This window comes from Triturus cristatus, chromosome 4_2, assembly GCF_964204655.1.
Source record: "Triturus cristatus chromosome 4_2, aTriCri1.1, whole genome shotgun sequence".
In the NCBI taxonomy this organism is placed as follows: domain Eukaryota; kingdom Metazoa; phylum Chordata; class Amphibia; order Caudata; family Salamandridae; genus Triturus; species Triturus cristatus.
The window spans coordinates 390321718-390465896 of record NC_140586.1 but is presented as its reverse complement, the minus strand read 5'-3'; positions in this window follow the sequence as shown (position 1 = coordinate 390465896).

The window sequence follows — 144179 nt, the reverse complement described above, 5'->3', positions numbered from 1 at the left end:
GAACGGCACCCTCCGATGTCTGAGGGCTACCGGCCGTATAGATGTGTCTATGTGCAGCTTGAGCCTCTTGCCCTTTAGTTTTCCCAGGCTGGTGAAGAGTGTTGGGAACTCCTTGAGTATGTCCTCGGCATGGGAGTCATGAACCTGGTTCGCAAAGAACACTAGACCAAGGTCCTCTGCAGTATGACAGCTGAGCAGTGTCCCTTTCTTGCCTTCCGTGACATGAAATTGCGTCTGAGTCGAGTATCCCCCGCTGGCGATGGTGGCACTGATGACGCCACGGAGGGGAAGAGGGTCCGTCCCTCCGTACGTGTATATTCGCGCCTTGGATGGCGTCAAGGGGGGTCTCGGTGACAGACGGTCATATTGGTCAGAGTCCATCACATTGACCGACGCCCATGTGTCGATGAGGGCTTGTACCTCTGTGCCTCCCACTGAGACTGAACACATGGGCGGCGGCCTCTGCCGGGAGCCTGTCCTGCTGAGATACGATACTACGAACACCTCGTCGTCCTCATCCTCATACATCGGGGCCCGCAGCTGATGTTCTCCGCTTGGCGGCGGGTCTTCCTGCGAGACCTGGCGCACTTGCTGTGACCCGAACCTGGTTCTCGATGATGGTTGTCTGAAACGCCCACCCCAGCATACTCTGGCATAGTGATTCATTCTTCCGCAGTGGGAGCACGCCTTGCCTTTTGCCCCGCAGACTGCCGTTGCCGGGTGGTCGTCCCCGCAGTATCCACACGAGCCCCCGGTTGCAGGTTTGGGCGCTGGGCGAGGTGCGGCCGGCCGCCTTTGTATCGCTTCCACCTTTTCTTCCTTGATGGGTGCGCTCTTGAACCCCGGTCCTGCGGCCACGGGCGTGTAGAGGGCCGCTTCCATTTCTTCCGCCCTGGCATCGGACAACTCGTGGGACCGTGCTAGTACTAGGATTTCATCCAGCGAGATCCCTGGCTGCTGGAGAATCAGCTTCCGTAAGAGCTTGGAGCGACAGCCTAAGATGATCTGATCCCTTATCTCCACTGTCTGGTCCGTGAAGGGGCACGTGCTGGCCAGCCGGCGCAGCCGCGCATAAAACATATCGACGGATTCGGTGTCAGTTTGCCACGCCCTCCGGAACTTAAACTTTTCGAAATCCGGGTTCAGTTGGGGATCAAAATGTCTATTCAGCGCAGCAACCGCTGCGTCATAATCATCCTCGTTCCCGGTGTTGGGAAGCGTGTCGAACAAGTCGTAGATTTCAGCCCCTCCATAATAAATAAGTAGTGACCGCTTCACTGCCCCATCGGTTTCTCGGGTCCCTCTAAAGTAGTGGTTTAGTCGCCCTACCCATGCCTTCCATCTCGGGGCGGCGGTAGCCGGGTCTGTGGTTTCGCTGAATGGTGGTAGGGGTGCTACTGCGTTGTGGGTGACCACCGGTGGCGGTGGTGGGTTGTTGCCAGCACCTGCGTTGGATCCGTCAGCTTGTGGTGCACCTGCGCCTGCCGCAGGCCCTGTAGACATCGTGCGATTTTACTGGTGGGACCTGTGGGGTTTGCCAATGCTTGTTTGCCCTGTATGGTCACTCTCACTTGGTGCTGAGGCTCTGCCAAGGCTTGTTTGGTGAAAAACTGTTATTTGACCATTGGTTTTACCTATGCTTGTTGCTCCAGACCTCCTCTCCCTGCCCTGGGCCTGATTGTCTTCTCCCTCGGGGCTTCAGTTGCTGCACCACACAGCATTAGGCAAAGTTCAGGCAGGCAGGAGAAGGGCAGCCCTGCCGAGGCCCCCTCCCAAGATCGGCCGATGCAATCCAGGGCCAGCATGAGGTGAATCCTCCAGGTGGGCCTCAGAGCGGGGGCAGGAGCAGAGCTCCGATGAGGCGCCGGGCCAGCCACTCACCCCTGATTAGCGCACACAGCGCTGGCAGCCTCCGCGATCAGCAGGCCGCATCGGGAGGCGGTCCGCCTCCGGCACCACGCGGGTGGGCTCCGCAACCACCGGCAGGATCAGGTGAGCAGTGGGGGCGTCTGCAACGCGGGTGGGCTCCACACTCTCTCCGCGCTGGCCGACTAATTAGCACGCAAGGCACAACCGGCCTCGTCGCCAGTGTGGCGCGGCAGGCCTCGGTCGCCGTTAATTTAGATGACGCCAATTAAAGACAGACTTAAGATAAACTTAAGACAAAATCCTAACTTAAGTCTGTCTTAAGTCTGTCTTAAGTCTGTCTTAAGTTTGTCTTAAGTCTGTCTTATGTCTGTCTTAAGTCAGTCTTAAGTCTTTCTTAAGTCTGTCTTAAGTTTGTCTTAAGTCTGTCTTAAGTTTGTCTTAAAACAAACTTAAGACAAAATCCTAACTTCTGTGAATACCAAAAGTAGTAAGTTTAGGATTTTGTCTTCAATTAGTTCTGTGAATCGGCCCACGAGAGAACCCAAAAGGAGGGATTACCTTTGATTCTCACACTGGGTGAGTTCCTGGCTTGGAAATTACAGGTCGGGCACAAAGAAATGCCCAGTAGTAGGTTTCTTTCTGCACCCTTCCCCTCCCCTACAGCTGGTGTTTTCAGCTGCGCACTTGTTCCTACCGAGCAAGCACTCCCAGTCAGCCCTGGGGTGAACTTGTGCTGAAGGTGAAGGTTTCGGTGCAGAGGTCATGACCCACAGTGACAGCTGACTGCCTGCGCCTTCATGCCAAGTTACACAGGATGAAAACTGCGCGCTCTGGGCATCTGGGTGCATTTCATTAACGTTTTTTTCCACACCTTAAAGAAACACAATATAAACCACTTGTGAAAGCTATCCTTGCTATGGTTCAATATTTTTAAAGCCGATCATTAAAGTTATAATTCCTGTTGTTGTTCATGTTATTGTCATTTTTTGCTATCTTCTGATATGTTCGATATGTTTAATTTTTTGTTATTATTACTATCATTATTATTATGCCAGGAAAAGAAAACATCCGTATTAGACAGACTTAAGACAAACTTAAGACAGACTTAAGACAGACTTAAGACAGACTTAAGTTAGGATTTTGTCTTAATTTCGTCTTAAGTTTGTCTTAAGTCTTTCTTAAATCTGTCTTAAGTCTGTCTTAAGTCTGTCTTAAGTTTGTCTTAAGGTTTCCTGTCGAAGGGAGGTGTCGAAGGGAGGTGTCGAAGGGAGGTGTAACCACCTCCCCAGACAGGCAGATGTGTATTGGGGCTGTGCGGGAGCACACTCTGGTGCTTTGAAGTCCTGCACTGGGGGCACACTTGGTGTCCCTGTGCATAGTGCAGTTCAAACCGGTTGCAGGGGCTACTTGCCCCTGCTCTGGTGCAAAACTGGACAAAGGAAAAGGGTGTAACCACCCGTCTTTCCAAACCCTCCCATGGGTGGGTCCCTAGAGTATGTCCAACCCCCAAACTTAGTATAAGTATGGGAACCCAGTCCTCATGACTTCAGATTACCCTGGATGAATCTCTGCAACATATATCCTGGACCTTCGATGTTCTACTTTGACTAGAAGACTGAAGAAATCTTCCTTGGGGTCAAGGAATGACCCAAATAAGCAACTGACTGGTCTGCATCGCTGTTGCTCCCGCCAGACGCCAAAGTCTTTGCATCACCAGAGGTGGATTTCCAGACTTCCCCGAGGCTACCCTGAGTCCACAGCAAAGCTGAGGCCCATGGCTATCGTGGGTGACGTGGAACCGTGACCCCTGGATACCGTGAACTTTTGCAGCAACACTATCTTCTGGGACTTCCTTGAAGTTGTGCTTTGGGCTTCAAGTAGCCCCAGCCTTGAGCACCTCCTGCACCGATGATTGCTGGCCTCCATTCCACCAGTGACCCGTGGGCCAGTTTCAAGTGTGACCGCTTGAGGCTCCTTCGCAATCGTTAGCCCGTTGGCTAGTAGGTCCCCACGAAGGCAACTCCTCTTCTACTTGGGCTTTTCTGGTTGCTCCAGACGTGCCCTGACTTACCGTTGCTGGGTGAGTCCCTCAGACCATGCTGGTCTGCACCGCAGTCCTTTCTCTGAATTCCTGTGACTTGCCATTGCCAAGGCTTGTTCGGTCCAATCTGGTCACCAATGCCGCAGCACTCAACAAACTTTGTGGGACAGCTCGAATCCGGCTCGTGGACTTTGTCGACGCCTCCTGGACCTCGTGGCTGAAGAGCCAAGACACCCATCAACTCACCTGAAGCACCCGACATCTGTGGGCATTGGTCCATCCTGCCCTCGGTCACTGGCTAGTGACCCAGACTCTGTCCCCTCTGCTTTCAAGTTCCTTCCATCCTAGATCCAGGCTTGGATCCAGGCTTGGATCTCTTCGGACACCTCTCCTCTTCACGGCAGCAGCAGTTCTTTGCAGGCTTCCATTGCAATCAACGACCTGACACCAAAAGACTCCTATGCACCCGGCTTCCCTGGGTGAGGTAACTCGAGTACTCTGGTGCTCCCGTGGGTACTAGCCCTAGAACTTCTTAAGTCCAAAAGGGTTTGGTCCTGTTTCGATTATAAGTGTCCCTAATCTTTAAAATTCCAACCGCGACATTTCCCATAGAAGCTAACGGGAACCCGTGGTTGTGTTCACACACTGCATACAGTCCCCATGGGTCCCCTGTGTCACTATCTTGGGTGGTTCCTTGGGGTCCCAGCGATTCTACAGGCTCTAGGCCTTGTGTCTAGTTCAGTCGTCGTTCTTATACTTATTTTTGGTATATGGTTTGGTACGCCCCTAGGGCCCAAACGTGTATTTGTGCTATTACTGTTGATTGCTAACTTGTATATTAAGTACTTCAAACTCCAGTCTCCTAAAGAGACTAGAGGGGTGTGTTTTATCCTAAATACATATATTTTTAATATATACCTAGTGTGGTTGTCCTTTCATTTGATCATTCAAGAGATTATAGACTGGTAAAATAAGCTGCTTTACATTCCTTCAAGACTTAGCCTGAAGGCTGCTCTCCATAGCTACCACTAGGATAGCTTTCACTAAAGGTTGTCTTTAACCATTCACCATAAGGGATTGTTTGAACTGATACAAGGTGCCCACTAGAACTAGTGGACAGCATATATCCGGCCACCTTCTCACAAAACAGATGTGAAACCCATAGGTGAACTCAAAAAGCCTGACATTTCTGACAGTAGACAGAATTCTGAATTAAGGAAGGGGTCATTGTGTAGATCCCTCAAGGTTTTCCCAAACAAAATACCTGTTTTTAAAACAATATTGACAATGAGTAGGAAGAAACATCCATTTATGACATTTTCATCAGTTTCTTCTCACGATGGCTGATTTATAAAAGCAATATACACTTATGTCCACTAGACCTGTCTGTTCGTGGGGATATAAATGGTTTATAGTTGTCTAAGAACCCACAATACACAAACCCAACAACTGAACTGCACCTTGCAATGGTTTTCATTGTGTACTGAGTTTAGAGCAATTCAAACGGTAAAATATGAGTGTAAAATGGCAGTGAAGGACACCTATGTATTTCTGAAATGTATACCAGATACTGAGTTCGGGATCAATGGTTTTGTGTGCATTTCTGATTTTATGGCTTCTCTTTCTAACACTGGATTCAAAGGGTATTTTGGAACACACAAATACAGAGAAATCAAATTTGTAATAACAATGTTCTACCATTCTGTGTTTCCACATGACTCCAGCTAAAAATGGCCCCTTTTTGTGCAGCTGGGCCTAGCACCTTCAACACAATACACTCTAAAACTCAACACAGAGACATCAGATTTTGGGCCCTAGCTCATCCATCCCACAAGAAAACCTATCACACCAACACATTCATGAAATCTTTACACCTGAGGGTGTACAAGGTGGTGTCACATGTGCAGTTCTGACAAGGTTTTTTCTTACACAGAAACCCTTGCAAAGTTCCAACTAGTCCTTAAAACACACATTTTCCTCACATTTCAATGAGAACAAGTTCTAGAATCGATGAGGAGCCATATAATTTCTTACCACAAGCATTCCCTTAAGTCTCCTGATAAAAATATTGCCTCCCTTGGGTGGGTGGGCCTAGTGCCTGTTACAGGTAAGGCCCAAAATGCAACATGGACACATCAAATTTTTCAACCCCAAAAACTGACCCTTTTCTGCAATGTTGGAGGCTGCAGAATTTGGGTTCTGGCTGAGAACCCGGGTAAACCTACCGAACCTGTACATTTCTGAATACTAGACACAAGGGGCGTCCAGGGAGGCATGATCCATGGCTTTCATCAGGTTTTTTTTTACTCAGAAGCTTTTGTAAATGTCAAACCTTGACAAAAAACACATATTTTCCTCACATTTCTGTGACGGAAATTCTGGAATCTGTGGGGAAGTCATAAACTTCTTACCACTTATTATTTTCCCAAGTCTCCACATGAAAATGTTATCTCACTTGTGTGTGTGGGCTTAGTGCCTATGACAAGAAAAGACCCAAAATGCAACATGGAGAGGTCAAACTTTCCCATTTTTTACAATGTTGGTGGCTGCAGGATTTGGGCCCCAGCTCAACTGGCATACATGGAAACCTAGCAAACCGGCACATTTCTGAAAACTAGCCACCCAGGAGTGTCCAGGATGGCAAGACTAGCATGACACTCAACAGATTTTTTTTTACCCAGAAGCCCTTGCAAATCTCAAACTTTGTCCAAAAATGCATATTTTCCTCACATTTCTCTGACAGAAAGTTCTGGAATCTGTGGGGAGCCACACATTTCCTACCACCCAGTGCTCCCTCTAGTTGTGGGAGTCAGCAGGTTCTTGGACCTCATCAAGTTTTCTACATATATATCCGGATCCCTGTTGAGCATGGAGCCTGCAAGATGAGAGGCGGTGTCAGCATGGAGGTCCAGGAAACTGAGATGCAGGTAAGTTCCCTTACCTTGGCATCACCTTGGCACCTGGCATAGTCAGTAGGATCAACTAGCTCACTATGTACTAAACTATGACTGCCAAGACACACCTCTATCCGTTGACCTGGATCCTACAGGTATTTCTGCAGCAGGCCATGACCCTTATCTGCAGCTGCAGATAGCAGGAGCTGGTGCTGCCACCTGGATCTTCTTCACACCTCCATTACAGCTCCTCATTCTCACAGACTGATGCAGGGGTTGACATTAGGGGTGGGCGGAATTTGCGGAATTAACCTTCGCAAATTATCGCGAAAATGTTTAAAATTATCGCAAACAAGCGGAAATATCGCGAAGATGCGGAAGTTTTTTTCCGGCATGTTCGCGAGATTTTCTGCATGGTTGCGGGTCGCCAACTTACCCATGTGGTTGCTTGCGGGCGCAGCCATCTTGTTTTGAGTTGTTCTCGCGGTGCATGATCGCGAGAAGAAAGACGTGATCGCGCGACGCATGACGTCACTGCGGGCGCGAACTGTCGCGAGACAGCGCAAATGGCTAAAAACAATACAACATCTCATGGAGAACGCGACCGGATCAAGAAAACTTGTCGGCGAACGCAGGGATTCAGGTAAGGCGATCGCGCGCGCGAGAATGTATTATTTTACAGCGCGAGCAAGAAACAAATTATCGCCAAGCTGCGGAAACCGGAATTTTTGACCTTTTCGCGCTCTCCGCGGAACGCGAAAATGTCAAATTATCGCAATTTCCGCGAACGGAACGAAATTTTCGCCCAGGCCTAGTTGACATATGAACTGGTGCCTAAGATTGATCCTGGGACGTGCTTGGCCTATCCACTCCGCATCATCCTGTGACCCCCCAAAAACTCCAGATCCTCACTTTAGCAACATCACCAGAGACTAATCCTTTTCAACCTACACTGAGCAGATTATGTGCCAGCTGCCCAAAATAACAGCGTTCTCTCCCCTTTCCCCACTGCCGATGGCCATCTTGTTCAGTGAAGAGCAACAGGGCAATAAAATCAAATATGTCTGCTATGAAAACTGAAGAGATACTCTCCTCATGTGCACACCTCTCAGTGGATGTAGTTGAAGAAGGTCTCCCTTCCACTGTGCATCCCAGCTGTGTCCCAAAACTAAAGAAGGACTCCCATCCTTTGTAACCATAATGTTTTGCAACTCGGTAAAAAAAATCTTTAGATAAAACTTAAGAAGGGCTACCTTCCAGTGTACATCACAGCTGGACATACAATCTTAAAGAAGTACTCCCTTCATGTACTTATAAACCTTTACATTTGTAATTAAGACTCATTAAATATAACAGAAAAAGGACTTGCCTTTCAAAGACATTCCACTCTAAATACTTGCATCTAAAGATGTTTCCCCTCCATGCACCCATACACTTTATTCCTTGAAGGAATACCCTACCCCAACTTACAAGGTAATTACACCAACACTATGGATAGAGTTGTGCCCTGCTTGTCAAGGCTGTTCCAAGCAGTGATCCAAAATGCTCTGTCCTTTTTCACTGACAAAATCTGGAAATATCACTTGAGCGAGGCCATCAGTGTAGGTTTGTTGTATCCTTAATGGATCCTTTTGACATCCTCCTCCAGTGATATGAATGTTCACCCAGACCACCTTTATTCTCTGTTATGCATGGATAACTGTGAAAAAAGCTGACCCTTAATGCTGTTGCACTGTTTCAACACAAGGAGATTTTGCCCCCCTCTAAAGAATGCCCCCTCTAACTCCCTGAGACTGTTTATAAACTACGCCCCATTCTGAGCTCCTTACTTGGCCTAAACTCCCTGAGGAACAAGCTTCCTCCCTACCCACTCACCTGATGAATCGACCGTTCCTGGGCATCGCTCTTCTTGGCTGCAGTTCAAGTTCCTCCGGTGATTCCCTTGGCTCCAGTTTCCTCGACGCATCCTTCGTATCTGCCTCCTGCTGAGGTACACCAGTTCCTCTGCAACTTCCTGACTCAAGTTCTTTTTCAGACTTAGGACAAGTTGAAGTACTAGGCTAAGTACTTGATATCCGGTTAGTGTGCACTATCCTTTTACAGTAGCAAGCAGGCTGGAGTATCAGCATCTTCAAGACTATATACTTGCCTTCAAGGTCCCTCTCATTGACTTTCCTCCAGTTCACTTTGATTGCTCTTGCTCCAGATTCTTCCTGCAACCGTGGCCTTTGGATTGGATTATTTCTAAGGACTTGAGACTTTATTCGGTGTTTCCCTGATTAACAGTAGTACCTTGAAAACGTTCTTCCAAACACTTGATTCATGTATCATACCTGGACAGAAAGCCATGTTTTGAGTGATTCCTTGGGAGTGCCAGTAACTCCAATCTGTATTTCGAGTCATTCCTTGGTAGTGTATAACTCCACTCTGTGGTTTCAGTTATTCTGTTCTTTACTGTTTTTCTGAAGGAGACTGTAAGTGTATGTTTCCAATGTAGTTGCAGATCTGTTGTTTGAGAGGCTTAGTGTTTTGTTGGTAATTGCCTCTTCTTGTTATTTCTAGTGCATTGCTTCTTCTCAAAACCAGAGATCAGGGTTCTGTGTACATCTACCTAGCAGACTCAGAGGGCCCCCAGATAATGCTGCGTAGCACAGTTATTAACCGGAACCTGTATTGCAAGTCTCCCTTTTCTTATTTTCTCCCAATGGCCGAGCATTGTTTATGGAGAAAATCTTCCTTGAATGGGTCAGGCCCTGTGTGGATAGGAGGTCCAGCATCAGTACCAGTACCATCTGCGTGGTTCGAAACAGGTGAGTGCCTGACAATGTCTCTTCTGATTATTCCTTCTCAAACTTCCATACGTATTAAAAGCACCTTGAAATGCATCTTGCAGAACTGAAAACTCCACTGCAAAGCACTGCTCAGAGATTGTTGTGACTATACTAACCTATGTCCTTGACATCCTGTTCATCAGAGACCTAGCTTACTGACTTCTGTGCTCTACTGATTGGCATCAATGGGTGAAAACGATGCCAGTGAATACCATGATATGTGCCGGACCGACAATGGCAATTCACATAAAGGCAATATCAATGTATGCCATAAACTGTACGCAAAGGAAGCAGGGAGCCAGGTACATGAACAGCGCTATCTGGATATTCAGGGCCAGATAATATGCTCAATTATTAGCATGGTGTTACTAGACAAAGGTTGGCTACCATACAACCTCAACACAAGAATCACCAACGAGGTAAATGTAATTATGAACAAAAAGAGAGTCCTGAGCACTCAATAGAACCAATCACCAATTTCCAAAGTGTCCATAATCAAGATATTCTTTATTCTTTAGTTATTCTTATTTCATAAACATTCGGTAGTCCAGGTTATGTTGATACAAGGTACAAGCAGCTACGTGCAAACAGCCAACACAAGTTTTGTTGTATGTGCTGAATATGCCTGTCGACTTCCTCAGGGCTGCAAAACAAAATCTAAGAACTCTGTATAAGATCAGATATACTGTTGTGTCAGAGAAACAACTACACCTATCAAAGAAGGGTGACGGTGTATCCCAAACAAAAAACAAAAAACTACTCACCCAAAAGATAGGATCATCACCAAGAAAAAATGAATGTAGTCTAATGTGACCCTTTAGTCAGACAACGTAATAATCCATATCTAAATATATGGAGAAACTCAGTGAAAGAGAGTAGTAGTCCAAAGAGAGTGCACCCTGAAAGTCGAAATCACACAACCAAGTGTAAAAAGATAGAGAATATTTATATAAAGGAGCACTCCATAATAACTTACATTAAATAGCCTTGTTGCAAAATCCAAGAGGAAAAAATTACCAACTGTCCAAAATGTCCAGTTTCTGTAGCAAGTTTAAAGCAAGAAATTAGCCACAATATATACACATTCAAGGAGTTCCAAAATCCCGTATTTCTACTCACATATTGCTCCCCCTCAGTCAATATCTAATATAGTGCCAGTCCAAAAAGTATTCCCTCTGCGAACGACAGCCATAAATACTGACACATCACTCCGTGCCTTACATAGACCTCTGCCACATATTACAAGGCAAATTAAAGAGCATATTCATTGCAGAAATGTTCACCTGTAAGTATAACAGTATCCCAGTATGGTAGTCTTGATTATTCCATTCTTGTATCCAGAAACACCCCGTCAGAGAGTGTTATCACCTGTAATGTAAGAAGGCCTGCAAAAGGGTATCGCAGTATGGTAGTCTTGATTATATCAATATCATATCAAAAAAACACTGCCGGAGAATGATACAAGGTATAAGCAGCCACACACAATAGCCAACAGATGTTTCTTCACATGGCAAATATGCCTGTTGACTGAGGGCTGCAACACGAAGCGCGCTTAGCGCTTTTTTATTTATCGCCATCTATCGCTGGAATTTTTTGGCCGGTCAGCTCGTTATTAACAAAGCGTATCACCGAGGCGATAAAAATTTCAGCAATAGAGAGAATATTGCTGTTTTACATGGAACAACATCTGGAATTTAACAGACATTAAATTCCGGCGTTAAGGCCCAGTTAGCGCCAAAAAAATCAGCGCTAAACCAGACAGGGCTTCGTTGTAAATACAGCGAAGCACTGTTACTGATATTTTATGATGTGGTTGTGAGGGGCACGCCTACCGTGCATCTCATTAGCAATGCGAGGTTAGGTGATAGGGAACCGGGCGTTAAGGCAAGGAAACACGCACGTGTCCTTGCTAATAGTGCGATTCCATTATCACCGCATTTCGGCCGAAAACGACCACTAAAGCAGCGATAATGGGCTTGATAATATGCCCCACTGCACGTGGCTGCTTGTACCTTGTATCACCAAAACGTGGACTACTGAATTTTCATGAAATAAGAATACCAAACGAATAAAGAATATCTCGACTATGGACGCTTTAGTAATTGATGATTAATTCTATTGAGTGTTCAGGACTCTCTTTTTATTTATAGTTACATTTACCCCATTGGGGGTTCTTCTGTTGTATGGTAGCCAACCTTTGTTCTGTAGCACCATGCTAATGATTGAGTAGCATATTACTTGGTCCTGAGTGGTAAAAGCTTTACGTAATGATGAAAATTTGATAATATGAATGGCAGACAAAGATGCAAACATTGTTTTAATTAATTAATTGGACTATGATTGGGAGATATGTTCCCAATTGGGAGTTGTTAGCAATTACAAACAGTTGGATAGCAACCCTATACATGGGATTACCAGACAGATTAATGAGAAACTTAAGCAGTGGCTGGACACAGGATAATATTTTTATCTCAAGGTTGATCACCTTCGTTAGCCTTGTCTGTATACCATACCTAAGGTTCATAAACATTTGCAGTCACCCCTGGTAGAACTATAGTGGCTGGAATAGGTGGACAGTACAAGAATCTGCAGTAGAATTCATAGGAAAGAAACTTCATTCAATTCTGTTTTACATGCAACTAATTCTCATCACAAATAAATGCCATCCTCTATGAGGAAATGATAAGGTATTGTAGTAATTGTAGAGAGAATTCTCATTTTGATATAGCCATGTCAGATATTGAACATCGGTTCCTGGAGAGGGTCTATGACAAAATGGTTGTGGAGAAGGGAAAAAAAAGGGCCTGTCACCTTTCCCGGATGTCAACACTCAAACAAAAACAGAAGAACACTGGGGGTGAGTCAGGGAGAATACGTCTGACCACTAACTATCATCCTGACTCAGGTAGACTGTGCAATATACAGAAGAAACACTGGTATTACTTGATGGGCAATAAGATACTACTTCCGTACATATCAACCACACCTGGTACAACTTGACACTGGCAAATTTCGTTAGCCCCAGCTATCCACACACACTACCACACAACTGGTTGATGGACCAAAATAAGGATTTTCATAAATGCAGTCACTGTAGTGTTTGCAGATGGGCACTGGATAAAACACAGTGTTTTTACTATAATGACACTGGCGGGCATCAGATAATGATATATATTGATTGTGGTAGAAAATATGTATTATATGTGATTATGTGCCAGTGCCACAAAATGTACATGGGTAGCATGATCAGATCAGTCCGTGAACACATGTCTGAACATTTTCCTGCTATAAAATAGAATGACATGAAATATCCCATAGTGGTACACACTCTTGACTGTGACACTCAGGTTCGTTCACATAATTTTGGATTTCATGGGATTGATCATATCAGCTTGGATCTGAAAAAGGGCAATCGAGAACTTCAGCTCAGACGATGTGAGGCCACCTGGATTACGAAACCTAGATCTGTGGACCAGGGTTTAAATATAGATAATGAACTACAGTACTTTCTAGGTGACTAGATCAATTGATCATACACTCTATATGCATAAGGTGGTATATTTTAATAGGATTTTAGTCAGCTCTTAGTGTTCTGGGATCTTGGCTGTGCTAGAACCTTCAGGTGAACATATAATGTATTAAAAGAAGGTGAGAAGTACCACCAATTGTGGTATCAGATATTTCTTTATTAAGGAAAAAAAAAGGTTTTATGTGCTCTTTTGATAAATACTATGATTTAATATTATTGGATTAAGAATACAGGTCTACTGCTTATTATACTTTTGTTTAATAGGCTCTGTTCTTGTTAAAAATACTGAGGCTATTACAAGTGTATTACATAAGTATAATAGCAATATGGGACTTAAGTGTATTAGAAGTGAAACGCTGTGTGATACATGTAAATTCACTTACAAATATTGGTATTCTACTGTATCTATTGTAAACTATGTGAAGCCTCACGAAGCAACATTACACTTCGAAATAGCAGGCCTGTCAAACACTGTATATATTATGTTCCTTGTACACTGAGAGTGATACTTATTTTCATGAGATGCGAGAGGAAACGATGTTGGACTTTCAAAGATATGTATCCTTCTATCACACTGGGTGCTTTCTGACTTTATTGTTCTCTAATTCTGGAATTCAGGACAATCTTGTCTTTCCTGTCTGTATGATATAGTTTAGTTGATTATATCTGATTTTTTTACTCTAAGATGGCTGCCAACACCAGGCAGTCAGTTTACATTTGGTAGTTATTTTGCTGTTACTAGGATACGCTGAAATGGAAGGAACAATTTTTATCAGGCTTGCTGACGTGAGTAAATGTTCTGTTAGGGGGTAATTTAATGGATTACATTATAGTTGTGAGTATTGTGATGCTGTACATAAAAATCAATATGGACTTGACCACTCTTTGAGATGGCCTTCAGAATTTTATCTCCTGACAATTAGGAGAAGAGAACATTATTCATTTGCTGTGTGTATGCCCAAAACTTAAGACTGAAAGAAAATCTATACTCAAGCAGCATTTTAACTCATGAGGATTACGGACTTGTAGAAAAGCACTGATAAGATGTCTGTATACAGATCATATAATACTGAACTCAGCTTTTGTAAAGTTCTTATTAATATTAAGAACGGTGTTAGACCAGCAATTTGAAAAAGAGATGTAATATAGGATGTATGTAATCTGTAAATTGAATTATGTATTATGAAATTGGACTTATTAGGTCTATTATATTTATCTATTCATTTTTCTATTCATTTTTAAAACTGGACTTTTTATAGCAGGAAGTATTGTTACCATATTGTAAGACTTTAATTAATCAAACAAGAAAGAATTAATTGATAATTGAATTGATCTCTTGACACCAGCTACATACATTCTTATTGCAACGATTTGCGGAGTTACCTTATCTAGGAAGACTTGTCACTACATCTTAAGCACTTATTTTATGCAGTCTTCCCCTGAGCTTCAGTTTCCAATGGTGCCTAAAAGAAAACTAATATAGCAGATTGGGTACTTGAAAGCTCTATTTTATAACCTCTTCAACTAAATTCTTGAGAATATGGGCCTTTTGTTTAATACAGCAATGCATTAGTATATAGAATCTTTGAATTGAATGCTAGCCATTATTTTCTCAAGTAAAAATATGCCCTTTTGTGTCGAGGCAGATCGGCTGTATAATCTTGTGCAAAAACCTCGCTCTGTGTATGATGTACCCTTGACGAGGCCCTGCAGAACACTTTACACCCGTTTTCAGCACCCTGCTGTGGTTTCTACAAATGCAAAGTTTTCCTCAGAGATAATAACAATCGGGAACTGCTGGACCCATGTAGATGCAAGAGTCAGGTGCAGACAATAGAGTAGTAAGTACTACATTTTTAGAGGATATCCGGACCATGTGTCCCTTATAGTGGATGTGTGCAAAGTCAACTTAGGTGCTTTATCTTGTTATTTTTTATATTTACAGTATGACAAAGGCAGCACCTGCCTGCTCCATTGAACAGCTACTTTACCTTCTCGGGGCTGTTAATTTACAATCCTACTGGCCCATCTAGAGCATTCAGAGAAGCACCTATTGATTCAGTCGCCACTTTGGAAATTAAGGCGCTAATTTTAATAAAGTGGGGGATCTCAATCTTCACCTGGACGCTTCTCAAGATTCTGATATTACTAATTTCCTGGACAATCTTGCAACATGCTGCTGGGCATCTGCTTGATGCAGTCTTTTCCAACATTCCTTTCTTAAAGGTCTATACCCCTCTCCCTATGCCATGGTCTGACCATTTTCTAATTTCTATGTCATTACACTCTGAAGGCTCTGAATTGTCAGTGCACTACAACCCAATTTCTAAGTGTCCATAGCACAAGCTTAACTCTGGGAAGTTCTGCGACCTCTTCCGAACGCAGAGTCCTCAATTAACTACCAGCGAGGAAGCAGCTAATAGCCTCTTCCACGACTGGCTCATGCATGCCCTCAATAGGTGCATCCCTGCTAAGATGATCTACACAAAAATAACTCAGGCCAGCCCTTGGTTCAATGAGACTTTGACCTTGGCTAAAAAGAACTGCAAGGTTCTCGAACACGCCAGGAGACGCCCCTATGAACCCTCTGCTAAAATAAGATATAGAGCTTCCACTAAGGCATACCATAAACTTATCTGGAAATCTAGAGCTGTGCATTTCGCTAATAAAATAAATAACAGTAGTAACCCCAGTAAAATCATCTTCTCTCTCCTGAAGGGTTTTATGAACCCCTCAATGGCAGCAGAGTCTTCAACACGCAATGCGAGGAATTGTGAGAATATTTTACCAGAAATATGGCACTCATCTACTCAAACTTTGTCTCTGACATCAGGGCCTTGTGCCTTAAGGCGCCTATGAGCTGCCCCCACCTCTTCTATGCTCTTTTCCCCTGTTGTCTTTTGGAGCGCTCCAAACTCTCTGCAATAAAGTTATATCAGACTCCCCTGACGATCCCTTTAAGCCTGATCTGTTTCTTAAGTTTCAGGACTGTCTCCGCCCAGTGTGTCTTGAATTAATAAATCTCTCTCTATCATCAGCTTCGGTACCTATTGCATGGAAACATGCTAAAGGTATCCCTCTTTTGATAAAAATGGCGCTGGATGGTTCCAAACCAGAAAACTCCAACCCATTTCCCTTTTACCCTATCTCACCAAAGTTTATTTATTTATTTATAGTATTTGTAAAGCGCAACACTCATCCCAAGGGATATCACGGCGCTAAGACCAGATGAAAACAGCAGACGGCTAGAAAGGGTTTTTTTTAGTGATGGAAAGGAAACAGGTAAGTCTTAAGCTTTTTTCGAAACAACAGATAGTTGGTTGTATGTCTGAGATCGTTGGGCAGCTCGTTCCATCTCTTGGCCGCTAGATAAGAGGAGGAGCGGCCGCCCATTCTTACTTTATATATGCGTTTAGTCCTTGCCAATGCTGAATTAGTGGAACGTAGGTTCCTGGTAGGAACATAGAATTCCATTCTATCCTGGAGTATGGTAGGACCCGTCCTATACAGGGCTCTATGGGCATGACAGAGCAGCTTGAAGGCAGCCCTCTGGCGCACAGGGAGCCAGTGAAGGGTTCTCAGGCATTCCGATGCCGAGTCTAGTTTGCCCTTATCACAGATCAATTTGGCGGCTGCATTTCGCAGTACTTGTAGGCGAGAGAAGAGGTGTTCGTTCATCCCCACAAATAATGCATTCCCGTAGTCAAGACGGCTGACCAATAGGGCTTGGGTAACTGAGCGTCTACAGTTCAGTGGTATCCATGGGAATAGTCTCGCTAGGAGCTTCAAGATGGCGAAGCCTTTGCCACAAAGAGATTGTACATGGTCTTTCATGGATAACTCATCATCCATAGTAATTCCCAGATTTCTGGCATGTTGTTTAGGGGTGGGAGCCTGACCCAGAGCTGAAGGCCACCATGAGGCATCCCAGATTCGTTTGGCTCCCCCAAATAGCAGGATCTCGGATTTTCCAGCATTCAGCTTCAGGCAGTGGGCATGCATCCATTGAGCCATTTCAGCCAAACAGCCTTGTAGTTTGGTTTTGGTGATTGCTGGTTTTTCATTTAAGGCCACTACTAGCTGCGTGTCATCCGCATACGAGCATATGCCGATGCCCCATTTCCTTCCAATGTCAGCCAGAGAGGACATATAAACATTGAAAAGTGTGGGGCTCAGCGATGCGCCCTGGGGGACCCCGCAGTCAATGGAGGTGGTGTTAGACTGAAATTGACCCATGTGTACAGTCTGGGAGCGGGCACTCAGGAAGGAGTGTAACCAGTTTAAGGCATTGGACTGTATTCCTTTATGTTGAAGTATATTCAACAGGCATTGATGGGAGACCGTATCAAATGCCGCTGACAGGTCGAGCAGTATTAGTGCCACCGATCCTCCTTGGTCGGTGTGAGACCTAATACTGTCCGAGACTGCCAGCAACGTGGCCTCAGTGCTATTATTGGCTCTGAAGCCTGTCTGGGTGGGGTCCAAAAGGGAGTTGGTTTCCAGATATTTGGTCAGTTGGACATTGACCTGTTTTTCCAGGACTTTGGAGAGGTATGGAAGTTGAGAAATAGGTCTGTAATTCTCAGGATTAGCGATATCGGAGCCTGCCTTCTTCAGAAGAGGAATGACAGCTGCGTGTTTCCAGGCATTAGGGAATATGGCAGTTTTAAGCGATTTGTTGAAGATTCGAGTGACTAAAGAGCAGAGTGTAGGTGCTATCTTAGAGAACACAAAATGGGGGCAAGGGTCCAAGGGGGAGCCTGATTTAACTGATTGCATTGCTGTTAGGACATCGGCTACTAATAGGGGTTCAAAATCCATTAGACGAGGGATATCTGAAGAAAGTGAGTCGGATCCAATGGATTTTTTAGCGTTTGTATCATCAGTTTGGGGAGAGAAATCAGAATAGATTTTCTTAATTTTTTCTGAAAAAAAGGTGCTGATGCGGTTACAAGCCTCAGTCGAGGGTTTAAGTGTTTGGGAAATGGTAGCAGGTTTACTCAGTTCTTTCACTATTTTGTATAGCTCTTTCGTGGAGTTACTATTCTCCTCTATACGCTGAGTGAGGTAGTCTTTCTTAGCCTGTTTGATAGCTAGGGTGTACTTTTTATAATTGTTGGTGTAATTAAGTTTGAATTTGGGTTTAGCTATTTTGTCCTTGGATTGCCTCCATAGATGTTCGAGCTTTTGGCATTCTCTTTTTAGATTTTTGAGATAGAGTGTGTACCATTTTTCTGTAGGAGCCTTTTCCTTGATTGTCCGTATGGGGGCTATTTTATCTAAGGTTTGCAGAATGGCAGCATCGAGGGATGCAACGTCCTTACATACGGAAGCGTTGGTAGGTAATTCGAGGTCAGCCACCTGGAAATATGTGTTGAAGTTTAAATCCTCGACTAGTCTCCAAGCTCGTTTGGCAATTGTTTGATCGTTTTTTGGTTTCTGGGGTTTGCAGGGGACATTAAGTAAGAAAGATATGAGAAAGTGGTCAGACCAGGATAATGGCTGAATTTCCTTTACATTAGTGGATGCATTATTTGTGAATAGTAAATCCAGTGTATGACAAGCAATATGAGTGGGGCCTGTGATCCATTGCTTCAAATTAAGTATCTCCATGTCCTGTTTTAGTTGTGAGGTGCCCGAGGCCTCTGCTATTTCATAGTGGGTGTCGAAATCTCCCACAATGATGTAGTTCTGAAATTTCAGGCAAAGGGGTAAGAGTTGATTGAGTAGTTTGGCTCCAAGGTTAATTTGTTAACCTGGGGGATTGTATATTACAGCTCCAGCCAGTATGTTAATGCCCTCGTGGAGGATTCTGAAGGATAAGGTCTGATGTTCGCAATAAGGGATAATTGGTTCCACTAAACATGTTAGCTGCTCTTTAAATATCACAGCCACTCCTCCTCCTTTTTCCCCAGATCTATCTTTTGTTATGATTTTGTAATTGACGGGGAGAGCATTAGCTAAGTCCGGGGCATTATGGTCGGACAGCCATGTTTCCGTAATAAAGAGTAGATCTGGGGTTTTTGAAGTAAGCAGGTCCCAGATGTCTAGAGCATGTTTGGGTAAGGATCTGGCGTTAAGATATAGGCAGTTTAGCGTCATGTTGCTCTTAGCGTGGATTGAGTGGTTACTCAGTTGAGAGATACCCATGCTCGACCAATGGCAGGCAAGGCAGGAAAAGGGCCCGTGTGCTAGGCCTGGTTCCACTCTGCAGCAGGTCTCACTAGCATTGCCCCCTTTGCCTGCAAGTGCCAGTAAATCCTGTCTTGAATAATGGATAAATTGGGAGAGAATTTGCTTAACTCCTGTAGGGGGCATGGCCCCTAGCCCCGGCCGGTCGCGGACGGGCGCAGACGGGCGCAGACGGGCGCAGACGGGCTTGCCTTTGGCGCGCCTTCGGCGCGCCGCCGGCGTGCCCGCTGCGCGCGTCCTCTGCGCGCTCGCCAAAACATTGCTTTTAACCCCAGTGCCCCGGAAGTGGTGGGGGGAGGGGGAGGAGTTGAGCCCAAGGTCCACCCTCCGTGTGATCGGCACTTGCCGCAACGGACCGGGGTGCAGGGCAGCTCCAACAATTAGCAAGTAAGGTTTCAAGAGTTTTACAATAATCACAACATACTGAGTCTCACATTAATGACACTCTCACCAACTTCTTAGAGTCCAATTCTATTTTGAATTCTTCTCAAAATGGCTTCAGACTACAACATAGCGCTGAGTCTGCGCTGCTGGTATATTACCGAGCATCTGCAGGGCTCTTTAGATCAGGGCAGTTCTTCTGCTCTGATTCTGCTGATCTAAGTGCTGCTTTTGATACTGTATCTCATAGTATTCTACTGTGATGCTAACAGGAGATAGGCATTGGTGGAATAGCATTTACCTGGCTCACTTTCTTTCTTCCTGAAAGATCTTTTCAGGTTGTTTCTCTTTCTCACAACTCCCAAGTTCACACTCTGCGGCATGGAGTCCTCTAGGGCTCCTCATTGTGCCCTACACTGTTTTTAATATTTATATCCAACCACTAGCTCAGGTTGCTAAGGCCCGGGGGATCACGCTGATATCCTATGCTGATGATATTCAGCTTGTGATCTCCTTTTCCACCAAGTCTACTCAGAATCTGGTCAAATTCCCAGATGATATGTTGGCTGTCTCTGAGTGGATAACGGCCAAGTGCCTACAGCTAAACTCATACAAATCGGAAATCCTTCTCCTAGGAAGAGATACCCAACAATTGGGTGACAATTGGTGGTCCTCCACTTTAGGTTCACCCCCCAGCCCAAAGGAGTGGTTAAAAATGTGGGCTCCTGGATCGATAGCCCTCTCACTTTTGAAGCGCAGGCAAAATCTGTGGCAGGTGTATGTTTTGGACTCCTGCGAGGGCTAAAACCCATTCTGGGATTTTTTGATTCCCAGACTCGCCAGGTTATTATCCAGTCGACCATACTCTCTAGGCTGGACTACTGCAATGTGCTGTATCTATGATCCAATAAGACAGAGACCAAAAGACTACAGATGGCACAAAATTCTGCAGCACAGATATTATTTGCCATCCCTAAATTTTCCTTGGTTTCCAGCTTTAGCTGCAGCCTGCATTGGTATAAAGATAGAATATCGACGGGAAAATATCGACTAGCATTAATATCGTGGTAAGAATATCGACTGTGAAAAATATCGTAATAGAAAATATCTTTTTAAAAAATATCGTTTCGTGAGAATGACAAAAATATCGTCATAAAAAAAATCGATGAACAGAATATCGTTGATAAAAATGTCGTTTCATATAATATCGACAGAAAAATATAAGTTGTTATAAAATTTATAAAAAAATATGTATTATGTTTTTAAAAAACTTACAAAACTCCTACTAGTAATAATATGTGTAAAAAAATATTTTCTACAAAAGAATTGTTAAAATTTTAGTAGCGGGTTATTGGTATTATAGGGGATAAGGGTGGGTAGTAATTTAAAATTTGGTTTTTTAAAAATTTATAAAATATAAACAAATTAGAAAATATTTAAGAAATCCAAATTTTAATTTGAAATTTCGAATTCTTCACGAAATTAAATTTGTAATTAAATTTTATAATTTCAAATAAAAATTTTAGGAGCGGGTTTTTGGTATTATAGGGGATTAGGGTGGGTAGTAATTTAAAAATGTAGTGTTTAAAAATTGTATAAAATATTAATAAATTAGAAATTTATAATGAAATCAAATTTTAACCTCAAAATTTAAAATTTTTCACGAAATTTATTTTTTAATATTAATAAAAAATATTACATTAATATTGAAGAAGCGTTATTTTGGTATTATAGGGGAATAGGGTCTAAAAAATAATTTAGATAGAAAAATTTATATTGTTTACTAACCTGCACATTTCTTGACTTATGTTGGATTGGAGTTAGAATAGTAAATTATTATAAAATATAAACAAATTAGAAAATAATTAAGAAATTTAAAATTTAATTTAAAATTTCTAATTGTTTACGAATTTAAATTTGTAATTAAATTTAAAAATTTCAAATAAAAATTTTAGGAGCGGGTTTTTGGTATTATAGGGGATTAGGGTGGGTAGTAATTTAAAAATGTAGTCTTTAAAAATTGTATAAAATATTAATAAACTAGAAATTTATCATGAAATCAAAATTTAACATCGAAATTAAAATTTTTACACGAAATTTATTTTTTAATATTAATAAAAAATATTAAATTAATATTGAAGAAGCGTTATTTTGGTATTATAGGGGAATAGGGTCTAAAAAATAATTTAGATAGAAAAATGTATTTTGTTTACTAACCTGCACATTTCCTGACTTATGTTGGATTGGAGTTAGAATAGTAATTTATTATAGTTTACTATCCAGCACTTTCACTGAGTTATGTTATGTTTGGAGTTAGAATAGTAATTTATTATGGTTTACTATCCAGCACTTTCCCTGACTTATGTTGGATTGGAGTTAGAATAGTAATTTATTATGGTTTACTATCCAGCACTTTCCCTGACTTATGTTGGATTGGAGTTAGAATAGTAATTTATTATGGTTTACTATCCAGCACTTTCCCTGAGTTATGTTATGTTTGGAGTTAGAATAGTAATTTATTATGGTTTACTATCCAGCACTTTCCCTGACTTATGTTGGATTGGAGTTAGAATAGTAATTTGTTATTGTTTACTATCCAGCACTTTCCCTGAGTTATGTTATGTTTGGAGTTAGAATAGTAATTTATTATGGTTTACTATCCAGCAGTTTCCATGACTTATGTTGGATTGGAGTTAGAATAGTCATTTATTATGGTTTACTATCCAGCACTCTCCCTGACTTATGTTATGGTTTACTATCCAGCACTTTCCCTGACTTATGTTATGTTTGGAGTTAGAATAGTAATTTATTATGGTTTACTATCCAGCACTTTCCCTGACTTATGTTGCATTGGAGTTAGAATAGTAATTTGTTATGGTTTACTATCCAGCACTTTCCCTGAGTTATGTTATGTTTGGAGTTAGAATAGTAATTTATTATGGTTTACTATCCAGCACTTTCCCTGACTTATGTTGGATTGGAGTTAGAATAGTAATTTATTATGAACAGAATATCGTTGATAAAAATGTCGTTTCATATAATATCGACAGAAAAATATAAGTTGTTATAAAATTTATAAAAAAATATGTCTTATGTTTTTAAAAAACTTACAAAACTCCTACTAGTAATAATATGTGTAAAAAAATATTTTCTACAAAAGAATTGTTAAAATTTTAGTAGCGGGTTATTGGTATTATAGGGGATAAGGGTGGGTAGTAATTTAAAATTTGGTTTTTAAAAAATTTATAAAATATAAACAAATTAGAAAATATTTAAGAAATCCAAATTTTAATTTGAAATTTCGAATTCTTCACGAAATTAAATTTGTAATTAAATTTTATAATTTCAAATAAAAATTTTAGGAGCGGGTTTTTGGTATTATAGGGGATTAGGGTGGGTAGTAATTTAAAAATGTAGTGTTTAAAAATTGTATAAAATATTAATAAATTCGAAATTTATAATGAAATCAAATTTTAACCTCAAAATTTAAAATTTTACACGAAATTTATTTTTTAATATTAATAAAAAATATTACATTAATATTGAAGAAGCGTTATTTTGGTATTATAGGGGAATAGGGTCTAAAAAATAATTTAGATAGAAAAATTTATATTGTTTACTAACCTGCACATTTCTTGACTTATGTTGGATTGGAGTTAGAATAGTAAATTATTATAAAATATAAACAAATTAGAAAATAATTAAGAAATTTAAAATTTAATTTAAAATTTCTAATTGTTTACGAATTTAAATTTGTAATTAAATTTAAAAATTTCAAATAAAAATTTTAGGAGCGGGTTTTTGGTATTATAGGGGATTAGGGTGGGTAGTAATTTAAAAATGTAGTCTTTAAAAATTGTATAAAATATTAATAAACTAGAAATTTATCATGAAATCAAAATTTAACATCGAAATTAAAATTTTTACACGAAATTTATTTTTTAATATTAATAAAAAATATTAAATTAATATTGAAGAAGCGTTATTTTGGTATTATAGGGGAATAGGGTCTAAAAAATAATTTAGATAGAAAAATGTATTTTGTTTACTAACCTGCACATTTCCTGACTTATGTTGGATTGGAGTTAGAATAGTAATTTATTATAGTTTACTATCCAGCACTTTCCCTGAGTTATGTTATGTTTGGAGTTAGAATAGTAATTTATTATGGTTTACTATCCAGCACTTTCCCTGACTTATGTTGGATTGGAGTTAGAATAGTAATTTATTATGGTTTACTATCCAGCACTTTCCCTGACTTATGTTGGATTGGAGTTAGAATAGTAATTTATTATGGTTTACTATCCAGCACTTTCCCTGAGTTATGTTATGTTTGGAGTTAGAATAGTAATTTATTATGGTTTACTATCCAGCACTTTCCCTGACTTATGTTGGATTGGAGTTAGAATAGTAATTTGTTATTGTTTACTATCCAGCACTTTCCCTGAGTTATGTTATGTTTGGAGTTAGAATAGTAATTTATTATGGTTTACTATCCAGCAGTTTCCATGACTTATGTTGGATTGGAGTTAGAATAGTCATTTATTATGGTTTACTATCCAGCACTCTCCCTGACTTATGTTATGGTTTACTATCCAGCACTTTCCCTGACTTATGTTATGTTTGGAGTTAGAATAGTAATTTATTATGGTTTACTATCCAGCACTTTCCCTGACTTATGTTGCATTGGAGTTAGAATAGTAATTTGTTATGGTTTACTATCCAGCACTTTCCCTGAGTTATGTTATGTTTGGAGTTAGAATAGTAATTTATTATGGTTTACTATCCAGCACTTTCCCTGACTTATGTTGGATTGGAGTTAGAATAGTAATTTATTATGGTTTACTATCCAGCACTTTCCCTGACTTATGTTATGTTTGGAGTTAGAATAGTAATTTATTATGGTTTACTATCCAGCACTTTCCCTGACTTATGTTGGATTGGAGTTAGAATAGTAATTTATTATGGTTTACTATCCAGAACTTTCCCTGACTTATGTTGGATTGGAGTTAGATTAGTAATTTATTATGGTTTACTATCCAGCACTTTCCCTGAGTTATGTTATGTTTGGAGTTAGAATAGTAATTTATTATGGTTTACTATCCAGCACTTTCCCTGACTTATGTTGGATTGGAGTTAGAATAGTAATTTATTATGGTTTACTATCCAGAACTTTCCCTGAGTTTACAATTTATTTTTGATCAAAAGGGTATTTTGTCCTCTGGAACGCGTAGACCCTCGGTTTGAGTCGTCACATACTGTAACTACATATTCTATGGGAAAGTTATGTCAATCCTGGCTGCGACATTCCACCTTAGCATCTGTCAAAATTCATTTATCGAAGTTACATGACAAAATAGATTTGAATTATTTTGTTAAAGGTCCTGTGGGTGGCAGAACCAAAAGGTGGGCGTATGCTATTTACAACGAAGTGTGGAAATTTTCGCAAATTGAGGTGGCTTCAAGATTGAGAGCTATTGACCAAGCAAACATGGAAAAGGTTTTAGCCGTTATAGATAACAGCATTAGCACTCTCTCTTCCAGAATTTATACATTAGATAATATTGTTTCGTCAGTTGTTGATATTGTGCATGATGATATGTCTGTGTTATATAATGGTCAAAACCAGTTGCGTTCTGTTATGCAGTTTGCATGGACATTGCAGACGTTAAAGGCAGGGAGGGTCCCTTGGGACTATTTGAGCACTACATCGTTATTCATTCCTTTTAACATTACTGATAAGCAGCTATTTATGTCCATGAAAGATGCTACATATTCATTATTACATATTGAAAAATTAGAACCGTTACCTTTCTCTGTGGCGGAAATCAATTCAGTCACGTGGCTTATACACGGGTTGATAACTCTACCGTTCGCACTTCTTAAGTTTACGTCTTGTATGAAACATTATGCTCTGGGTAGATGTGAACAGCTGGCCACCGCTTTCATACATGAGGTTTGGTCCCTCCCCTTTACGTATATGTAATGTTCTCTTTTCACCCCCGCACGGGCGGTTGGATGTTTCCATCTGGCCTTCGATTCCAACCTTGAAAGCAGAGTTCAACAAGTTGAGCAGAATAAGAGCTGTATTGTCCCAAAAAGAGGTGTCATTGACTTCCTCTCGTGAAACATTTGTCCTTCACGTTGCTAATACGCGCACTGAGGTACAGGCGGTTTTGAATACTGACCTCCCCCTACATTTCGGAGCTTTGATCCTAACTATTTTCAATGCCTCGTCCACGACCGGCCTGGCTCATTTTTTTAAACTTGTAGGCTCAGGCCTCGTGACCTCTTTCCAAACTATTTTTGGTGTGATTCCGGCATTTTTTCATTCGATTTTCTCGAGCATCTTTGGAGGTGTTCCGCTGCTTCTGGCGCTGGTGGCAGGTGTGCTGCTTTTACTTTTCATACTACGGAATGGCTGCTGTTTCTGTGCCACACGAGCACCTGTCCCATCTGCATCTTCTTCGTGATAGGATGCTTGACTTTTATGGTACTCTGCCATTGGCGACTTTAAGCCTGGCATATGGATTATCCTTCAGGTATTCCTACTTCACCTGCGTGCAACCTGTATTTCACTGCCTGGATTGTCCCTTTGAATGGCCTCTGGATTTGTGCTTGACCAACACGGTGTCTCCGGTGCCGGATTTCGATCGACTGATGAGGCCCTTAGTGTCTCACGAGTTGGCCTGTTCTGGTGTCCGGATTATGGCTTGTGGTGCGGCGCATGGTATCCTGGGTAATTGGGACATATCAACGGCTGCCTACGACTTCTTGGCTATGAGCTATTTAGAGGAACATTCCGGTTGCCCTCTGATTGTGCTAGAGGCTCCGATGGTTGAAGAACACGTATGTTCCTTTTCTTTAATTAATTGGATGGCTGAGACTTTTAGTGGCCCTGCAAATGATTTTTTGTTGGAAGCAGTTGCCACGTATGCTGCCTATACATTCATGGATTAACTGAACTATCCTCCTTTACGCCTGTGCTACTGGACAGCAACCTAGCGCAGCATTCATTTTTTTTTTCTAATCATTGTGTTACTTATTGTATTTGGATGATAGTAGTTGTTAATATATGAAGTAAATTGTACATTTACTTAGCAAGTTTAAATAATTTTTGTCAGCTATCTAAGTAGACATGGATAAGGTAGTTAATAAATGTTTTTACATGTAAGTTTCTGGTCGTTGTTGATAAGTTCAACATGTTCTTTTTTCACTCTAAAGAAGAACACTTTTTAATTTAGGGAGTTTATCTACTTTATGCTAAGTTCGAATAAAAAAGCAATGGGATTTTACTTACTTCAAGTGTAGTATGACGTTTTGTAGTTGTAGTCGTAGGTTTGTATTTTCTTCTCTCAGCAAGGTAACCGTTTTTCTCCAAGTTTGGCCCAAAAATGGTAAATTACGTTAAGTGTATAATTGTTTTTATATTAGTGAGTCAATTAATGGTAGCTTTTGATTGGTTCAATTAGTGAAATTTCAAAATCATTGGTCGAGAACGTTATTTTGAATTAGAAAACCGTTAAATAATTATATGTGTGAATAGTTTTGTAAAGTAAAATAGTTAAAAAAAGTGTGTAAAATAAAAGAATAGTGCATATCGAGTTGGTAATAAAAAGGTGATATTTTTTGTATATTTCTATAAGCAGATAGGTCGTCGATGTTAGTGTAGTCGATATATATGTCTAAGGTCATGTTATTTAAAATAAAGTCGATCATGTAGTAGTCGATATTTATGTTGTCGATATTAGTGTGAACGATATTAGGGTTGTCGATAAAAAAAAATCGATATTTGTGTGAATCCTTGTTTAAGTATAGGATGACGATATTAATGTAAGCGATATTTTAGTGACGATATTTATTTCTGACGATATTTATGTTAACGATATTCCATCATGGAACCGCCTGCATTGGCTCACTGTGGACAAGAGAATTAATTTCAAGGTTCTCTGCATGGCTCATAAAATTCTGAACTCCCTGAGGCCTTCTATTCTTTCTAATCTGCTCCACCCATATGTTCCTTTGCGAGTCCTGCGCTCAGCCAACCTTGATTCGGCCTGTGTCCCGCTTGTCAAAAGAGCGCAAGCAGGAGGGCTCTCTTTCTGTGCCAAAGCTCCTGCCCTCTAGAATGCACAACCATCTGTCCACCAGGAGCACTCAGAATCATTGGGCGTTCAGAAATGCCTTGAAGACCTGGCTATTCTCCACCTAAATCCCCTGTCTTTTCTCTTGCTGGCTATTCTAAGACTAGCTCTGGGACTCACGTTGCTGGGGCAGCCACGCGCTTTACAAATATTCTAACATAACATAACATAACATAACATAACATAACATAACATATTTTCCCATGGGCCCTGCCTGCCACGTTTAAGAAGTAGGTTGAACTCTATGTTTTGAAAAAAGGACCCTGACTCTAATCTGGTGTTTGGTTCAACCAGAGTGTTTGAGAGCACTTGGATAGCCTTTAGTGCCAAAACCACTGGAAAACTGTGTGCTATCACTACTTAGGGGTTGATTACGATGCCGTACGTAAGGGCACTGAATCCGATCCGGAACCCTTGTATCCGACCGAATTGTACACACTTCCCAACGACCTATTATGATGCCCGTAAACCGTTATGGCTGTTGAATCCGTTCCGAAAGGCATTCTGACAGGTCGAATCTTTTGGAGCCGAATCGTACAGCTCTATGGACTCGGTTTCTGAACTAGCGATTCCGATGACTGATTCGGACAGCTGTTCCGAATCGGTTTCTCCGGAAAAAAACGGCTGCCGGAATCGTTCTTTGGGGGCCCATAGCAGGCCCACCTTCACTTGAGGCACTCCGAATTTGGTCTATGGGGGTACTCAAGGGACCCCCCTTTCCAACCATGCACAGTGTGGCAGGCACCAAGGGGTGCCCAACACAGGGTGCACCATTTTCCCCAGCCACCCCTTTTGTCAAGGGGAACCTGTCTTCTCGTTCGGGACACAGGCTCCCATTTAAGTCAATACAACTAATAAGTATCAGGATACATCCAAATCCCTTGGTCGGATTCACCCGATCCGAGTCGTCCGGAAAGCATTTCAGGACTGATTTGGTAGGAATGCTTTCCAGACGAGATCGTAATCTGCCCCTAAATATTTTAGTTAATGTGAGTAAACTGCCATTTTTTCTCACAGTCAACACAGCACTGGTGACTAATTGTGTGCAATCAGCACTTTTTAGTTGTATATATAGAATGTGCAGTGTTTCACAAAAATGAGAGTATGATGCTACAACATGATTGAATTAATGATGGGTATTACCTATTTCCACAGACCCTGGTAGGCAAGTATCACCTCTATAAGTATTTGACACCAAACTTCTGATGGTAAAGTAACACATGTGTATGTATGATTGAAGTGTATGAGTGGTACACCCTACATACTGACTTTTAATAGGAATTCATCAAATATATGCGGTTACATAGTGATCTGTTACATCCTGATGAAAGTCAGGTTATATTTCAGGCAGAAATCAATGTATCCTTATTTTGAAAAAGGACAACTCTGATGATCCTTTCTCATCATCCAGAATCACCAAGGTTCTTAAATCCTTGATTTGAATTGCATTTTCCAAAAACTCCATTTTTGATCTAGCGTACTTTGAGCATGCAAAATGTGTCCACCTTATTACAGATGCATTATATGTATGGCACTTGCCATAAGGTGGACAAGATATCGGTCCTGTTGTTGATGGATTATCCTGTCATCCAATCTCTAGTTCAGCTCATTTTCCCCATCTGCGCCACTCTCAAACTATTTTGATTTTCCTTAATAGCTCTTATGTCCAGGATTGCTTTTTCCATCTGAGTCACCCTACCCTCAAGGTAAGCTCATTAAGGTGCCGATCACGATCCGGTAAAAACCGGGTACGAACCGTCGGACGGAGCATATTCTCCGTCCGACGCGTACCCGGTCGTCAAAATATACAAACATGGAATTACGATTCGCACGGGTACACCATTACCGTACGATTCGTAAAAAAGCCCGACCGAACAAAAAACACCTACCAATGCGATCCGGGAAAGCGCCGACCTGACGTCGGGACGCACGCAGCCAGCCATTCACGACCCAGGAATCACGATTCGCACCGACGTCACCCCGCACGGTGAATATTTTGCGGCAGCCAAAAACTGCCGGGAAATCAGGACGACGCGAACAAGGACCACCAGTACGCGACGGACAGACGACGACGCGAACAAGGAGGACCAGTACGTGACGGACAGACATGGACCCGAACCTACGAGTCATCCCTGCCCTCATAGCAGTCCACCTCCTCTACAGGTTACGACGCAGACGCCGCAGAAGGTCAGAATAACTAAGGGAGGGGGGAAAGTGGGGTGGGGTGGGGGTGGCACTACCAGGGCAGGCCACAAAACAACCACATGAGTGACACACTACACATGGCCTGGACATACCTGACTCCCATGCCCTGGTCACCACGAGGGGGTGGGGGCGTGTCCTGATAATCCAGCGACCGCCACAACGGAAGTCCGTCACCACGCGAACCGGCAACACAACCAGACAGGTACGTCCCGTACCCACGCCTGAAGAGCGTGGGTACGAGTCGGACCACGCCCACACACGTCACCCCAACAATGGCGGGACGGATCGCACCCACGTGGCAAAGGCCTGGGTACGGGCCGCACAAACATCACATAGCGTGGGGACGGATATGTACGGACCCTACCCCGACCCCGTATGCAAGGAGCGTACCCCCCACCCCAACAGTGAAAGTACGACCCGTACCCCCACCCGCGTATGCATGGAGCGTACCCCCCATGCCAACAGTGTAAGTACGACTCGAACCCCCACCCACGAATGCAAGGAGCGTACCCCCCAGCCCAACAGTGTAAGTACGACCCGTACCCCCACCCACGAATGCAAGGAGCGTACCCCCCACCCCAACAGTGTAAGTACGACCCGTACCCCCACCCACGAATGCAAGGAGCGTACCCCCCAACCCAACAGTGTAAGTACGACCCGTACACCCACCCGCGAATGCAAGGAGCGTACCCCCCACCCCAACAGTGTAAGTACGACCCGTACCCCCACCCGCGAATGCAAGGAGCGTACCCCCCTGCCCAACAGTGTAAGTACGACCCGTACCCCCACCCGCGTATGCATGGAGCGTACCCCCCATGCCAACAGTGTAAGTACGACTCGAACCCCCACCCACGAATGCAAGGAGCGTACCCCCCTGCCCAACAGTGTAAGTACGACCCGTACCCACACCCGCGGACGTACGGAGCGTACCCCCACCACACCAGTGTAAGTACGACCCGTACCCCCACCCGCGGACGTACGGAGCGTACCCCCAGCCCAACAGTGTAAGTACAACCCGTACCCCCACCCGCGGACGTACGGAGCGTACCCCCACCACACCAGTGTAAGTACGACCCGTACCCCCACCCGCGGACGTACGGAGCGTACCCCCCTGCCCAACAGTGTAAGTACGACCCATACCCCCACCCGCGGACGTACGGAGCGTACCCCCACCACACCAGTGTAAGTACGACCCGTACCCCCACCCGCGGACGTACGGAGCGTACCCCCCTGCCCAACAGTGTAAGTACGACCCGTACCCCCACCCGCGTATGCATGGAGCGTACCCCCCATGCCAACAGTGTAAGTACGACTCGAACCCCCACCCACGAATGCAAGGAGCGTACCCCCCAGCCCAACAGTGTAAGTACGACCCGTACCCCCACCCGCGAATGCAAGGAGCGTACCCCCCTGCCCAACAGTGTAAGTACGACCCGTACCCCCACCCGCGGACGTACGGAGCGTACCCCCAGCCCAACAGTGTAAGTACGACCCGTACCCCCACCCGCGAATGCAAGGAGCGTACCCCCCTGCCCAACAGTGTAAGTACGACCCGTACCCCCACCCGCGTATGCATGGAGCGTACCCCCCATGCCAACAGTGTAAGTACGACTCGAACCCCCACCCACGAATGCAAGGAGCGTACCCCCCTGCCCAACAGTGTAAGTACGACCCGTACCCACACCCGCGGACGTACGGAGCGTACCCCCACCACACCAGTGTCAGTAGACTCATACCCTCACCTCTAATGCAGTGTGCGTACCCCCACCGTGTATGTGCCAAGCGCACATATCCAGAAATCGGAGGTGTGTGTGCAGAGTCCACCCAGCAGTGCCCTGAGACAGGAGTGGTGGGTGTGGAGTCCTCCCAGCAGTGCCCAGACACAGGAGGGGTGGGTGTGGAGTCCTCCCAGCAGTGCCCTGACACAGGAGGGGTGGGTGTGGAGTCCTCCCAGCAGTGCCCTGACACAGGAGGGGTGGGTGTGGAGTCCTCCCAGCAGTGCCCTGAGACAGGAGGGGTGGGTGCAGAGTCCTCCCAGCAGTGCCCTGAGACAGGAGGGGTGGGTGCAGAGTCCTCCCAGCAGTGCCCTGAGACAGGAGGGGTGGGTGCCCATCACTCCCAGCAGTGCCCAGAGACAGGAGGGGTGTGTGCAGAGTCCTCCCAGCAGTGCCCTGAGACAGGAGGGGTGGGTGTGGAGTCCTCCCAGCAGTGCCCTGACACAGGAGGGGTGGGTGTGGAGTCCTCCCAGCAGTGCCCTGACACAGGAGGGGTGGGTGTGGAGTCCTCCCAGCAGTGCCCTGAGACAGGAGGGGTGGGTGTGGAGTCCTCCCAGCAGTGCCCTGACACAGGAGGGGTGGGTGCCCATCACTCCCAGCAGTGCCCAGAGACAGGAGGTGTGTGTGCAGAGTCCTCCCAGCAGTGCCCTGAGACAGGAGGGGTGTGTGCAGAGTCCTCCCAGCAGTGCCCAGACACAGGAGGGGTGGGTGCAGAGTCCTCCCAGCAGTGCCCTGAGACAGGAGGGGTGGGTGCAGAGTCCTCCCAGCAGTGCCCTGAGACAGGAGGGGTGGGTGCAGAGTCCTCCCAGCAGTGCCCTGAGACAGGAGGGGTGGGTGCAGAGTCCTCCCAGCAGTGCCCTGAGACAGGAGGGGTGGGTGCAGAGTCCTCCCAGCAGTGCCCAGACACAGGAGGTGTGTGTGCAGAGTCCTCCCAGCAGTGCCCTGAGACAGGAGGGGTGGGTGCAGAGTCCTCCCAGCAGTGCCCTGAGACAGGAGGGGTGTGTGCAGAGTCCTCCCAGCAGTGCCCAGAGACAGGAGGGGTGTGTGCAGAGTCCTCCCAGCAGTGCCCTGAGACTGGAGGGGTGTAACACATGTGTGTGAGGCCAGAATTATCCACATGCATACTGGCTACAAGGGAACATGTCCCCATGAACTCATGTCAACAGACTCCACACACAAGTACAGTGATCACCAAGGATGCCACGATTGTCGCAGGTGGAGACATGGCCCTGCATGCATGGCCAAAGTAGAAGGGCTCCGTCACACACACAGCTCATGTAGACACAGCTCTGCGCTAAACATTGGGAACACCCTGCAGGGAAGAAAGCTGGGTACACAGAGGAAGGAATACACCCTTGGACAAGTGCACCATGCAGTAACTGCCTACATGAACAAAGAAAGTTAGCCAACACCTTGTGATGGCACACAGATCACAGGGTCCCACCAATGAGCAGTACACTACTACATATCCCACACACCCAAACCCTTACACACCACCCAAAACCATGTAGCAGCCCCACCAACACCAATACCAGCATAGCAGTAGTGTGATAATGAAAACAAAATTAAGCTTTATTCAGCAGGAGCACAATGTCCGTGGATCGCAGGCAGTTCAATCTTCACAAACCCCATAGGGCAGTCAATGATTCTCAGCTGGATGGGGGACACAGTGGGATGCGTGTCCCCTACCTTGCCTGCACAGTCAAATGGCATCGTCTTCCACACTGGTGAGGGCATCAGGGGGGGGGGAGCAACAGGCACCGCAGGGACATCAGGGCAAAGGGGCGGCGTTGTGGGTGCAGGGATGGAGGAGTCCACCACAGGGGGTGGGTCAGTGCCAAAGGCGGAGGCCAGGATGGCACTACACACCTTTGCAAGGTCATCCAGGGAGTCCCCTGCACCCGAAGGGACCTCAGGCCTCAAGGAGGGGGGGGGGTCAGAGGGATGGGTCGCAGCGCCACCGGGGGAGGGTGGAGACAGGGGGGGAGACTCAACCACCCTGACCGGGGACCTCCGTGACCACTTGCGTGGTGGTGTAACTGTGGGGCTCAGGGACAGAGCGGCCATGAAGGAGACCTTGGGGGAGATGTGGCCAGGAGAGCTGAGGGGAGGGGATTTGGAGGGAGTGGACTGGGTGGAATGCGGACTCCCACTATGGCTGCGTGTCACACGTTTGCCCCCCGACCCAGTGGGTGTGCCTACCTCACCCTGTGTGTGCGTGTCAGGAGGAGTGCGGTGGACCTTCCCTGCTGGTGTGGTGCCCGTGTCCGTTGATGTGGGTGCATGCCGACGTCTGGGTGTACATGTGACAGGCATGGGAGTGGGAAGTGTGGATGGGGCAGGGGTAGGTGGGGGGAGGTTGCGCTGCAGGAGACCCACTGCTGCAGTCAGTGTGGAGTCGATGGACCTCAGCAAGTTGCGTTGGTCAGCCTGCGATGAATGAATGCCCTCCAAGAAAGCCTCGATGTTGGTGAGGGTTTTGCCGTGGGCATGGAGGACATTAAGGATCGCAGCCTGACCAACCTGCAGTTGCCGCTGGATGTCCACAGACTCTGCATTGGCGGCAGCAGTGGAGACAGGGGCAGGGGGCGCGGTGCCTGGCAGGAAGGAGACATGCTGTGACCGGGCACGCTGGGAAGGGACACGAGCAAGTGGGAGGCGGCTGGTGGAAACTGAGGGGGCGGTGCGAGGTGTTGTTCCGCTGTCAGCTGCTGGTGCAGCCTCCGCCCACTCGGCGACATCGTCCCCGGACCTGTCAGCTTCGTAGTCTGATGTGCCAGTCGACAGGTCCTCGGCCACACTCTCCTCCGCCTCTGTCCCACTCGATGTGCCAGACCCGATGTCACGGCTGGCACTGGTGCTCGGTCCCTCCGCCTGGTCTGTGTCCATGTCTCCCTCTGTGTCCCCCGACGGTGCTGTGGGCAGGGTGGAGAGACAGAAATTATTCAGACACCTGTACACATCTGTCACATGAGTCCAATCTACATAGGTAACATTGCATGGCCTGAAAAGGAAGATCCCTAACATCTACTGAACAGGGTACCGATGTAGGGCATGCAACACACAGTTGGTTGAGCCACCATGCCACTGAAATACCATGGAGAGCATGAGACAATAGCTAAACACAGGAAAAGGAGTCTGACATAGCACCCAGGTCCTGGGGACAATCCAGCACTGCATCTGCACCACACAGCGTTTGCGAAAATACCGATGACCAGGGACCATATCCATGAACTTGAGACACATGCTGCATAGGTAATGCTGAAAACATGCACAACATGACTCGGTCACTGCACATTGCGTGTGTGTCCAGGCACATCACACACTGCCCAGACCCAGCAAGTGGTAATCAGGATTTAACACATAGGCATTGCCCGCCCCAACAAGACCCTACACGAGGCAAATTGTGGAGACACAGGTGGCACCAACATCTCATGGTCTGGGTGATACACACAGGGGCAGGCAAAAAGCAAGATTGGACGCCAAACAGCCAAGGTGCGCCTGTACAAATAATGAGGTACCAGTGCCCATCCTCAGATGAGTATAACAAGACACACAGGCACTGGCAACTGTGAGTATGAAGAAGGACAATCAGGTCAGGCTGCACAGTGGACACCTGTACAAATTAGCACGTCTATATACATGGTGACAGGGGACAATGGCACAGAGCACAACTTACGCTGTAGACACTGACAGTGGCCACGTTCATGATGACACATACACCACTGAGGAAAAGGTGCCCCAGGGGACAGTAGTGGGCACGCAACTACATGCTACTGAATGGTAATGACAGCAACACACGTCACCATCCCTGCACTATGTGTATCGCACAGTCATGCACATCATGTCACAGGCCACTACATAGGACATGCGCGCTGTAAGGCATGACACATGAGAGACCAACTCCCATGTCTGGAGTCAGCATCAGTGCCAACTGACATGGAACCCACATGCAGTGAACTTGACAGTGCACAGGCAAGGTCCCACAACCTGTTACACACCACCCCCACACATGATGCTACAGACATTGTTCCCGTGGACAAAGCGCCAGCCTACATTACCCTGTGAAGGAGTGACTACACACAGACCAGGGAACACATTGCAAGGAGGGGAAGGGTGGCAGGGGCACAGCGCTATACTGGGGCAAACAGGATCTGCACAGCACCTTTAAACCCTGCCAGTGGATTCATGCTACTGTGCCCTTACAAATGCCGGTGACACACAACAAACACACATGTACCTACCCCCTTCCGGCTGCTGCATCGCCTGTAAGCGCCTCTCAAGGTCTGGAAAGACCACCGGCAGCACACGCCTGTGGAGGTGGCTCAGACGGCGGCGGCCGCGGTTCTTGTGGCTCTCAGGTGAGTCCCCCAGCAGGAGCCGTGCAATCCTCCGCGTCCAGCACCGGATATCCTGCCAGCGTTTCCTCACCTGGGCCAGGCGCCGCCTCCGACCATCCACACCCCTCACGGCACTGACGGCGGTCAGCCAGATCTGCTCCTTGGCAGTGGCGCCTACCTGTGAGGAGGAACAAGTGACACCACATCAATACACCAGCCACATGTCACAGAGAGACATATGGGTACAAATTAGCTGGTAACAACAAGGCATGTCATGCAGCCAACGCATTGCACCTTTGTCATAGGGACATCATCCCCTGGTGAGGGAAAAAGCAGTACGTGCCACAGTGGGTACACAGGTGGAATGATGGCAATGTCACAATCAATGATCTAGGCTCACACTGTGCATCACACCCACCCCTCCTGGCTCAGGGCACTGCTGTGAGGACTCCACACCCACCCCTCCTGTCTCAGGGCACTGCTGTGAGTGATAGGCCCCCACCCCTCCTGTCTCAGGGCACTGCTGTGAGGACTCCACACCCACCCCTCCTGTCTCAGGGCACTGCTGTGAGTGATAGGCCCCCACCCCTCCTGTCTCAGGGCACTGCTGTGAGGACTCCACACCCACCCCTCCTGTCTCAGGGCACTGCTGTGAGTGATAGGCCCCCACCCCTCCTGTCTCAGGGCACTGCTGTGAGGACTCCACACCCACCCCTCCTGTCTCAGGGCACTGCTGTGAGTGATAGGCCCCCACCCCTCCTGTCTCAGGGCACTGCTGTGAGGACTCCACACCCACCCCTCCTGTCTCAGGGCACTGCTGTGAGTGATAGGCCCCCACCCCTCCTGTCTCAGGGCACTGCTGTGAGGACTCCACACCCACCCTTCCTGTCTCAGGGCACTGCTGGGAGGACTCCGCACCCACCCCTCCTGTCTCAGGGCACTGCTGGGAGGACTCTGCACCCACCCCTCCTGTCTCAGGGCACTGCTGGGAGGACTCTGCACCCACCCCTCCTGTCTCAGGGCACTGCTGTGAGTGATAGGCCCCCACCCCTCCTGTCTCAGGGCACTGCTGGGAGGACTCTGCACCCACCCCTCCTGTCTCAGGGCACTGCTGGGAGGACTCTGCACACACCCCTCCTGTCTCAGGGCACTGCTGTGAGTGATAGGCCCCCACCCCTCCTGTCTCAGGGCACTGCTGTGAGGACTCCACACCCACCCCTCCTGTCTCAGGGCACTGCTGTGAGTGATAGGCCCCCACCCCTCCTGTCTCAGGGCACTGCTGTGAGGACTCCACACCCACCCCTCCTGTCTCAGGGCACTGCTGTGAGTGATAGGCCCCCACCCCTCCTGTCTCAGGGCACTGCTGTGAGGACTCCACACCCACCCCTCCTGTCTCAGGGCACTGCTGTGAGTGATAGGCCCCCACCCCTCCTGTCTCAGGGCACTGCTGGGAGACATCAGGCACCCCCCCCCCCCTGGGACCCCCCCGACAGTACATGGCATGTGTGTTACACCTGGACGCAATGGCAGAAGTCACAGTCACCACATAGGGACAGTCTGTGGCAGTGGCCTATGCACTCACCTGATAACCTGGTCGCCCATACAGCATGGAGTACTGTGGGAGGATCACATCCAGCAGAGCCATGTTCTCCTCCAGGGTGAATGGCTGTGTCCTCTCCACAGCCCTTGACATGGTTCCAGGGAATCAGTAGCAGCAGCTGGGTCGACGAATGCAAAGATGTGCAGGCAAGTGCTCCCTCATGGGACCTGGCTGCCTTATATGTGCCCTTCTGCCCAGTCTCATGCACAGGAGTACAGAGAGATTGGTCACTCACATTTGCATCCTATGTTTCCACCAATCCCTTCAAACCTAGCAGTCTGTGGGTTCTCTATCGGTTTCATTCTCCTGCATGATGTCAGCCCCACAAACACATTGCAACAAAGTAGACAAATCCCAACTGACTTCTGCTGTGCACCTTCCAGAACAATTTCGAATTTTGAACTTGGTCTCCATGACAACCAGCATGCATGTAGGCCTTAATACTTGTCCCCTATGTAATTTGGACCATCACACACAGGTACGGTGCGTGTGGGGGCCCTAGGGCACCCCAAATGCATGGCAACGGCCCGTACATGCATGCCTACGCTCTCCATCACTTTTGGTCTGCACGCGTATGCGTACTCGTAGTGGTACGGACCGAACACTCGCATCTACGCTCACTATCACTACGGGTACGCATACGCGTGCAGACCCATAGTGATAGTGAGCGTAGATGCGAGTGTACGGTCCGTACCACTACGGGTACGCATACGCGTGCAGACCCATAGTGATAGGGCCGTACACTCGCATCTACGCTCTCTATCACTATGGGTCTGCACGCGTATGCGTACCCGTAGTGGTACGGACCGTACACTCGCATCTACGCTCACTATCACGATGGGTACACATACGGCAGCACTCCCACAGTGATTTGGGAACATGCACAGGCCCTCTCAGCAGCAGTACGGCGGATTTTACACATCACTGTGGTGATAGGCGACACACATGTCGGAATAGGGCGGACATACTTGTCCATGGATGGACATACTTGTCCAGGAATGGACACCAAGGCATCGTCTGTGCATTACCACATGTGTGGGGCACAGGTGTCACAGGCTGTGATGTGGAACATGCCTCCTGAGTGGAGAAGGCACCAGATGTATGATGAGATGTGTACATGTGTACTGTGTGAGGGTGCAATGTGTGCCAGGCATGCCCTTGACTCCTTTGACATGTGTGCATGTGGGACTGCGCACTTGGGGTGAGCGTCACTGGCATGGCACGGACACCAACACACGGAAGTGTCCCATGATGCCCGGTACAGGGGTCATGACACATGACTCATCACTACCCACAGTGCACAATGTGACTATGCCATATATGTGTCCGGGATTTACATCGGGTTGATGTTGTAGCACCCTCAAAAGCTGCAGCCGTTGCAGCAACCAACATGTGGCTGTGTGTAGATTGTCATTGCACACTGTTCCCAACACCATGCCACATGTGTTACCGGATGTGAGGTGCACATGTATGCAAGGGACACGGAGTAGCGTGACAAGGCCATGTCAGCAAACTCACAAGGAATGTGTGGGGAGTCATGACATGTGCACCTTCATGGCAAGGTGTGTGGGCTGGACTAGTGTAATGTCATGTGACCTGTGGCTCAAGTGTTCCGCTGCCAGTCTCTGCAATCAGCATCACACTTCTGCTGATGTGTGGGTGTATGTCACTCCTGTCTTGCGTCGGGCAGTGCACTTGCACTGGGACACAGCTATTCCCATGGCGTGGCATGGGGAGGTTCTCAATCACCGTGTGTAGCTGGGTCTTGGAAGGAGTGTCACCTTGCATCCATACGTGTCCTGGGCATGTAGCACATGCCTGACTCCCTATGTGGCATGTGTGTATTGCCAGATTTACATGTGCTCAGTAGACATGAGTTGTTCTCGTAGTGCACTCACTCTTCCTTGTCACTTCCAAATTACTGCAGAGCGCCTCCTGTTGCCCGAAGAATTCCAGACTTGGCCACCATGCAGGAGATTGACAGGATCCGGCTCTACCGCTTCACCCAACCGTTGATTCTGGAGCTGACGGCGAGACTGGCACCACACCTGCAACCGCAGCACAGGTATCCTACGGCACTGACACCCCAGCTGAAGGTAATGGCTGCCCTACATTTCCTTGCCACGGGTACCTTCCAATATACCATAGCTCATGTTGGTGGCATGTCCCAGAGCATGTTCAGCGGTGTGCTGCATGATTTCTTGGAGGCCATGTTGATTCACCTGGATGACTTCATCAAGTTCCCAACCCCTGAACAGATGACTGAGGTCAAGCGTGGTTTCTATGCCCTGGGAGGGATGCCCCATGTCATTGGGTCCATAGATGGGACACATGTAGGTTTGGTACCACCACACGCACGGGAGGTGGCGTACCGCAATCGGAAGCACTACCACTCCATCAATGCCCTTGTGGTGTGTCTGTCCAACATGGTGATTTCACATGTCTGTGCTCGTTTTCCAGGATCAGCACACGATGCCTACATCATGAGGCGTAGCGGGATGCCTGATATGATGATGCAGCTGCGCAACGAACGTGCATGTGTTGTTGGTGGGTACAGTCTGTCTGTCCTGTATTCTGTTTGGCCGAGCAGCACTACCGCTTCGCCAGTTCTAACGATATCCATGTGCTTTCCATTTAGGGGACGCTGGCTATCCCAACATGCCTTGGCTGCTGACACCTCTCCGCAACCCCATCACGCCGGCCCAGCTCCGCTACAACACCGCCCATGGCCGGACAAGGCGAGTGATAGAGAGGACGTTTGGCATGCTGAAGAGCCGATTCCGGTGCCTCCACAAGACCGGCGGCGCACTCCCATATGCCCCGGCGAAGGTCTGCAAGATCTTCATGGTCTGCTGCATGCTGCACAACATGGCAGTTGAAAGAGCTGTGCCCCTCATCCTGGATCAAGATGACGAGGACCATCCACCCGTGGAGGACGAAGGGCTTGGCAATGGGGCTAGTGATGTGGAGGATGTGGAGCCGCAAGAGGACATCCGGACTCGGCTCATACGCGACTTCTTTGCTTAGTGGTGAGTACCAGGGTCTGAGTGTGCACGCATTGGTCCCCGTGTGGCATGCGTTGTGATGTGTGTCTCCACCTGCATGTATGGCACGTGGGTCAGAGGTGTGTGTGGGTGTGTCACTGGAGTGATGGTGGCAGTGATGGTAGTATTTCCCCAGGCATAATTGTGACCTAGCATGTTGTCATACATACATGTGTCGAGTAAATGCACATGCAAGTGGCTGTGCTTCTTGTGGCTGACTTCTTGTGTGTCTCTCTTCCCCAGGTACCTGCGCATGCCGTTTGCTGGTTGCATTGTTGTGGCACTGCTATTCCTCATGGACATGGCATCGTGGGCTGACTCAGCGTTACAGGCACGGACACGTTTGGAAGTCTCCATGGGGTAAGGGATGCATCTGGGGTGTATTGGGTGTGGCAGTTGTTCACGATGTGTGCACACTGCCCCGGTCGGGGTTTGGGTCCTCTGCAGACATGTGGCATCCCCATGGGACACGACATGCAGCTGGGTACACCTGAATAGATGGGCTGCCTGGTTGTCAGTCATCAGTGATGGGTTAGTGGATTGTGATGAAGGCATCAATGTGTGTGACACTGCCCTCGGACACATACGGTTAACATTGTCTTGACATGGCGTGGGACTTCCACATCAGCGGATGTATGGTGTATGGCAGTCTCTCCGTGAGCAGCTGTGGGTATTTAGCTGTTATCCGACACTTGTGTGCCAGTTCCATGGCTATCACGCATTTGTGCTGCAGAAGGGGGGTGCCAGTGTTGGAGCCACATGTTACTCCACATGATGTGTTCATGTGTACTTCAAGTTGCCTCTGCAATCCCAAACACATGACTATTAAAGGTGTCCCTATGCCTCCAAGGTGCCTCTTCTCAGTCAATGCTGGTGTGTTGGCACGGTGCATCCTGCATGTCTGGCATGGTATTCCCTGATTGTGGCTATGTGTCAATGTGTCGAGTGGCAAGATGCAAGCTGTGTGTGTGTGCTGAGACTGTGTAATGGGCATGATGTCCATGACTGTGTGGGTATTGTGACATGTGCCATCCCCATGCATCCAACGTTGTCCATGACCCCATTCTCTGCATCCACCGGACTCAAGCTTGCAGGACATGGTTCTGCCACCTGTCTACACGTACCTGGGTGCCCCCCAGGACACGGGCCAGGATCCCTGACCTCTGCGCATGACTGTTGCTGTACTCAATGTGTCTGTCAGCACGGTTGTTCGGCCACCCCCTCAGCTGGTTCTGACCATCACGGGTGTGTATGGTGCTCCATGTCTGTCTTGCCTAGAAAACTGTGACCCATGTGTCCTGTGCCAGACTCAGGCCCCAGGGTGTGGATGGTTGAAGTGAACAGATGACTCAGGCATGTTTAGACTGTACAAGACACATGTTAGGTAATAATGCTACCAGCAGGCATCTACTCTTAATAGTGTGATTTATTATTGGGGGGGGGGGGGGCAAGTGAGGGCCTTTCCGGGATTAGGGAATCCAAAGTTCAGTAGGGGAGTTGGTGTCCTTGCCATTGGAAATCCTCAGAGTCCATGCCACAGTCTTTGTCAACATTGGTCAGCCAGTGACCAGCAGGGCCATGTGGCAGAGAATGTCTCTTGATGCTGTGATGCTGTTGCTCCAGTGGGCCAGGTGCCAGGCCAGGTGTCCTGGGAGATGGTGATGTAGCAGCCACCCTCACGGTCCTTTCCGTGGACGACCCGGCTTCCTGCGGGGAACCTCAGCAGCAGGCCGTGACGACGTCTGGGATGCTCCGTCGGATGTTTCCTCCTCCTCCTCATGATCCCTCCCTGTGGGTGGTGATGTTCTCCGCCTTCTGGCACAGGGAGGGTCGGCCATGGTGTCGGCCATCCGACGGAGTTCAGCGTGAATCCCCTGGGACGCCGTCACTTGCTGAGCCTGTCTGTCCTCCATCCTCCGTTGGTGTAGCTGTAGACAGGCTATTAGCTCCGCATGTTGCTGGGCCTGCTGGACCTTGATCCCCTCGAGGACGGACACAACCTGGGCCATGCCCGTGGTGTCCTGCCGGTATGAGTCCAGGATGTTACGGACATGGGAAAATACCGGATCCCCAGCCAACTGGTCAGGCTCGCGCCTCCGCCGTTCTCCACTCCCACCACCCCTGCCCACTTGCGTCTGGCCTGCACTTGTGGGCACATGGGGTCTCCGGGACCCCTGAGGGGTGGCATTGGCGTTGTCGCCTGCCTCCTCCTGGGTGCCCGGGACACCGTGTCCCTCCTGGCGAGCCTGGCTGCATTGTGGTGTTGGGGCAGGGATCCTGGGTGTCTCCTGGGATGTGGCAGGAGTGGGGGTGGTGGTTGGCACAGTTGTACCTGACGCAGGTGCTGCAGGTGGTTGGACACCAGAGGGGCCAGGTCGGTCGGGGTCGTCCGCAGAGTGGTGAGAGTGGTCGCTGCCGGTGGGATCGGTCTCCTGCAGATCCGGGTCCTGTGAGTGTTCCCCCCCAGTGTTGGGGGGTGCAGCACGACGTTGACCTGTGTGTGAGAGAGACAATGTTAATTTTGATCCATGCAACATCCATGTTTCATCCGTTACAAAGTTGGCACATTTCCTCTTGGAATTAGGATCTGTCTTGCATTCCACTCACAGTGCACTTGTGCATGTGTGTGTCCCTTGGGCACCAATTTGGCCCCTTTAACTATGTGTGGCACAGTCTTACTTGCTGCGTCAAGTGTGACTGCAGTCAGCAGTGGAGTGTGCATGTGTGCCGAGCTATGCATTTGCGCCTTCCTTGTAGCACTGTACATGTGCACATGGAGTGGATCCACACACTCATATGATGCAGGTGGCTGTCCTTGTGCTCGTGTACAGGTTGTAACATGGCCCTGCGTTTTGCCATGATGAAGAGGGGGGGTTCTGGCACTGGCCACCCTTGTCTACATGCACGCAGTCCACCTGCTGACGAGCAGACATTCCCACACACCAAAGGACTGATTTGCTCTCCCTGTGTCTCCCTCCTTCTCTGTCCCCCTCTCCCTCCCTCTCTGTCCCCCTCTACCTCCCTCCGTGTGTCAGCCTCCTCCCTCTGTCCGTCTCCCTCCCTCTCAGTCCCCCTCTCCCTCCCTCTCTGTCCCCCTCTCCCTCCCTCTCTGTCCCCCTCTCCCTCCCTCTGTGTCCCCCTCTCCCTCCCTCTCTGTCCCCCTCTCCCTCCCTCTCTGTCCCCCTCTCCCTCCCTCTCTGTCCCTCTCTCCCTCCCTCTCTGTCCCCCTCTCCCTCCCTCTGTGTGTCAGCCTCCTCCCTCTGTCCGTCTCCCTCCCTCTCAGTCCCCCTCTCCCTCCCTCTCTGTCCCCCTCTCCCACCCTCTGTGTCCCCCTCTCCCTCCCTCCGTGTGTCAGCCTCCTCCCTCTGTCCGTCTCCCTCCCTCTCAGTCCCCCTCTCCCTCCCTCTCTGTCCCCCTCTCCCTCCCTCTCTGTCCCCCTCTCCCTCCCTCTGTGTCCCTCTCTCCCTCCCTCTCTGTCCCCCTCTCCCTCCCTCTCTGTCCCCCTCTCCCTCCCTCTCTGTCCCCCTCTCCCTCCCTCTCTGTCCCCCTCTCCCTCCCTCTGTGTGTCAGCCTCCTCCCTCTGTCCGTCTCCCTCCCTCTCAGTCCCCCTCTCCCTCCCTCTCTGTCCCCCTCTCCCACCCTCTGTGTCCCCCTCTCCCTCCCTCCGTGTGTCAGCCTCCTCCCTCTGTCCGTCTCCCTCCCTCTCAGTCCCCCTCTCCCTCCCTCTCTGTCCCCCTCTTCCTCCCTCTGTGTCCCCCTCTCCCTCCCTCCGTGTGTCAGCCTCCTCCCTCTGTCCGTCTCCCTCCCTCTCAGTCCCCCTCTCCCTCCCTCTCTGTCCCCCTCTCCCTCCCTCTGTGTCCCCCTCTCCCTCCCTCCGTGTGTCACCCTCTGTCACCTTGGCCCAGCTTCCTGGGCACACACTGTTAGCAGATCTTTGAGTGGCCCTTGGCCTGTTGATGTGAGTTTGTTTCTGATCTCCAGGCACCCATTTTGTCTGCTGTGTGTCTGTGCGCTGCTGCTGTGGTGGTGTGTGCTGCCACTCTTTCACACTGTTGGCTGTTCATTAGCTGCTGGCATGTGCAAAACAGTGCCTTCACCCCCATGTGTTGATGCAAGGCGTCCGCCATTTGCTGGCAAGTCATTCCTGTGTTGGGACACAGTGTTTGTCTGGCTGTGACCTAGGCCATATGGGCAGAGGGCATTGTTGTCTGCTTTGGAGTCGCACTATGTGATTCTTGGTGCCCAGCCTCCCGCCATCCGGGTTACCGTGTCATGTGTTGTTGTCTTCTGTGGCCTGTGACTTGACATTGTCCAGCTGGGTGCATGGGGCATGGTGGCAGCAGTGGCATGTGCCTGCTCATGGAGTGTGGTTGAGTAAGGCGATGGCTTGTGGTGGTTGCGTGCCTGTTATTAATTTTGGTTGTGGTTGCAGTTCCCCCCATGTGAGGTGCGTTGTTTGTGTACTCACCCGGGTCTCGGAGTCCTTCTACTCCTTCAACTGCCTCCACCGGCAGTATGGCCATCACCCTCTCCTCCCAGGGATGGTACTGTACGGCTCTGCGGGAGGGCCCTCCTCCGGTGGCGTTGGCCTGGTCGTGTTCCTCCTGCCTCTTGGCTCTGACCCTCCTCCGCAGATCGTACCACCTGTTCTGGCAATCCTGCTTGGTCCTCCTGGTGTCCGCAACAGCATTCACAGCATCGACGATGGTCTGCCACATGGCTGTTTTGGCTGCCTGGCTGGTGCTTCTGACCAATGTTCCAAAGATCTGTGGCTTGACTCTGAGGATTTGATCAACAAGGACCTCCAACTCTCGGTGACTGAACTTTGGATTCTTGGTAGTGGGCATGGTGAGGGGTGTGGGTGGGGATGGTGTGGGTGTGGGGGGGGTGTGGATGTTGGGGGGGGGGTGTGGATGGTTGTGTGTGTGTGTGAATGTGATGAGAGGGTGTTTGTGAGGGTGGTCGTTTGAAGGTGTGCAAGTGTAAGGTGTGGTGTAGCTTGTAGTCTGGTTCTGTGGTGTCTGGCAGCAGTGAGTCTGTTTGAAAGGCTCATGGTTTGTGTGTGTGGGCCCTTTTTATTGGTCCATGGGTGGGTGTGGCAGTTTTTGAATTTTGGGTGGGTGTGTTATAAGGAGTGGTGGTGTATTGGGCCTCTGTTTGTTTTTGGCAGTTGCAGGTCAGTGATTGTGTTATTTAAGTGGTTGTTGGCCATGTTTAGTGGCTGTGTGCCTTTCGACTGGTGTATTCTTGAGTTGTTTTATTTTGTCCTGGTTGTGTACGTGCGTTTTGAGCGTGTGTACGGTGTGTACATGGGCCATTTGGTTGTACGATTTTGTCCTTGTGTGTGGCTTTGTAAGACTCGTACATGCGGTTGTGATGTTGGGGCATGGGGTGCGCTCCGTACTTAGGAGGTTGTGTTGGGGGTGCGCCAGGAACGTACTGGGGTGGGGGTACGACTGGAACGTACTGGGGTGTAGGTACACGGGGGGTACGACACGTCCAGGGGTGGGGTTACGACTGGAACGTACTGGGGTGTGGGTACACGGGGGGTACGACACGTACAGGGGTGGGGGGTGTACATTGACGGTGGTACGACACGTACTGGGGTGGGGGGGTGTACATTGACGGTGGTACGACACGTCCTGGGGTGGGGGTACGACTCGAACGTACTGGGGTGTAGGTTCACGGTGGTACGACACGTCCAGGGGTGGGGGTACGACTGGAACGTACTTGGGTGTAGGTACACGGGGGGTACGACACGTCCAGGGGTGGGGGTACGACTGGAAAGTACTGGGGTGTAGGTACACGGGGGGGGTACGACACGTCCAGGGGTGGGGTTACGAATGGAACGTACTGGGGTGTGGGTACACGGGGGGTACGACACATACAGGGGTGGGGGGTGTACATTGACGGTGGTACGACACGTCCTGGGATGGGGGTACGACTGGAACGTACTGGGGTGTAGGTTCACGGTGGTACGACACGTCCAGGGGTGGGGGTACGACTGGAACGTACTTGGGTGTAGGTACACGGGGGGGTACGACACGTCCTGGGGTGGGGGTACGACTCGAACGTACTTGGGTGTAGGTACACGGGGGGTACGACACGTACAGGGGTGGGGGGTGTACATTGACGGTGGTACGACACGTCCTGGGGTGGGGGTACGACTCGAACGTACTGGGGTGTAGGTTCACGGTGGTACGACACGTCCAGGGGTGGGGGTACGACTGGAACGTACTGGGGTGTAGGTTCACGGTGGTACGACACGTCCAGGGGTGGGGGTACGACTGGAACGTACTTGGGTGTAGGTACACGGGGGGTACGACACGTACAGGGGTGGGGGGTGTACATTGACGGTGGTACGACACGTACTGGGGTGGGGGTACGACTGGAACGTACTGGGGTGTAGGTACACGGGGGGTACGACACGTCCAGGGGTGGGGGTACGACTGGAACGTACTTGGGTGTAGGTACACGGAGGGTACGACACGTACTGGGGTGGGGGGTTGTACATTGACGGTGGTACGACACGTACAGGGGTGGGGGGTGTACATTGACGGTGGTACGACACGTACTGGGGTGGGGGGTGTACATTGACGGTGGTATGACACGTACTGGGGTGGGGGTACGACTGGAACGTACTGGGGTGTAGGTACACGGGGGGTACGACACGTACAGGGGTGGGGGGTGTACATTGACGGTGGTACGACACGTCCTGGGGTGGGGGTAGGACTCGAACGTACTGGGGTGTAGGTTCACGGTGGTACGACACGTCCAGGGGTGGGGGTACGACTGGAACGTACTGGGGTGTAGGTTCACGGTGGTACGACACGTCCAGGGGTGGGGGTACGACTGGAACGTACTTGGGTGTAGGTACACGGGGGGGTACGACACGTCCTGGGGTGGGGGTACGACTCGAACGTACTTGGGTGTAGGTACACGGGGGGTACGACACGTACAGGGGTGGGGTGTGTACATTGACGGTGGTACGACACGTACTGGGGTGGGGGTACGACTGGAACGTACTGGGGTGTAGGTACACGGGGGGTACGACACGTCCAGGGGTGGGGGTACGACTGGAACGTACTTGGGTGTAGGTACACGGGGGGTACGACACGTACTGGGGTGGGGGGGTGTACATTGACGGTGGTACGACACGTACAGGGGTGGGGGGTGTACATTGACGGTGGTACGACACGTACTGGGGTGGGGGTACGACTGGAACGTACTGGGGTGTACCTAGACGGGTGGGGGTATACATACACGGGGGGTACGTGTCGGACGTACGGGGGCTGGGGGGAGTGTTGGGCGCGTATGCGGGCACATGTCTCCATGGTTGCTATGGGTGTTCGGTGCGGACGGTGTTTTTTCCATACGGTTGTACGCTCGGACGCACGGGATGGATCGTGATTCCTCGGTCGGACTTGGCTTTTCACGTTTGTAAGGTAAATCGTCCGAGGACGTGTCGGACACATTTTCCGACCCGAGGACGTGTGGGGAATGATTCCCAGTGCGGTTCGTATGGACTTTTTACCATGCGAATCGTGATTGCCAGTTCGTACGGCACTTGTACGATTCGTACGGTAAAAAGACCCGATACGAGTCGCACGGGGGAATTTTTTACCGGATTGTGATCGGCACCTAGGTGTTCATTCAAATATATTAAATAACTTTCTTATATTGCCAGAGTGTTAGACCTGACTGTCTTAGGGGGCTTATTGGAAATGGCCCTCTCTGCAGGGTCACCCCCAATCTTTTTGCCTTCTTCCTCCCCTTTTTGCTGAATTAATTTTTGTTGGCTTTAGGACTCTGTGCACTTTACCACCGTTAACCACGGCCGAAGTGCGTGTGCTCTCTGCTTAAAACATGGTAGAATTGGCTTATACCGAACTGGTATATTTAATTTACTTATACGTCATGCAGTAAATTGCACTACTTGTGCACAGGGCCCATTAATGCTGCTAGTGGGCCTGCAGCACTGATTGTGCCACCCACTTAAGGGGCCTTGTAAACATGTTTCAGGCCTGCCACTGCACAGCCCATGTGTACAGTTTAAACTGCCATTTGAAACTGGAAAAATAACCCTTTTTAGTACAAACAAGTCACCTGAGGGTAGGCCCTGGACAGCCCAGAGGGCAGGGTGCAATTATTTAAAAAGCAGTACATGTACTTTTAAGTTTTACATGTCCTGGTAGTGAAATACTCTCAAATTTGTTTTTCACTACTGCAAGGCATATCTCGTCCATAGGATAACATTGCAATTACCTTATTACATTTCCTAAGTGTAATTTCCAAATGGGAAGAACTAACTGTTTCAAGTTTGGTGTCTCTGGAATCCTAATTTTGATTCCTAACTTATGGTGAAGTTGGATTTTAAATTGCAATTCTGAAAATGACACTTTTAGAAAGTTAGTATTTTCTTGCCTTAGCCATTAGGTGCTTGTAGCCCTTCTCTGGTCACATGACTGGGTCAGTTGGCAGTTAGGCTTTGTGCATTCCTCCTAGATGGTCACACACAATGGGAGCTTTGGTGTATCTCAATGGGACATCTCTGGTAGGATGGGAGAGAGTTGCTGGCCACAGCCTCCCTTCAACTGACTAGGCTGTGTCCTGTCCCCACACAAAGGGCTGCATACCCCCTCTAGTGAGACACCAGTGGGTGTAAAGACTGGACCTCAGACACCATCACTTCAGTACACTTCCAGACCTGTGGATATTTTGCCAGGGAAGGACTGATGTGATGCTAAAGTATGAACACTTTGCAAGACTGCACTCCTCTAAGACTTCTGCTTTGCTTTGATGATCAGTTGCCTGCTGCTCTCTTGCCTGGGTGAGACGGACTGGACTTCCATCTCTTGACCCCAGAGTGACTCAAGTGGCTAGTTGGCAGCCTCCTGATCTGAAGCTTCGGAAACTTAAGAAGATTCCAAACTCCTGCACCAGGACACTACCATCTGCGAGTCTACCCTGTCAAGCTGTACCACCCCAATCCTGGATCCATGGAAGTTGGCCTGAGGTGCTTGCTATAAATGAAATGCTACTAGTGAACCTGCAGCACTGAATATGCCACCCATTTAAGTAGCCTTTAAACATGTATAAGGCATGCCATCACATGTGAAGTTTTAAACTGACCTTTTGACCTGGCAATATAAACATTTTTCCAGGCCCAATCCTTTCTTTTTAATACCTATAAGTGAAACCTAGGGTAGGCCCTAAAAATCCTGTGTCCCAGTAAAGTTAAAAAGTTGACAAGTTCTATTAATTTTACATGTCCTGGTAGTGAAACACTATTAAATGTGTTTTTCACTACTGCAAAGCCTGCCTCTCCCATAGGATACCATTGGGTTAACATAATATTACCTTTAATAAGAAATAACTTTCTATTGGAAGCAGGTTGGCAAGTCGAGTTTGGTGTCTAAAGAACTATAATTTAAAACCCTCTTTTATGGTAAAACTGGATTTTAAGTCACAATTCGGAAAATGTAAGTTTTCAAAAGTTGGCATTTTCTTGTCCCAACCATTTGGTGCCCAAACTAGAGACAAAAGCAAAGTGCGGCTGTCCAGAGTTCAGCACCTCAGTTCCAACGTTTAGAGAGAAAGTATAAAGTCTGTGCAACTGCTTCCGGAGCTCGCCGCGCTTCCACTCCACTGGAAACCAGATAGGTCAATTTGTACAAAACAGGAAGGTGCACCAGAAATTAGTCGGCAAGCTTCAAATCAATTAAAAAATATATCCTTTATTGCTCTGTAGTATAAAAAGTAATCATCAGCCAACGCGTTTCGTTCACAGAGAACTTCGTCAGGGCTCATTAGTAAAGTCTTCTTTCAAATCATATGTCCTTTTTCAAACAGGTAACCTCACGTATTTATAGATTCAAATAAGTATCAACCAACAGCCCAAAATAAATTGTAGTATCACGCGTGATTCCAAGTATTAGTGTCCTTCCGTATAAAAATATCCAATTTCAGTCATGCGATTTATGGAGAAACTAACTCCAAATAAAGTTACAAGTCCCTGAAGTACGGGGCACTCTGGTAGCGTAATTTGCCGCACGCCTTATCCGGGTGCGGCAAATTATGCTCCCAGAGTGCCCCGTACTTCAGGAACTTGTAACTTTATTTGGAGTTAGTTTCTCCATAAATCGCATGACTGAAATTGGATATTTTTATACGGAAGGACACTAATACTTGGAATCACGCGTGATACTACAATTTATTTTGGGCTGTTGGTTGATACTTATTTGAATCTATAAATACGTGAGGTTACCAGTTTGAAAAAGGACATATGATTTGAAAGAAGACTTTACTAATGAGCCCTGACGAAGTTCTCTGTGAACGAAACGCGTTGGCTGATGATTACTTTTTATACTACATAGCAATAAAGGATACATTTTTGAATTAATTTGAAGCTTGCCGACTAATTTCTGGTGCACCTTCCTTTTTTGTACATTTGGTGCCCAAAGCCTGTATCCTGGGTCACATGACTAGGTGTAGCTGGAAGTTAGACGTTGTGTATTTCTCTCAGACAGTGAGACAAACGGAGAATAGGTATTGGCAGGATGATCCATCTATGACTTGATGAGTGAGATGAGCTGTCACCTACCATACTTGCACATCACAAAGGCTCTGTCCAGCACACTCACAAAGACTTTTGACTCTAGTCTTTTGTGACTCTGGACAAGCTGGGGCCAGGGCAGGGAGGTAGGAAGTTCCGAAACCTCTAAGGGTGGAAACTTCCAGAACCTTCTCCTACTTGAAAGTGGATGCTAGGTTATTATACCCAGATGAAGACAGCTCCAGGTACATTCTGTAGGTCTCGTCCCAACTGCCAGGTCAATGGGAAAGCAGGGGAATAGCTGACGGCTTCCCTGTTTCCCTAGCCTGTTGTTGACAGCCCCTTTGAAAGTGTGAGCTTCAACATTATTGGTCCATTGAAGCCCAAGACAGCCTTAGGCAACAGATACATCCTAGTCTTGATGAAACACACCACCGGCTATCCCAGAGGCCATCCCTTTGAGGTCAGTGACTATACCTGTGGTGGCCAGGACCCTAATGGGGATTTTTACCCACGTAAGTATTCCCCAAGGAAGTAGGGTCAGACAGAGGCATTAACTTCATGAAAATGTACATGAAGTTCATGTGGAATGAATGTGGTGTAGCTTACAAGTTCTCCACATCCTACCACTCCCCAACAAACATGCTTGTTAAGAGATTCAACAAGACCTTGAAGGGATGTCCTCTTGTCATGCCTACTGTTCCCCTACAGGGAGGTGCCACAGAAAGGGGGTTGGGTTTAGCCCATTTGAGTTCCTCTGTGGATTGCCTGTTAGGCTCCCCCAAACCCCCCTCAGGATGTAGTCAGCTACATACTGGCTCTCGTTAACCAAATGCAACGCTTCTGTAAAAAGGTGAAATATAATCTTGAGGCCAATCAATAGGTAATTAAACACTGGTATGGCCAGAAGGCCAGAAGGTATGAGTCATGAAACCTGTGGAACCCTGGGCTCTCCAAGATCATTGTATGGGTCTATATGAGGGGAAGGAGTAGAAGAGGGAGACTACCTACCATGTGAATCTCAAGACCCCTAGAAACCCCTTAAGGGTGCTCCAGATACACTGCCACAAACCTCACTTTTAGAGGTTTGAAGTTACCATGCACTTGGTGACAGATGGCAGAGCGGAAGATGAGAGTGAACCTCTCTCTGACCTCCTGTCTCTCCAGGAGAATGATCAGTCAGTAGAAGGTGTTACCCTCTCCCCCACTCTGACCCCAGAACAGCAGAGTGACTGTTGCCAGTTTACTGGGGAAGTTTTCTTCTCTGTTCTCCCACACCCGTGGGCTCACACACTTTTGTACCCACAACATTGATACTGGGGACAGTGTGCATGTCAAAAACAACATTTACAGGCTGTTGGATAAGGTGAGGGCCAGTATCGAGGAGGAAGTCTCCAAGATGCTGGTGCAAGGGTTGGTTGAGGTCTCGAACAGTCCCTGGACCAGCCCTGTTGGGCTGGTCCCCAAGGATGCCCCATCAGGTGCCACCCCAGAACTTAGGTTCTGTGTGGACTACAGAGAACTCACTTCAGTCATTAGGACTGACAATCACCCCATCCTCTCGGTGGAAGAGCTCACAGACAGGCTGGGCGCTCCCAAATTTCTTAGTACTTTTGATCTCACATCAGGGTACTGGCAGATTGCTCTCACTGAGGGGGTGAAAGGGAAGTCAGCATTCTTGACCCCAGAAGACCACTCTCAAACCAGGGTGATACCCTGTGGCTTAAAGAATACCACTGTGCAGATAGGCAATTCAGAGCATGATGTAGGAGCACAGTTAAACAAGAAAGGCCTAGACCACCATGTGGCCTTCATAAGTAGGAGGGTATTTCCCTGGAAAAAGAGGTGGAGTGCCATTGAGAAGGAGGCCTTTGCTGTGTTCTGGGCACTGAGGAAGCTGAAGCCATACCCGTTTGGGACTCACTTTGGAGTTCAGACAGCCCACAGGTCCCTCAAATGGCTCATGCAAATGAGGGGTGAGAATCCCAAGCTATTGAGGAGGTCCATCTCCTTCAAGGGAATGTATTTTACGGTAGAACACCATCCTGGTTCAGAGCATTTCAATGCTGATGGTCTCTCCAGCTATATGTGCCACAGTGATAAAAATGCCCAGGAATTGGGGTAGTTCTGCCCACTTTATGCTAGTGGGGACACATGTTAAAACCGGCAGCCTTAGGGTGGTTGTCCCCTAAACTGTTTGCCTTACTTCTCCATTTTTGCTAATCTTGTTTACGTTGGCCTTAGGACTCTGTGCACTTTACCACTACTAACTAGTGCAAACGTGTGTGTACTATCTCCAATAAACACAGTGAGATTGGCTTACATCCAATTGGCACATTTAAATAACTTGTAAACTAGTAAAATGGTACTATATGTACCTAGATCTTGTATATTAAATGATACTAGTGGTCCTGCAGCACTGATTGTGCCATCCATTTAAGAAGCATTAAAAATGTCTAAGTCCTGCCATCGCAGCCTGTAAGTGCAGTTCTAAACTGCCATTTCAACCTGGCAAAATACACCTTTTCTCTTTTTCTTTTATGCACATAGCGAGCAACACATACATTGCAGTAATTGAATACGTACTCACAAATACTGTTCACTATTTATTTGGTTTTATGTTAGGATTGTGATGTTGTTTTTTTATTATGATTATGACATTGACTGCTTTATGGATTATATCATGTTTATGATGTTTTACATTTTGTGCAGGGCACTTTTTAAACTTTTGGTTCAGGTATCTTTTTTATGCACAATCTCGGTACGGAGCAGCGTCACGTGCAGTAGTCTGAAATTCACGTTTAATTGAACTCATGCTTCGTATGAGATGATTGGACACAAAGGTGGGGTGCACGCTTGACTGGCGCACAGTTTCATTGTGTTCAAGGAAGATGCATTGGGCGTTCATGCAGTCTCTCATGGTTCCATTACACTGGTTGATCTAATTCACTTTATTGTTTAAATAAAGAAAGTATAAAGTTTGGTTATTTATGACACTTTAGTTGGTGATCATGCACAATGTGTTCTCATTTCATTGGTTTCTCTGGATGTCAAGTAGCACGGGATGTTTTAGTTATGGAGCACACATGGAAACGATTAGTATCGTGGTTATTATTTTGCAAAGAGAAAATATTTCATTTATTTAAATGGTGCACACATGTAATGGTGTTATCTTTCATGGCGAGTTTGGTATTCGTTCATAGTATCACATGCCTTAAATTAGTTGAATTCGATATTGATGTTTACAGTGGCGAGCTTATTGTCAGGTACTGATACATTTGGTACAAGAGTATGATTACCTGAGTTAAAAAGTGAATTTCCAGAGGCTGTGACAAAAGGTGTGGATGGGAATTGCATGTGCATTTGAAGACTGGAATCATATTGCCTTTGAAAAAACCTTTGAAAACTTTTAAGACAGTGGAATAAAACATTGATTACTATGGTTCAGATTGGATTCTGTTTTCTCGTTTGAAGTCTATGCATCTTGGATTTGGTGAGCGATGGCACATCATTCTGTTATACATAATGCATGTGCTATTGGGGCAAAGCATAAGCTAAGTTTGCACACCGAACTTCATCTTTGAGGAATTATAAACATTTTGGTGAATATAAAAAGTAGGTGAACATTCCATCACTCATTTTGATTAAAAAAAAACCTTTTGCCAGGTCAAAACCTTCCTTTGCAATACATATGTCAACCCTAGGGTGGGTCCTAAACAGCCCATGGAGCAGGGTACAATATATTTAAAAAGTTGGACATGTACTTTTCGCTTTTTCATGTCCTGATAGTGGAAAACCCTTAAATTCATTGTTCACTGCTGCAGGGCTTGCCTCTCTCATAGGATAATGTTGGCTTAACTTATTAAATATAATACATTATACTTCACATTTAGGAGAAGGTAGGCATATCGGGTTTGGTGTCTAAAGAAACTGTAAATTAAAACTCTATTTAATGGTAAAGTTGGATTTTAAGTCACAATTCTGAAAATGTCCCTTCTAGAAAGTTGCTGTTTTCTTGTCCTAACCATTTGGTGCCTGCTGGCTGTATTCCAGGTCACATGACTGGGTGAAGTTGGCAGTTGGTCTTACTCCCAGACAGTGAGACAAAGGGGTAATCGGTGTTAGCAGGATGGGCTATCTCTTGATGAGGAGGAGCTACCACTTACCACACTTACACATCACAAAGGCTCTGCGCAGCACACTCACAAAGGGTTTTGACACAAGTATTTTGTGACCCCAGACAATCGAGAGCCAGGGCAGGGAGGCAGGAAATTCCAAACACCTCTGAGGATGGAAACCACAAGAACCTGCTAGTACTTCAAAGTGGACACTGTATATTATTAAGGGACCCTCAGACCAAACAGAACCGCTGCTACACGATGCATCCTTGACACAGGCCTTCGCATTGCAAGCCCCTCATTGATGGCATTGTTAGAAATTGGGATTCCCGGTTAGCTAGGGCATGCACCAAAGACAGGCGGAAACCCCTGTTCTAGTCAGGGTAAGGGAGTTACATACTGAAGATAACCCCTGCTCACCTCCTTGGTTGCTTGGCACGAGCAGTCAGGCTTATCCAAGAGGCAATGTGTAAAGCATTTGCGCAACAGACACACATGCGGCGACACACTATGCGCACTACAAAAGAGACTCTACACAAGGCTATATAACAATAGCCTTTGTTTTATGTAAAACACATTAGAGTACAATCACAGATATATATACACTGTGCCTGCGGCGCCAGGTCACAATTTACAGGGGACTATGTACAAGGCAGCGCCAATCGGGTCGCTGCCAGAACCATCACAAGCATAAATAGTAAATGCAACCAACCAGTAATAACAGCCAGTAGCTACTGGTAGAAGAATGAATCCAGCATTTTACCACATTAGGCACAGATCATGTTAGCATTAGGCATACCCCCAATAGGCATAAATCACTTTAGGCATGATAAACATGATGCATCTCATTAGGCATAAAACACATTATTCCTCAATACATTAGGCATAATCACCTGAGCTTGGGGCATAGAACACATTAGATCAGGCATGAACCTAAGTATCATAGTATGACATTAGGCATAATCACATGAGCATCCCATTAGGCATAAACCACCTTATATCTTACATTTGGGGGAAACAACCAGTAATCACTGGTACAGGTACACCTAGCATTAACCTAGTAGGCAAAATATCCTAATTAGTAACAGTGCACCAAATCATTAAGCATGAAAATACATTATGCATAACATCGGCATAGTAGTGCACACATAGTAACACCTAAAATAATTGCCCAACGTTGCAGATTAGCTTCTGGCACCACTGCGCCTGGGGAATCGCCCAACTCTGGGACTCTAACCATCGAAATTGCCCCTTCGTTGCAGCTGCCCATCTCTGCGGCGCAGCTGGGATGAACCCAAGAAACACTAGCCAAGGGGAAGCCCCCTCCGGGGCTCTGGTAGAAACAACTGCCCCAAAGAAAAAGAATCACTGGCTCCACTGTGCACGTTGGAGCCCCACTCCGGGACTCTGAAGTTAAAAATGCCCCACGTTGCAGCTGCCCGCTCCTGCGGTGCAGCTGTGACCAATGTGAGACCCACTCTAGGACTCAAAAAGAAATTGTATGGCACCCACGTTGCACCTGCCGCCAACTGGCGGTGGAGCTGTACAAAGGAATAGACCAGGAAGTACCGGCACATTGGAGTTCCCCTTCGGGACTCTAAAATCGGAAATGCCCCCCGGAGCCCCACTCAGGGATTCCCACACAGTGTGGCTAAGACAATGCAGCTGCCCGCCACCACGGTGCAGCTGTGACTCAAACCCAAGCCTCGGGAGTCCCAACTCAGCCCCCACTCGCCGGCAGTCCCGGGCCTCTGTTTACTTCTCGGGGTCTCCAGGACTCCGCTCTTCTTCCTGGGCGGGACACAGCCCGATTCTCGGCTTCCTCGGGTCTCCGGACGGCTTCTGGCTCGTGTTCCTCCACACCGTGGGGCTCTCTCAGACTCACGGGAGCCCCGCTTGGTCTCATGCAGTCTTCCAGTCTGAGTGGCCGGACCCTCATAGTCAGGCAGACTTGCCTGGCTTCTGGGTCGGGCCGGCGGCTCTTTTCTCTGGCCGCGGCAGTGATTTACAGCTGATCCTTGGTGGTCCTCAAGTGCGGGGTGGCCTCCCATTACATGAAACTTTAATGCGGGGTGGGCATCCGCCTTGAACGATACCACAACGCGGGGTGGGCTCCCGCTCTCTTGTTTAAAAATGCAGACAACACGGGGTGGGCTCCTGGTGATTAATAAAATATGGAGGCGGGGTGGCACCCGATCCTTTGTCACCACAATGCAGGCTGGGCTCCCGCTAAAGGCGATGAAAATGCGGGGACAATACGGGGTAGGATCCCATTTTTAAATAAATCTAAAACGCGGGGTGGGGCTCCCGCGATAAGGCAAGACAAGGGGGAATCCCACACGCCAGGATTCCCTCGAGGCACATTGATTCCTCAGCAGCGCGCTGCAGGACACCAGCTCCTCTCTTCGCCTGGACAATTAAAATATAGCACTCACAAGGCACTAGAAGGCAGGAAAGCAGGGGCAATGCTGGGCAAGATCAACAGGCAGCTCAGCATTACAGAGTAGTAGTTCCTACAAACAGTCAAACTCAGCAAGGTGGCAATCCTCCTGGCACAGCAGCTTTTTCTCCAGCAAAAGTCTCGTCCTGGTCCAGTAGAAGCAGAGGGGCAAAGTTGGGCACAGGGGCCAGAACGCAGGGTCCCATGGCGGTTCCTCCTGGGAGAGTGTCCCCTCCAAGTCAACACAAGCACAACACCCATGGGGTCACAGCCCCTGTATTTATACACCCTTCTGCCCTGCTACTAGAAAGGGGCAGAAGTTTCTGGAAGGGTCTTTGGGGAAACCGGTCCCAGCTGGTTTTGGGGGAGTGTAGAGCACTTTTTTTACCAGGCTTCAATCCTCCCTTTGTGTGCTGGGGCTTGGTAATCATACACACCGCAGGGGAGTGGAGCCAGCATTGTACAGGGCAGGAACAGACCTATTAAGGGACAGGGGATTTCTCTGCTCTCTACTCCAATTGCAGATCTCCTATTCAGCCTGACACTGACCCACCCTGCCCTCCCTGGAGCCACCCACACCTCACCAGCCCCGGTCACTTCTAGAACCAGACATGCAATACACAACAGGCAGGCACACACCACACAGAAATGCCAATTTCTAAAAGTGGCATTCCTAAAATAGTGAAAATAAATCTGCGCACACAATTGTACAGCATTTATCATTTCCATTCCACACATACCAAACATGCCATACTTATTTTGTTCCCTTTAGGAGTTATCCCATAAGGGGGGGTTCACAATGTTAGACCATGGAGGGCAGAGAGCTCATGCACTTTGCACCGCTAACCAGTGCTAAAGTGCCCAGAGTCCTAAAACCACCAACACCATGTTAGAAAAAAGGCTAGGAGGAAGGCAACATGTTTAGAGATGACCCTGCAAGAAGGGCCAAGTCGAACAGGCATCCTCAACAAAAACAACACAGAACTTCACATAGAAACCTTGCAGCTGCTTCGGGACCACCATGAGGAACACATTCTTGACACTGGACTTTGCATCACAAGTTCTTCATCAATTGCATCCTCGATGATGACTCAAGACTCCGAATTGCAACCCGCAGCTTCCTCAGAACCACTGCTGTGCAACGTATCGTTAAAACAGGTTCTCTCAACACTCCACAAACCAGGATTTAAGGTAATTTGTTCATCAGGCCTAACATGATCCCTGTATTCAGCCCACGCTCCATTGTGGTCTGCCTGAACTAGTGACTTTGTCCTGGCCTGGCGTGATCAGATAACTACTGTTGGCGGTTTGTGCTTCTACCCACTAATTTCACTTACATCTTTAAAATTGCATATCTCAGCTATACTGATTGTAGTTTTGTCATTTTGTTCTCAAATAATTTATTACATTTTATTCTATTTTTTCCTCTTTTTGTTTATGATATTCCTTTTATTGTGTTTTCATTTTATTACTATTTGAAGCTCTGCATAAATACTTTACACATTGCTCCTAAATTAAGCCGGACTTCATGTGCTACTAGAGGATTGGGCGGAGGTTAATTTGGGGTTTGCTTTTGACTTCAACGCACAGAAATTGTGATTGCTGCTTGAGTGGGGTTTCATCTCTCCCTCTCAAACAGTAACCCCATTTCCTACACAGAGGCATCACTATTAGTTTAGTAATGGTATCAAGAGTCCTAATGAAACAAGCAATGGGACTCTTGCACCAGGTTGGTAGCAAAAAGCATCCATAATTGAGGTGCAGAGGACTGCTGACGCTTTTAGAACGTAGTGCAACTGCACCATGTGCACAGATGATAGCTATCCCTGCCCAACCCCGATGACACTGTTTTTTCAGTGCACGGAACAGCTGTGCTATTCATTTCCGGCATGGAGCTGCAATCATTGAAACTTCACCGCCGAATTTGGTAGATAGATTCTCAGCTTTCTTTAAATCACATTTTCTCATGCATTACTGCTCCCAGTTTCAAACCCTACTCAGTATTTTTTCATACAATAATATGCAGCTATTGCAGGTTGCAAATCTCATTTATGATGCAGCAAGCTTTTATGTGTACTGCTTTAATTGCATTTTTTCACAATCACTCCACTTCGCAGCAGAAATTGGCTTTTTTGTGCTATTGATTCAAAGCAACAGAAGAATTAACTTGATTGGAATGATTCAGCAATGCTTAGCTGTCTCTCTAAGACTTGGAATCTCTCTTTTTGCAGTTGAATTACAATTGGGGTCGAGAGGAGAAACATAATTGTGAAAAGCACGCAAAATGTAAAACAATATACCTGCATGGTTATATTGAACAGATTGCTTCAATTTTAAAACAAACACAGGCCGATATATGTTTTTTCATACAAGCTGCATACATTTCTCTTTACATAAAGGTAAGACAAAAATATATTTATGAGGTCCACTTTTTCAGTGTAGATCAACTAAACCCTGCTTGGGTTCAAAACGTTAAATGTGCTTGATAGTGTTGTGGGTGGAGTGCGTGCCACTTCATATTTAAAGATGAAGAAGGGAGAAAGGGTTTCACAAAATGCTTAAAAACGTGTAACTTTAGTATATGTGCCATATACCACACAGAAATATGCTTGCTCATGTGCATATAAATCTGATGGACGGCACAACCAAACAACAATCACTGGCAATGCCAATCCTTCTTGCTTACCTTTACATACAAGCAAGACAGATTGGTATTACTAATGCTCGTGTATAGTACTATAAAGTTGTGAGTTTCAAATTTTTGCTGCAGCAAAATGATTTTGTTTAATCGTGGCTCTCGTTGCAAAGCTGCGTTTGAGCAAGAAGAATGACAAATTTACCAATGGCAGAATCCAAAAGCTCTCAAGGGTGGGCCGCGCTCAGAAAGGGAGGAAATAAACTAATATGAGCAGGCGATTGACACAAAAACCATCTAATCTTGAGCAAGGATTGACTCCATGGAGTATTGTATAGATTGCTGTCTTCCGTCAGACAGCTGGAAATGTCCGTAGCTAGACTGCAAAAGGGAACTCAGGCTGTACCTTGGCACCAAATACTGGCCCTTACAAATTCTTGTATTGCACAACTTCAAAATTGCACGACACTGACTAAGATTTCTGGTTCTTGGTGAGCATTTCTGAAGTAACTCAATTAGTCGCACGTTAGGTTCCAGTGGTTTTATTCATGACAGAGAAGACAGCTTACACAACCACGACAGTCCGTTCCCCACAGCACATCTCCCAACCGCCCCACCATAGAACGTAGAATCCAGAACAAGCAATAACATTCCCAACTGCCGCGTGACCATTAATAGTATGGACACTACACACCTCCCCCCTTTAAAAAAACAAAAAAACACACAAAAAAAAATGCAATACTAAACTAAAATAAGTATTCTATATGTATACCTCTCAAAATCTAACAAAATCATTCATTTTTACAGGAGGTTTCCTAATACGAAAACTTTTCCTTTGAGCAGGAATTTCTCTACATTCAACAGATACATCTTCTACATTTTGATTCAATCCAGGAATGTCACTGGATGTCATAACAGCACCCGGAGTTAAAGTAGGTGTCACAATGTTATCACCGGTACCAAAAACTTGAACATTAGAAACCGGAAGTAACTTTCCCGATTCAAAGTCAATTCCAAAATCTAGAAAATTTTGAAAATCTTCACTCTCATCCATGGCTGGTGACTCATTTCGTGGGATAACATATGATTCACCACCCACATTCTTGGATCTAAACATAGATACACGTCTAAAATTACAAATTTTCCCCCTTGTACTCTGACAGCTTTGCTGAATACTTCAATTACTTTGACTGGATCAGACCATTTAGACCATCTTTTGTCTAAGCCTCCATATTTAACACGCACAAAATCACCCACATTGATTTTACAATTCACAGAACGATTCTTGCAATTGACCCTACGCATCTTATCTTGGTAATTTTGAACACGCTCTCTGACCACATTAAAATCCAAAATAGGATCACAAATATTGTTCTTTTTCAACCACCACGGCATAAGTTTAGAACACGGTCTTCTCCCTCTCAACATTTCAAATGGAGAACCACCCGTGACTGAATTAGGAGACATGCGATATGTGTGTAAAGTGGCTCGTAAAGCTTTTTTCCAATCCATATTGCTCTTCACAGCAAGTTGTATTGATTCTTTTACAACTTTATTAAAGCGTTCAACTTGACCATTGGCCATTGGATTATAGTTGGATACCCTTTTATGAATGACACCACATTTATGTAAAAACATTCCAAACTCACTACTAATGAATTGTGGCCCATTGTCTGAAACAAGCTCAGAAGGAAGACCTTCTCGACTAAAAACATTATCCAAAAATTCAATAACCTGATTAGAAGTAACTTTGTCAACCACCATGACCTCCGGTCATTTTGAAAAATAATCCACTAACACCAAGGCAAAAACATGTTTGGCTGCAGGCAGATTTAGAGGACCAATAATATCGATGCCAAGTTTCCTCCAAGGTCCCTGTGAATACTCAATAGGAGAAATCTCCCCAGATAAAGGTTTGACAGACTTGTCACTCTTCGAGCATTGGACACATTCTCTAACCCACTTGTCTACCATGCTGTCAATACTAGACCACCAATAAAATTCTCTCAAACGTCGCTTAGTAGAAGACATGCCTAAGTGTCCTTCATGAGACAAATTCACCAATTGTTCTCTAATTTTCCGAGGCGGAACAATTTTATCAACCCTAATTACAAATCCATGTGAAAACATAAGCTCATCTTTGATTTTACAGAATGATCCCATTTCCCCACTCAACTTCCTCTCTTCAGGCCAGCTACCTTTTAGATATTTTACAACATCTAACAAAATATCATCTTCAGACATTGCCTTTGCCCAAATCTCTTCTGAAATAGCATCCAAACTTATACTATGCTGTACATCATTTATGGTATACGCTATGTCACACTCATCTGCAATATCAATGGGATCTAAACTCTCACGATATGATAAACGAGACATGCAGTCAGCATGGACATTCATACGGCCAGGAATATACACCACTGAACACTGATACTCTTGCAATTTAGCCGCTAACCTAGCCAAACGAGCCGTGAGAGTTCTTCCGCCACCAGCTGCCAACATATTTATGAGAGGTTTATGGTCTGTTCTCAATTGAAATTTTGTCCCCCACAGAAATTGTCTAAAATGTTGTGCAGCCCAGGTGCATGCCAGTAATTCCCTTTCTATTGTGGAGTAATTGAATGCTGCTCCACCCAAAGCTCTAGAAGCATAAGACACAACATACTCTTCTCCAAATTTATTTTGCATGAGCACAGCACCTAATCCAGTGCTACTGGCATCTACTGCAACAATACATTCCCCACCAATCCTGAAAGGTCTCAAACACGGAGCAGTACACATTTATTTCTTATGGGCTTCAAAAGCTTTACTTTGCTCTTCACCCCAAACAAATTTAGCATTCTTTTTCAATAAAATGCGTAGGGGAAATACTCTTACAGAATAATTTTTAACAAATTTACTATAGAATTCTGTTAGACCTAAGAACGATAACAATTGTTCTTTGGTAGTAGGAGCTGGAGCTTTTGAAATACTAGCAACATGGTCTAGCTTTGGTTTAATACCCTCACAAGATATCTCATGGCCTAAATACTCAACACTATCCTTTCTAAATTTGCATTTTGAGAACTTAAGCGTTAAACCTTTCTTCTGTATTTTGTTCAATACCACCTTTAAAATTGCTATCGTGTTCCTCAAAATCTTTCCCGAAAATCAGAATGTCATCTTGGAAAGCTATTGCGCCAGGGCAATCCTCCAATACATCTTTCATAAGTCTTTGAAAAACAGAGGCAGCGCTGGCTAACCCAAATGGCATTCGCAAAAATTGGTGTATACCCTCAGGTGTAATGAAGGCTGTTAAACACTTGGATTGTTCATGTAGCATGATTTGGTGGTATGCACTAGCTAAATCTACCGTGGAAAATACACATGCACCAGACATGGTTGAAATGAATTAATGTATATTAGGTAGTGGATGCCTGTCAATCCAAATTTCTTTATTCAAACTACGAAGGTCAACACACAACCGAAGATCCCCATTGCTTTTAAGGGAAAGAACCACTGGAGAAACCCACGGAGAGGATTCTATTGGCTCAATGATGTTCCGTGAGACCAAGTCCTTTAGCATATCTTTTAATTTGTTGCGATACGCCAAAGGAACATTTCGCACCCTATGTTGTGGAAATGTGGATTTTCCTGGTCAGTTATGTCCCCTATCTTGGACCCCAACGGTTCTATGTGCATGTCACAAGTACATGTATGTTCCCTCCAGTTCCAGTTATGAAGACGCAAATACATGTGCGTCCACCGTCAACATGTCCTCTGTCAGATCCGCCATGAATAGGCCGGATATTCCATTCCTAAATATGAAAGGCCACCGGCTTTATATGGTTCACTTATGCCATTTTACAGTCCAGGCAAGTAGGCCCTGATTCTGTCATCAAACTCCTTTTCCCTTCTGCCTCTGAAAGCTCCAGTCTGAGCCTGCATCTGTGACCATGAACTTTGTCTCATTCTCTGCGCGGCTCACGAAGCCTGACATCAGCCTATTCTCTGCCAAGAACTGTATTTCACCTTCGAATTATCTGCTTCCTCCTCAGCCGATGCATTCCTGCCTAGTAGTTTAAGTAAACATTCTTCCAGTTACCAAGCAAAAGGCCCGGCTTCTCTGTCCTCATGCAAGTAATTCATAGCCCTGTTACCATGGAATATTCCTACCCCCTCGCATTCAGTGTAGACACTTAGACGCTTGTACACGCACGCACAGTCAGTATAGAATAGATTCTGTCCGAGAGTCCTCCTTTTGTGGATAACATAGTTCTTTAAACATAGGATGTTAGATATGATTTGGGATTAGGTTGACTTGACCCCCCAGACTTCTCGTCTCCACATGTAGAGCTAATGTCAAGCCCCCTTCACCCCCTAGTTACACGTCAATTACACGTCATGCTGCTGCGCGCGCATCTATGCCAAGTATTATCTTATAGATCCACCTATATATGACATCATAACCAATAATGTTCCTTTTACTCCTTATTACACCCATTTTCGGTTACGCAGGTACAACGTCAATTTCCTTATCAATTGTTACGCCTACTGTATTCGCTTCATTGTAATGTATGTATTATAAAAGTTACTTCTTGTCAATAAAGTATGTACTTCACTTCCTGAACCCCCGTGGTGATGGAACTTGGAGCATCCGATTATAATCGATCATTGGAATAAAGCCCATTCCGAACCTCTAATATCACGGATTCTGCCTCTCATTTTACTGAGCTATTTTATTATGATTCTGTATCAAATTCAGTCCCGGTAAAGGAATTTTATTTACCACATGATGGCGCCCGAACAGGGACACTTTCTCATCTCACGCGCCGGCGGTGAGTTGCAGGCCCGGTCTCCTGCCACAGCTGGACGGACAATTACGCGTACCAGCAGGATTTCCTGTATCTCCCTCCGGTCAAGCGGGGGCGACTGAGACTGCGATCAACACCCAGACGAGGCGGTGAGAAGTGCGAAGTATCCCGACCAGAGCCTAGCTGAGAGAGCAAGATCCGAGGTATACAGAGACCCACCAGTTCGAAGTCAAGTCCAGTTTCCGACGAGTCGAGTCGAGTCCAGTCCGGTTCAAGTTCAAGTTACCGAGGCCTTCTGTTTCCGAAGCTACCCGGTGAGTACCATTACTGGGGAGGCATTTCTGACGTGCACATAGGTTGTGCCGGTCAAGACGGGTTTGGGTACACAAATCCGGTCTGCACTGTTTTAGCAGTGTATCTGTACTGTTTAGCAGTATATCAAGTATTCCGAAGTATTTAGTTATTGTCAAGAATTATGCTTGGTGATTAGTTATGCAGACGATCATCATTGTTGTTTATTTTAAAGGTTAAAAATGTTTAATGTTTAATGTTTAATGTGTTAAACGTCCTGCATATTGTGGTATGAATGGTTGTTCATTAGTGTGCTTTTGTATTAAGTGTGTTCAAGATTAAGTATCGGATCAGTTGTCAATATGCCGCTCTTCTCGAAATTAAGACAGATCACTACTAGAAAAGGGGTACTTGAAGAAGCCGTCCCTATTTCTCCTAGGGATACTCCAGGGCACTTCATGTATCACAAACATGGCTTAGACGCTATATTATTTCTTGATTTATGGGTAGACTACACCAAGGGATTGCCAGAAAGTCAGAGGTGGCCCGCAGCGGGGACCTGGGATGCAGAGTGCATCATGAAAGTCGAGGAAGAGTTATGGAAAAGGAAAGTCAGACAGTCACAGAAAGACGCCGTTGAGTTATGGCGTAAAGAATCTCATAGACGTACAGAAAAAGCACGTAGACAGGAAGAGAAGAGTAAAGAAAGTTCAAATAAAGTTCGAGACAATCTATTAATTGAGGAAGGTATCCGAGTGAAATCAGAACAAATAGATAGACAAAGAAATGCCCTCATGAATGGTATGTATCCCCTTCTAGCCGAAGGATTACCTAAGGCTACTCCAGAGATATCGAAAGACTTGCCACCCCCATTATTCCCAATTAAGGTACATCCTAAGGGGCATCCTAGAACCGCAGAAGATGTTTTTCTTTCCTCATATTTAGATGACGTAGCTCCCGAGTATGCTAATTCCGCCCCACATAGACCGCATACCAGGGAGGTCCAACGCCAAGATCCAGCACCCGTATCCCTACAGCAACAAATCGAGTCCCAAGTTCCGGCAAGCACATCCGTTTCTGCATCCGTTCCTACAGCTACTTCTATAGCTGTGTCCACACCTATAGTTGCTGTGTCACGTTCGACGAATCCTTTCACACCCGACGCCCCAGATGGGGCCACGGGAGGTGCTACCAATATTTTTTCTACGCCACCTAGAATAAATAAACTTATTTTTCAAGAGTCAGCGCATTCACGTACACCCAAATTCGTAAGTGACCGTGCGCTTAAGGAACTTCTTATAGATTGTAGATATGACCCGGTGACCGGTAAAGAGGACGAAATGATCCTGGCATCATTGCGTATCAGACGAGCCGCAGTGTATTTAGCGAAGTTACCAGGAATGACTGCGCATCTAGATAAAATATACCATTTTGTCCAAACAGGGCGAGATCCAGAATGTATTAACAGAGCTATGGAATACCAGAAAGTAGAGATACAGGGGGAACTGTTACGTTTCCTCATAAACTGTGTGATCAGAAATCAAGACCGACCGGGGGTAGACCCGGATGCAATGCAAATTCTTACAAGATGGAGCCAGAATATATCAGAAGGGAGACACGATAAGCAAAATTGTATAATAGCCATGTGCCGAAAGATCCGTAAAGAAATCGAACGCCTACACGAAGAGAGATTAGAGGCAGACGAGTTCGAACAAAGCGAGGAAGAAGGGTCAGGACCGCCCGCAGGACAGTCGGACACCATAGCCTATTTAGGTAGAGGAAGATCTTGTAATAGAAATCAGATTAGATGTCATACTGACTTAATACGTCCAATATGTCCAGATAATAACAAGAATTTCCAAATACCTATAATTAATATAAGGTCTAACGAGCATTCGTTCCAAACCGCCGACAAACTACTCCGAGAACGAAGGGGTTATCATTTCCTCGATTCTATGGATGAACAAGATTTAGCCAGGGCAGCTGTCCACTGGGTGGACAGTCCCGGAAAATATAGTGATGCTACAATAGTACGCACATTTTTGAATCTCACCCCAGATGAACAGAGGTTAGCTGGGATTTATATGATTCAACAACTCATTATACTATATCAGAGTCAGCATTCGGACCCTGGTCCCTTACCTGACATATTGACTGAATTGCTTATGAATAAATGGAGAGGTCCAGGTACTAAATTAATTAAAGAAATTCTAGAATCAAGAAAGCAGTATATTCTTTTTGTATGCTCAGAACATGTCTCATTGCCCGGCAAGGAAAGAACCACGTATCACATGGATAGACAGAATCCCTTACGAGAAGTGCACCCAATAAAAGGCGAGGACAACGAGTTTAGGCGCGTATTTGTATATACGCCCATATCAAAAATAGAACTGTTACAAATGAAGAAAGTGGTACCCAGTCATGACAAAGATCCAGCGGGTTTTCACCGAGAAATTAAAGACATGTTACTCATGGGAGAGTACACCTATCCCGACATTATGACAATATTAAAGGTATTGATGCCTGCTGGCATTTATGAGAAACTCAAGGAAAAAGAGTGGGAGGTAGGAGACCAAAAGATAGAATGGTCAGCATTAGAAGCAGAAGAAAAGGCCCGAGGTCCAGGTTCGGGGCTTGGGGACAAAACTAAAGCACTACCAGGTCTACTAGTACAGGTACTGCCACGTTTATTAACTACGAAAAAGGAAGATTGGGGTACAATTTCAGCCTGTAAACAGAAGCAAGATGAAGACACTAGTGATTACTATGCCCGATTCGAGAAATGTTTTGGTATAAATAGTGGCATAAAAGCAAGTAGCGAATCATACCCGCATCTGTTTGTAACAAAATTAGTAGAAAATGCTCTGCCCCCAGTAAAGAATAGAGTATTAAAATTCGAGAGTACCTGGCAAGGTAACACTCCATCACAAATGTTACAAATGTTACAGTACCATCACAATAGAATTAGAGAGGAACAAGAACATGAACACAGACGCATGAAAGACACAAAAATGAAAATGTTAGTTTCCCAGACAGTTCCAGCTGAAGGACATAAAAAGGGTATGACACATTCCGATTCAGCAGGACCTGTAAAAGGGACATGCAATTATTGTAAAAAGCCAGGTCATTACGTACACGATTGTCCAGTTCTAAAACATAATATCTCTATAGGTAAAACACAAGAAAGATCACGGCCACTAAGACAAGATCAGAATGAACAAGGAGCTATGCAGCATGCCCAGGCCATGCCAGCCGCACAACAGCCAATACAGTTTGTGCCAGCTGCACCACCGTTGCCTGCTGCTGCCACACAGACCACAACACGACAAATGTATCAGACTGCACAGTATGAATATCCTGAGTATCAGCGTTACGCATGAACTAGCCTAGAGAGGGAAGTTGACTTACCCCTTATCGAGATTCCTGTAGATCAAGAAGGACCTTATGTACATAGTGAATTATTAGGTCAAGATAGAAAATTTTTACTCGATACAGGGGCAAGTCGAACAACTATAAAACGTAGTGAAGTTCCAGGGGCACCCCTCTCAGGCTCTCAGAATATTTCCCTGGGTTTTTCAGGAAAACCTATTGTTAATGAAGTATCACAGCCTCTTCCACTTACGATAGGACCTCTGACCCGAACTACAGATTTATTGCTTACTAAATCATGTCCAGAAAACTTGCTAGGAATAAAAACTCTGAAAGCCCTAGGAGCCATAATATGTTGTTCCCCGGAAGGAGTAAGGTTGTTTTTACGTGATTTTAAAGGTCACTATGTGTCTAGAGACATGGATCCCCGACTACAGACTTTACCTACACATCTATGGGCACAAGGCCCTACTGATGTTGGTTGCATGAATATTACACCATATCGAGTCACACTAAAGGCAGGAGTGGTGCTACCACGAATGCGACAATACAAGTTACCACCAGATGCTGTAGTGGCTTTACTACAAATCATTGACGAGCTAATTGCCCAAGGAGTAGTTGTAGAAACAGACTCCAATGTATGTAATTCACCGATAATTCCGATTCTTAAACGAACGGATCCTACAGCCCCGCCAGTATATCGATTGGTTATTGACCTGCGCGAGTTAAACAAATGCATTGTGCCACAATTTCCTGTGGTTCCAGATATCTCGTCATTATTGACAGCTATTGATTCCGAAGCAACATTCTTTACTGTAATTGATCTCAAGAATGCCTTTTTCAGCGTCCCAATAGATCCGGAAAGTCAATATTTGTTCGGATTTAGTTTAAATGGGCGTAGCTTTAAATTCTCACGCGCACCTCAAGGATTTACAGAAAGCCCCAGCATCTATAGCCAAGCACTGAAACGAGAACTTGACAGTATCCACATGCCAGTTAACACTGCCTTGCTTCAATATGTCGATGATCTACTGATCACCGCGAGAAGCGAACCGGAATGTGAGAAAGCATCACTGACAGTTTTACAATTTCTAGCCGAAAAGGGGCACAAGGTGTCCCCTTCTAAGCTGCAATTCTGTGTCCAGCGAGTTGTTTATCTTGGACACTCGCTGTCCAAGGAGGGAAGGCAGCTTACACCCGACCGCATTCAGTTAATAGCTAACATGCCAATACCCAAGACACAAAAGGAAGTACGAGCTTTCATAGGCCTCACGTCATATTGCAGGCAGTGGATCCCTCAGTACGCATTTCTAGCAAAACCACTCATTCAGTTAACAACACAGGAGGCAGCCACACCGACTGTTCTCCCTTGGACTCGGGAACACACACAAGCTTTTGAAAGCCTAAAGAAAGCTTTATGTCAAGCACCTGTTTTAGCAACGCCATGTTACAGAAAACAGTTTACACTCTTTGTTACAGAACGCGAAGGTACTGCCTTGTCAGTACTCACACAGGAACAAGCAGGAGCACACAAACCATGTGCTTATTTTTCTAGTACATTAGATCCCGTAGCTCAGGCTTTGCCTGCGTGCCTGAAATCAGTAGCAGCGACAGCTTTAGCAATCAGACAAAGCGATGCCATAGTGTTAGGACATCCATTGACAGTTCAAGTACCACACGCAGTAGAGGTTCTTGTAAATAGAACGCAAACACAACACTTGACTATAGCGCGACTTACAGGATACGAACTTACATTGTTTCAGCCGCATATAGAAATCAGACGCTGTAACACATTGAATCCTGCCACACTTTTACCTGTAATCGGAACAGACCCACTAGCTCATGACTGTATTGAAGTTATTACGATAACGACGAAACCCAGACAAGACTTAACCGATGTCCCACTGTCAGATCCAGACCTGACATTGTATGTAGATGGTTCATGCATGAGAACAAGTACAGGAGAGTTAGTGGCCGCTTATGCAGTCACAACAGATACTGAAGTCATTGAAACTAATCGTATAAATACTTTGTCAGCTCAAGCCGCAGAACTCATCGCTCTGACACAAGCCTGTATCCAAGCCACGAATAAAAAAGTCAACATATACACTGACTCACGTTATGCATTCGGAGTTGTACATGACTTCGGCGTGCTGTGGCGAGAGAGAGGTTATTTAACTTCCCACGGTGCCCACATTCAGCACGGACCCCTCATTCATGCCTTATTAGATGCAATACATCTACCCACTGCAATATCAATTATGAAATGTAAGGCTCATACGAAGGTTACTGATATCATTTCCCAAGGCAATGATCTAGCCGACAGAACAGCTAAACAGACTGCTCAAACTCAAACCCCCGACATGGCAAAGACAATAGTCCCGACACCGACACATTGTATGACAGTTAAAGATCCTACTCTTGACGTAATTGACATACAGACACATGCTACACCAGACGAAATAAAGAAATGGACTGAATTAGGAGGGATCCAAACGGACCAAGGATGGATGATGAAGGAAAGGTCTGTATGGTTCCTTCCTGATTCAATGGTCCAAGTTGTAATTAACACTATACATAGTCCAGCACATCTAGGAGAAAAAGCTATGCTAGACAGCATTCAACACATTTGGTTCAATAAACATTTACGAGCAGCAGCCAAACAAAAGGTCCGTACCTGTATGATCTGTTGTCAGTTTAACCCAGGAAAAAGCGTTCCCGTAGAACAGGGTGGATTTCATCCTCCTCATCACCCTTTTGAAGTACTCCAGATGGATTACATCCAGATGGAACGATGTCGAGGATTCAAATATGTTCTTGTAGTTGTCTGCGCTCTGTCCCGTTGGACAGAGGCATACCCGGTTTCAGATTACACTGCCCCGACTACTGCCAAACAGTTGGTTCGAGAATTCTTCCCACGATACGGTTTACCACGTGCTGTTCACTCAGATAACGGCCAGCCGTTCTCATCCGAATTAATGAAACACGTTTCACTTCTGTTAGGATATCAGTGGAAATTCCACTGTGTCCGACACCCCGAGGCAGCAGGTCTCGTAGAAAGACATAACCAGATACTGAAAATCAGAATGTCCAAAATATGCAGAGAGAAAGGTGTCGACTGGGTAGTAGCGTTGCCCGTTGCACTCTTTTACATGAGAATGGTAGCACACTCTCGAACAGGGCTATCCCCGTATGAGGTGATCTTCGGCAGACCACCGAATATGTGGGGGACGCCTATACCACGCAAAATAACTGATATTGACTGTAATATGCTGACAGATTACTTGGCTTCCTTGATGTCTGCACTACAATCTTGTCGTTCACAGGTAGCTGCAGCTTTTCCCGACAACACTGAGGTGAAACCCCATGACGTTGTTCCGGGTGATCTTGTCTTTGTGAGGAATTTCGACCGAAAGACTCAGCTGGAGCCCAGGTGGAAATCACCCAAGTTGGTCCTGCTGACCACAAGGAAAGCCGTGAAGATCGAGGGCCGCAAGGGCTGGATTCATTCAAGTCATATCAAGAAATTTCATGGACTATCCTCGGATATAGACATTGTGCCATGCACTCCCTCACAGACTGATTCAAAACTTCCTTTGGTTGAAAAGACTGAAACCGAACTCTATAAAGAAAAATTGAGGCCTAGAACGTCAGACAATTTGATTGTTTAAGTCCTCTCCAAGGTGAAGCGGTTGAATTTGTCCCTGACATGTATCCTCTAGACCTGAATCATGGACAGTCGCGGAAAATGTTGAAACGACAGGCGTATTGTAAATCACTGCGTAGCCACTGTATAGTGACATTATTAATTCTGTTTTTATTGAGCCTTTTAATAATTATTACAAGTATGTTGTTGCACATATATTACCCTATTTCTAGATACGTTTATAATGTTACTGCTGAACATTCTTTTAGTGACTTACCTCCGCATGAATTGTCTTATAGACTTGCGCTGCGCAATAACACTTTCATTAGTATGTTACATCATTCCCATCAGACTAGTAATGCCACCAATTGTTGGGTGTGTGGCCGACTCCCTCCCTATCAGAATTATGAAGGAGTCCTGCCTTTCTTTCCACATCCATTCACACATAATGGCTCCTGTGGAGCATGGTTTAGTTTAATCAATTCCATAGACTCAGACACCGCAGTTTACCAAGATCATTGGGTATGGGGAAACCTGAACCTAGTTTTACTCAAGGTCTGTTACCCTGACAAGGAGGGTCGCCCCAAAAGAACAGGAACTGATCTAGAAAATGAAGTATATGGATTAGGTAATTTTACACCTAATCTCATGATTCTAAATGTCATATCCGAAGTTGAACTAGTCTTACCCACCATGTCAGTATTCCCAGCAAAGGGTGAATTGTTTGTAAGAAAGGTTGGTTCCATACATATGGGCCATAGTAAATGCACTACTATAGTAGAATTCAGTGATCAAGGCAAATCTTCATTTAGAGCTTCTCGCCACTCCTACTTTATATGTGGTCAGACTGCATATATGCGTCTACCTCCAGATTGGGATGGTACCTGCTACATTGCATTCCTTTTGCCACCTGTTTTTCTAGCTCCTCCTGATTATTACAGAAATATTCATTTAGTACACAACAGAAAGCGGAGAGATCTCCCCATTGTCGATTACACTGAGACGGCATGGGACAAGTATGTAGATTTTAATAAAGGCATCTTTCCCTATATAGGTACTGTTACTAATAGTAAGCTGATACGTAGATTAACTAGAACCCTTGAAGCAGTAGTGAATGAGACTATTTCCGCCTTAGGCAATTTAACGGAAGAGCAGTCTGCTATGCGGATTGTTGTGCTTCAAAATCGTCTTGTCCTTGACGTCATCCTGGCTGATAGGGGCGGAGCTTGTAGGGTCATCGGATCAAGCTGCTGCGTATTCATACCAGAAAATTCGCCATCTGTATATAAAGCCATCACTCGCCTTCATAAGATTGTAAACCAGATACACCAGAACCCAGGCACTTGGACTTGGTCCAGTTGGTTTTGGAGTGTGATATCAGCCTGGGGATGGAGAGTTTTATCCTTCCTAGGTATTGGCCTTCTCATACTATTCAGTTGCTGTCTATGTCTACAATGTGGACCAGCGATTTGTGGTCTGTGTGCCACATCGTGTATTCCACCACCAAGATTTCATTCAAGATCACGGAAGAAGAAAGAAGAACAAATGATGCTATATGAACAGATCAATGGATTGATGAAGATTGATATCTCTTGAAGGGCAAGTAGGGGACAAGGAGGGAATGTGGAAATGTGGATTTTCCTGGTCAGTTATGTCCCCTATCTTGGACCCCAACGGTTCTATGTGCATGTCACAAGTACATGTATGTTCCCTCCAGTTCCAGTTATGAAGACGCAAATACATGTGCGTCCACCGTCAACATGTCCTCTGTCAGATCCGCCATGAATAGGCCGGATATTCCATTCCTAAATATGAAAGGCCACCGGCTTTATATGGTTCACTTATGCCATTTTACAGTCCAGGCAAGTAGGCCCTGATTCTGTCATCAAACTCCTTTTCCCTTCTGCCTCTGAAAGCTCCAGTCTGAGCCTGCATCTGTGACCATGAACTTTGTCTCATTCTCTGCGCGGCTCACGAAGCCTGACATCAGCCTATTCTCTGCCAAGAACTGTATTTCACCTTCGAATTATCTGCTTCCTCCTCAGCCGATGCATTCCTGCCTAGTAGTTTAAGTAAACATTCTTCCAGTTACCAAGCAAAAGGCCCGGCTTCTCTGTCCTCATGCAAGTAATTCATAGCCCTGTTACCATGGAATATTCCTACCCCCTCGCATTCAGTGTAGACACTTAGACGCTTGTACACGCACGCACAGTCAGTATAGAATAGATTCTGTCCGAGAGTCCTCCTTTTGTGGATAACATAGTTCTTTAAACATAGGATGTTAGATATGATTTGGGAATAGGTTGACTTGACCCCCCAGACTTCTCGTCTCCACATGTAGAGCTAATGTCAAGCCCCCTTCACCCCCTAGTTACACGTCAATTACACGTCATGCTGCTGCGCGTGCATCTATGCCAAGTATTATCTTATAGATCCACCTATATATGACATCATAACCAATAATGTTCCTTTTACTCCTTATTACACCCATTTTCGGTTACGCAGGTACAACGTCAATTTCCTTATCAATTGTTACGCCTACTGTATTCGCTTCATTGTAATGTATGTATTATAAAAGTTACTTCTTGTCAATAAAGTATGTACTTCACTTCCTGAACCCCCGTGGTGATGGAACTTGGAGCATCCGATTATAATCGATCATTGGAATAAAGCCCATTCCGAACCTCTAATATCACGGATTCTGCCTCTCATTTTACTGAGCTATTTTATTATGATTCTGTATCAAATTCAGTCCCGGTAAAGGAATTTTATTTACCACAATGTCTCACAGGAATAGCAGAATCTTTAAGAATAATTTTATGTGTAAAGTCCACATATTTCCCCAGCTCGTCATTAAATACGCTAGGAAACATGTTTTTTTATATTTGTTACAAACTCTTCGCCATCTGTAAAAACACTGTAGACAGGTGGAGAAGCGTTAGGATCCAATTTAATACCCAACTCTTGTTGGTGAGGCCAACCAAGTATGGATATGCCCTTAGTGGCTACATACAATTTCCCTTTAATTTTCTTTCCTTTGAAAGTCAAATCAGCCCATACAAATCCTTCCAAATCAATTTTATGCCCTGAATAACTACCAGGCCTAATATCAGGAGGTAACAATTTCCTATCCTCCCACAATTTAGTGAATACATATTTGCCAATGATAGAATACCATGTGCAAGAATCTATCATCATAGTGACTTCCTTCCCATCTATCACTATGGATCCCGATGGGAAACCTTTACAGTTATTCTCACAAACACATGAAATACAATTAAGTTCATTGAATTCTGTAGAAATTTCATCCTCCTCACAAGTGACACAATTAACTTTTTGTAAGGATCTGCACATCTTTCCAAAATGGCCCGTTTTTTTACATTTAACACAGATTTTGTTCCATGCTGGACAACCCTTATCATTTCCAACATGTTCGAAACTTCCACATCTATAGCAAATATGGGATTTCTGCGGTTACTAAATTTATTCTCTTTGAGAATTGAATCTTTCTTGCTAAAGAAAGATGTTTTCCTAGGTGTAAACTGAGGTGTGAACTGAGGTTTTACAAGCGACACCTCTGCTACAGGATCTTGTACTTTCACATTGATGGTTTGGGATTGACCTCTAATCTCACTCACAAACTTTTCAGATTGTTCAATTCCTTTTGCGATATTAACTACTGCACTCAATGATGATTCAGTGCCTAACCATAACCTCTCTTGTATTTTTTTACTTTTAGTTTTCATCATTATTTTATCTCTGAGCACTTGTTCGTAATTAATAGTATCAAAAGCGCATGACCCCGCTAGTGAGCGTAAAGCAGATACATAGTTCTCAATGGATTCATCCTCTCTCTGCGCACGAGAGTAGAACTTGAATCTCTCCAATACTATATATTTTTTTTTCCCAAATCTGACACTCATTTTTTTGACAGCGACTTCAAACACGTTCACTCCCTCTGTGCTTTCAAGGGGAGGCAGATTATCAAATTCTTTAATCCCTTGGCCCCCTAAACAATGCCTTAGGAGATCTAATTTCCTTTTAGGAGAACACCCATCTTCTTCTAATACTTCGACATAGGCTAAAAACATGGGATACCATAAATCCCACTCCATCTTAGGTTCCCCAGCAGAGGGTAAAAAATGTGGGGGTGCTGAAATATTTGACATTTTCTTCTTTTTTTTTTCCTTCTAGAAGAACCAATTGAAAAATTAAGAAGATAAAAAAAAAAAAATAATAATAATTAGTAAAAATAATAATATTTTGTAAGCTTCCTTGCTATATCAACAACAGATTGTACATATTCCGTTTTGTTTTAGAGATGAGTGAATCCCCGCTGTGCAATTCGCAAACAGTGGTTTTTACACATGAAGAAAAAAAACGATCTCCAAAACTGTCCCAAACTAAGATGTCCGCACCACGCGTGACATCATCAAGCTCCCAGCATGCCTTGCGATTGAAGAGTCTGAGCAGGAATGGCGCGGTGAAGCTTCGGCAGCAGAATGTCGAATCTACACGGAGATGGCACGGCAAAGCTTCGGGAGCAGAACGTTAGTAAGTGTAGATTTTCAAAAACCCAAACTTTACTCGTCAAGGCCGCAACATAAATCGATACCTCTAGAAATCTCCTGCAGACGCAATCAAAACGTGTTCCTCTCAGAAATATTCCCCCGGAAAACTGCCACTGGCGCAATCACAGCGCGACACCATTCCTCGTTTTTACAAATCACATGAACAAGCCACAATGACTTCTACGCTCCTTCACACTCCTCACAAGCCAGCATGTTTTGGAGCCATGTCATTACAGTCGCATTACAGCCGCAGGTGCAATCATGAGCACATCGGTTAAAAACAGCCGCAGGTGCATTCACGCACAATATAAGTACCTTAAAATCACTTTCAAACTTGAGCGCTGTCTTCTTTAAAATCCCAGTCGTCGCCAGTATGAAGTAACTCAATTAGACGCACGTTAGGTTCCAGTGGTTTTATTCATGGCAGAGAAGACAGCTTACACAACCACGACAGTCCGTTCCCCACAGCACATTTCCCAACCGCCCCACCATAGAACGTAGAATCCAGAACAAGCAATAACATTCCCAACTACCGCGTGACCATTAATAGTATGGACACTACAATTTCGTATAGGAGAAAGAAACAGGCCAGTCAGAAGTGGGTTGGAGGGGGGAGTCATTATTCTCTAGTACCTGAACTTTTGCAGGTTCTGCAATATTTATTTAGAGATTTTAAAGTGAGCCTGCTCTATCACAAATAATTTATATGGCATGGCTAATATCAATCAATCAATTAATCAATCAATCAATTATTTGTAGAGCGCAATACATACCCACGAGGGTCTCAAGGCGCTGGAAGGTGGAGGCGGGGGGTCGCTACTGGTCAAACAGCCAGGTCTTGAGTAGCCTCCTGAAGGTCAGCAGGTCTTGGGTCTGTCGTAGGCTCAGTGGGAGGGTGTTCCAGGTCTTGGCGGCGAGGTGGAAGAAGGATTTCACCGGTGGTTGTTCTCCGGATGCAATGGACGGTGGCGAGTGTGAGGTTGGCGGAGCAGAGCTGGCAGTTGGGGATGTAGAAGAAAAGTCGTCTGTTGAGGTAGGGTGACCGGTCTTGTGGAGTGCCTTGTGTGGGTGGATGAGGAGCTTGAAGGATTTCCTCTTGTTGACGGGGATCCAGTGCAGGTTTCTCAGGTGGGGAGTGATGTGGCTGTGGCGTGGTATGTCGAGGATCAGTCGTGTAGAGGCATTTTGGATGCGTTGCAGACGTTTGATGAGCTTGGTCGGGGCTCCCGCATAGAGGGCGTTTCCGTAGTCAAGTCTGCAGCTGACGAGGGCCTGGGTGACTGTTCTTCTTGTGTCTGTCGGGATCCACCTGTAGATCTTGCTTGGTCATGGAGAGCATTGAGTCGAGGATGATTCCCAAGTTGCGTGCGTGGTCGGTGGGTGTCGGGCTGCCCCCAGTGCCGTCGGCCACCAGGAGTCGTCCAAGGCTGAAGGGTTGGAGCCGAGGATGAGGACCTCCGTCTTGTCCGTGTTCAGCTTCAGTCGGCTGATCTTCATCCAGTCGGCGACGACCTTCATTCCTTCCTTGGATTTGGCGGTGATGGAGTCCTTGGTGAGGGAGAGTATCAGTTGGGTGTCGTCGGCATAGGAGATTATGTTGAGGTCGTGCTGTCAGGCGACGTGTGTGAGCGGGTCATGTAGATGTTGAACAGTGTCGGGCTGAGGGAAGAGCCCTGGGCTATGCCGCAGATGATCTCGGAGGCTTCGGATCGGAAAGGGGGGAGACGGACGCTCTGGGTTCTGCCGCAGAGGAAAGAGGTGGTCCATTCCAGAGCCTTGTCTTGGATCCCTATGGTGTGGAGACGTGTGCGTAGTGTGCAGTGACAGACGGTGTCGAAGGTGGTGGAGAGGTCCAGGAGGATGGGGTCCGCGGTCTCACCATTGTCTAGCAGGTGTTGAAAATTGAAACAACGATGTGATTAAGCATTCACTAAAGACATGAATTCCCCTTTAGGACCGAGTTTCTTCCGTTATGTTGACTAAAGTCTGGACTCCATTTTGTATTGTTATGTCTCCACGTGCTCAACACGAGAAGAGTCCTATCTTCGTGTTAGTTGCTCTTGCAATCTGCCTAGTAACAGTCTATAAATAGCTCCTTTGTCCATCTGGCGCATGCCCAGACTTGACCACATCTGTTATCAGTTAGTCCTTGCTTGACCATGTTTTCGCGGGCTCAAGGAGTGTGTCAGCTCCGCCCATATATTGATTCTGTATCGAAAATGACCATAAAAGGTAATATTCTTTGCCTCATGTTGTATCCACCCACTTATGAGCCCCTCTGTTGTGTATAAAAGGGGACCGTGTACGCAAGTTCTTTGTACTACTCCATGCAATACTGAAGGGTGTTGTATGGATTGTAGGACCACCCTTAAGGGTTAATAAACTTTGTCTTTGTACTTTGCAGTTTCCGTGCCAACTTCCTTACAGATTCCATTGCAGGAGAGCGAACCCTTGTGTCCTGCGGGCCTAGCTGGGGCCTGTATTCATCAATTGGCGCCCGTCACGTGGGGCTCATCGGCGACTCGGATGCTCGAAGGACTGGTCGTAACGAAGGTGAGGAATTTGGCCGGGGATGTGATCACTGCCAGAGGCACTTTAGTCCTGGCATCCCGAGGTTTTCTTCCTTCCCTTCCGAGCTGACCATCTGGGTGGCGCCGGTCCTCGACTGAGACCTCTTCTGTCGGTCCTGCCGTGACAGCCGATTGGGCGAATTTTGGAGCTTGGCAGTTGGAATCTGGACACTCTTGATTGGTAAGAACCGCTGTACGGTACTTGCTCCGAGTTTTTGAAGCCTGGTTTAGCTATTTGAGTTTGATTTGTGATGACCGGTCATATCTTGTATTGGTTATTGTGAGAATATATGCGTTGCAACACATATAGGCAGGCAATGTGGAGATATTTCTCCGGAACTGTGTAACTTTGAACGGCACAACGTTTAAGTGCCATTTTTTTGATAATACTGCATATTTTGCATTATTTTTGAGCATGCCTGCTTTTAGCGCACTCCGTAAGTGGTGCTGCTGCTTTGGAAACCGGTTAAACCTCGAGGAATCTGCTCCAGCTCCCCCAGAGGGGACTCCTAATAGGGATATGTATGTGAAGCATGGTCTTTCTTCCATAATGTACAGCACAGTATGGAGGAAATATACCAGAAAGGATCCTGAGTTACGATAGCCTTTGTATGGATCGTTTGATATGCGTAAGATTGAGTATGTGGAACAGTGTATGTGTAAACGGCGTGCTCGTCAAGATATGTTTGAGTGTGTCCGGTTATGGGTGAAGGAAGTGCGTGAGCGAGAGAAACGTGAGAAAGCGCTCTTTGATAAAGAGCAACGGAAGAATGATCATGTGCGAGCACAGGAAGCGAAGCGTCGGGAGGAAAGAGAACAGACGGAGAGGCAAGAGAAAGAGCGCAGATTGCAAGTCTCGGGTCAATACGCTGTTCGTCAATCACTTTATCCTGTCCTTAATAATCCTGACGATGATTTTTATTTATTAGATCGCTCTCCGCCCCCTTATGTTGGCACGTCTGCCCCGAGGTCACAAGATTCTGGATCGGTTTCGGGTAAGATAGACACGCGGTCCATGCTATCGGTTGACCGAATGAGTGAGCTTCGGCAAGTTTCTCTTCGTGCACTCAAGGGCAAGTTATCCCTTGCTGAGTTGTTGAATTCTTGGGAGAAGTGGCAGGATAGAGAGAAGTTGTATTTTTTGGGCCACTTTTCTGATGAAGTGATTACTGCCTTCCGGAAATATTCCAACGTTTTTGAGCCTGATGATGTGGTATTAGATGCTAAAGCATTGCGTAATGGTGTTTTTTCTCCCTCTAAGGCGCCTGATGCGGTTCGACGGCTGTTTGCATTACGGGACGCGGTGAGTGACCTTAAAGAGAGAGCGCGCCAGAAAGCGGAGGAGGAAAAGCAGTCGGATTCGCGTACCGGTGATGGCCACTCACCCACCTCCCACTCAGATAAGAGCGAACTAGTGCATGCTAAACCAATGCGAGAGGCGGCACCCTTGTATGTTCCCCCTAAGGGAGCGGGAACTAGTGCGGATATTACCTCCGCTGATGCTAAGGGATATTTTGTGTACAATTGGGTTTATACTCCTTGGCATAGGGCTGATGTTATGGCATTAAAAAATGCATTGCCTGATCCCCGCAAGAATCCAGCGGCCTTTTACGAAGAAGTTGAGGGGGCCTTGAATTCTTGTACTATGACCTTAGCAGATATAGATCTGTTTTTTGGGCTTATTTTACCACCAGATATGTGGCGATCCGTGCGGAAGGTGGACGATGTTGCCGCTTTTAAGGCTCGGTGGTCTGAGCTTGAGGATGAGGATCGGGAGAGGAAGCCCGCGCAGAAACCACCTCAGGTTATCTTAGATCTCCCTGCTGCTATTCTGACTAAGTTGAAAACAATCATTCCCCCTAAAAAGATTGACTGGAACATGTTAGCCTCGTGTAAGCAGAAAGTCGATGAATCGGTTGCAGATTTCTTTACGCGCTTTGAGGAGACGTTTCATGATTTTAGTGGTCAGTCACTTACGGATGATATGGGTCGACACCTCTTTGCTGATAAATATGTGGCGAATTTACTACCGGCAATAGCAGCCCGCCTAAAAGCGAGTGAAAGTTCTTGGTCCACCGCGTCCCCGACAGCCCTCCTGACTATAGCTCAGTATTATGAGCGTCAGGAGCATGAAGCGAAGGGGCAGGAGGAGAAGAAATCGAAAGATTTAAAAACGAAGGTGATGTTAGCGCAAGTGTATGGTCCGCCCCGTCGGGGTGTCAATAGAGGAAGGGAAGGATTTTATGGTCCTCCCTCGGGCCGATCTGATTTGAATAGGAATCAATGTGCGTATTGTAAATAATCGGCACACTGGGCCAGAGATTGCCCGGCGTTGTATGCTTCGCGTCAGGGACATAATCAGGGTGGCCCGAGAGGTAGAGGGGGTTTCTCGAATTTTAGAGGGAATTCTAATGATCACGCTCGTTTTGACCCTGCCGGGCAGCAACGAGATAGACCTAATGTCTTTGATCGACAAAACCAGTTTCAAGTGTCAGGGACTGACCGCTCGGGGTACCATGATTCACAGCATGCATAGGAATGCGTTGGATGGGGGTTAGAATCAGTTGAGGTGCCGGTTGATCAGAAGGGTCCTTATGTATCAGCGGAGGTTTTGGGTTCTACTGATCAGTTCCTAGTAGATACAGGAGCGACTCGTAGTGCGCTGTCTAAACAATTGGTTCCGAGGGCTCCCCCATCTGGCTTAATGGTTACATCGGTAGGGTTTGACGGTACACTCTCCCGAAGCCCTCTTTCTCGACCCCTCACATTTCAGGTTGATTCTTTTTCTGCACCCTGTCCGTTTTTGCTTGCCCCGAACACGCCGGACAACATTATGGGCCTTGATATGCTAAAGCACTTCAGAGCTACGATCCGCTGCTCCCCTGCTGGAGTGCGGGTGATATTAAATGATAATTACCCTCGGTCTGAACGGATGTGTGTGGTTGCAGAGGATGCTGTGTTAGCGACCCTCCCTCGTACTTTGTGGGCCGTTTCGGATACCGATGTGGGACAGATGGTGATTCCGCCTGTTCACATTAGTGTCCAGGAGGGGGCGGTGTTACCACGCCTTCCGCAGTATCGTATTTCCCAGGAGGGGGAGGAGGCTCTTATACAGATTGTGCAGGATTTGATTAAGGTGGGAGTAGTGGAGGAAGTTCCCTACAACGTCTGTAATAGTCCGATTCTACCCATTTTGAAAAAGGATACGGATGCCAAAGTTTATCGGTTTATAATTGATTTGAGAGAAGTAAACAAAATCGTGAGACCCCAGTATCCAGTGGTTTCTGATATCACGACGTTGCTTACTTTGGTCCCGCCTACGGCGACCACGTTTTCAGTCATTGATTTGAAAAATGCTTTCTTTTCGATTCCTATTCATCCCGATAGCCGATACCTTTTTGGTTTCACTCTGAATAATAGGTCTTATCGATTTTGTAGAGTTCTTCAGGGCTACACAGAAAGCCCTAGCATTTACAGTCAAGCTTTGAAAAGACAATTGGACTCCTTTGTTCTGCCCGAGGGTGTCGCCCTCATTCAATATGTCGATGACATCTTGCTGGCGGCTGACACTCCGGAGTTGTGTGAGAAGAGTACGTTATCCTTGCTTTCCTTTTTGGCATCCCACAATCACAAAGTATCTCGGAAGAAATTGCAGTTCTGTAGACCAAAGGTGACTTATCTGGGTCACCTTTTGTCTAAGGAGGGGCGTGCACTCACACCAGATCGTATCCAAGTAATTTTGGACACGCCAACGCCGTCCACGCAGAAGGACGTGCGTGCATTTTTGGGTCTTGTTTCTTTTTGTAGGCAATGGATATTAGGGTTCTCACACATAGCTAAGCCATTATTAGCCCTTTTGACAAAAGACACACCTATTCCGCTTCCTTGGTCAAATGAGTGTGACGCTGCTTTTCAGCAATTACGACAGGCCCTTTGTTCAGCACCAGTGTTAGGGACCCCTGATTATACAAAACCTTTTTCGCTGTATGTGCATGAGAAAGATGGATGTGCATTATCAGTTTTAGTGCAGATGCACGGCGACAAGCAGCGCCCTTGTGCATATTTTTCGGCTGTACTTGATCCTGTTGCCCGAGCATTGCCTGGTTGTTTTCGCTCGGTTGCGGCGACAGCTGTGTCAATACGCCAAAGCGAGGGAATTGTGTTATCTCATAAGCTGTTGGTATTAGTCCCCTATGCTGTTGATGCCCTGCTTAATCAGACAAAGACACAGCACTTGACCAGTGCCCGTTTAACGGGATATGAGCTGACGCTTTTGGCTCCTCATATTACGTTAAAGAGGTGTGTAACGTTAAATCCGGCCACATTGTTGCCGTTCCCCGAGACTCAGTCTGAAGCACGGAAAGCACATGATTGTATTCTTGTAACTGAGGAACAAACAAAGGGTCGTATTGATCTCCAGGATACGCCCTTTCCAGATGTGGATGGAGAACTGTGGGTGGACGGATCATGCCTGAAGCTACCAGACGGTACGACTTCAGCAGCGTATGCAATTACCACATTGCAAACAATAGTGGAGACAGCACGCATACCACAGAAATCAGCTCAAGCAGCGGAACTGATAGCATTAACACGGGCATGTGAGCTCAGTACAGGATTGTGTGTGAATGTTTATACAGAGAGCCGTTATGCCTTCGGAGTAGCGCACGATTTCGGCCTGCTCTGGAAGGAGAGAGGGTTTTTAACGTCGCATGGAGTACAAATAATGCATGGAGAGTTAGTTCACAACCTTTTAACTGCATTAACATATCCGAAGAAAATTGCTATCATTAAATGTAGTGCCCATAAGAAAGTAGTTGATAAAGTTGGAGAAGGGAATGCGTTAGCAGACCGGGTGGCACGGGAGACTGCGATGCAGCCCGGTGCTACTGCCATGTATGTAGTGAAGTCGCAGGTAGAAAGATGGCACGATGCGAAGGGAGAAGTGGGGGAAATACAGAGGACCGCTTCTGATAAAGAACGGGAGCAATGGTCCAGTGAGGGAGAATTGGATGATGAGGGTTGTTGGAGAAATAAGCAGATGGATAGATGGAAGTTACCCACAGCTTTTGTACAACCTATGGTTCAGATGGCACATGGGCTAGCACATGTTGGAGCTTCCGCAATTGTAAAATTGCTTACCCAAGTCTGGGAGCATCCAGAGATTGCTAGCACGGCAAAGAGGGTGGTGCAGACCTGTATGATTTGCCTGAGGTACAACCCAGGAAAGGGTACTCGAACTCCAGCAGGAGGATTTGTGACACCTACTGCACCCTTCGAGGTTTTGCAGATGGATTACATCCAGCTTGAGCGCTGTAACAATTTGAAGTATGTTCTAGTAGTGGTATGTGCCTTTAGTAAATGGGTTGAGGCATACCCTACGAAAGACAATACTGCAATGAATACTGCCAAGATGCTATTGAAGGAGTTCTTCCCTCGATATGGCGTTTGTAGACTGCTGTGGAGTGATAATGGACCCCACTTTATAGCGGATGTTATAAAGTATGTTCTGAAGGGTCTGGGCATCACCCAGAAGTTTCACGCAGTGTTTCACCCTCAATCTGCAGGACTAGTCAAGAAGTATAATGGTACACTGAAGCTCAAGATCGCTAAAATCCAAGCTTCGACGTCTTTGACTTGGCCAGATGCTTTACCGCTGGCATTATTGTCAATTAGATCGATACCGCACTCTCGAACCAGTCTTACACCGTACGAGATTGTTTTTGGATGCCCAATGAATATTTGGGGTCCACCAAGACCTAAGGCTGTGTATGATGTACCTTGTGTAATGATGAATGATTATCTGGCGCAATTAACGGATAACTTGGTTTCTATTCATCAACAGGTCCGGGAGGCGCTCCCTGATCGGTCCACCGGCGAAGGTCATAGTCTCCGGCCTGGAGACTATGTCATGGTGAAGATTTTTGAAAGGACGAACAGCTTGGAGCCGAGATGGGTTGGTCCTGAGCAGGTCCTACTTGCAACGAGGACGGCTGTGCTGGTTTCCAACAGAAAGAATTGGATCCACTCCCTGCACTGTCGCAAAGTACCGCCCGGATTGGTGGAGCCTGCTGTATTGACCGACCATCGAGAAATCCTGACTGCGGAGAAAGGCCGTGCTGTGGAACCGAACGACACTGAGGAGCTCTTCCCGGACCAAGCGACTCCTGTAGGAAAGCGATATCATCTCAGGCCAAGGAAGTGAATTCTTCAGTACCAGGACACGTTGTCAGAACGGCCCTTGGGTTAGTGAAATGGAGAGCCAATGAGGCAAGGGGGGGGGATCAGCCCTGCATTAGTGTAGCGACACCCGTCTTGGCCCGCTGGTGAAGAAATCGACCGCTGCCTAAGGGGAAGAGTTCTGACAAACCTTTTAGTTTCAGGAAGATATTGATTCTTTATTCTGACATGGAGTAAAAGAAAATCCTTTGTGCATCAGGTTTTATGCTTACAGTAGCTATTGTTGGGATAACCACATGGTTTGTGGAGGATGTGACTCCTGCTCGAAAGTTACTTGTGTTGACTACTCCAGTGCCTGAGGAGCACTACTTTTATACACTACCGTATCAAGAGTTGAAGCATCGTCAGTCTTTTTTGAATAACACTTTCATCCAGATGTTGCATCACACCCATGTTGCCACCAATGCTACGAACTGTTGGATATGTGGCATGATGCCAGCTCACCAGAAGAAAGGAGGAACTCCGTTCATACCCCTTCCTTTCTCTCATAATGGCTCCTGTAGAGCATGGTACACTTTGCTTTTTGCCACCCGGAAACCTACAGTGGGACGGTTACTCTTCAGACTTAATAGGGAATGTCATCAGGATAAAGATGGATATCCGCAAGCGAATGGGACAATTTGGGAATGGGAAGAGTATCGACCGGACAATGAATCAATTCCCTATATTTTCACGAACACCAGAGACACTGTGGGAAAAGAACGATTTGTGATTCAAGTGGCACAAGCTCAAGCGGACCTATGTTTCCAGAGTGTGGGTTATATTCCTGTTGGTGTTAGTGATTGCATTACTATTTTAAATATCGACGGGTTGAATCACAGTACCTTCTTAGCATCCCATAACACATACTTCGTATGTGGAAATAAAGGTTATTACCGTTTGCCAGCCGGTTGGTCTGGAGTATGTTATGTGGCATTTCTATTGCCTCCTGTATTCTTGGCACCTGCATCTTATCATAAGGATTTGAAGTTGTTAAATAATGTGACTGTAAATAGGTATAAACGTACCCTATCAATTGATGACGTGGATCAGACTGACACTAGTCTGCAGCAGTATATTGATTTTAATTTAGGATTGTTTTTCTTCGTTGGAGCTGCCCTAAATAGTAGGAAAGTTCGAAGGTTAACAAGAGTGGTAGAGGCTGTGACATACCAAACCGCTGCTGCTCTTGGGAATCTTACGGAAGAATTACAGATTACTAGAATTGTTGCATTGCAGAATCGTATGGTGTTAGATGTTATGTTAGCCGACCGAGGTGGAGCTTGTAAAATTATCGGAAGTAGTTGTTGTGTGTTCATCCCTGACCACACGCCGTCAGTTGCACAAAATTGCAGCTGAAATCCATACAGAAACCGGCACTTGGACCTTTTCTGGATGGGTTTGGGCATTGATCACTGCTTGGGGGTGGAAGGTCTTAACTGGTCTCTGTATTATTGTAGCAGTTCTGTTTTCTTGTTGCATTTGTGTCCAATGTGGTCCTTTGCTCTGTTCCTTATGTGTATCATTCTGTATTCCTGATAAGAAAGCTATTGCCGATGTCACTTATCAGAAACATTTAACTAAAGAAGTAGAAGAAATGATGAAAATTGACATATACGATGATTATCCTAACAAACCGGATGTCTTCAGTAAATGCTGAAAGGGTCGTCTGTTGAAAATTGAAACAACGATGTGATTAAGCATTCACTAAAGACATGAATTCCCCTTTAGGACCGAGTTTCTTCCGTTATGTTGACTAAAGTCTGGACTCCATTTTGTATTGTTATGTCTCCACGTGCTCAACACGAGAAGAGTCCTATCTTCGTGTTAGTTGCTCTTGCAATCTGCCTAGTAACAGTCTATAAATAGCTCCTTTGTCCGTCTGGCGCATGCCCAGACTTGACCACATCTGTTATCAGTTAGTCCTTGCTTGACCATGTTTTCGCGGGCTCAAGGAGTGTGTCAGCTCCGCCCATATATTGATTCTGTATCGAAAATGACCATAAAAGGTAATATTCTTTGCCTCATGTTGTATCCACCCACTTATGAGCCCCTCTGTTGTGTATAAAAGGGGACCGTGTACGCAAGTTCTTTGTGCTACTCCATGCAATACTGAAGGGTGTTGTATGGATTGTAGGACCACCCTTAAGGGTTAATAAACTTTGTCTTTGTACTTTGCAGTTTCCGTGCCAACTTCCTTATAGATTCCATTGCAGGAGAGCGAACCCTTGTGTCCTGCGGGCCTAGCTGGGGCCTGTATTCATCACAGGGTCCTGATGTTGTCGGTGGTGGCGATGAGGCAGTCTCGGTGCTGTAGTTGCTGCGAAACCCTGACTGGGAAAGGTCCAGGATTTTGTTTTCCTCAAGGTATCGGGTTAGCTGTCTGTTGACGATCTTCTCGATGACCTTGGCCGGGAACGGAAGCAGGGTGTTGGGCCGGAAGTTGTGGAGGTCTTTTGGGTCCACCTTGAATTTTTTGAGTAGAGCGTTGATCACTGCATATTTCTAGCTCTCTGGGAAGGTCGTGATCTCGAGGGAGAGATTGATGACGTTGCTCAGATGGGGTGCGATGGAGCTACTGGCTTTGTTGACGATATGGTGCAGGAAAAGGTCTGATGGGGAGCCGGAGTGGATTGTGCTCATGGTCTTGATGGTGTCATCGAGGCTCACATTGGCCCAGGTTAGCAGGGGGTCATGGTCGATGGTGTGCGGAGAGTCTGTTGTGTTGATGTCTGTTGGGGCTGTCTGGGTGTTGAAGCTGTCGTGGATGTCTTCTATCTTGTGGTGGAAAAAAGCGGCAAGAGAGTCGCACTGGGCTTGCGACGGTGGGATGTCGTTGGTGTTGGAGCTAGGGTTGGAAAGTTCCTTCACGATGTTGAAGAGCTCCTTGCTATTGTGTGCATTGTTGTCGAGGCGGTCTTTGAAGGAGGTCCTCTTGGCAGTCCTGATGAGGCTCGCTTGGAGGCTAGGAGTTCTGGGGGGAACCAGCTGGCCATCTTGCTGGTGTCTCTGTAGGAGGGTTTCTTCAGCAGGCGAGGGTGTTGGCAGAGTCATCGATCCAGCGATCGAGTTTGTGGGCAGCGTCGTCCGTGTTGTAGAGTTCAGTGGGTGGGCTGAGAGCGAGGTTTGCGTGTAGTTGGTCTTCGGTGATTTTTCTCCAGCAGCGGAGGGGGATCTGTTGGGTGCGGTGGTGTGTGGTGGATTTCTGGAAGGTGAAGTGGATGCAGCAGTGGTCAGTCCAGGGGAGTTCGGTGGTGTGGCTGAAGGAGACGTGGGAGCTTGAGGAGAAGACGGGGTTAAGCGTGTGGCCAGTGGAGTGGGTAGGCGTTGTGACGAGTTGCTTCAGTCTGAGGTTGGCGAGGTTATCAATCAGGGTGGTGGAGTTGCTGTTCTCAAGTTGAAAGTTCAGGTCTCCGAGGAGGATGTCGTCGGTGGAGGTCAGGGCGTGCGTGCTGATGAAGTTGGCGATGTAGTCGCTGAACTGGAGTCGGAGTCCGGGGGGTCTGTAGACGAGGGTGCCTCTGAGGGTGGAGTTGGGGTCTGTGTGGATCTAGAAATGCATGTGTTCGGCGGTGCTGAGAGTGTCGTCGGTGCTGGTCGAGACCCTGATGCTGTTCTTGTGGACGATGGTGATGGTGATCTTGTAGCCGTCTGGGATGGCAATGGCGATGTCGGGTGCGGAGGAGTTGTTCATCCAGGTCAGGAAGGCAACGTCCGGGGATGAAGTGTCGAGCAGGTCCCAGAGCTCGACGGCATGTTTGCGTGCAGAGCGGGTGTTCAGTAGGATGCATCAGAGGTGATTGTGGCCTTTCTTGGCGGGTGGGTCGGCGGCTCTGAGGCTGGTGTAGCTGCAGTTCCGGCAGGTGAAGGGACCCTGTGTGCGTTTTGGGGCGGCTTTGAACCAGGTGTGGGTCCGTCCGGAGTTGAGAGCATGGAGGGTGCTGGCATCGTAGCGGCAGCAGTCGTCGTGGCGGGCACGGGGGCCAGGGGTTCTGGTGCTGGGCGTGGTCCAGGTGCAGACGGGCACAGACGGGCTTGCCTTAGGCGTGCCTTCGGTGCGCCAGCAGTGCGCAATCTGCGCTTGGCCGCGCAGTGGCCACCATATATGGGGAGGAGGGAGGGAGGAGCAGCTGGGAGGCGGGAGGCAGGGCAGGGGCAGCGAATGGGCGGTCAGGGGGTGGGGCCGCGGGGGATGCAGCTGCTGGAGCGGGAGCGGTGAGGGGCGACAAAGGGATCAGGAAGCAAGCGGGTGCACAATTACAGGGCAACGAGGGGAACAGAAGACAAAAGCGGGCAGAGCAACACAGGGAAAAGAGGGAAAAAACGGGCAGAGCAGCACGGGGCAACGAAGGGAACATAAGGAAAAAACGGGCAGGAAAACACAGGGCAACGAAGGGAACAGAAGGCAAAGCGGGCACAAAAATATGGGGCAACAAAGGGAACAGAATGAAAACAATGGGCAGAGAAACACAGGGCAACGAAGGGAACAGAAGGAAAAAGAGGGCACAGACCAAGTATAGGCACCGGGGGAAGACATACAACAGCAGTCACAGACACCAAATAACAGTGAAGGCAATGCAATGAGATACAGATGGTGATACAAACCTTCAGCCTACCACTGGCCACCAGGGATGAGGCGCAGGTGGTAGCTTGCGGGTGGAGGAGGGCCTCGATCTTCCTCAGCAGCAGCAACTGGGGTAAGGGCACACAGGCGGTGCTGTGCGGAGGGGGAGCGACCTACCTAGCAGGGTCAAGGGTCGCTCTCCTCACCGTGCAGCGGCTGCCATATATGGGGAGGTGGGAGGGAGGAGCAGCTGGGAGGCGGGAGGCAGGGTAGGAGCAGCGAATGGGCGGTCAGGGGGGCAGGGACGCAGGGGACACAGTGGCTGGAATGGGAGCGGTGAGGGGTGACGAAGGGATCAGGAGGCAAGCGGACACAAAATGATGGGGCAACAAGAGGAACAGAAGGCAAAAGTGGGCAGAGCAACACTGGGCAACGAAGGGAACAGAAGGAAAAAACGGGCAGAGCAACACGGGGCAACGAAGGGAGCAGAAGGAAAAAACGGGCAGAGAAACACAGGGCAACGAAGGGGGAGCGACCTATCTAGCAGGGTCAAGGGTCGCTCTGGAGCATATCAGTAGATTGCTCCAGATACGGCAAGTTTGCTGCCTCCCGCTCAGCAAAACTCTCTGACATCCTGGAAGGAATAACGTTCTTAGCGGCTAATGAAAATTGGCAGGTTGTGGGAATATAGCAAAAAAAACTACATACATTAAACCACAGATAAAAGTATTACACAAATCAATATGTTACAGATAAATAGTATGGGGACAATGTTTACGAGAAATTAATTTTATTCTCACTCTTGGACACCTCGATTTGACCATTATAATATTGTCTTTTTCTAATAGGTTGATTTATTTATAATTTGTGCCCATGTCTTATAAATATTATGTTTTGTTTCTGTAATTCATTCGCGTTAAGAACCTCTTTACACCAGAATATATTCGGCACAATGCCACCATTAGTTTTTGCAACCTAGCCTCCCTTACCAAAATTCCTTTAGTATATTGGGTGTACTGACGTTATGAGAGTCCATAAAATTTGAGGCTGCTGTATACCGAGTGTTTGACATTTCAGTATGAAGTATTCATGAGGGTGTACCCCCAAAATCATATTTTGATAATCTTTAATTCTCATCATTGGGTGATTTGTTAACTAAATGATTGCTGAAAATATGACTCATTTTCAGGGCCAGTGTTCTACCTTTGTCACACGCTAGGACCGCTGTCCTCTCACAGATTCTGTAAGAATCCCTCCCATCCAAGTTATGGTCTCTCAAATTGTCACAGCGGTCCTCATCTGGTAGCAGACGTGTATCAAAGCCTGGCCACTGTTGCGTGCTTTCTTCACTTTCTATTCCTACAGTGGCTGTTTCTCATGTGCTACTCTATTCGTTAGGATTTCTTAAGTGCCTGGCTACCCTTGTGGGCTTCCGTGCACTGAGAAACACCCAGGTAATCTACAACTGAGAAAACAGTTAAAAAGGGAGACATTTTAGCCTTTTATCGGAGGCTAATATCAGAGTTAGCCTGCCTTAGCTTCAGCAGCTGTCCATTTCAAAGTCTAGCCACTAAGGGGCAGATGTGTCAAGCATTTTACCGGTCGCAAACGGCCTGATTCACAGAATAGGCCCGTTTGCTAGCGGTAAAAAGCATTTTGGGATGTATCATCCCAAAAGGCATTCACAAGATAGGGAATCGCAATGCAGGAAGCAGTTAAAAATTGCGACCTTGCTTTAAGAAATCGCAAATTACCACCAACTTCAAGTTGGTGGTAGTTTGCAAATTCCTGGAAAAATGCACATTTTTGCATTTTTCTAAGTGCCATGTGGCGCACACACATGCCCTTAGGGCATGTATGTGCACCACGTGTGCACACTTACCTTTTTAGGGGGTGCATCAGGGTGGCCTTTTGGCCCCCTATCACCCTTGTAATTGCATTTGCAATTTGTGATTACCAATTTGGTAATGGCAAATTGCAAATGTCTTCCCATTCATTCCTATGGGCCTCCAGGCCCATAGGAATGAATGTTAAGGCATTATTTAATAGCGGATCATAATTTGCGATTCGCTATTAAGGAATATGTAGGAATTGCAATTTTCTTTTGTGAAACCTCCATACATTGCAATTTGCGATTCCATAGTAACGAATCGGTAACATTTGCTATTATGGACTCAATTCAATGTTGATACATCTGGTCCTAAAGGCCCTATCATGAAAAGGGCGCACTTTCCCTGTTTGCGTCTGCCGCGCCTTAATACGGGTGCGCCTGGTGCAAACAGGGAAAGTGCGCAAGGCATTATTTAATAGCGAATCATAATTTGCGATTCGCTATTAACTCGTGCTGCCCTGGGGGCAGCACATTCAAGTGAAAAATGGAGTGGCTGCTTTGAAGCCGCTCCACATTTCGCTGTGCAGGCGGGAACCCGCTTGCACTTTTAAAGGGGATTAGAGATCCCCTTGCAAGCGGGTGCAGTGAGTGACTGCACCCACCTGCAAGGGTATGTCCCAGGGTCCATGAGACCCCCTTTCACCCTTCCAGAGGGCTGCATTCAGGAAACGCTCTGACAGCGCATCACCTTTTAAGTTGCGCACTGTCAGTGCAGCTACTGATAGTTTCTATGCCTCTGCGTCCGCGTCTATAATACTGTGCTGGCGCACAGCCAAAAGGATTCCCCCATTTGCATGGGGCCACATCCCCATGCAAATGAGGGAATGCCTTCTGAAGATAGCACTGCTGCTTTATGTGTGCCAGCGCTATCGGCATTACAGAAGGGGTCGCACAGATATCTGCGGCCCTTCTGCAATACCAAAGTGCCCCAAGGCGCACAAAGTGGGGGCAAATGCCTTTCGCACCCCAGGGGCAATTCCATATTATGGCCCCTTGAAGGCAAAAGATCTGCCGCCACTACTGGTTCTCCTAATCCTAGGAACTGCGAGCAAATGTTGATTATTAGAATGCAACATTTTTGCAGGTGTGTATGGAGTGAGCAGATTTTGGATCATTTTAGGAGCTCTATTATGCTACCCTTTGTGAGACATACACAGTACTTTAAAATGTATCCTCTTGGGTACAGGCAGTCAATGCAGCCTTGCCAGGGCAATAGTAACAGACTAATGACTGGGAATTTTAAAAAGAATTTGTGCAGTGACATTTTGAATACCTTGCAGTCTTTTTCTAACAGACTTTGGGCTACCCACATACAAAGAGTTCAGGTAATCAATTCTAGACATAACAAGACCTTGTTTTAACTATCTACAAGAAGTTTCTTTGGACATATTACCAAGGGCCGGCGATACAATTATCGCCGCTTTAGCGTCCGTTTTTCGGGCACAAAGTGGCGATAATTATATGGCATTATTTACATGGACACGACAGCGCGTGTTTCCTTGACTTAGCTCCCGTTTTTCACATGCCTCGCCTCGCATCGATAATGAGATGCAAAGTAGGCGTGGCTGTGAAAACAACATGGGAAAATATCACGAAGGCAGCTTCGCGATATTAACAACGAGACGTAGCGATAATGTAAATCTCGCTGACTCTGCCTTAACTCAGGAATTTAACGTCTGTTAAATTCCAGACTAAGGCATACCAAACATGGGAAATGGATTGTGGGGCTAAGCCCACAGGGCCTATCATCAAACGTATTGCCGTTTTCCATGGAAGATCGCTTGAAAACCAGCGATGTTCCATGGTCAACCCCGCTATCGCTGAAATATTTATCGCCATAGCGCTAAGCGTTGATAATACAGCGCTAGCTTGGCGATATATTCCAGCGATAGCCAGCGATAATTAAAAGCGCGCTAAGCGCACTCAGCGATAATTATTGCTGGGGCTTGATAATATGCCCCAGTGTATCTATCTAAGCAGTTACCTTAAAGCTCTTAATGTGCCAAAGCAGGTAGAAGCCAGTTTTTTAGCTTGAGTCACCATTGTCGTTTTTCTGTCAATCCATATGCCAAGACTTTTGACTTCAGATTTTGGAGTGAGGTGATTACCAAGAGATTCAGGCCACTTAATTACCATCCATCTCGAGGGGTTGTTCCCTACCACCAACACCTCAATTTTTTCCCCATTAAGCTTAAGGCTACTTCCTACCATCCACTTGACAACATGCTTAAGGCAAGCATTAAGAGGGGTTGAGGTGTTAATTTTTTGGTGGGAGAGAGCAATAACAACCAGAGAGTTATCTGCATATGATATACTGGTGACACCATAATTATTTTCGATTTCTGCCAATTTGGTGACTTACAGATTGGACAGCGTAGGACTGAGTGAGGACCCCCACACTGAAGCGAGAAGGTGCTGGATAAAGTGATTCCTTCGCAAACTTGGAAGTTTCTGTTGGAAAGGAACAAACTTAGCCACACTGAGATCCAACAGGATCAGAGCAGTAGCTCTACCTTGATCGAAGATGGCCTTCAACCCTATTGTGGCCACAATAGGAACAGTTCAATACTACTGGCTGACCGAAAGTCAGTCTGTGACTGATGCAAAATATTATTGGTTTAAAAAAATGGAGACAAACATATATTACCATATTTTTCCAGGACTTTACCAATTCCTGGCAGGAGACTAGCTGGTCGAACATTCTCACATTTTTCTCGATCAGCCAATTGTTTTTTTAGTAGAGGCCTTACAATGGTGTGTCTCCATTTTTCTGGTATCGGTCCTAGACTGAGTGAACAGCTTAACATATCCATCAGTACAGATATCATTTCTTTTCTCCCTTTTAGCAAAATATCAGGGGGTACAGGATCCAAAGGAGAACCTGATTTTAGTTATTCCACAATGTTTAGAGTCTCTTCTTGAATAGTGTCTGGAAATGAACTCAATTTTCCCTGTTGGGTGAGCAAGGTCCTATTAGAGATGTTGTCATTACCTAACGAGAGTAGGATTTTATTTACTTTTTCTACAAACAAAATTGCCAGCATGTTGCATCTTATTTCTGATGGAGTTGGGCCACTTATCTTTGTTGATGGTTTCATTATGCTATTTACCACATTAAATAATTCCTTAGGCGAATTGGCTGCAACGTTTATTTTGAGGGCAAAAAAGTCCACCCTGGCCTTCCTAATGGGCACGGTGGTAATATTTTATTCCAATTTTATAGTTCATCTTTTCAGTTATGTTATAGTTTTGTCTCCATGCTCTCTCTTGTTTTGAGCTGATTGTTGGAAATGGCCATTTTTTGCAGGGTCATCCCTAAGTTTTTTGCCTTCCTACTGGATTTGTTCTAACCTGTTCTTGTTGGCTTATGACTCTGGGCACTTTACCACTGCTGATCAGTGCAAAAGTGCATATGCTCTCCCTGTGTAAATAGGATATGTGAATTGGTATATCCATTATTGGCTTATTTGGTTTACCTGTTAGTCCCTAGTAGCGTGGCCGGTGTGTGCCCAGGGCTGGTAGACCAAATGCTGCTGGTGGGCCTGCAGCGCTGGTTTGCGCCACCCACAGAAGCAGCTTGTAAAGTGTCTCAGACCTGCCAGTGCAGAGTCTGTGTGCAGTCCAGAACTGCCATCTTGGCTGTGAAGTGCACCCACTTCCCAGCCCCTGAACCTTCCCTTGGCATCATGTGAGTCACCCCTATGGTAGGGTGCATTGTATGTGTAAGGTAGGACATGCCCTGATGTGTGTAGCATGTCCTGGTAGTGAATTACACCCAATTTCGTTTTTCACTACTGTAAGGCTACCTGTTCTCCATAGGCCAGAATGGGCAGTTTGACTATTACATTCTATAGTCCTAACTGACCCAAAGAACATGGTAGAACAACGAATTTAGCATGCCTGAGCTCAGAATATTAAAATACATCTTTTAGTGAAGTTTATTTTTATATTCTGTGTTTGAAAATACCACTTTTAGAAAGTAGGTATTTTCTTGCCTAAGTTTCCCAGTGTGCTCTGCTGTTATGTGTATTGGCAGTCTGGTTCAGGAGTGACAGGGCTGGGGAATTCCAGGTGACAGGGTGAGGTGTCCCAGTGGTGAATAGAGAGATCTGCATCTAGATGGGTGGGAGGAGTTGCACCTGGGACCTGAATAGGACTCTGCCTTCCCTCCACAATGCTGGCTCCACCTCCTGTGGTGCGTCTGATGACAGACCCCCTCTTTCTGAAAGGAAGGATGCAGCCTGGTAAACAAAGTGCTCCAGGACTGGGCAGAACTGGTTCTGGCTGGGTTCAGTGACTTGTATCTTCTGAGAACAAAGACTTTTGGGGTATAAATATCTGTGCTGAAACCCCTACAATTTGTATTGCTCCTGGACAACAAGAAGAACCTCTGTCCGTGTAACTGAAGGAATCTGCAGGAGGTGACTATCCGTGTGCCTGTGTGCTGTTTCTTGGTTTGGCCTGCAGTGGTTACTACTTGACTTGGAAGAAGAGGACTTTGAAGGAACTTTTATTTTATCTTGCTACAGCAATCACCCAAGTGCTAGAAGAGAGCTAGCCTCCTGCTGTAGTCTCAAGCACATCAGACCCACCATCAGCCTCCTGTTTCCTCCCAGCGAGGATTTCTATCTGCTGGTAATGCTCCTGTGAGTTCCAGAGACAAGAGTGCTAAAAATCGTTGCTAACGCCCGTTTGCGAGCCGCCGCAGCTGAAGCGTGTACGAAAAATCCTCGCGCTGCTGCTGCTGAGTGCTCGCTACCAGAGATCATCGCATCACATGTTTGCGGGCTCCCAAAGGCTCGCTAACCTCAAGATCATCACCTCGCATGTTTGCGGGCCTCCAAGTGCTCGCTAACCAAAGATCATCGCATCGAGTTCATCGCTTCACGACTTCGCAATGGGGACGCCGAGCGTTTGCCATTTTCATCGCATCAGGATCGTCACTCCCTCACCGAGCGCCATTTCTTTTCATCGCAACAAGATCGCACACGCAACAGGCTCGGCGCATCATCCTGCCTTTCGGCAAGGATTTCAACGCATCACCGGCTTAGTGTGGAGAAGTTTGTTGCTTTGTCCTGCACACAGATCAGCGCATCATCCTCCCTTGCGGCAAGGATTCAACGCATCACTGGTCACGCGTGAGGAAAATCATCGCTACAGCTCCTTAGCGACATTTTGGTTGCTTTGCTACAGAATCCAGGCATTTTGTGAGTAAAAGGGTCGCAGAGACCACTGCCTTGAACTGAACTCCTCTTTGCACACTTTGAACTATTTTTGCAGCCTTTCAAGAGTAACCCTATTTTTCTAGTATTATGGATTTTTACTGTTATTGGTCTTGTGTTAAGTCTATATATAAAGATACTTCTTGTTTACAATTACTTGTGTGGTGTCCCTTTGTAGTGTTCCTCACTGTGTTACTGTGTATGGTCATAAATGCTTCACACACTGCCTCTGAGATAAGCCTAGCTGCTCGTGCTACGTTACCACAGGGTTGAGCAGGGGTTATCAAAGGGTGTAGCCCGCTTACTCTGACTTAGGAAGAAGGGTCCCTACGTGGACAGTGGACAGCCATTGCCAACTAGAGACCCCCATTTCTAACACTGATTGTTTTAATTCTTGAAGTTTTGAAGCGCACCATGGTGCTTTAACTCCTTTCCTGGGACCTGTTTGAGAGGCGCTTTGCCATTCGATGTCTTCTCCCTGTCTCATTCACTTGGTGGTTCTCCAGAGGAGAGTACCCTGTGAGCTGCAGATTGTATACAAGTTGTTTTGCACATGGACTTTTTCAAAGCCTTGCAATGAGGGGCAGAAGTGACCCATCTCCACTGGGACAAAAAGTGATTTGACAATCATATTTACTTGCTACTGCATGCTATACATCTACATCTATTCCCACTCATATTTAAAGACAAGTGTGAATATTTGGCAGATATGTTTAATAGTGAACCCGCATCCGATCTGGAACAAGCATTTGCTGTGCATCCTACATGGTCCTCTACCCAGCTTCGACTTAATGCAAATATGACGAGGAGGTAAGGCCTATATACTTGGGGACTCCTTTAGAATGCAAAAATTAACAGCACCTTTAATAATTGCATGTAGGAAATGTATAGTATGCAGAGAGAGGATTGTCAATGCGGGGCTCCCCCTTGCAAAACCACCTGCAAAGGCATGCAGGTTGTGTAGCTCATGTGAGCCACCATCTGTATAAAGACGGCACAATGTCCTAACACTGAAGGGCAGACGTTCACGTGCTTTTTGTAGACGAGATAGAAATATTCATGAAAAAGTCATATAGACCTGCTCATAATGCTCAGGCTTGGTTGCATTTGGGCAGCACTCAAACCACTGATGTTCAAAATGTTGGGTCAGTAAGTGTGAAAAACCTAAGATAGCAAACATACATTGGACATCTATAGATGCTAATTCATTCAGAAAAAAAAATATCATATTGTTTAACAGAATTGCATTTCTTCAAACTCCAAGGAAAAGAACATGGAGGCTGTACTGACTATTCTTTACCGCGGATTGTGAGGGTTAATGCTGTCTTTTATTAGGTTCGAGTGAGTTTTTCCTTTTTCTTTTATATTCAACCTGTCCCAATCTGTCTCCATACATTTCAGCCCAGATGCTGACATGCACTCGCAACCCTATATTTAATAAATGTTACTGTTTCCAAGGCAACACTCCAAATGAAACAGATGTAGAGACAGAATGATCAATACACAAATATGAAAGCGACCACTCGCTGCTGAAATAGCCGCCGAGACGACCAAGGCAGAGCATTTTATATTGTTGAGACTGTTGTGTTGCTAAAAGAGCGCACACCGACTCGTGCTTTAAACTGTACGCCTTCAGAGAGAGTAGGCGTTTCCTTAAAATGATTAGACATGCGCAGAGTGGCTTCGTCTTTTTTTTATTTTGCGCAATCTGTGTTATTATTACAAAGAAAATAACGTTTGGCGTCCTATTCTACTTTTTGTCCTAAGAAATGTTTACAGTGTCACGATGACATGATTTGCTGTTTGAGAAAACTGCCTCAAATATTTCCACTTAAATGTCAATATGTTAGAGAAAGGTGCGTGCCTGTTCAAAAAAACGTGTTAGCAGCAGATTGATTGGAGTCATGCCAGCTTAAGTGGTTGAACAAAGATAGATTTGTTAGAGCTCCATGAAGCTTGTGGGTAGCAAACATGCAGCAAAAAAAATATTGGATTGTCTCTATCCGGTAATTTCGACCAGCATGGTGCTGACAATCACTTCCTCTCTCTCCTGACATCATGAGTGTCTCTTTGCCTACTCTGTAAACTGCATCTCTATTTGAGATCATAATTGCCAGGAATAGGGTTTTTGATTTTGGAAAGGGGTACCCGTACCACCTTAATAAACCTGTTCTAGTTAGCTCAAAAAACAGTTTTGAGTCAATCGCTATTCAACCGCTGGTATCTGTGGCACAAGCAGCAGGCATTCCGCAGAGAACTGCGTGTTAATTTCAAGCACGACCAACAATTTCAGAGTAAAGAATACAACCCGGTAATATTCTCAAACCAATTGAGAAAATAGACACATATGTAATGAAACAAAAAAGACACTAGGATCCAGAGGCGTAGCTAGCCACTTTGCTGCCTGTAGAGGTCCCCACCCATGTAAGAGCGGGGGCCATTCCTGCATTTGCCCCCGTTGCCACGCCACTGCTAGGATTGTTAAAATAGGTTGAGGAACCAGATATTATGGGGTTTTTTTAATTTTAAAGAAAAAAGTACTTTTAAAAAGGAAAGGGCCACTGTAAAACAATAGTTAGCATTGTACCTGAATCTAGGCACAATTTCAGGTCAACCATGACAGAGCAGAAGCCAGGTTGTTCCAGTCAAAGATTTAGGGTCAGATTTACTAACAGGTGGAGCACCGTAGTGCAGCAAACAAAGTTGCTGCCATGCATTGCGGCACCTGGAAAGAGCAGAGCTGTCTCATATCTTCAAAGAATTGGCACAGGTCTGCTCTGTCCATGCACTGGCGCACTTTGTGCTGCTTAACACCAGTGCAGGCACCCTTGCACTAGGGTGTCTGCATTGTGTTCGGGATATTCTTTGTACAGGAAGAAGTACCTTACTGCACAAAAAAAAAATCCTTGGACATTCTTTTCTCTTTGTATGTCTGCTGCAAAATGCAAGGAGAAATATACATTTTGCTCCTTGTTACACCAGCCTCTGGGAGGCACAGGATTTTTGAGCAAGTCCATTCTTGCAAGTCTTTGTAGTTATGGTTTGCATCAAATTCCATGGGTGGATGAACTGGAACATTCATGCACCATGGAACTTGTTTGACTTGGTATCCTTGGTGTAGTTTCGCCTGACTTTTTGCCTCTACCCACTGTATTTTTGACAGTATGCTGGATTTTGTTTTTGCTGGCTTAGATGCTTTTGGCACTTTGCCACTGTTGATCAGGGTCAAAGTACAAGTGCTCCCTGTGTAAATTGCAATTCTGATTGGTATTCATGATTGACATATTTGATTTACTGATTAGTCCCTAGTGAAGGGCACTGAGTGCGCCAGGGCGTTTAAATCAAATGCTATTAGTGGGCTTGCAGCAATGGTTGTGCCACCCACATGGGTAGCCCTGTAAATGCATCACAGATCTGCTACTGCTGTGTCTGCACATGAAGTTGTAAAACTACCATGTTGACACCCACTTGCCAGGCCCTAACCTTCCCTTTTCTTACATGAAGGCACCGCTTCAGGTAGGGCCAATGTACCTCCATTGGCAGGGTGCAGTGAATGTGAAAGGCAGGACATGCACTGGTATTTTGTTTTTATTGAAAGTCTTTCTGTCCCATAGGGTAGCAAGGGAGCTGCACTGTAGCATCTTACAAGTGTAACTTTCCAAAGGGACAAGATGGAGAAATTGAGTTTAGGCTCTTTGCACTCTGGATTTAATAACATATCCTTTAGTAAAGATGTTTTTAAAATTCTTTAAACATATGAATGTCCGAAGCTGAGGCCAACCCACATTTCATACAACAGACCGGGGGACCAGAAGATATTTTAGAAAGCTTGAGTGGAGAGAAGTAGGCCCTATGAATAGTAAACAGGTGGTTTCTCTTTAACCATGCAGCCTTTACCGTCTCATATAAGAGCTTGCACGAACTCTGCCAAAGGTGATCACAATTTTGTGCAGATAAGGAACCCCCCACAGTTCCTCAGCGAGCTTAAATTCGCAATCCACGGAGTCTGTAATGGCTTGATACCAAAATGAGACCTCCCTTCTCCCACAAGGCTTAGACACCAACTGATGTTCTCAAAAAGTGCTTCCCCTACAAATTTCCTATGAACTAGTTTGGATTGGCCCATTTTTCCAACTGGAGGTATTTAAACCTAGAGAGGTCTTCTCAGACTTTATCTTTAAGTTGATCACATGAAATAAGAGAGCCGTTGGGGACCAGATCCCCCCAAACCGCTAGACCAGCATCTCTCAAAGGTATTGCCAACCTGTCCCTTAAACCCTCTGGAGTACCAGGATAATCCCACAGGTGCGACAGGCTGGAAAAATAACTAAGTGTAGTTTCTCCCCTTAGTTTAGCCCAGGTTTTAGAAAATCCTTGTAGGACCTTCAACTTAATCTTTTTTTAAACTTTTGGGTCCCCGAATTTAAACAAGAAACCCTCCTCAGCTAAGCTGGCACCTCTAAGCATAGCTAGAAACATGGCCCCTGCACCGGTATTAACCAGCATTTTCAACAGCATACGCGAATGGGTACGTTGGAAAGCCCAGGCATAGAACTGAAAATCTGGCAAGGCAAGGCCACCCTTCTCTCTCCTCCGCCTCAACTTTTTCCAGGCTATTCTTGGTGATTTGTATGCCCAAACAAATGAGTTTATATCTCGCTGTAGCTTATCAATGGCAGATTTGTGGGGATACAGTTAAAAAGAAAGGTAACCTTGGGGAGTTTTGACAGCTCTGAGAGTTCCGCTCAGGAGATTTTTTGGGACAAAGTTGGTTATTTTCTGACAAGGGTCTTGAGTTCTTCAATTCATACTTTTTTATCTCATCTTGCTGGCCAGGAGAGAAATCTGTAAAAGATGGACAGAATCTTCCCCTCCCATCTTCTCAGACTGGTTGTAATCAGCTGTGGCAGTCTCTAAGCTCGACCTTGCTAGATCTTGCAGTAAAAAGAAGTTGGCATTCTGGGATTTGGTACTACTCGGATTGGGCTCAGGAAGTGTGTGAGGTTTTTTGGGGTTTTTTTTCCGGAGTCCTATGATTATGCTGCCTCAACATTTTTTGGGCTATTCTGTGTGTTTCCAACTTTACGGCAAGGGTCCCCTAGCTCTTGGAGCTTGGTAGAAGAGCTATCTCAGTTGGTCCGTCATTAGCATCCAAGTAGACCTCTGGTACCTTTAGGTGGGCTTTTATATCTAACTGCCCACCGTCTTCCAGCTTGCTGAGTACGGCACAGAGATCCTGGGTGCATAGTGAAGTGAGATTGGTGGCGATTCGAATGAGGACAAAAAAAAAAAGATGTTTTTTAAATTGTGTGTTTGATAATGCCCCTTTTAGAAAGTGGGTAATTTCTTGTCTTACCATTCTGTGTGCCTCTGCTTGCTTGTATCATGGTTTTGGAGTGACAGGAGCTGGGGATTTGCACTTAATTTAGACAGTCACAAGGGGGCTGAGGTGTGTCCTGCCTTCCCTAGGTGACTCATAGCTGGGCTGAATAGACCTTGGCTGCATTTAGAGTGGTAGGAGGAGTTTCACTTGCACCTGAATAGGCTGTGTCTCTTTTACACAATGCTGTCTCCACCTCCCGTGGTCATGCTGCACCAGAGCGGACAGAACTGGTTTGGACTGGGGTCAGAGACTCTTGCCACAAAGAGAACAAAGAGAAAATGGGGTTAAGAACTGGACCTTAAACCCCAGAGAATTAGATAACTTCTGGACTCAATAAGAACCTCTGCAAGGGAAAAGAGCTGGCGAGCTGTAAAGAGGAGTACTGCCTCTTTGCAATGTATGATTTTCTGGGTTGGCCTGCAGTTTCTACTTCGGGAAAGGGAAGACAAAGACTGGAACTTTGCTGTGAGCCTGCTTCAAGATGAATCCCCAAGGGCTTGTGTGTGTTTGTCTCCTGTTCTGAAGTTTCAGGGCCACAAAGACTTCACCTGCACCCACTGGCGAGCACCTGGATTTCTCTGTGGACCCCTGGATTTGACAAGGTGCCATTTCCAGTTCCTGGGCCCTAAGAATTTTGTGGCAGGCGCTGGAAAGCAAGAAGAACAACTTTGAAACCGTCAGCGACCTCACCAGTGATGGCCCGACTTGCACCGAGGCCGGGGGCACTGCTTGTGAAGTGCACGACGCACCACCCCACCTGCACCACAGCTCCGATGCTCTTCAATGCCTGCCGATGCCTCTAGTTATCGGCCTTCCCGATGTCTGCGCTTGCACTGACGCAGTCACCACTAGCATCAAGTTATCGCAGTGCCGATAACCAACGAGGGTGACTTCACAAACTCTCCGGCATTGCATCGCCGCACTGGAATAGATGTCTCACTGCCAACGACACCTAACTTTCCCTGTCCTGGATTCAATGCCTCTCCTCCTCATGGACTCAATGCCTCGCCTCCCCCGTTACAACTGGGAACCGGCCTCAGCACCAACGCTTTACTTTCATGACTCTGTGCTTCGTCTGCTGACTTCGTTTCCAAGGTACTGTTGTTTGGAGGTCCATGTGAATAAATGCCCGACCTCCTAGTCAGTGCTGTACTTTGGATTTATCACAACGTAGTAATAGCCCAATGTGGAGCTATTTGTTTCTACCAGTGCTATTTTTTGAAGTAACTATTCTAAAAGTCATATTCTTGATAAATGTATGTTGAATTTTTGTCATTTTGATCTTGTTTGGTTTAGATAAAGATAATATATTTTCCTAAACTAGTATGGTGTCCATTTGTAGGGTTTTAACTGTGTTATTGTATGTTTAGGTACAATACTTTACACATTGCCTTTGGAATAAGCCTGCCTGCTCGTTCCAAGCTACCAAGGGGGTGAATAGGGGTTATCTACAGTGTGCAATCCCCTTGCTCTGACTAGAATCAAGGGCCCCTCCTTGGGCCAGGGTGCATACCTCTGCCAATTAGAGACCCCCATTTCTAACACAACACTTTCCCAATGCAAAATAATGCAAGAGATCGCGTGTATATCATGGGGAGATTATTGTCTTCTTATGACCCTCGATATCAGTTCCCTATACAAGGAGATCGGCCACAATAAAAGGATCTCTGCTTGTAAACACCTCCTGCTGGCCAGACCCATCAAATACCTGGCTCATACAGGCATGATCTTTGAGATAATGAGTCTCTGTCTCACGAACAATATCTTCATGTTCAATGGTATTTTGTACAATCAGACCCTTGGGACCACAATGGGTATGTGTCCTGCCCCCAGCCTGGTAAATCTGTTCCTAGGCTGGTGAGAAGAACAGGTATTTGATGACACCATGCTGACTCAGGAATTTGAAAACATCATTGTGTGGTTGAGGTATATCGATGACCTCTTCATTATTTGGAGTGTCTTTATTGCCACAAACTCAACAACAACACTCTGAATCTTGTTTTCATACACACAACCAGCAGGAAGAGCATTGAACATCTCGATGTCTGTATTGAGGTTCTCAATGGGGAGAAACAAACTTGGTTATTCAGGAAACTGATGGCCGGTAATATACTCCTCAATGCCCTCAGTGGACACCCAGATCACCTTAAGTGGAGTATCACCTATGGGGAAGTACTGAGGGCATATAGTACTGATGAAGCTTTCCTATGGGAACAAAAAATGATGGTCCAAAGGTTTACTGAAAGAGGTTATCCACAATGGGTTCTCTGTAGGGCCAACACTCAAGTCAACGGGGTAAATAGGGAAAATGTTCTGTTTGACAATACATCAAACGAGACTGACAAAGCACGTCAAGGATCATAATCTCCTACAACAACAGCTCCACAGCAGTGAGACATATCCTGTCAAAGAACTGGGGTATCCTTAAGAGAGACTCCATTATTGGACACAAGATCAGTCAAAACCCCAGTATCACGTACTAGAGAGCAGAAACCTTCAGGGACACAATTGTATACAGTGACATGAGTAATTGATTATGATTGATTTGTTGTATTTCAAGGATATGTTTTTCTGAAACTGCATAGTTGGGACAAGTTTTTATGGACCTCTCCATGCATTTTATCTTGTGCACTAATTCTAGTTCATTCTGTGTTTTTAGTTACAGGAGTAAAGGAAGGGGCACTCAATAGTATCCCAGGTTGGCAGTTTAGATCAGTGCCTATACCCTTTTCATAGTGTGACACTGTGGTGTTCTTCACATATCAGATAGGAGTGCTTTTTTGCACAGTTTCCTTTGTTTTTTTCTTCTTTTTTTATCTTGTTAAAGTGTGGCACTGACTAGAATGCTGTTCACTCGTACCTTATTTCTATCTGGATAGCTGGATGCACCAGATACAGTGCACTACTGTTATAATTTCATGTGACATATATTTTACAATTTGCACTGCTTGGTATATACAGATATTGGTTTGTGTTTACCACCCAAGCTTGGACATTGCACTTTAGCAGCATTCCACCTGGGAACTGCACAGACTGCTGCTGCAGTTATCCATCCATGCCCACGTGTTCATGATGGTCTAATTTTCAATTGTTTTGTATTTTAATTTTACTGTTGTTTTGACCACATTTTTTTATCTTGCCTCTAAGTACCGCATTTGAACTAGGCCACTTGGGCACAATTGTACTTGCTTACGCTGCCTCACAGTCAAACAGATATCTTCCAGTTTGGTTTGTCACTTTTCTGGTCTCACGCTAATAATTTCGAGAAGCTGGAGAGCTCTTTCTTTGTACCCATTTACTAAGTCTAGTGCCATATGCCAAGCTTAGGTAGTTACACACCTGCTGCAAACGCACAGTCCCTTAATGCACATTGTCCTAGCAGCATGAACCTTCAGTTTTTGCCCTGCACCTCTGCTCTGATCTAACACTGTTTTGATACACTTACCTACACTTTGGATTGCAGTACTCACTAAGCCACACTTTCATCAGCAGGGTCGATATGCACCACCAGAATCACAATGCATTGTGTCCAGGAAGGAAGAACTTATACTGTCCTAACTGATAATTATGCAAGCTGGGACACAATCACTTGCTCTATTATACCACATGAATGAGATTCTAACACATGAATGGCACCAATGCATGTGCATCCAGGAGCTGTCATAATAAGACTGCAGCGACTAGAGTGTTTATATATATTACCTACTGGCGGTCGCCAGTAGGTAGTTATAGTTAGGACCGTGTTTCCATAGGAAATCTCAAAATTCTATTTTGAATAACTTTGGCGCTGGTTGACGAATCCTCGCGAAATTTTCAAAACTAATGGGGCGCTCCGTTCAGCTCCTACCCTGAAAGTTTCGGGGGGATTCGTCAAGCGGGGGCCAAGAAAAAAGGGGGGTCCGAAAACGCGTTTTCCCCATGCATTTTTGCATAGGGACTTTAGTCGCAGCTACAGCCCGAACGGCTGAACAGAATTATGTGAAATTTGGCAGAGAGGTAGCCATAAGGTCCATGAAGTGCCTTTTGCAGGTTTGGTGTAAATCTGTTCAGTATTTCCTGAGAAAATAGCATTTAAATCAATATATATCTGTACGCGCGTACCGTGCGCGCACTGAGCAAGTCCTGTGCGCGCACCTTGCCGATCGCGAGCGCACTTCTGATTGGTTGTTAGATGTCAGTAAACATTCGAATCGGTGGAAATCAGGAAGCGGCGGCCGCTATTTTGTCTAACGCATAAAGAGGGGGTGATAAACAAAGGGGGAGAACTTGAAAAGGGGGCAGAGTGGGGAGATATTGACCCACTAGGCATTGTAAGGGGGTCACAGTAGGACCTTGTAGGGCAAAAAAAAAGATTTATATTTTGAAAAAAAATATCGCCGAGTGCGCGCACCCAGCGCGCACCCGAAAAAAAACTTTTTTAAAAAAATAATAAAAAATCGCATTTAAGTGTTTAGATATAAGGTGGCTCTAAAAAGAGCCCTTGTGTTTATTGTTTGTTTTTTGGTACCTACAAGTAAGTACCGATGCAGAGTCTAAAGTTCAAGAGGAAGACTCTGTTGCCTTCATCAGTGAAGTGTACACCATCTCCTCTATAAATGTCTTGCATGTTGTAACGCAAGTTGTTGTGGTATATAGAACCCATACCATAGTCTCTGAGGAAAGCAGAAATAGATTTGTTGACGTGCTTCCTTGCTTTGTCAATCTGCGGACAAAATTGGTTGGACCAGTTCCACTTTTGCCTTTGGCATATGTTAGAATATACGAAGGCAGTTTGTGGAAAAAGTGACATCAATTGCACAAAGGTGTCCTTAATAAGCATTTCCAGACCTACCCCAGTTAAAGTGCCTAGGTCATTTCCACCACAGTGCACATTAATAAGGTTAGGCTGTGGGAGATGTAGAAAGGTTTTCACCAAAGGCATTAATTGGTGCCACTTTAACCCTCTCTGACCAATCCATTTAATGTCTACATTTGGCAAAGCAAGGTCTCTCACCATACCTCTTTTTTCTGCAAATTTTTCACTCCAGAAGACATAGCTGTGACCTACAATCCACACTGTGAACATCTTCAAAGGAGATCTGGATGCACTCAGGAGGTGTCTTTCAGTAGAATGGCAATATGAAATGAAAGACAGTCGAAAAATGGGGGCACACATACTTTTTTTTATAAAAAGAACTCATTGGCTGTTTCAAACCATTCTACACTAAATAAAAACTAGGCTGTATGTTTAAATTTTAAAAAGCATGTATTGCATTGGTTCAGAAAAATGTGTGAACAAAGAACATTAGTTTGGATTTGCTGTTACGTTTGAAAAGTCAAGCACTCTTGCTCTTTGGAAATGAAACATTGTCTGCTGAACTTCTGACCTCTCTGCTCACACCTGTGTTCCATGACCTGTTGCTATGGTAGCAGGCAGAAGTCAAGTTGGGGGAAGGGTACATTTGGAAAGGGGTTGAAGTTTTCAACCAATAGAAATGTGTGATTTCATTTGAAAAAATGTGGGAAGCACTGAGATTTGAAATTAACATGTATATGTGTGAAAAAAGAGAGGGAAACTGTGCCATTAACTGGTTCTGCTGAGAGGAGAGAGGTGTTCAGCTCAGAGATTCTGGTCTGATAAACTGCTGTGTGACTGCCACATTTCTTTCACAACTAACTAATTTTAAAGGTGAGTTATGAGTTTGAGAGGGGGTGTTTGTGGTTAATTTAGATATAAAAAAAAGAATTGTGATTATTTGTTTAAAGTTGTGATTTACATTTTCTGTTTTGCGAGATATTTAACTGTTTTGAATATGTAAAATATTATGGAGTATGTTTTCACCATAAGTTAATGTGTACTGGTAACAATGAGGAATACTGTTTTGTGCCTACCATCAAACTATGAGTCTGTGTGCAGAGAAGAATTGTTGACAGAGATGTAATTTGTGTTGCTGTTGAAAAGTAAGACTTGCAGTTGAAAGAAAAGGACAGCTTGTTTTTAATTGTGATGGTTAGCATTTAGCAGAAATCACTTTGAAAGAAAAGAGAGGAAAATGGCAGCATATTTGAAAAAAGCATTAGTTCTGTAAGAATTGATAACTCAGGAAAGGGGCAGCCTGTGTTTTGTGCCTACCAACACAGCATGAGTCTGTGTGTATATAGGAATTGTTGTCTGAGATTTAATTTGTGAAGTTGTTGTTCAGTAAGAAATGCAGTCCTAGGAAAGGGGCAGCCTGTGTTATGTGCTTAAAATGATGACATGAGTCTGTGTGCACACAGGAATTGTGGGCAGAGATTTAATTTGTGAAGATGTTGTTCAGTAAGAAATGCAGTTCCAGGAAAGGGGCAGCCTGTGTTATGTGCCTAAAATGATGGCATGACTCTGTGTGCACACAGGAAATGTGGGCAGAGATTTAATTTGTGAAGATGTTGTTAAGTAAGAAATGCAGTCCCAGGAAAGGGGCAGCCTGTTGTGTTTACACAAATTATCCCTTAGCACACATGCACTGTTACGTACATCCCTGCAGTCTTCATGCAGTTCTGGAAGTCTCTTTGCTCATCTGTCTTGCACCAGACAATACACAGTGTTCAGAAACACACTCTTGGCACACACGCAGCAGCTTCTCCAACACTCTCATGTGTAGTACTCAGCTCTGTGTGCTGTTTCAGATAGCACTGTGTAATGCAAACACATTCAACGTCAGCAAGGCCTCATTTAAATTGATCTAGTCTAATCACTCACCCTGTAACACATGGTCATTGTCTTAAGGAGCTGTTAGGACATGTGCTGTTTTCTGCTTCTGTAAATGATAAGGGAACTGTATCAGGCTGTAACAGTAATTTGGTACTATTCAGGGACACTTTTTTGTTCCAAAAAACATAGCATGGGTCTGTGTGCGCACAGGAATTGTGGGCAGAGATTTAATTTGTGAAGATGTTGTTCAGTAAGAAATGCAGTCCCAGGAAAGGGGCAGCCTGTGTTATGTGCGTAAAAAGATGGCATGAGTCTGTGTGCACACAGGAATTGTGGGCAGAGATTTAATTTGTGAAGATGTTGTTCAGTAAGAAATGCAGTCCCAGGAAAGGGGCAGCCTGTTGTGTTTACACAAATTATCCCTTAGCACACATGCACTGTTACATACATCCCTGCAGTCTTCATGCAGTTCTGGAAGTCTCTTTGCTCATCTGTCTTGCACCAGACAATACACAGTGTTCAGAAACACACTCTTGGCACACACGCAGCAGCTTCTCCAACACTCTCATGTGTAGTACTCAGCTCTGTGTGCTGTTTCAGATAGCACTGTGTAATGCAAACACATTCAACGTCAGCAAGGCCTCATTTAAATTGATCTAGTCTAATCACTCACCCTGTAACACATGGTCATTGTCTTAAGGAGCTGTTAGGACATGTGCTGTTTTCTGCTTCTGTAAATGATAAGGGAACTGTAACAGGCTGTAACAGTAATTTGGTACTATTCAGGGACACTGTTTTGTTCCAAAAACCATAGCATGAGTCTGTGTGCGCACAGGAATTGTGGGCAGAGATTTAATTTGTGACGATGTTGTTCAGTAAGAAATGCAGTCCCAGGAAAGGGGCAGCCTGTGTTATGTGCGTAAAAAGATGGCATGAGTCTGTGTGCACACAGGAATTGTGGGCAGAGATTTAATTTGTGAAGATGTTGTTCAGTAAGAAATGCAGTCCCAGGAAAGGGGCAGCCTGTTGTGTTTACACAAATTATCCCTTAGCACACATGCACTGTTACATACATCCCTGCAGTCTTCATGCAGTTCTGGAAGTCTCTTTGCTCATCTGTCTTGCACCAGACAATACACAGTGTTCAGAAACACACTCTTGGCACACACGCAGCAGCTTCTCCAACACTCTCATGTGTAGTACTCAGCTCTGTGTGCTGTTTCAGATAGCACTGTGTAATGCAAACACATTCAACGTCAGCAAGGCCTCATTTAAATTGATCTAGTCTAATCACTCACCCTGTAACACATGGTCATTGTCTTAAGGAGCTGTTAGGACATGTGCTGTTTTCTGCTTCTATAAATGATAAGGGAACTGTATCAGGCTGTAACAGTAATTTGGTACTATTCAGGGACACTGTTTTGTTCCAAAAAACATAGCATGAGTCTGTGTGCGCACAGGAATTGTGGGCAGAGATTTAATTTGTGAAGATGTTGTTCAGTAAGAAATGCAGTCCCAGGAAAGGGGCAGCCTGTGTTATGTGCGTAAAAAGATGGCATGAGTCTGTGTGCACACAGGAATTGTGGGCAGAGATTTAATTTGTGAAGATGTTGTTCAGTAAGAATTGTAGTCCCAGGAAAGGGGCAGCCTGTTGTGTTTACACAAATTATCCCTTAGCACACATGCACTGTTACGTACATCCCTGTAGTCTTCATGCAGTTCTGGAAATCTCCTTGCTCATGTCTCTTGCAGCTGACAATACATAGTCTGCAGAAACACACTCTTGGGACACACGCAGCAGCTTCTCAAACACTCCCATGCGTACTACTCAGGTCTGTGTGTAATGCAAACACATTCAACGTCACCAAGGCCTCATTTTCTTTGCTCTACTCTAAACACTCACCCAGGTTGCAGATACTTATGGTATGAAGAAGCTGTTAGGAAATGTGCTCTTTTCTGCCTCTGTGATTTTCCATGTAAAATGTGTAAGGCTGTAACAGCAATTATCACTTGATCTACCAGAGTAGTAAATGTGCTTTGAATTTGCAAATCAAATTCTGTTTTCTGCTTAGAAGCACACCATGAGGCTGTGTGTGCACAAGAATTGTGGCCACAGATATAATTTGTGTTGCAGTTGTTCTGTTAAAAAATGCACTTGCAGGAAAGGGGTAGCTTGGTTTTTTTCAACTGTGGTGGTTAGTACTGTGCACAAATTAGTAAATCACAAATGAGAGACAAATGGAAAAACACTTGAAATAAATGAAAAGTTAAAAAAAATATATTTTAATGAATTATAATTACAAAAAGGATTTTTTTTTAGTTCCTTGCAGGTATTGCTCAGCAACAGTGAAAAAAAATGCCTTTAAGGACAAGAAAAAGGAAAGAAAAGCAACAACAAGTATATCTGGACAAAACTGGGAAAAAAAAAATAGCAGGAGAAGCTGGTGATGGCAAAAAGAACAAGTCTACTCGTAAGCAGAGCAGAGATTTCTTAAAAAAGATTTTCAAAAAACAAAAAAATGGCAAAAATAACTGTAAAACAAAGAGAGTTTTATGTACAAAGTAACAACACAGTCAACAGCAAAAAAAAAAAGCTAATGTACAATCAGAAGTATGTCAAACAGATTTAACACGAAAATTAGATTTTAAAAACATTCGTCGAAAAATGTTTCAGAGAAGAGTGATGTTAAATTTGCTAAAGGATGTGAAAAAATATAAGAAAAAATCAAAATTTATTAAGAATTTTTTTTTTATAGAAAATATTGTAAGTAAGGCTTTGGAAATAAAAAGAAAACTTTTTATTCTAATTTTGAATAGGATGCGTAGATTAGAAAAATTAGTGAATGCAATGAAGTCACAAAGCAAAAGGAAAAGAGAAGTGAAAAAAAGTAACTTTCGTAAAGTGTTCTTGGGAGAATGGAAACACAGTTCAAGTACTGAACTATTTTTTAATGAAGAGAGTTATCTTCAAAGTAATAGTTTGTTGCATGCAGTTGACACCAATGGTAGAGCATATGAAGTTAAGGATGGTTGTGTGATGCAAAAAGAGAAAATGGTCCCAAGAAATGAGGAAGAAGTCATGGCTGCTGAGGCTATGGGGAGACGTCCAAAAGCCCCAGTGTACACTTGGAACTGTAGTAGTATTTGTACTGTGCATCAGGAATCTATTGATAAATTACGTGACTTTCTAAGAGAATATAGTAAAAAGAGTGTAAAACAGAAGATGAAGGTGCTTCAAACACTAGATCCATGCAGAGTGAGAGAAAATACTGGTTTGCAGGGACATTCTCTGGCTTGTCTATCTAGAAAAGTGTGTAAAAGTGTTTTTCATCATTTTAGGATGCTGGCTGTTCATCATACTAAAATGAGAAAGTTTGTGAGAACATTGTATTTTGCTAAAAGTCCAGCAGTAAAGTTGAATGAGTTGAATAATGCTCTGTTCCGTGGATCTGTATCAGATGTAGTGAAGGTTACTGATGAGATTCAGTTTTGTTACTTTGGTCCAGAACAAGAAAGTACAGAAAAGGACACAGTAAATGAGGAAAATGAGGAACAGAATGTAGAACTCATTATTACTAAAAATTTTGAGGATGAAATGACAAAATTTACTATCACCTCTAATGAAAGACCAAATATTACTTGTATTTGTTGCCGCAGAAGTCATTATAAAATTCAAACAAGGACTGTTGATCTGTATAAAAAAAGTGAAAATGAAGATAATTATAAGTGGAAGGATTTTGCAACATATATATTTCTTGAAAATTGTTTTGAATTGGGTGAAGATCAGCGTATTTGTAAATACTGTTATAATAAGTTAGAAGAAAATAGAATGCCGACCAGAGCTGTACATAATAATTTAGAATTGGATGCTATTCCTGCCGAACTTTCTGAATTAAATACATATGAGTCTATACTCATTCAATGTGTTCATCCATTCCAGACCATAGTACGTATGGAGCCCAAAACTGGTAAATTACCTCCTTCTGATTTCCTGAGAGGTTTAAAAGGAAGAGTGGTGTATTTGCCCTTGGATTTGAAAAAAAATATGGAAACTATTGATGCAGATACTTTGGAAACTGAACCATTAGTAATTCTGGTTAATGGTGTACCTACAAAGAATAAGAAGATTTGGCAAGAGCTGGTGGATGTACGAAAAGTACAAAGAGCAAATTTGTATTTGAAAAAAAATAATAAATGGTATGAATCAATTTATATAGAAGAAGAAGAAGAAGATTTACAAGAAGACACAGAAACACCAACTGGTCAAATTGAAAAAGTGGACAAGTCAAAGGAAGAAGAAATTTATGAACATTTTAGCATACATACTCTTCATTCAAAAGAAGTTATGGGAGACACTATTGATCTGTTTCAGATGAAGTAAGCAAAAGGAACTCCCGTGAGTGTATGGGAGGAGAGCTTGGAAGCTCGATGTTTTCCCCAGCTGTTTCCTACAAGAAAAGGAGGACGATACGATGAACGTCCAGAACAGATTCCAGCTTCTGAGTATCGGACTACAAGACTATATGCAGAAGATCCAAGATTTCGTCAAAGTATTCCTTATTTGTTCCATCTTTTATTTGAAAGCAACTTGTCTGCATTATCTTATGCAGTAAATCACATTTTAAAAAGTGGAGTACATTTACAAAATGTGTCTGCTAAGGATTTTATGGATTAAGTGCAGCACCGAGATGATCATTTGGAAACACAACTGATCAATCTGATGGCTTGTCAGCGTGGGACAAATGAATATTGGTACCGACGCCATGGTGAATTAAAATGCATGTTACGGAATTTAGGAACTCCAACATGGTTCCTTACCCTAAGCTGTGCCGAGTACGCTTGGGATGATTTACTGGATTTTCTAAGAGAGGCAAATTCAAACATTAAAAACATTGAATACAAGACAGCTGGAGAACTGTGCTCTTTGGATCCAGTTAATGTTTGCAGATATTTCAATCATAGATTTGAAGCTATGATGTCTTTTCTCTGGAATAAAAAAAATCCTCCTCTTGGAGAAGTTGTGGATTTCTTTTGGAGAAAGGAGTACCAGGCAAGAGGTGCTCCTCATATTCATATGCTGTTGTGGATCAAGGATGCCCCAAAGTTTGGAACAGATACTGATGAAGCAGTGTTATCTTTCATTGAAGAATATGCAACATGTGCTATACCTAAAAGCACAGAAGAGAAAAAGTTAAAAGAGCAAGTTTTACGTTTCCAAAGTCATCGGTGTGGAAAATATTGTCGACGGAAGTACAAGACGAAAGATAAATTCTACACAGAGTGTCGATTTGGATTTCCTAGACCTGTTCTTTCAAAAGGAAGAGTCAACAGTTTTATGTCAGCTGTGCGACATACTATAACCAGAAAATCTCCCAAAAATACCTACAACCTAAAAAGAAATGAAGAGTCAAAATTTATAAATTACTTCAACCCAGTCATTTTATCCATGTGGAATGCTAACATGGATATTCAGTATGTGGCAGACAATTCTATTGCTGTTGCTCGGTATGTGACATCTTACATCACTAAATCTGAGAAAACAGAATTGAAGGAAATGTGGGAAGAGATTTCTCACGAGAAGACTGTCAGTAAGAAGCTGTACAGTTTCAGTTTAAAGATGTTATCGCATCGAGAAATTGGATCCTACGAATGCTCAGATAGGTTATCATCTGCAAGTCTTTACTCGAAATCCAGAAGAATAATTTGGGTAAGCTTAGGCCTTGCAGGAATGAGAAATCGGGTACTGAAATCTGTTGGAGAAATTGAATATTTGGCCGAGAATGACCCAGAAAGTACAGATATTTTGAAATCAAACATGTTGGACACATATTACCCAAAGAGAAGTCATCATCTTGAGAACATGTGTCTCTATGAAGTGCTGCAGAACTACATTTATTCACGGAAAGCCACAGAAGATATCAACAATGGAAAATATAAAGTCATTGGTGAGGAAGGATATTTGGTGAAGCAAACAAAAGGAAGTTTGATAAATCACAGGAAGCTCAGTTGCGAAACTACTGACAAAAAGGAATTTTACTACTTGGCTCTTTTACAGCTGTTTAAACCATGGCGTTCAGAGGACGAACTACTGGGAGAATTTCAAAGCTATGAAGATTCTTTTAATGCTAGCAAAGACACTATAGAATGCAGTACTTTCTCAACTTATGTCCAAATGTTAAATGAAGAAAATGAACAGGAAGCAAAAATTGCAGCTGAAGTAGCTAGAGACAGTTCTCAAGACAGCCAAAGTTCAGTAACACTCAGTCAAGATCCCCTAGGACAACCGATCATAGAAAATGAAGCTGCAGTAGCCATGACTGAAGTAGAAACAGCTATGAATCAAGCACAGGAAGATTCAATCGACTTACTAAATCTGGAACAACAACTGAATGAAGAACAAAAAGAAATTTATGAAGAATTCATCAAAAAAATTGATCATGGATTACTACATGAAAAGAAAGAGTGCTCATGCACATCATTTGAACCAATCAGGATGTATGTGAGTGGACAAGCTGGAACTGGTAAAAGTTTCTTAATAAAAGTCATCAGAAGCTACCTACAGCAAAAAACAGCTTCAAATTTGTCTTGTGTGGTAACTGCTCCAACTGGGTTAGCAGCCTATAACATAAAAGGAATTACCTTACATCGCTTGCTAATGTTACCAGTGGAGCATGAGAACAAAATAGAATACCACAAGCTAACTGGAGAAGCATGCCTCGAAGTTTCAAGAGTGTTGAAGAAGATGCAAGTTTTCATTATTGATGAGGTGAGCATGGTTTCAAATTTAATGCTTGCCTTTGTGCATTTAAGAATGCAACAAATTCTTAAGAGAGACTATGACGTGTTATTTGGAGGTAATCACGTCATAGTTTTGGGGATCTTCTGCAGCTCACTCCAGTTAAAGGACAACCAGTGTTTAATACTGTGACACATGAAGACACGAAGAAGTCATTAGGAAGCATTGGTAATGCGAATATTTGGTCGTTCTTTGAGTACAAAGAACTCACTACCAATATGAGACAAGCAAACGACGAAGATTATGCAAGTATTCTGAAAGATATCAGAATTGGACTACTCACAGAAGTTGGCAAAAAAGCATTACAGAGTCGGTTGCTACATAACTTATTTCCAAATGAAGAAATAGTTGCAGAGAAAATATACCAAAACATTGCAGAAAAAAATACTGTAATCTGCTTAATGCCAACACTACGTGAGTGCTCAATATTCAATGAGGAACTTTTGAAGTTGGAAAAGGAAGAGATTAAGAAAATGGAAGGAGAGGACAAAATTCAGCATGAAAGAATTACTTTTACATTAACAGGCAAACTGAAAAATAAATTGGATTCACTAGAGAAGAATATTTCCAAAACAGCTAGATTAGAAAAAAATCTATATGTTTGCATGAATTGTCGAGTGATTTTAAGGAGAAATTTGGATGTAGAAAAAGGTTTAGTGAATGGAGCTATGGGAAGAGTTGTGGGTTTTATTAATTACCAGAAAAAAGATGGAATTGAATGTTTAAAAATAAAATTTGATCAGATAGAAGAGGTTAAAGACATTTGTCGTTGTTCAGTTCGTTTCATGCTTGTGAAAGACTTATATGTACGTAGGAAGCAGTTTCCGTTTTCTCTAGCATATGCTGTAACTATTCACAAGTCTCAAGGATTGACTGTAGATAGTGCTTTTGTAAACATTGGTTCTACTGTGTTCAAAGAAGGTATGGCATATGTTGCTTTGTCACGAGTGAAAACATTATCTGGTTATTTATGATAGACTTTGATGACTCAAAAGTTAGTGCTGATACAAACTGTGTAAAGGAGTATAACAGATTAAGAAGAACCTATGCTCCTCATTTAGGTCAGTATCCTGTGATTGAAAAACATGTTGTTTGTCGGAAAAGGAGATTTGAGAATATCTGTAATGTGGATGAACAGAACAAAAAAAAAAAGGACAGTGATGTGATAGCAAGGAAAAAGAAAAAGGACAGTGTTGAAGAGGTTGTTGGTTGCCATTTTGAAAATAGCTCTGGTGTCAACTGCTATGCAAATGTAGTGCTGAATGTTGTATTTTATCTTGAAAAGTTGCTAGAACAGATAATAGTAAATCATGGAAAAAGGTTGTGTTCTCTGCTGAGTCTCCTTTTTGAGAAGATGAGTACTGATAAAACTGAAATAGAAAGTGCTACTGATGTTAGAAATCTTTTAGATGTATGTTGTGGTTCTACACAGTTTAAAGAAAATGTCCAGCAAGATGCTCAGGAATTCTTAATATATATTTTGAGTGTACTAGAAGATGAAGGAGTAGAAGTAGAAAACTTATTTGGTGTCTCTTACAAATGGGAACATTGCTGTGAAAACTGTATGAACACATGTAGTAGTAATGTTGATTCAGAAAGGTTCATATTTTTACCATTACCACAAAGTAAATCAGTGACTTTTAGTAAATTAGTTAAAGATGTCAATCACAACATGGAATGTTCTGAATGTAAATCAGACATGTTTTCCACATTATTTTTACAGAAATATGGTCAGTATGTAATTTTAATGATGCAACGTTGTAGAGCTGATGGTTCAAAATTGGATACTTTAATAAAGAAGTTTATAGGACAACAATTATCAATTTCTGGAAAAACTTTTGTTACAGTTGCAATAATTTTTCATGAAGGACCTACTGTAACTTCTGGACATTACACAGTTTATCTTAAATGTGAAAAAGGCTGGACACTGTGTAATGATTCCCAATTGATGTTCAAGCAACGTTTGCCTTATGATTTACCCAATTCTTACTTAATTTTTCTGAAATCTAAATTTTGAAAACTAAAAACTGCATCTGAAGAAAGCATTTTTTGTAATTTTAAAGGATTATAATTGAAGATATCACTTTAAAAGGATTTTGAAATTACTATTTGGCCTAAAGGAAAAGTAATAAAAACAATTGTGGACTCCTTTGACAGAAATTATTTTGGCATGTGTGCTTTTGCGACAAGGTTTAAAGACGGTTTGTCTAGAAAAATGTTATTCATCTAGAGAAGTACTTGTAATATATATGTAATATTTCTAACAAGGTATATTTTAGTGAGGAAAGTCTTAGGGCTTTTTTAAAGCAATCTTTCAGATTGTTTTGTTTTTGCCCGCTGTTAAATGATGAATACAATTGTTTTCACTATTTTAAGTGAAAAATAAAAAATTCTGAAAACAGCAAAAAAAGGGCAAAAAATTGCTTTGTAAAATATCTAAAAACATGTAATGCTTTTTGTAATGTATGATTGAATATTAATACTTATTTTCTTTTTTTGCAGAACTGGAAAGAAAAAATAAAAAAAAATTCTGTTCCTTTGCAAAATACTTTAAAAAAAATTCTTTTCAAAATGTTTTATTTTTTTAAAAAAATAAGTGAAAAATATTAGTATTACTCAATCCTCCCTTTTCATGCTTCCATTTCTTCACCTCTTTTTGTACATTAAATTTAAAAAAAAAAAAAAACATTTTTAAAAAAACACCTTGGGTGCGCGCAGGGTGCGCGCACCTCAAAAAAATTTTTTTAAAAAAAATCCCTCAAAAAATTTTTTGGGGGTTTAGTTTATAAGTGGCTCTTAAAAGAGCCCTTGAGTTAATGGAGGGAAACAGGAAGAGAAAAACGAAAAAAAAGAAAAAACATCTATGGCCTACTTGCACTCATGGGCATCAAATTTTCTCTGAATGAGATCAAGACTGGTCTCACCCACAGAAATAAGTTTACCGCAATCAGTGCAGCGTGTGGACAACCTAGCCAAACAAGGTGGTCCAAAAAGAGGTGTGGAAGAAGGCAAAGGCACCACTGCAGAAGAAGTGCTCGGCTGAGCTGCCGAAGATGTGCTCGGCTGAGCTGCTGCAGATGTCGTCGGTAGAGCAGGTGGAGGGTTTGCTCCAGAAGCTCGACGAAAAGATACTGGATGCATTGCCTCAACATGCCTCGTCATTGTGTGTATGCTAAAAGAATATTTCTTGTTAGCATTCCCACGTGATAAGACTTTTTGACACAATGTACAAGTAACTTTCGGTGCATTTACCTTTTTTTGTCCCTCTGGGAAAGTAAAAAACTGCCATATAAAGCTGTCTTTCTGCTTCCTGTTCCTCTGCCTCTCAAGAGTGTCCTGCTCAGTGTCTGAAGATGGTTGCTGTTCAGCCATTGTATCTCAACAACAGAATAGCCCCTTCTCCAAAGGAATCAGAACTAATAATGAGGGGAGTAGGTGTGGTTTGGGAAGAATCTGGAACTGAAAGTACTTCAAACCAATCAAAAGTGATGATTCTTGATCACATGACTTGCCATGAGGGGATTTGGTGTGGTGTTGAAACAATCAGAAACTGAAAGTAATGATAACCAGTAAGAAGTGCTGTTTTATTATGCATAAACCCGAGGTGCGCGCACTGCGCAAGCTCCGAGCGCGCACCTCGTGATTACATATGCGCGAACGCGTAGGAGCGCATGTGCATACATCATAAGCGTGTACCTAGCGCGCATACGGTGAACACGCGTATACGCGACCGTTCTTGCGCGTAATTTTAGCGTATGTGGAAGTAAACCGCGTGGAGCGCGTAGGACGCACGCACGCATGCGTACGTACGTACGCATACGTACTGGGTGCGCGCTCCCAGCGCGCACTATGACGTATATTTGCGTACGTAAATAACGTACGACGGTATTCATAAAAAACGTACGAAATTGTACTAGGAGCACGCTCAGAGCGCGCACCCCAAGAATTTATATATAAAAAAAAAAAAGTGGAGAAAAATTAATTGCAAAAATTAAAAAAACTATTCAACTTTATCCTAATTGAATTTTTTTTAAAAAAGCAAAAACAAATAAAAAGATACAGATAATATATAAATGAATACATAGGAATTTTATTTAAAAAAAATATATATATTTTTTAATTAAATAATACAAAAATTAGCATTTAAAAAACCGTACAAATTCACTGAAAAAACCAAAGGTTTCACACACGTTATAGTTAGGAATTAGCATTTAAAAAACCTTGCAAATTCACTGAAAAAACCATAGGTTTCACACATGTTATAGTTAGCTGGACATTTCACTCGTGAAAAACCAATGAAATTCCCTCGTTATAGTTAGTTCAGCTAACTATAACTCGCGCCCCCGCAATGCACTGCTGATGACGTCACATATTACATCACTCATGACATGGTCAGTGACATCACTCATGACATCACTCATGACATCTCAAATGACATCACTGATGACATCATCCTTGTGACAGAGTGGCAGACCTCCTCTCACCCTAATATAACGTTTAATACACACATTCAAAAATAGAGACTAACATTTTCAAAAAATACCAATACCAGTTACAACAACCTCTTGAGTAATTCTAAGATCCACATACACATCCACTCATTCACCAACAGTCCTATACAGTCACTCATACATGTACTCACTCATCATATGTACTCATACACCTATACATCCTGTTACACAATGCCACTCATCCACAGAGTTACTCACACACATAATCACTCATGCTAATAAAGGAAGAAACATACATTTACTTGCATATACATTTATACACACACCACCACACTTACTTCTACGGGAACTTACACATACTTAGTCTTTTAAACAATCACTTATAGAAACACATACTTATTCATACAGGAACTCTTTCAATCTCTCACTCTCACATATACTCACTTATATACACCAACAGTCACATATACTAGTTTAAAACATATGTAGTTACTAATAAAGACACTATTGAGACAGTCATTCACTCACTAACACACCCATACACACACTCATCCACCCATACAGTCCTGCACACATGCTGTCTTCCACACATACAAAGAGAGAGTCACTCATTCATGCACCTATGCACTACGTAATACACCCACCGAACCATGCAGACACTCAGACTGATACTCAAAAAACCAACTAATAACCTATATAGACACCCATGTAGCTACTCACCAACCCATGCAGCCACTTATACACAAAGTGAGAGACTGATAAAGATATTTACATATTTAAACATTACTCACTAAGCCATGTATTCACTAAAATACACTTAATCAGTCAGTTATACAATCAATTTTTCAAAAACAAATCATCCATTAAGACACTTATATACCCATTTATTCTTCCATCGACCTTGAGATATACATATATAAAACATATTTAATTTTCAGAAAAACACACATTCACTGGATGATGTCATCAGTGATGTCATTTGAGATGTCATCAGTGATGTCATGAGTGATGTCACTGACCATGTCATGAGTGATGTAATATGTGACGTCATCAGCAGTGCATTGCGGGGGCGCGAGTTATAGTTAGCTGAACTAACTATAACGGGGGAATTTCATTGGTTTTTCACGAGTGAAATGTCCAGCTAACTATAACATGTGTGAAACCTATGGTTTTTTCAGTGAATTTGCAAGGTTTTTTAAATGCTAATTCCTAACTAAAACGTGTGTGAAACCTTTGGTTTTTTCAGTGAATATATATATATATATATTTTCTCTGATAACAACAGAGAAATCAAACAACATTTGACATGTAAAACTGAATATTGTGTGTATGTCCTGGAGTGTGACTGTCATCTTAAATATGTAGGCAGCACCAAATTGGCAGTACAAAAGCGAATCCTACAGCACTTAAGGGCAATAACAAATAAAGATCAGAACTATCCCGTTGCAAGGCATTTTGAAATCACGCATAATAGTGATCCTCGATTTCTTCATTATTTTGCTATTGAATCCATCCCCATAGCAAAGAGAGGTGGGGACAGGGAAGCTTCCCTACGAAGGCTTGAGACCAATTATATATTGGAGTTTAATTGTAAGTGGCCGGGTGGTTTGAACACAACTGAGGATCTACACACCCTTTTATGAGAAAAATTAGAAATGTAGGGTGCTGTATTATCAGAAAGAAAAGAAAAATACATCTATATGCCACCTGAGTGAAAAATTTCTGAAAAATCTCCAACAATCACTGACAAATTTCTGATCGTCCATAACATGGCTATACTATCTACTATACAAGTAAATTTAGAATACCCAGTCCCTGAAAATTTGGTGAGAAGGGTAAACCAATTAAAACAATAATAATGGGAATAGAGGAAAAATTATTTATCATAGGGGCTGCAGTCCTATGACATTGTTTTTTACAGTTAGTTTTAATAATTTCATGGGTAGTTTTTATCTATGTGTCTTTTAATTGATTGTTTTAGACATGTCACTGGGCTGCTGTCTATGTTTTAGTATTTTATTCTCATTTGATCTTATACATTCTACCTCTATAAGTATGAACAGTATCTCTTATTATTGAATCTGTAGTCTCTTCAAACGTGTGTCCAATGGATTTATGCAATGGTTTTTAATGCACTCGTCACTTTTTTGGATTTTAGCGTATTAGGCCCTTGGGTATTTTATACGCTTAGAATTATAGCACTATAGCACTTTATTTTGAAAAAAGGAGAGAACATTTTTTTCAGGATCTTGTATGGTCTCGGTGAGCACTCAATATTATATGATGTATATTGTGCAACTAATTGATTCATGAGAAAGGTTGGATAAAATGCAAAATTTTTTTTTCCACCATAAGATCGATTAATGTATTTAAAAACACTTGTATGAGGAAAATAGGGCATTTATGCTTCTATTACATGTTTCAGATTTCCTTTATATATGGGGAAATGCACTCGCATAAAAAGTATTAACAATGATGAAATGTGTTCATACAAACATCAGTATGTCTTCCATGCTTATCAATGATTATGTTGCACTTGCACTTTAAAAATGGGCAATTCTGTGACGTATGATCAGGTGATCAAGGCCGCTTGGACGGCCCAAACGCGTCCTGACACAGAGGAAATAAAATAATGCTGCACAAAGTTGGTCTACGCTGGTGATTTCCACGCGTAAGTGGGTGAATATCGTGAGTTGCTGTGATATATATATATATATATATATATATATATATATATATATATATATAGTCTGATAGCCCATGAGGCCTGGAGTGTCGAAGCAGGATGAGCCAACCAGCGAAAATGTCCCAGCACATCAAACAAAGTAGATGCTCACTCAGGTCAATGTGGTAAAGATTTACTCTCAACAAGATGCTATCTGACGCATCTTTTTCAGAGCTGAGTGATATTGATTTATTTATATATATATATATTCAGCTCTTGAATCTTCACTCGATGAATGAAGGGGACCGCACACAGCAAGGTTTCTCGGTAATATTTTATTTCATATCCGAGATCAGCAGGACGCGTTTCGGCGTTCGCACCTTTTTCGACTTGTGTTTACAAAGTGCAGTTGAATCGAGTTAATTAAATATCCGGATCACTAGCTCTAGTTCCGGTTCAATGGCCATGAACAAAGGAAATGGAAAAAAGACTAATCAGTATTATTCAGTCCGTGTAAAGTTACAAGAGGACAATAATTTTACCACACAATCACATTTGAATTTCATGTTACTTAGTCTAAATAATATTTACATTTTGTATTTAGTTCATCAATGGAAATATAGACAGACAGAATATATTCATGGCAGATACAATCATTTCTGATACGGTAATGGCATTTTTTCAAGGAAATCCATATTGTTTTAAGGCAATTAAAGTAAAGTCATAACAACACACAATTGAGCCCTGTATGGGCATTAATTACAGTCTAACAAAGTTAATAAAAGTTTCTGAAAATTACTGAGTCCCCAGTCATTCAAAAGTCTATAAGCTTTCCTAGATGACATGCCAGTTCTTCCTCTGTGTTAAGACCATAATTATTTAATTAATATATATATTATCTACTGGCGGTCGCCAGTAGATAGTTATAGTTAGGACCGTGTTTCCATAGGTAATATATATATATATATATATATATATTAATCCAAGAAAGGTTGCCCTCGTAGGAGTGCCGCTCACGAAGGGGTTACCGCACTACAGCCACCAGTCACAGCACCCAGTCTGGCACAATCCATGCACTTACAATGCCATACGCGTTTCGGGCGACTCAGCGCCCTTGTTCACTGGCTGCATAAATGGAAAACAACAGGCATTGATTGTAAGCACGTATTTATTTGAATTTGCGAGTCCCGCCCCAATGGGCTGTAGAAGAAAGGCATTGTGGTACTTGCCGTTTTCTGCCAAACTCCGTCACGCTATGAACCCCAGTGGGTGCCTGCTGTAGTCCGTTTAAAATGTCTTGACCCAGGTGGGTGGAATGAATTAAAACCAGCGCCGTGTTGCTGTCAATATCATCTGGAGCTTAGGCCCCCCTCGTTCTGCTCGCTGCTCGAAATCCTGAGCAGTGTAGATCCACATGAATCAGCGGCGGGGCACTCCCGTGACTGGACCAGCCACATAACATTAATCCAAGAAAGGTTGCCCTCGTAGGAGTGCCGCTCACGAAGGGGTTACCGCACTACAGCCACCAGTCACAGCACCCAGTCTGGCACAATCCATGCACTTACAATGCCATACGCGTTTCGGGCGACTCAGCGCCCTTGTTCACTGGCTGCATAAATGGAAAACAACAGGCATTGATTGTAAGCACGTATTTATTTGAATTTGCGAGTCCCGCCCCAATGGGCTGTAGCAGAAAGGCATTGTGGTACTTGCCGTTTTCTGCCAAACTCCGTCGCGCTATGAACCCCAGTGGGTGCCTGCTGTAGTCCGTTTAAAATGTCTTGACCCAGGTGGGTGGAATGAATTAAAACCAGCGCCGTGGTGCTGTCAATATCATCTGGTAGCTTAGGCCCCCCTCGTTCTGCTCGCTGCTCGAAATCCTGAGCAGTGTAGATCCACATGAATCAGCGGTGGGGCACTCCCGTGACTGGACCAGCCACATAACATTAATCCAAGAAAGGTTGCCCTCGTAGGAGTGCCGCTCACGAAGGGGTTACCGCACTACAGCCACCAGTCACAGCACCCAGTCTGGCACAATCCATGCACTTACAATGCCATACGCGTTTCGGGCGACTCAGCGCCCTTGTTCACTGGCTGCATAAATGGAAAACAACAGGCATTGATTGTAAGCACGTATTTATTTGAATTTGCGAGTCCCGCCCCAATGGGCTGTAGAAGAAAGGCATTGTGGTACTTGCCGTTTTCTGCCAAACTCCGTCACGCTATGAACCCCAGTGGGTGCCTGCTGTAGTCCGTTTAAAATGTCTTGACCCAGGTGGGTGGAATGAATTAAAACCAGCGCCGTGTTGCTGTCAATATCATCTGGAGCTTAGGCCCCCCTCGTTCTGCTCGCTGCTCGAAATCCTGAGCAGTGTAGATCCACATGAATCAGCGGCGGGGCACTCCCGTGACTGGACCAGCCACATAACATTAATCCAAGAAAGGTTGCCCTCGTAGGAGTGCCGCTCACGAAGGGGTTACCGCACTACAGCCACCAGTCACAGCACCCAGTCTGGCACAATCCATGCACTTACAATGCCATACGCGTTTCGGGCGACTCAGCGCCCTTGTTCACTGGCTGCATAAATGGAAAACAACAGGCATTGATTGTAAGCACGTATTTATTTGAATTTGCGAGTCCCGCCCCAATGGGCTGTAGCAGAAAGGCATTGTGGTACTTGCCGTTTTCTGCCAAACTCCGTCGCGCTATGAACCCCAGTGGGTGCCTGCTGTAGTCCGTTTAAAATGTCTTGACCCAGGTGGGTGGAATGAATTAAAACCAGCGCCGTGGTGCTGTCAATATCATCTGGTAGCTTAGGCCCCCCTCGTTCTGCTCGCTGCTCGAAATCCTGAGCAGTGTAGATCCACATGAATCAGCGGCGGGGCACTCCCGTGACTGGACCAGCCACATAACATTAATCCAAGAAAGGTTGCCCTCGTAGGAGTGCCGCTCACGAAGGGGTTACCGCACTACAGCCACCAGTCACAGCACCCAGTCTGGCACAATCCATGCACTTACAATGCCATACGCGTTTCGGGCGACTCAGCGCCCTTGTTCACTGGCTGCATAAATGGAAAACAACAGGCATTGATTGTAAGCACGTATTTATTTGAATTTGCGAGTCCCGCCCCAATGGGCTGTAGCAGAAAGGCATTGTGGTACTTGCCGTTTTCTGCCAAACTCCGTCGCGCTATGAACCCCAGTGGGTGCCTGCTGTAGTCCGTTTAAAATGTCTTGACCTAGGTGGGTGGAATGAATTAAAACCAGCGCCGTGGTGCTGTCAATATCATCTGGTAGCTTAGGCCCCCCTCGTTCTGCTCGCTGCTCGAAATCCTGAGCAGTGTAGATCCACATGAATCAGCGGCAGGGCACTCCCGTGACTGGACCAGCCACATAACATTAATCCAAGAAAGGTTGCCCTCGTAGGAGTGCCGCTCACGAAGGGGTTACCGCACTACAGCCACCAGTCACAGCACCCAGTCTGGCACAATCCATGCACTTACAATGCCATACGCGTTTCGGGCGACTCAGCGCCCTTGTTCACTGGCTGCATAAATGGAAAACAACAGGCATTGATTGTAAGCACGTATTTATTTGAATTTGCGAGTCCCGCCCCAATGGGCTGTAGCAGAAAGGCATTGTGGTACTTGCCATTTTCTGCCAAACTCCGTCGCGCTATGAACCCCAGTGGGTGCCTGCTGTAGTCCGTTTAAAATGTCTTGACCCAGGTGGGTGGAATGAATTAAAACCAGCGCCGTGGTGCTGTCAATATCATCTGGTAGCTTAGGCCCCCCTCGTTCTGCTCGCTGCTCGAAATCCTGAGCAGTGTAGATCCACATGAATCAGCGGCGGGGCACTCCCGTGACTGGACCAGCCACATAACATTAATCCAAGAAAGGTTGCCCTCGTAGGAGTGCCGCTCACGAAGGGGTTACCGCACTACAGCCACCAGTCACAGCACCCAGTCTGGCACAATCCATGCACTTACAATGCCATACGCGTTTCGGGCGACTCAGCGCCCTTGTTCACTGGCTGCATAAATGGAAAACAACAGGCATTGATTGTAAGCACGTATTTATTTGAATTTGCGAGTCCCGCCCCAATGGGCTGTAGCAGAAAGGCATTGTGGTACTTGCCGTTTTCTGCCAAACTCCGTCGCGCTATGAACCCCAGTGGGTGCCTGCTGTAGTCCGTTTAAAATGTCTTGACCCAGGTGGGTGGAATGAATACAAACCAGCGCCGTGGTGCTGTCAATATCATCTGGTAGCTTAGGCCCCCCTCGTTCTGCTCGCTGCTGGAAATCCTGAGCAGTGTAGATCCACATGAATCAGCGGCGGGGCACTCCCGTGACTGGACCAGCCACATAACATTAATCCAAGAAAGGTTGCCCTCGTAGGAGTGCCGCTCACGAAGGGGTTACCGCACTACAGCCACCAGTCACAGCACCCAGTCTGGCACAATCCATGCACTTACAATGCCATACGCGTTTCGGGCGACTCAGCGCCCTTGTTCACTGGCTGCATAAATGGAAAACAACAGGCATTGATTGTAAGCACGTATTTATTTGAATTTGCGAGTCCCGCCCCAATGGGCTGTAGCAGAAAGGCATTGTGGTACTTGCCGTTTTCTGCCAAACTCCGTCGCGCTATGAACCCCAGTGGGTGCCTGCTGTAGTCCGTTTAAAATGTCTTGACCCAGGTGGGTGGAATGAATTAAAACCAGCGCCGTGGTGCTGTCAATATCATCTGGTAGCTTAGGCCCCCCTCGTTCTGCTCGCTGCTCGAAATCCTGAGCAGTGTAGATCCACATGAATCAGCGGCGGGGCACTCCCGTGACTGGACCAGCCACATAACATTAATCCAAGAAAGGTTGCCCTCGTAGGAGTGCCGCTCACGAAGGGGTTACCGCACTACAGCCACCAGTCACAGCACCCAGTCTGGCACAATCCATGCACTTACAATGCCATACGCGTTTCGGGCGACTCAGCGCCCTTGTTCACTGGCTGCATAAATGGAAAACAACAGGCATTGATTGTAAGCACGTATTTATTTGAATTTGCGAGTCCCGCCCCAATGGGCTGTAGCAGAAAGGCATTGTGGTACTTGCCGTTTTCTGCCAAACTCCGTCGCGCTATGAACCCCAGTGGGTGCCTGCTGTAGTCCGTTTAAAATGTCTTGACCCAGGTGGGTGGAATGAATTAAAACCAGCGCCGTGGTGCTGTCAATATCATCTGGTAGCTTAGGCCCCCCTCGTTCTGCTCGCTGCTCGAAATCCTGAGCAGTGTAGATCCACATGAATCAGCGGCGGGGCACTCCCGTGACTGGACCAGCCACATAACATTAATCCAAGAAAGGTTGCCCTCGTAGGAGTGCGCTCACGAAGGGGTTACCGCACTACAGCCACCAGTCACAGCACCCAGTCTGGCACAATCCATGCACTTACAATGCCATACGCGTTTCGGGCGACTCAGCGCCCTTGTTCACTGGCTGCATAAATGGAAAACAACAGGCATTGATTGTAAGCACGTATTTATTTGAATTTGCGAGTCCCGCCCCAATGGGCTGTAGCAGAAAGGCATTGTGGTACTTGCCGTTTTCTGCCAAACTCCGTCGCGCTATGAACCCCAGTGGGTGCCTGCTGTAGTCCGTTTAAAATGTCTTGACCCAGGTGGGTGGAATGAATTAAAACCAGCGCCGTGGTGATGTCAATATCATCTGGTAGCTTAGGCCCCCCTCGTTCTGCTCGCTGCTCGAAATCCTGAGCAGTGTAGATCCACATGAATCAGCGGCGGGGCACTCCCGTGACTGGACCAGCCACATAACATTAATCCAAGAAAGGTTGCCCTCGTAGGAGTGCCGCTCACGAAGGGGTTACCGCACTACAGCCACCAGTCACAGCACCCAGTCTGGCACAATCCATGCACTTACAATGCCATACGCGTTTCGGGCGACTCAGCGCCCTTGTTCACTGGCTGCATAAATGGAAAACAACAGGCATTGATTGTAAGCACGTATTTATTTGAATTTGCGAGTCCCGCCCCAATGGGCTGTAGCAGAAAGGCATTGTGGTACTTGCCGTTTTCTGCCAAACTCCGTCGCGCTATGAACCCCAGTGGGTGCCTGCTGTAGTCCGTTTAAAATGTCTTGACCCAGGTGGGTGGAATGAATTAAAACCAGCGCCGTGGTGCTGTCAATATCATCTGGTAGCTTAGGCCCCCCTCGTTCTGCTCGCTGCTCGAAATCCTGAGCAGTGTAGATCCACATGAATCAGCGGTGGGGCACTCCCGTGACTGGACCAGCCACATAACATTAATCCAAGAAAGGTTGCCCTCGTAGGAGTGCCGCTCACGAAGGGGTTACCGCACTACAGCCACCAGTCACAGCACCCAGTCTGGCACAATCCATGCACTTACAATGCCATACGCGTTTCGGGCGACTCAGCGCCCTTGTTCACTGGCTGCATAAATGGAAAACAACAGGCATTGATTGTAAGCACGTATTTATTTGAATTTGCGAGTCCCGCCCCAATGGGCTGTAGAAGAAAGGCATTGTGGTACTTGCCGTTTTCTGCCAAACTCCGTCACGCTATGAACCCCAGTGGGTGCCTGCTGTAGTCCGTTTAAAATGTCTTGACCCAGGTGGGTGGAATGAATTAAAACCAGCGCCGTGTTGCTGTCAATATCATCTGGAGCTTAGGCCCCCCTCGTTCTGCTCGCTGCTCGAAATCCTGAGCAGTGTAGATCCACATGAATCAGCGGCGGGGCACTCCCGTGACTGGACCAGCCACATAACATTAATCCAAGAAAGGTTGCCCTCGTAGGAGTGCCGCTCACGAAGGGGTTACCGCACTACAGCCACCAGTCACAGCACCCAGTCTGGCACAATCCATGCACTTACAATGCCATACGCGTTTCGGGCGACTCAGCGCCCTTGTTCACTGGCTGCATAAATGGAAAACAACAGGCATTGATTGTAAGCACGTATTTATTTGAATTTGCGAGTCCCGCCCCAATGGGCTGTAGCAGAAAGGCATTGTGGTACTTGCCGTTTTCTGCCAAACTCCGTCGCGCTATGAACCCCAGTGGGTGCCTGCTGTAGTCCGTTTAAAATGTCTTGACCCAGGTGGGTGGAATGAATTAAAACCAGCGCCGTGGTGCTGTCAATATCATCTGGTAGCTTAGGCCCCCCTCGTTCTGCTCGCTGCTCGAAATCCTGAGCAGTGTAGATCCACATGAATCAGCGGCGGGGCACTCCCGTGACTGGACCAGCCACATAACATTAATCCAAGAAAGGTTGCCCTCGTAGGAGTGCCGCTCACGAAGGGGTTACCGCACTACAGCCACCAGTCACAGCACCCAGTCTGGCACAATCCATGCACTTACAATGCCATACGCGTTTCGGGCGACTCAGCGCCCTTGTTCACTGGCTGCATAAATGGAAAACAACAGGCATTGATTGTAAGCACGTATTTATTTGAATTTGCGAGTCCCGCCCCAATGGGCTGTAGCAGAAAGGCATTGTGGTACTTGCCGTTTTCTGCCAAACTCCGTCGCGCTATGAACCCCAGTGGGTGCCTGCTGTAGTCCGTTTAAAATGTCTTGACCCAGGTGGGTGGAATGAATTAAAACCAGCGCCGTGGTGCTGTCAATATCATCTGGTAGCTTAGGCCCCCCTCGTTCTGCTCGCTGCTCAAAATCCTGAGCAGTGTAGATCCACATGAATCAGCGGCAGGGCACTCCCGTGACTGGACCAGCCACATAACATTAATCCAAGAAAGGTTGCCCTCGTAGGAGTGCCGCTCACGAAGGGGTTACCGCACTACAGCCACCAGTCACAGCACCCAGTCTGGCACAATCCATGCACTTACAATGCCATACGCGTTTCGGGCGACTCAGCGCCCTTGTTCACTGGCTGCATAAATGGAAAACAACAGGCATTGATTGTAAGCACGTATTTATTTGAATTTGCGAGTCCCGCCCCAATGGGCTGTAGCAGAAAGGCATTGTGGTACTTGCCGTTTTCTGCCAAACTCCGTCGCGCTATGAACCCCAGTGGGTGCCTGCTGTAGTCCGTTTAAAATGTCTTGACCCAGGTGGGTGGAATGAATTAAAACCAGCGCCGTGGTGCTGTCAATATCATCTGGTAGCTTAGGCCCCCCTCGTTCTGCTCGCTGCTCGAAATCCTGAGCAGTGTAGATCCACATGAATCAGCGGCGGGGCACTCCCGTGACTGGACCAGCCACATAACATTAATCCAAGAAAGGTTGCCCTCGTAGGAGTGCCGCTCACGAAGGGGTTACCGCACTACAGCCACCAGTCACAGCACCCAGTCTGGCACAATCCATGCACTTACAATGCCATACGCGTTTCGGGCGACTCAGCGCCCTTGTTCACTGGCTGCATAAATGGAAAACAACAGGCATTGATTGTAAGCACGTATTTATTTGAATTTGCGAGTCCCGCCCCAATGGGCTGTAGCAGAAAGGCATTGTGGTACTTGCCGTTTTCTGCCAAACTCCGTCGCGCTATGAACCCCAGTGGGTGCCTGCTGTAGTCCGTTTAAAATGTCTTGACCCAGGTGGGTGGAATGAATTAAAACCAGCGCCGTGGTGCTGTCAATATCATCTGGTAGCTTAGGCCCCCCTCGTTCTGCTCGCTGCTCGAAATCCTGAGCAGTGTAGATCCACATGAATCAGCGGCGGGGCACTCCCGTGACTGGACCAGCCACATAACATTAATCCAAGAAAGGTTGCCCTCGTAGGAGTGCCGCTCACGAAGGGGTTACCGCACTACAGCCACCAGTCACAGCACCCAGTCTGGCACAATCCATGCACTTACAATGCCATACGCGTTTCGGGCGACTCAGCGCCCTTGTTCACTGGCTGCATAAATGGAAAACAACAGGCATTGATTGTAAGCACGTATTTATTTGAATTTGCGAGTCCCGCCCCAATGGGCTGTAGCAGAAAGGCATTGTGGTACTTGCCGTTTTCTGCCAAACTCCGTCGCGCTATGAACCCCAGTGGGTGCCTGCTGTAGTCCGTTTAAAATGTCTTGACCCAGGTGGGTGGAATGAATTAAAACCAGCGCCGTGGTGCTGTCAATATCATCTGGTAGCTTAGGCCCCCCTCGTTCTGCTCGCTGCTCGAAATCCTGAGCAGTGTAGATCCACATGAATCAGCGGCGGGGCACTCCCGTGACTGGACCAGCCACATAACATTAATCCAAGAAAGGTTGCCCTCGTAGGAGTGCGCTCACGAAGGGGTTACCGCACTACAGCCACCAGTCACAGCACCCAGTCTGGCACAATCCATGCACTTACAATGCCATACGCGTTTCGGGCGACTCAGCGCCCTTGTTCACTGGCTGCATAAATGGAAAACAACAGGCATTGATTGTAAGCACGTATTTATTTGAATTTGCGAGTCCCGCCCCAATGGGCTGTAGCAGAAAGGCATTGTGGTACTTGCCGTTTTCTGCCAAACTCCGTCGCGCTATGAACCCCAGTGGGTGCCTGCTGTAGTCCGTTTAAAATGTCTTGACCCAGGTGGGTGGAATGAATTAAAACCAGCGCCGTGGTGCTGTCAATATCATCTGGTAGCTTAGGCCCCCCTCGTTCTGCTCGCTGCTCGAAATCCTGAGCAGTGTAGATCCACATGAATCAGCGGCGGGGCACTCCTGTGACTGGACCAGCCACATAACATTAATCCAAGAAAGGTTGCCCTCGTAGGAGTGCCGCTCACGAAGGGGTTACCGCACTACAGCCACCAGTCACAGCACCCAGTCTGGCACAATCCATGCACTTACAATGCCATACGCATTTCGGGCGACTCAGCGCCCTTGTTCACTGGCTGCATAAATGGAAAACAACAGGCATTGATTGTAAGCACGTATTTATTTGAATTTGCGAGTCCCGCCCCAATGGGCTGTAGCAGAAAGGCATTGTGGTACTTGCCGTTTTCTGCCAAACTCCGTCGCGCTATGAACCCCAGTGGGTGCCTGCTGTAGTCCGTTTAAAATGTCTTGACCCAGGTGGGTGGAATGAATTAAAACCAGCGCCGTGGTGCTGTCAATATCATCTGGTAGCTTAGGCCCCCCTCGTTCTACTCGCTGCTCGAAATTCTGAGCAGTGTAGATCCACATGAATCAGCGGCGGGGCACTCCCGTGACTGGACCAGCCACATAACATTAATCCAAGAAAGGTTGCCCTCGTAGGAGTGCCGCTCACGAAGGGGTTACCGCACTACAGCCACCAGTCACAGCACCCAGTCTGGCACAATGCATGCACTTACAATGCCATACGCGTTTCGGGCGACTCAGCGCCCTTGTTCACTGGCTGCATAAATGGAAAACAACAGGCATTGATTGTAAGCATGTATTTATTTGAATTTGCGAGTCCCGCCCCAATGGGCTGTAGCAGAAAGGCATTGTGGTACTTGCCGTTTTCTGCCAAACTCCGTCACGCTATGAACCCCAGTGGGTGCCTGCTGTAGTCCGTTTAAAATGTCTTGACCCAGGTGGGTGGAATGAATTAAACCAGCGCCGTGGTGCTGTCAATATCATCTGGTAGCTTAGGCCCCCCCTCGTTCTGCTCGCTGCTCAAAATCCTGAGCAGTGTAGATCCACATGAATCAGCGGCGGGGCACTCCCGTGACTGGACCAGCCACATAACATTAATCCAAGAAAGGTTGCCCTCGTAGGAGTGCCGCTCACGAAGGGGTTACCGCACTACAGCCACCAGTCACAGCACCCAGTCTGGCACAATCCATGCACTTACAATGCCATACGCGTTTCGGGCGACTCAGCGCCCTTGTTCACTGGCTGCATAAATGGAAAACAACAGGCATTGATTGTAAGCACGTATTTATTTGAATTTGCGAGTCCCGCCCCAAGGGCAACCTTTCTTGGATTAATTATATATATATATATATATATAAACCAAAGGTTACAGGGACGTTATAGTTAGGCTGACATTTCACTCGTACAAAACCAGAGAAGGTCAGCAATTATAGTTATCTGAGCTAACTATAACTCAAGCCCCTGAAATGCACTACTTAGGACCTCACATATTACATCACTCATGACATGGTCTGTGACATCACTGATGACATCTCAAGTGACATCACCAAGTGAGTTTTTGTTATTTGGTGTAAATCCATTCAGTAGTTTTGGAAATGTGAAAGAAAAACCAAATTTGTGTATCTGGGCAGAGCATAAGTAAAAATCTTATGGTGGGGATCTGACTGGCTGCCAACACTCCAACCAGGAAATGTTGGCAGCCATCTTGGGACCAATATACAGGACAGCACTTAATTGAAATGCATTGTAGTGAATGGCAGGTTATGAGAGTCACAAAAAGGAGAATGATAAATAAAATAAATAAATAAAAAATATAATAAAACATTCATAAATTAGCATTTACAAAACCTTGCAAATTCACTGAAAAAAAAATAGGTTTCACACACGTTATAGTTATGAATTAGCATTTAAAAAACCTTGCAAATTCACTGAAAAACCATAGGTTTCACACACGTTATAGTTAGGAATTAGCATTTCAAAAACCTTGCAAATTCACTGAAAAAACCATAGGTTTCACACATGTTATAGTTAGCTGGACATTTCACTCGTAAAAAACCAAGGAAATTCCCCTGTTATAGTTAGTTCAGCTAACTATAACTCGTGCGCCCGCAATCCACTGCTGATGACGTCACATATTACATCACTCATGACATGGTCAGTGACATCACTCATGACATCACTGATGACATCTCAAATGACATCACTGATGACATCACTGATGACATCATCCATGTGATAAATTACCACATCTTCTCACACCCTAATATAACCTTTGATACACCGACTCATAATTTAAGAGTTCAATTCTCAAAACCATACATACTGCAATACCAATAACTACATACCCACTTATTAACTCTTAGGTCTACATACACCTCCACTCATTCACCTGTACAGTCACTCATACTTACAGTCACTCCATACAAAACTAACATATGCATTTATACATCTATATAGACACTCACACACTACCAATCATCCATAGAGGTACTCTCACACCTACTCAGTCATGCAAATAATCACACTCCCATTTACTCACCTATGCGGTTATACACACTCAAGTTCACTTACTCATAAAAATAGTATCACATTCTTGCACTCTTATAGAATCATTGATACAAGCACACACTCATCCATACAGTCACTGTCATAATCACACACTCTCACATCTACCCACTTATATATTCTTACACGCATATATATTACCTTTCACATATGTAGTTAGTCACAAATGTACCACTGAGATATACATTCAATCCCTAACACACCCATACATACACTCACTCAACCATACAGTCCATCACAGATGCACTCTTAAATCCATGCACCCATAGAATCACCCACTCACACATCTATGCATAGAGTCACACACACCCTACCCACACAAACACTGAGGAACCCATACAGATACTGAGACAAGCAATCAATAACTCATACAGACACTTATATAGGTATTCACAAAACCATGCCGCCACTTATACACCAACATACAGACACATACAAACATTTACACAGTTTAGTCACCAGTCTGCAGTAAGATACATTTAATGACTCACTTATAGAGTCAGTTACGCACCACAGAAAATCATCCATTTACACACTTGTACACCCACTCATTCTTCAACAGGCCTTTCCCTATATATATTAAACATATTAAAATTGTTCAGAAACACATACTCAATGGATGATGTCATCAGTGATGTCATTTGAGATGTCATGAGTGATGTCATGAGTGATGTCACTGACCATGTCATGAGTGATGTAATATGTGACGTCATCAGCAGTGGATTGCGGGCGCGCGAGTTATAGTTAGCTGAACTTACTATAACGGGGGAATTTCATTGTTTTTTTACGAGTGAAATGTCCAACTAACTATAACATGTGTGAAACCTATGGTTTTTTCAGTGAATTTGCAAGGTTTTTTAAATGCTAATTCCTAACTATAACGTGTGTGAAACCTATGGTTTTTTCAGTGAAAAAAAAAATATATATATATATATATATATATATATATATATATATATATATATATATATATATATATATATATATATATATATATATATGTTTGGTCTCCAGTTTCATCATTACCAATTAACTGATTCTGGACACCAGGACTGTCTGTGGATGGCAGAAGATTCCCCTGAAAAACCTGGCATTTCCCAGGATTCTCTCATATTTTCTGCAGTGACATATATTGATTGCCTTTAAATAATTATGATAATATTCTCATAATGTATATTAAATTAAGACTATGAAACTGTGAGAATGTAGAATGAGGGCCTGATTTAGATTTTGACAGACAGGCTACTCCATCACAAATGTGATAGATCCTATCTGCCTTGTTAAAAGTGCCATTAGATACAATGAACTTGTAAGATGGAAGGCATATCAGTTAGGTTTCTGATGGAGTAACCCATCTGACAAACTATAAATCAGGCCCTCCGTTTTGTTTTGAGCTGTGGCTAAACTTCATCACAGTTACAATAATCTAGCCCCGGGAAGAAGTATCTGGTTTCTTTAAAGAATCCTATACTTGACAGTTTGAGAGGGATTTCAGACTCTGAAAACATGTGTAAGTGATGTTTTGATACATACGTGTCTTAGCAGATGTTCAACAAAAGTCCAAAAGAGGTTAAACTGATGGATTATTTCTACCGACCTGATGACCAATTGTTAAAATGGACTTATAGTTGTCATGCCAACTCATAGATCTACATTATTCATCAGAGCAATGAATTATATAGATCATACATATATAGAAAAGACTTACCATTATCATGTTAAACTGCACAGTGGTGACTGCATATATGTCCCATATGGGTAGAATACAACAAAAGAAGTGCCTGATCAAGCTCTCTACAGGTAAGTCTCTTAAACGTACCCTTGCGCTTCGCATATACTTCAAAATGGAGACTCCGTCGCAGCACAGGAATGATGGTGTATCTCCTCCCTCAGTCTCGCCTGCTACGGTTGCTCAAGCTAATGTCAGTGAAGCATGAATTAAAAGACTCAAGAAAGATCCACGGTCATCTACTAAATCTCCACCTAATGATTCTTTTGATATGCTATTGGGGGAAAATAGGAGCTTTGCACCCATTTATGGAGGAAACTAATGTTTGGTTACAAAATCTTTTGGACAGATGGATTCTTATGGAACAACGTGTCTCCAGTGTGTAACAGCAAATCTGCGAGTTCACGGAACTCCTGCCAAGGTTAATATTTTTCAGGAACAAGTAGCTAGTTTGCATAAACAAGCTGAGGATTTGGAAAATCGTAACAGAAGAAACAATCTCCGCATTTACGGGCTACCAGAAGGCACAGAGGGCCCTAACCATATATCCTTTTTCAAACCTTTTCTGCCATAGATTTTAAATCTTCTTCAAGGCCTGGCTCTTAGCATTCAATAGGCGCATAGACTTAGTCACTCTCCTAAAGTTCCGACCACCTCTAAGAAACCTCAAGGGTCATTTGTACTTTCTAGAATGCATGGAACTAATGCAAGTCATTTCAGCTGCCAGACAACTCAACAGTATATCGTGGTCGTGACATGATCTATTCTTCTCCCAGGACAATCCCAAGGCTGCTCCAGACTCAGAAAAGGAATTCTTGAGTATGCGACCAATGCTTCGCTCGCTTGAAACTTGTTTTGGGCTTTTTCACCCTTGTCTCTTCAAGGGTACATACAATAATAAAATTATTACATATGATGATCTATCACGCTTGAAAGATTTTATTTCATGCCAGAAGACAGAAAATATGGATTTTACTGCATCATCTTATTTTTCAAAATGATGAACTCTGGTTTTGATTTTTAGAGATACTGGATAGATGTGTTCCCAAACATAACTTGCGGAAGAGTTCTTTGGTTATTATTTATTGCCTCTCATTAATTATTATTCTTTTTTCCCTACAGGTTTGATCTCGTGCTGTCCTATGTTCCTGTCTCCCATCATGTGTATCATTGCCCTTTGTGTGCCTCCCTTTCCTCTGGGGTTTTGACATCCCGACTTCTCATGTGGTCTCCCCCCGTCCTCAACAGTGTTTCACGAAGTTATGTTTATTTTTATTGCTACCCTCTTCTTCTTTCAGTCTTTCTCTTGCAAATATTCTATCTTATTTTTCTACTCCTAGATCTCCTGTTTAACCTTCTTGTTTTTTCTTTCATTTCTCTTCAACATTGTAAAACTGTTCTGCACATGTAACTTTGTTTTTCACTTTTATTTTTAATGAATTTTTAAGGCTATTTCTGATTTTATTAATTGTATTATTTCTTTTAAATGTTTTTGACAGTAGTTTCTTGGAATGTCAGTCTGCTTAAACTCCCCTACCAAATGTCAAAGAGTCCTATTGCACTTGTCGAAACTTATTGCTCACATTGAATTTTTGCAAGAATCACATCTTATAGAACAGGATTGTATAAAAAAAACATAGGGGCTGGGTGGGGAATGTGTTTTTTCCACCATGTAACTGTATAAAAAATGGTGTTATCACTTATGCCATAAATCACTACAGGTTCAACTGCTTTCACAAGAATTAGACTCAGACAGCAGATGACTACTGCTTACATTATCTATTAACAATGTTCCCATTGTTTTGTTCAATGTATATGGTCCTACTGCTCAAGAATTTCAGTTTTGATCCACTATTGCTCAGAAATTATTACAGCACTCAGATGATAATCGAATATTAGAAGGAGATAGGAATCATTATGTTGATCCCATTGTAGACAGACATTCTTTAGCACACTATATTCCCAACAAATCACAAAAAGCATGCGACTAGTCAATGACACTTGACAGATGCTTGGCGGTTATGTAATCTTTCCCTGAGGGAGTATACATATTTTTTTCCAGTTCATCGTACACAATCTATGATAGATCATATTTTTATTTCACATCATCTCACCCAATCTTTACATACTGCAGATATTGGTACCATTTTAATTTCTGGTCATGCTCCAGTTTTCTTTCAATTAGACCTTTTACCTAAACGTGATTCTCCTAAATGGTGGAGATTCTATAATTCCTTTCTGTGGGCTACCAATTTTACTACTTGCCTTACTTCTTTTTTTTCATGATTTTTACATTTTTAACCTTTCTGATACTAATCCCTATTATACCATTTGGGATGCTTTTAAAGCTTCAGCTCTAGCTTTTATCCAAAATGTTGTCTCTAAAAACATGGAGGGCCTCTCAGGCTCAATCTAAAACATTACTCAAGAATATCAAATTTCTTGAACATGAATATTACACCTCTCGTACACGGTCTTTACAACAACTCATCAAGACTAAGCTACTTTTTGACAAAGTTTCCACTGAATCTGCCTCATCTTACCTTCTTAAAAATACTGCCAAATATTAAGGAAGTCAAAATAAATCTGGTAAACTGTTAGCAAATTATCTCAAAATTAAACAGAACAGACTATTTATTGAATCAATTGTAGATTATACTGATCAAACGTATTCCATTGATAAGGATGTTCTGTTTCAATTTGTTAATATGTATGTTAGTTTCTAGGCACGTTCGCATTTGGCTTTAGACTAACACATCTTAAAATATATTTCCTCCGTTCCAAAACCGGACTTCTCCCAAATATATTTTTTACCTTTGGAAAATAAATTGTCTCTTTCAGAACTGCATCTTGCTGTGCTTTCCCTTAAAAAACATAAAGCTCTTTGGCCTGATGGTTTTACTGCAGAATTTTATATTCCTTTTTCTCAATTTTCTTTACCCAAATTACTCTCCTGAATCTAATCTATTACCGATTCTCCCACATCTTCCCGCTCCTTTCTCGAAGCACTTATTTGCCTCATTCCAAAGGATGGTAAAGATGTGACTGACTGACTGACTGACTGAGTTATTTATTAAGCGCACTTATGCCGAGGCGTCTTGGCGCTATGATAGAAGGGACGAGGTGGAGCTAGATTAAGAATTGGTGAACAGCCAAGTCTTCAAGGCCTTTCTAAACGGGATCATGTTAGTTCCCAATCGAAGTGCTGTTGGTAGAGTGTTCCAAAGTTTTGCTGCTTGGAACGAAAAGGCCCTGCCTCCCCATCGCGACCTCTTAAATTTTGAAGGGCAAACTAGGCCCATGGTAGAAGATCTGAGTGTGCGAGAGGGGACATAGGTAGGAAATAGGGATTTCATGTCATCAGCCCCTCCTCCATGTACAGCCTTATGCACTAGACATAAAGTCTTAAACTGGATCCTGTTACGAACAGGAAGCCAATGGAGCCTCCTCATGTAGGAAGATGTGGGATGATGCTTCGGGAGATCAAGCAGGACTCTGACAGCCGCATTTTGCAGGGATTGGAGCTTAAAAAGCTGACGCTCCCCTATCCCGGCATACAATGCGTTACAGTAGTTTATACGGGAGAGGACTAGGGCCCCCACTACTGTTTTCCGCAAGGTGAGCGGGATAAAAGGTAGGACCTTCCGGAGTATTTTAATCATGAGGAAACAGGCCGAGGTCACCTGATTGACTTGGAACGTCAGTGAAAGGTCTTTGTCCATCAGGAAACCTAGGTTCTTTACTTTAGGTGCGGGAACTGGACAGATGCCCGCTTCAAATGGCCACCAAAGATGGTTCCAGATAGACGGCTTGTGGCCAAATTCTATCACCTCCGTCTTCTCAGTGTTAAGTTTTAGGAAGTTCAGGCTCATCCAGCTCATCACTCTGGATAGACAGGTTTTAAATTTCTCCGCTGTAACTTCGACACTTTGTGACAAGGACACTACTAATTGTGTGTCGTCAGCGTAAGAAACCAGGTTTAACCCATGATCCTTTATTAATTTAGCTAGTGGGGTAACATAAAGATTAAACAATGTGGGGGATAATGCTGAACCTTGAGGCACACCACAAGGAAGAAGAAGTTCTTCAGACTGGAGACCATCCCAGTGGATCTGCTGATATCTGGACTCGAGAAAAGATTGGAGGAGCGCCAGAGCAGAATCCTTTATGCCTAGCTGGATCAGTCTGTCATGTAGAACTGCATGATTAACGGTGTCAAACGCTGCCCTTAGGTCTAGTAAGACAAGAGTGGCCCTGCCCCCACTGTCCATGGCTCTACGAATTTCCTCTGTAGCCATTATTAAGGCAGATTCAGTGGAGTGACGCGGTCTGAAACCGTGTTGTGTGGTGTCCAAGGCGCTGCTAGTATCGATGAATTGCATTAGCTCCTGATTGATCACTTTTTCTAAGACTTTGGCGGGCAAAGGAAGACAGGATATAGGGCGATAATGTTTGGTGACCTGGGGGTCAAGTGCAGGCATCTTAAGAATCGGCCTTATACACGCCTTTTTCCAGGTTGAAGGAAAGACACCTGAGCTAATGATCTCGTTTAGCAGAGGAGTCAGAGATGCGCTTATCACCGTAGGGACCAAGTGATAAATGCGAGGAGGGCAGGGATCTAGAGGAGAGCCAGATTTAATTTGGAGTAGTATGTCACTGACCTGTTCCTCGCTGAGAGGAGAAAATTGGGACAGGCTGTAGGGCGGTGTGAGAAGCTCCAAAGGCTGACCTATGATATTCCCAGGAGCAGATTGTAGCTCCTGGAGTTCCTTATAGACATCTTGAATCTTGCGTTGAAAGAAAAGGGCAAGATTGTCAATGAATTTTTGGTCAGGACAGAAAGTAGAATCGTTGGGACTCCTAGAAAGCAATGTCACTATTTTGAAGAGTTCCTTCGACGAACTATTAGCCTCTTGAATTTTATTAGTGAAGTAAGTGACTTTGGCTTGTTTTATTAAGGACTTGTACATATCCAGAGTACGATTATACTCCTTCTTTAATGTAGGACTGTAATCTGATCTCCAAAGACGTTCCTGCCGTCTACATTTGATTTTGGCAAGTTTCAGCTCTGGTGTGTACCAGGGTGAAGTCACTAGTCGTTTTTTTGGCTGAGTTGATTTCACTGGGGCTAGTTTGTCGATTGCCTTGCTGATCCAGGAATCAAATTTAGTAGCCCCGCCATTGCTGTCCTTAGGGTGAGGGATACCCTCTAGCAAGGCTTCAGCTAGTTCGGTGCCTTGGATGTCCTTCCAAGGGCGGGTATTGACCGGCCGAGGGCGGGATTTTCGTCCCGTTATAAGTAGATGGAGGTTCACCTTAAAAAGGATTACTGCGTGGTCCGTCCAAGGGACCCGTTGAATATTTTTTACAGCAATCCTATCGTTATTGGTGAAAATTCCGTCTAAAGTATGGCCTGCCAAGTGGGTGGGTTGAGATATGATTTGGCAAAGTCCATAACCTGCCATGATGTCAACAAGGTTAGAGGAGTCTGAATTGGTAAGGTCTTCTAGGTGAAAATTAAAGTCACCTAGGACTGTGAGAGTTGAGCTATCGTAACACGATTCAAGAAAGGTCTGTAGAGATTTTGTGAAAGGGGCTCTTGCTCCAGGGGGTCGATAGACCAGTAGACCGGATAGAAGTTCCACATTATTACGTTTTATAATAAACGACATGGCTTCGGCCTCTAGTGAGGATTCTTGTTTAAAGGAAACTTTGAGGTGGGAGCGATAGATTTATTTTTTATTTATTTATTTTTCACATTTATAGAGCGCACTGTTACCCAGAGGTGTCCTGGCGCTAGTTGAGTGAGTGTGAATAAGCAGGGGTTACTGTGTGAAAAGCCAGGTCTTCAGAGCTAAGCGCAATACCCCCCCGACCGATCCTGTCCGGTCTACTTGCGCCAGTGAGTATCCCGGGGGGACCGCATTGTTCCAGTCTGGGGCAGAGGTAACCGATGACCAGGTTTCTGTCAGAAAAATCAAGTCAGAACTGGTGGCTGAGATGAGATCCTCCAGTTCATACTTATGTTTTGCCATTGACCTAGTGTTCAGGAGAATACAGTGCAGCTCATTCAACGATTTTGCGGTATTGGCAGAGCTAACGTTCCTATCATGGGGGGCTTTTTGTTCAAAACATTGGATTGGAGGGCTAAGACCGGAGTGGTTCAGAGGGGCGGAGATACCATAAGGCGCAAAGAAAGCCGTCTTTAGGCCGCACATTGAGCAGCAGTTAGGGCCTATTGTATCATGGTCGAACAAAGGAGTCGGCCGCTGACACTTACCAGTGTTTAAGGTGCGTAGTTCATCCGGCTGGTACCCAAGTCTGATATCGACCGTACGGCACATGGCGCTGGCCGCGATCTTGGCGCGGACGGGCGCAGACGGGCTTGCCTTTGGCGCGCCTTCGGCGCGCCCGCTGCGCGCGTCCGCTGCGCGGTCGCGTCATAGCGTGTTTTTATAGTGTGCGACCCGGGAAACTAGAGCGCTGACTCACTTCGGGAGGGCTTGCTCCGAAATGGGCTACGCGCTAAACAGTAATGACACCCAGATTCCCCTCGTTAAAACATGTTAAAAACACAGTGCAAATTCAACAGGAGCAATCAATAATTTTAAGA